The 142318-nt window shown below is 41.7% G+C and overlaps 9 protein-coding genes across 13 annotated transcripts in view; 5 read left to right on the top strand and 4 right to left on the bottom strand.

Moving 5' to 3' along the window:
- LOC117266307 (glutathione S-transferase kappa 1-like) overlaps window positions 1-2334 on the top strand; it is a 4022-nt gene extending 1688 nt beyond the window's left edge. For both annotated transcript variants that reach the window (XM_078171627.1, XM_033641436.2), the window contains 4 exons: window positions 1039-1184; window positions 1274-1390; window positions 1485-1578; window positions 1868-2334. In XM_078171627.1, the coding sequence (XP_078027753.1) occupies window positions 1039-1184; window positions 1274-1390; window positions 1485-1578; window positions 1868-1917 (407 nt within the window). In that variant the 3' untranslated portion in view covers window positions 1918-2334. The remainder of the gene's footprint in view (window positions 1-1038; window positions 1185-1273; window positions 1391-1484; window positions 1579-1867) is intronic.
- Window positions 2335-6121: 3787 nt separating this feature from the next.
- styk1b (serine/threonine/tyrosine kinase 1b) lies at window positions 6122-13687 on the top strand. The gene is made up of 10 exons (XM_033641431.2): window positions 6122-6596; window positions 7826-7881; window positions 8076-8246; window positions 9549-9881; window positions 10006-10187; window positions 10337-10411; window positions 11981-12189; window positions 12320-12360; window positions 12697-12793; window positions 12881-13687. Exons 2-10 carry the CDS (start codon window positions 7827-7829, stop codon window positions 13071-13073), a joined length of 1356 nt encoding a protein of 451 aa, XP_033497322.1. The 5' UTR covers window positions 6122-6596; window position 7826; the 3' UTR covers window positions 13074-13687.
- Window positions 13688-13864: 177 nt separating this feature from the next.
- Window positions 13865-20808, bottom strand: phc1 (polyhomeotic homolog 1). 2 transcript variants are annotated; one of them, XM_033639636.2, is made up of 14 exons: window positions 20670-20808; window positions 19709-19830; window positions 19471-19581; window positions 19310-19375; window positions 19074-19217; window positions 18382-18576; window positions 17490-18212; window positions 16423-16558; window positions 16111-16289; window positions 15934-15997; window positions 15730-15817; window positions 15410-15581; window positions 14907-15147; window positions 13865-14810 (listed from the first exon to the last, which is right to left on the bottom strand). In XM_033639636.2, exons 2-14 carry the CDS (start codon window positions 19823-19825, stop codon window positions 14659-14661), a joined length of 2388 nt encoding a protein of 795 aa, XP_033495527.1. In that variant the 5' UTR covers window positions 19826-19830; window positions 20670-20808; the 3' UTR covers window positions 13865-14658. The 2 variants fall into 2 exon arrangements, with proteins under 2 accessions (XP_033495527.1, XP_078027751.1); XM_078171625.1 differs by having other exon boundaries at window positions 20704-20802.
- Window positions 20809-23214: 2406 nt separating this feature from the next.
- Window positions 23215-32361, bottom strand: m6pr (mannose-6-phosphate receptor (cation dependent)). Its single transcript, XM_033641745.2, has 7 exons — window positions 32036-32361; window positions 28766-28932; window positions 28367-28536; window positions 28063-28172; window positions 27029-27159; window positions 25127-25253; window positions 23215-25026 (listed from the first exon to the last, which is right to left on the bottom strand). The coding sequence occupies exons 1-7, from the start codon at window positions 32039-32041 to the stop codon at window positions 24904-24906; spliced, it is 834 nt and encodes a 277-aa protein (XP_033497636.1). The 5' UTR covers window positions 32042-32361; the 3' UTR covers window positions 23215-24903.
- Window positions 32362-37370: 5009 nt separating this feature from the next.
- On the top strand, window positions 37371-50455 carry arhgef5 (Rho guanine nucleotide exchange factor (GEF) 5). Its single transcript, XM_033640522.2, has 15 exons — window positions 37371-38309; window positions 38871-42578; window positions 43236-43281; window positions 44397-44446; window positions 45217-45587; window positions 46561-46721; window positions 46880-47032; window positions 47143-47272; window positions 47378-47452; window positions 47577-47666; window positions 48098-48240; window positions 48397-48540; window positions 48645-48715; window positions 49501-49605; window positions 49721-50455. Exons 2-15 carry the CDS (start codon window positions 38891-38893, stop codon window positions 49861-49863), a joined length of 5370 nt encoding a protein of 1789 aa, XP_033496413.1. The 5' UTR covers window positions 37371-38309; window positions 38871-38890; the 3' UTR covers window positions 49864-50455.
- Window positions 50456-50905: 450 nt separating this feature from the next.
- Window positions 50906-56025, top strand: LOC117265251 (gamma-aminobutyric acid receptor-associated protein-like 1). Its single transcript, XM_033639639.2, has 5 exons — window positions 50906-51110; window positions 52956-53045; window positions 53159-53237; window positions 54696-54814; window positions 55460-56025. Exons 2-5 carry the CDS (start codon window positions 52956-52958, stop codon window positions 55523-55525), a joined length of 354 nt encoding a protein of 117 aa, XP_033495530.1. The 5' UTR covers window positions 50906-51110; the 3' UTR covers window positions 55526-56025.
- Window positions 56026-56209: 184 nt separating this feature from the next.
- LOC117265456 (early activation antigen CD69) lies at window positions 56210-63900 on the top strand. 2 transcript variants are annotated; one of them, XM_033639951.2, is made up of 7 exons: window positions 56210-56590; window positions 56840-56938; window positions 60862-60966; window positions 61231-61359; window positions 61773-61924; window positions 62121-62218; window positions 63364-63900. In XM_033639951.2, exons 1-7 carry the CDS (start codon window positions 56452-56454, stop codon window positions 63488-63490), a joined length of 849 nt encoding a protein of 282 aa, XP_033495842.1. In that variant the 5' UTR covers window positions 56210-56451; the 3' UTR covers window positions 63491-63900. The 2 variants fall into 2 exon arrangements, with proteins under 2 accessions (XP_033495842.1, XP_033495843.1); XM_033639952.2 differs by lacking the exons at window positions 56210-56590; window positions 56840-56938 and adding an exon at window positions 60506-60776.
- Window positions 63901-67440: 3540 nt separating this feature from the next.
- On the bottom strand, window positions 67441-75534 carry trpv6 (transient receptor potential cation channel, subfamily V, member 6). Its single transcript, XM_033641367.2, has 17 exons — window positions 75444-75534; window positions 75112-75259; window positions 74923-75020; window positions 74707-74829; window positions 74050-74190; window positions 72962-73060; window positions 72639-72814; window positions 72360-72506; window positions 72188-72267; window positions 71959-72094; window positions 71100-71186; window positions 70934-71010; window positions 70605-70770; window positions 70368-70434; window positions 69966-70234; window positions 69759-69865; window positions 67441-68001 (listed from the first exon to the last, which is right to left on the bottom strand). Exons 2-17 carry the CDS (start codon window positions 75240-75242, stop codon window positions 67737-67739), a joined length of 2169 nt encoding a protein of 722 aa, XP_033497258.1. The 5' UTR covers window positions 75243-75259; window positions 75444-75534; the 3' UTR covers window positions 67441-67736.
- A 4653-nt stretch (window positions 75535-80187) lies between these two features.
- ephb6 (eph receptor B6) lies at window positions 80188-142115 on the bottom strand. Of its 2 annotated transcripts, none has more exons than XM_033641242.2 (19): window positions 141991-142115; window positions 124485-124549; window positions 115237-115509; window positions 112328-112497; window positions 111941-112236; window positions 94096-94251; window positions 93442-93713; window positions 92758-92839; window positions 91921-92045; window positions 91667-91829; window positions 89586-89700; window positions 89431-89486; window positions 88182-88298; window positions 87846-88093; window positions 87538-87756; window positions 87297-87446; window positions 84919-85103; window positions 84653-84811; window positions 80188-81693 (listed from the first exon to the last, which is right to left on the bottom strand). In XM_033641242.2, exons 1-19 carry the CDS (start codon window positions 142046-142048, stop codon window positions 81588-81590), a joined length of 3015 nt encoding a protein of 1004 aa, XP_033497133.1. In that variant the 5' UTR covers window positions 142049-142115; the 3' UTR covers window positions 80188-81587. The 2 variants fall into 2 exon arrangements, with proteins under 2 accessions (XP_033497133.1, XP_033497134.1); XM_033641243.2 differs by having other exon boundaries at window positions 89586-89697.
- Between the last annotated feature and the right edge of the window lie 203 nt (window positions 142116-142318).

Below are 142318 nucleotides of genomic sequence, written 5' to 3'. Positions count from 1 at the left end.
TTGGAACCAAAGATCTCAAATTTGGACTCATCAGACCAAAGCACAGATTTCCACTGGTCTAATGTCCATTCCTTGTGTTTCTTGGCCCAAACAAATCTCTTCTGCTTGTTGCCTCTCCTTAGCAGTGGTTTCCTAGCAGCTATTTGACCATGAAGGCCTGATTCGCGCAGTCTCCTCTTAACAGTTGTTCTAGAGATGGGTCTGCTGCTAGAACTCTGTATGGCATTCATCTGGTCTCTGATCTGAGCTGCTGTTAACTTGCGATTTCTGAGGCTGGTGACTCGGATGAACTTATCCTCAGAAGCAGAGGTGACTCTTGGTCTTCCTTTCCTGGGTCGGTCCTCATGTGTGCCAGTTTCGTTGTAGCGCTTGATGGTTTTTGCGACTCCACTTGGGGACACATTTAAAGTTTTTGCAATTTTCCGGACTGACTGACCTTCATTTCTTAAAGTAATGATGGCCACTGGTTTTTCTTTAGTTAGCTGATTGGTTCTTGCCATAATATGAATTTTAACAGTTGTCCAATAGGGCTGTCGGCTGTGTATTAACCTGACTTCTGCACAACACAACTGATGGTCCCAACCCCATTGATAAAGCAAGAAATTCCACTAATTAACCCTGATAAGGCACACCTGTGAAGTGGAAACCATTTCAGGTGACTACCTCTTGAAGCTCATGGAGAGAATGCCAAGAGTGTGCAAAGCAGTAATCAGAGCAAAGGGTGGCTATTTTGAAGAAACTAGAATATAAAACATGTTTTCAGTTATTTCACCTTTTTTTGTTAAGTACATAACTCCACATGTGTTCATTCATAGTTTTGATGCCTTCAGTGAGAATCTACAATGTAAATAGTCATGAAAATAAAGAAAACGCATTGAATGAGAAGGTGTGTCCAAACTTTTGGCCTGTACTGTATATATATATATATATATATATATATATTTATATTTATATATACTTTATTAATCCCCCTGAGGGGAAGTTCAATTTTTCAATATTGCAGAGAGTTTCAGGTCTTCTTCTGTTTTCTTCTCCTAGGCTCCTTGTCTGCGATGCGATTTGTGACAGCAGTACAGGAGAGGGAGAAGGGTGGAGACAAACAGGTGGAGCAGGTGTCCCGGGAGCTGTGGAGAAGGATCTGGACTGAGGACAAAGACATCACTGAACCTGCGTCACTAGCTGAGGTACCAACGTATCCAGCGTGGTTGTATTTGAGAAGATTAAGAGGCACCGTTTAGTTTCCTCACTTTTTTTTTTTTTTTTTTTTTTGCAGGCAGCGATGAAAGCAGGACTGTCTGACAGCGACATTGAAGAGGCGCTGAAGCTGTACACCTCGAAGGAGATCAAAGACAAGCTGAAAAATGCAACACAGGATGCACTTAATCATGGGGTCAGTTGTCCTTCAGTTGCACTTGTAGATTCAAGCAAGAGAGACGAGACGTTACAATCTAATGACCAAAATCTTTCCATTTGTGTCTTCTCAGGCATTTGGGTTCCCCATGGTGGTGTGTCACTTAAATGGAAAGCCTGAGATGTTTTTTGGTTCTGACAGATTTGAGCTCATGGCACACTGCATCGGTGAGAAAACTGTTGTACAGTGCATCAGTCACCAACACAAACACACACAATCTAAAAGTGACAATAGAAAGATTGATACAACCTTTAGTAGAGCATTAATCTGTTAGTCAACCTTGACACACTAGACACATAGACAGTTTTTATTACAGGAGTGTTGACGACATTACAAACTGTGTTGTGGCTTTTCTCTTCTGTTTCCGTGGTTTGTGCAAAGTGTAGCGTCTCATTTTCAATGCGAGCTGAAGCCGTCTGAGGTTCTTAACCAATCTCATTTTGTGCTCTGTTGCAGGGGAGAAGTGGCTGGGACCTCAGCCCAACAAATCAGCTGCCAAGTTGTGAGAGACAAAGCTGCCTTCAGACACTGTTGGTGTCATTCTTGCAGATTCTTATTTTAATGCTGACTTTGATTTTTCAGTTTTCATATTTTCAGTGTCTTCTCAAGCCAAGCAGCATATGGCCAATTTAACGTAAAACAAATAGTAATGTAAATAATGTAACATACCATCGTACTGTTAAACATGTGCCTATTCAAAAAACATTGGTAGCTTGCAAATGACAGCGCTGGCTATCTTTTCTATTGAAATACAAAAAGGTACGAACAAGATGCAATTGTGTATCTGCTGCATTATGTAACACATGGGAGGTAAAGCAAGAAAATGATAATGAAAATGAACATTAAAATAAAATATAAAATAGAATGTGCATTATGCTACAGTGTTTAACATTGACACCTAAGATATTAAAATAATAAAACAAAATATATATTGTCTCTGTGCTGAGGCTGTAAGTGTAAAATTTAGCCAGCAAAATTTAATTAGCAAATACTAACATTATTAACTAAGATGGAAAACATCAGTATTAACGTGCTTAGTAGCATGTTAGCATTGCCATTGTGAGCATGTTAGCTTGCTGACATTAGCATTTAGCTGAAAGCATCACTGTTCACTGACAGTGTGGCTGAATTATTTTTTTTAAGGTCCTGAGTTTAAACCCATTCTGGGCGGAGGCCTCTCTGTACTGGTTTCCTCCCACAGTACAAATACATTCAGGTCAGGTGGACTAGAAACTGAATTGCACATAGGTATTAATGTTAGTGTGTATGTGGTTGTCTGTTTGTGTTTGCTTTGTGGTAGACTGACAAGTTGTCCAAGGTGTGACCCTCCTCTTTCCCAATGAGAGCTGGGATACGCTCCACCCACTGGGAACACTAAACAGGATGTGGGTATTGATAATGGATGGATGGATGGATTAACCTTTTGTTATGAAATGCCACTTAATACTTCCAGGGGGAAATATTTTACTTTTTAATTACATTACCTACACCACTTATTAGACAGCTCCAGTTACTAGTTTATTTTCAGATTAAGATTTTGCATAAAAATGGGTAAGACTATGAAATACTTAGCATTTATATATTCAGCCAGTGGGTCTCAATCTTTTTGGCTTGTGGCCACTCAGAAAAATGGTGTCTGATTGGGGCCCCTTGTCATTTTTTATTTGTTAGCAGTTCCATCAAAAAAAAACATTTCACTTTAAAACTGCACAGATAGTTTTTTTTTTTTAAATGAACGTTTATTTTGACTTATTTAAGCTTCAAACACTTGTGTTTGAAACTTAATGAGGTCAAATTCTCCAGTACTTAATGGATAAATCAGGTTTGAGAAAACTCTACAAAATGAAAAATCTGTGTAGCAGAACTTTGTTCTTTATTCTTTCCTCTCCCATTCATCCTCTCATGACCCCTCAGATTTATCGTGTGACCCTTTTGATAGGTCAAAAATGGGAACCACTGGACTAAACTCAATAGATATAATTACAGTTTTTCTGAATTGTTTACACACAAATACTGGTACTTGAGACACAATGACCACAACATGTAACTCATGCACCAACCCCCTGAACCAATTCTGCTGAACTACAAGCACAATTCCTGCTTCACGCTCAAATTGCAGTTCTAAAACACATTTTTTTCAAAACACTACACACAATTCTCTGCATTTGGCACAATTTTCATGAAGAAAATCTCTTGTTTTCACAAAGAACACACTGTCATTCAAAATTCTAAAGTTAATTGCCCTACTATGCACACTGACTCATCACATGGGCAAACACCTGTCACACAGTTTTACAATTAGCAATCAGAGCTTTAGCATAAAGGGCAACAGGTGAGCTTTTCTGTTTTGGAGCAATGGATGCCAACACTGGAAACAGAGGCAGAGCCAGAGCCAGAGGAGTGAGAGTAAGAGGAGGAGGACGGGGAGGACGAAGGAAGGCCAAGGACCCTAATCTCTGATGAGATCCGAGCCGCTTTTTCTGCCTGGAGATGGAAAGTGTATGACCGAAATCCACAAACGCGTATACCCCTTCTCTAAGCTATGGTAGATGCATGTGGAGATATAGCAGTTTATGCTTTTCATGGCTGGATTTGCCATGCTAGGCAATATTTCCCCCACTGCTTGGCCAGGGAAAACATTGCTTGTGATGTGGATGAGGTGCTGTGTCCAAACTGAAACAGAAGAGAGGATGCAGCATAGTTTTGTTTTTTTTTACTGTAACTGTATACAGTAAATTCTTCTGTTGTTTTGTATGTAGACCACTGTATGTGCAGCTTTGTGTTGGTTGGAATGTACACTGTGTACATTGTTTTTGTGGGAAAAATAAAATATATTTGTTACCGTGTATTTGTGTGTTCTGAGTATAAAAACAATATTCTAAAATATTTTACAACACACTTATGTATGTACTGTCTGTAGTGTAACACTGAACAAAAAAAGGCCTAAGTCATTATGATGAATGGAGAAGAAGTGTTTTCCATTCATCATAGTGTTTTACATTGAGCAGATCAGTGTTCAACTGGTTCTTACAAATCTCTATTCATATGATGGTTTGTGTGTGTCATTTGAAAACAAAATAACATTTTGAGAAGAAATAACATTGTTTTGAATGTAAAGTTTCATTTTGCAGGAGAATTGAGGGGTTTTGCCCATTGTGTGTGTGTTTTTTGATTTGTGTGTAGAGTTCTGAGAGTATGAGGCATGCTTTCAGAAAATGTGTGTAAACAATCAAGAAAAACTGTAAAACTAGCTCCACCTTGATCAGCTACAACCGTGAAATGTTTCTCATGTATTGAGGCGTCAGTATTAACAAAAATAATGTAACATTTAATCATTTATGCAGAATAAGAACATTTACTTGGATAGTTTCAGTACATTTTATTGTACATGACTTTTACTTGTAATTGAGTATTGTTACATTGTTGTATTGATACATTTAAGTTAGTAAAGAATTTAAGTACTTCTTCCACCCTCATAACAATGCACTATCTTGGCTGACAGTGCACTGTTATTATTTTTTTTTAATTACAGGCAAATAATATTACACACAGCACAGGTGACAACATGACATGATGATATAGTCTCACAAAAGGAAAAACAACACAAGAATGAAACAAACAAAAAAAAGTTAGACTTATACAGACCAAAGTGAATAAAAGATAGGACCAAAACAATTAAAATGACTAAGTTGATAATACCAGTAAAAAAAAAGATAAATAAATTAAATTTATATGACAGAGCAAAATTATTATTATAAATTCTATTTAGTTAGAGCAAATTTTCTCCCTTTTCATGTTATGTTGTGCTACTTCACAATGATTTGTAGCAATACTTTTTTCCACAAGACATTGCACAGTATTTATTTTAAGGAAAATTCAATTTAAATCTGTTCTGGATTGGGCTTTAGATTTAAATATATTACCCAACAGAATAATTGTATTTATAATGTGGGGACAGTTTTCATCCAGGACCCCCAATAAAATGTTTACAGGCGTAAGTTCAAAAGAAATGTTGGGTGGCCCCTGCCAGTCTTAGATATCAGTCCACAAACCTGCAACACAAGGGCTGCAGAAAAACAAATGCAACTTGTCTTCCTCTTCCTCATTGCAGAATCTACACAGGGACGATTTTTTCAGTGTTAAACATATTAAGTTGTTTTTTAAACGTAATCATTTTACAGAAGCTCTTCAGTTGAAAGATCAGATAGGATAAGAATCAATTGTTGTTTTGTACATTGAACTAAAACATAGTTTCCAAGGTATCGAAATGACAAATTCGTCTTCCCAAAAAGAACAGATTATATGAGGGAAAGCAGTAAGAACACTTCTCTGTAAAATAAATTTAAAATCTTTTATTATTTATCTATATTTTGAATGGCCATTTCTGGCGTCTTGTACCAGATGCGCACACCAGTTTTTTTAAGTTTCCATTTCCAGTTAGTTGTGATAGCTGAAAGCAGCTGATTGAAATTAAAAACAGATTTAACCATAGACACAGCAGAATTATGTACTGTCTATATCTTTTTCAAGATGCAGGATTATGTGTCCTCATTTAATGCCTGTACCTGGAAAGAAATGAAGGTCATTATCTTTAACTAAATACTCCAGAGCAGGCCGAGCTTGTCCTACAAGTTTCACTTCGGTGAAGGCAAAACATGCCTAACAAAAGGCCTAAAAATGACAAAGAGTGGCAGGACCAGTTTTCCCAAACAAAGAGGAGAAAGGCAGGGCTACAAATAGTCGACATATGTTGACTTCAGTGAAACAGCTAATGACAGAATGGAGTCGAGGACACTCAAAGAAAAGGCAGGGCGAGACCGTGGACATCTATAAACCTGACATCAGTTGATGCATCAATTTTTAAAACCTGAGGAGGGAGGCAGATAGGAGGAAGAAGGAAACGGTAAATAGGAGAGCACAGGGACAAGGTGTAGGTGAGGAGGGTGGAGTTAAGAAAACACACACACAACGTGGAGCATAGACAAACAGAGCGCAGCGCATTGATCCCCTGAGCCGGACAGGTCGCCTGAGAAAAACAAGACAATAAAGATCTGAGCAGCACAACATATTCAGCTGGGAGGATGTGTGAAAAGTGCCTGGCCTTGTGAAGGAGGGGAACATGAGCCTGGAATAACAGGATTGGACATTTTCTTTTGGGATATAAAACACAACTGAAGGAGCTGAGGTAAGGATTTTATACACTGCATGTCTTTTCCTTTGCACTGTTCTCACAGTCACATCACAGAGGTGTCTCTGAGGTAGAGTGAGCTGATGTTGATGCATGATATTAATCTAATGAGAGCTTAAATGTGTGTCTCACTCTGGTTAGTCCATGTCTGGTAATCATTTGTTAGCTTTGAATGTGCAAGCAGGTGCTTCGTTTGCCCTTTGGGTGTGTGGAACAACAGTAGCATTTACAGGTCAAAAAAATGCAGGTGAACAGGTTTAGAGATCTCAGATCTGACGTGGGGAGTATGATCATGTGGTTGAAGATTGTCCCTGTGTGACTACAGTGTAGTATGTACCACATATAAAGTATTAATTTGACCTTAAAAGTCATTCAATAGTCTTGAATTTGGCCTTAAGGGTCTTGATTGCCACAAACATTTACGTTATTTCTTCTTTTCTCAACCTTATACTGTCTTTTCACTTAATACTTGCACTTCCCTGTTGGCAAAAGGTTGATAAAACTCATTCTAATAACCATATTCCTACACAAAACCCACCTCCAGCACCTCATATACTACCTACCTTCATACTTACCTGCAATGCTTCTTTAGAAAAGTAGATGATTCTTCCATAAGCAGTCTTAAATTGGGTTAAGAAAGAAAAATTTTGAAAAGGTCAGTTTAAGGGTCTGATACCTGTATACACCCTGTTAAAGCTGCTCTAAATCCAGATATACAGCATGAGGATCCCTCGGTTTAGGATGACACATTTTATTTCCGTATGCAGCTGTGGTGAAGCTCATTAAGTAATACTTCATCTAAGGATTGATCAATGATTGAGGTCTCTTTTTTGAGACCAAAGGGATCAAAGATTTTTGTTACACAAGAAGATAAATTAAACAACAATTCAGAGAGGTGTCTGAGTTTTTATTCTCATTGCCACTTGTCCGTGGCAGGATCCACAGTCTGGCATACCTCAGTCAGTGATACAACGTCTGAAGTTCTTGGTCTCAGTTACACATTCGCCCAGACACCTTCACACCTACAAGTGTCGAGTTACTCTTCCCAGATTCAGCCCCAAAGACACCACTGTCACTTTATGTGCTGTTATCATGAATAGAAAGTGTCCTTAAGCTGTTACATAACAACTATAAGCTCATGGAAATGCTAAAAACATACTGGGTATGAAGTTTGACTGTCAAAGTGAGTAAAATGCTTTAATCTCATCTTTTTATATATTTACCAGGATGTCTTCAGTATCAGAGGCAGACTTCCGTTGCAAACATGGAGATACTATCTGTGGTGAGTTTAATCAGCTGCTTAAAGAATTTGGCCACTCACCTGCTCTGGCCTTCAGAGGCTTTGTTAAATATACCACACATACCAGCACAGATTGAACAAACAAACATGTCTGCCACTTTGACAGCACTGTGTCTCAACCCTGCTGTGTGATAGTAAAGATTTTTGTTTCTTTGTGTGTGTGCCCCTGTGTGCAGAGATCCGTGTGTATGAGCAGGAGGTGATTGTTGTGCCCATCCTGCTGCTGGCCAGCTTCCTGGTCACCCTGGTCTTCATTTTGCTGCTGCGCTTTTGTCCGGAGAAAGTCGATCGCATCCGTCCACAGGCCTCAAAGCTGACCACCAGGAGAGTGCTGCATGGCATTGATGGTAAGACTGATTACCGAAATGACATTGGATCTGTCTGCAAACAGTCAGCAAACTGATTCCATATGTGGGTTTTTGTATTTTGCTTTTCCAGGAGTTTTAATCCACAGTCCAGGTTCATTTTACTAAATTTAAGCCGAATTTCTATGCATTCATTTTTATCTTTGTTAAGCACCTTTTAAGCTGCCCTCACCCCACAATCATGGTATCATTAATTTCAGCATAAACTCAGCTATGAATCTGACTCACCATGTTGTCAGTTTAATAAAGTATGAAGCCAGCAATGTCACAGACGCTTATAAAACTATAAAAATTCTCTAGAGACAATCACTCATACTATTATAATTGAAAATTTGACCCCAAAAGTATATACACAAATACATCAGAAAAATGTGAGAGATAAAACACTGAAAGTGATTTTACCCCAGTTTATTATTGTGCCGACTCACTGTTTTAAAAATGTCTTCCAATAAAATGTTTCTGGTCATCAGACATAGGTGAGATATTGTTTAAACATCAGCACTTGTGTCTAGACTCTTGAATATGTACAGTTAGCAGTAAAAACTAGTCCACGTCCCACATCTTCTTCCACTTTTTTTTTTGTACAACAGAATTTTGAGATAGAAATGTTGTCTAATAATCACTTAGTTTTGCTGTTACATTCTATTTATGCAAATAAATGACATTTGATTTCAAAAGTAATCACCTCCTACTCTGTAAGGACCAAAGAGGAGCAGTAAAATTGCAGCTATGGGGCAAATTATAATTGTTTTAAACAACTTAAAATGTACCTGTAGTACAGAAAAAAAGGGAAGCCACTGGGCTCACTTCAGGCACACTAACATATATGACATGCAGTTAAAATGCCTTTATTAGTTCAGGGTGTAACAAAACTAAAGATTGCAAAAGGAGAACACCGACCGGTTTCCACCCACACTGGGTCTTTTTCTGGCCATGGCTGGGAAAAGGAGTCAACCAGAATGAAAGGTCGTGATTCTTTACATAGACAACTAGTGACCTGGAGGCTGAATTATATCATTATTTGATTATTTGAATTATTCCAGCACTGCACAAGGATAAATAGTGTAACCATAATTAACGCGTACATTATATTTTTGGGTTGTTTTTATCACTTAAGTCACTGTGTTATTTATTGATGGGTACTTTATTTATATTTAAGTAGTTAGTTAAGCAGCCTGGAAGAACTGGGGAATGCCAATAGTCCTACTGTACCACTCCCATGTAAATCCCTGCACTTATCTCTAATAATGATTCTCTGTCCCCCCCGCCTCTCTCTGTCCACAGCTCCACCAGGTCTCAATGCCCTGGAGCATGAAAGCATTGCTCTGGACATGCCCAGTTCCTACTCCACCTTCCACCCCCCAAACACGTACTACTCCAAAAACCTCTCCACGGCTGTGGACACACCCGCGCTCCCACCCAACCCCCCGCCGCAGCCCTACAAGCCCAGTTTCACTCCCATCGTCCAGCCCAGAGAGCTGCCACGTCAGAGGCTGCCCGAGTCCTTCAACCTGGTCACCCCTCTGCCTGCTGCCTTCTCCCTGCGCTCCGACACCTCAGTGTCCCTCTACAGGGCCCGCATGGAGAACAGGAATGTGGTGCTGCGAGTCCTAAACGGTGAGACGACCAGACTTGAATTTAACCTAAGCCTTTAATGCTCTAATTTGCAGGTCTTTCTCAAGTGATTTTCTGTAACTGCAGAGTTCCTCTTTCATCTCCATCTCATCTTTGCGCTTTGTAGACTCTGCTGACGCCACAGAGAGACACAGCTTCCTGGGCTTTGCATCCTTCCTGGCCCAGCTGGGACCACACCCCTTCCTGCCAGAGCTTCTGGGTGTAGTCTCACTTCGAGCTCCTCTGGTTACAGTGGTGGAAGAGCTGGAGAACAGAGACCTGCTCAGCTACCTGTGGCGATGCAGACAGGTATATTTCTGCAGAGGGGGATACTGCTGCTACATGTGTCAACTCACTTTATGCATCAAAATATATATTTAAAGCAAAAAAGGAGCAAAATGATGATTGTGTCGTCCTCTGAATATTAAAGTTGCTTATCTTGTTTTGTTTTTTTCCAGGAACATGTGGATCCTCCATGTGAGATGACAGAGAGACGAATATTTACCATGGCCAAACAGGTGGCCTCAGCATTGGTCAGTATGTGAACAAACATATATCCCCACCTATATTTGACTTTCAAATCCCTGGTGACATACATTAATCCTGTCCTGTTGCCATGTCAGCATTTACTTGTCGACAGGGTTTCCCTCCAATAGGCCCTCATCAGTGGTGTAGTGGAGAGTATACACAGGTGTACGGGGTATACCCACCTCTTTTTCTGTCCGTTTAAAGTATATCCACCCATCAGCCAAAAAACCTACCCACTTCCTCCTTTATAACCTACCCATTTACCTTGTAGTACACCCACCTCATAAACTACCACTACACCATGGGCCTCCATCATACAGATCATCATCATGCTGACAGTCCCAAAGATGACGAATGTCTCATTATTTTTGCTTGGAAAAGTAGTGAAAAACAGAAACACATTAAGAGTCTACAGCCATGCAAGCAGCTCTGGAGGCTGTAGGCTACTTTTGCAAAGCTAAATGCTAACATCAGCATGCTAACATTCTCACTGTAACTATGCTAACATGCTGATCTTACCAGGTAATGTTTACTGTGTTCATTATATTCCTTTATCTAAGGTGGTAACTTGTAAACATTTGCTAGTTAGCACTACAAGCAGCTGAGGTTGATGGTGATGTCATCAGGTATGACTGCTACTTGGTGATAAAAGTACTTACAAAAAGGTTAAGAGCTTAAATTTTGACCTGATGGGAGATGAAATTAGATGAAAATCTGGAGGATTCGACAGAGTTTTGTCAGTCCTGCCTTGAGTGTCTGAAGCTGATTTCCTGGTAATCCATCCAATAGTTGTTAAGATTTCTCACTCAAAACCAAAACTGTGAACCTCAAGGTGGCTCTAGAGGAAAATCAGGATCACCAGTGGCACATGAGACCAAAAAAGTTCATCTTCCCAGGTATAAAATTACCTGGATCTTTTGCTGCAACTTTGCCAACTGAGCAGCTAACTTTCTGTTTAGTGCTCCACTAACTTCACTGGGTGTGAAGTTAATTAGATTTAATCATGCGTTTTGTTTTGGGTTTTTTTTCATACTTTTGAGATGTTATTGGACTGAAAGACTCAAATCGGGAAAGTGAATCAAATCATTTCACAGGGGTCGTGATGCTCAAAAATTGTATCCTCTGATTTACAGACATCTTTTTCACAATATAAGTGAAGTGGGTAAAAGTCATTTTTGGGCCCCATGACATCATGTGACGGACCCAAGAGATGTAATTCCATTGTTTGGCCACTATGTAAGATTGGTGTCAAAGACTGGCACTGTTTATGGGAGGTTGATCTATCAAAATGTCATGGCAATCCACCTGATGGTTAGTTAATAGTTAGATATTTCAGTTTGGACCAAAGTGTTAAACCAATCCACTAACAGACCAAGAGTGCAAAATTGACATCTTTAGAGCCGCTAAAAAAACTGTCTCAGCCATAACAACATACTGTCTAACATAGATGCTTTAAAAATATGAGATTTTAGGAAGATCTTCACACATTTACTTCATGTCAGACTAAATTAAAATGAACTGTGCAGACTTGTGTGTTAAATCTTAAAATTCCCCTTCTCTTGTCGCCCAATCAGGAGTTCCTTCACAGTAAAGACCTTCTCCACGGAAACATTCGTGCCCGCAGCGTGCTGGTCTCCAAGGAGCACACCGCCAAGCTTTGGGGCCTGCATGGTGTCTACACAAGGAAGAACCAGGGAACCACTCAGAGAGACGATCCCAGCATGAAGAAGTGGCAGGCACCAGAGCTGTTAGCCAGGAGACCTGCCAGTCAGAGCAGCGACATGTGAGTGCTTCTGTTTTCATGTCTGGTGTTGTCTGTAGTTTACAGCCTCCAATAAAGATGTGAGAGGCAGGAAATGCATGTTCTGTGAGTATATTATTAAGGGCATTTTTGCCTCTGTGTTCCTCTCTAGCTGGTCGTTTGGCCTCTTACTGTTTGAAATGGCAACACTGGGTAAGTTGACTTTAAGTATTTTATCCCCAAACCAACTCTTCACTTCGTGTGTGTGTGTGTCCCCAATGTTGAAACAAAACCTACTGTGTTACAAACCCATAAACCGGACTTTGTACGTTAATATGATTTTTGCACCAATGTGATGATGTACCTTAATCTGTATGGTATTTGATGTACTGCATTAGCCATAAAATAGACAAGCCTATCTGCCGATTTTATCCATAAACAGCTTCTCTATTGATTTTCCAGAAAAGTTACTGTGTAATACAATATATTTATATAGCAATGTAAAAATACTTATATTACTACCTACTACATGTACCTTTTTCTCTCTAGGTGAAGCTCCATTTGCAGAAATCCCAGTTACTGAGCTTCTTCAGTTTCACCAACGAGGGAAAAGTTTGAAAAAACCCTCCAACTGCTCCAACGCACTGTGAGTATCCACTGCATCCACAAAAGACACAACCAAATCAGCGTGCAGTTTCCCTCTTTAACAAATCCCCTGTGACCTCTCTCTCAGATACTCCCTCATTAAGGGCTGTTGCCAGTGGAAGGATCAGGATCGACCCACGCTGGCTGAGGTGAGCCGGAAGCTCCTCTCAGGAGAGAAAAGTGCCTCTGACAAAGTCCTCAAGGCGTCCGGGACAATTAACATTGAGCAATACCTGCAGGAGGCAGGATACGGGGAAGCCAACAGCTACACTGTTTTCTGATCCGTGCGTGTGCCAGTACAATAGTTGCACTATTCTCCTCAGTGATACCCCAACGTGCACTTCTACAGAACAATGTCTCTCAGGTGCAATAAAAGTGTTTCAGACTTGGTTATTCATTATATACATTCTCCTACGTCAGTTTCACACAATGGAAACAAGAAAAAACTGTTTACTGTGTAAGTTATTTACTTTTGGGGGCTATTTATTTTCCTCTTAGTAAGACCTCATTCATGTGTGTCTTCATCTGTCGAGGCAAAGCCTAACTCTTTCAGGTTCAGTTGGGGAAATACACCTAGTAGTTTTGTAGTAGTGCACTTTATGATATGTAAACTTGATCTTTGTACAGCCGCTGCATCCTGAACTTGTAGTCCATACTGTTAGGACGGTTTACAGATCCCAAAGCAAATGTGTATTAACAGATGTAATGTGTTATAACCGTGTTTTGTACTGTTCTATATTTAGCATTGTGGAAATGAAGGGCACATAAATGTATTTACATGTATTGACACTCACTGTTTTCTCTATAAGCTCAGTTCATGTGAACATCTATGGGCAAGAAATGAGCTTAAACTGTTTACACAAATTTAAATGTGAATAAAATATTACAAGTCCTACAGTGATCTTTTTTATTGTTATGCCTCCACGCACAGAGGCGGAAAGATAGACAGTGCGGTTGCAAATTTTGTTTTATGTAGGTGGTGATCTTTTTCATTTTCAAGTGGCCGTCATGGAGGTAATAAAAGTACACACACACACACACACACACACACACACACACACACACACAGAGGTCCAGTAACAGGTATTGTTTATTGGTAGTACTGCATACATGTACACAGAGCACTTCCACTGAGCCCTTGAGAGAGCAAACCATGAGGAATACCTATTTTCAGGTAGTTAGGTTGATTAAAGCTACTAAAACTATATCATATCCATGAAAAAATAACTTTGATTGTAGTACAAAATGGAAAAGATACAAAACTAAACTTTTACTAACTGGTAAAATGAACTAATTAAAAACGCCAGGCTTTCTGAGTGTCCTTTGCTCGGTGTGATTGGAGCCTGGATTGAACGTCTATGGTAAATAAACAACTACTAAAAAGACTGTAATATATAAATGTAGTGGACTGATGAAGCCATCACTCCAAATCATATCACTAAAGTTAAAGCACCATTTGAAATACAGCAAGAAGGCAACATTTCTTTTTTTTCCTTTTCAACCCAACAGGTGAACTGTCCTAGTTAGATCTAGCACAGATTGCTGCAGGCTGGCAGATCTGCACAGTTTCTTAAGAGTAAACATACAAAAGGCTTCTACAAACACTACTGACATGGAGAGTTCAGACTGTCCATGCTCAACACTCGCATATTAACAGTATACATACATGTGCTTGCACATTCAATGTCCAGAAAGTAAACTGTCCATCCCCATGTCTCCACATGACCAATGGTGAACCACTGTTTATAAAAACCACTCTCACTGTCCCCGTAGATCTCAGTCTTTTTAAAACTTCTTACTAAAAAGGCATAGGTATTGATTCCAAAGAGAACACGCTCCTGGTGACCCTCTGAAGAACTCACCGCATCACTCGCGCAGGGTGTTGATGGAGGCACAGATCTTGAGAGCGGGACCCAGCTTGATATTCATGGTGGAGATGAGATGGTCCTCTCGCAGGAGCAGCAGAGCCTGCCCGTCTATTTCCTGTGACAGAAACTGGGCGGCCAACTCTTCACAGCCTGGACACAACCCAACAGGAGGACAGAATTAGTTTAAAATGAGAAAAGACTAGTGGCTAGGGATCACAGAACAATTACTAATTACTGAACACCAACCTTGAAGTGATGAGATAAACCTGCAGACTTCTTCCACACTCCACTGAGCAGGAGTCGATGAGAGAAAGTTAGCCCCATCTAGTGGGAGGCTGCCAGGAGCCGAACTGTCAGAGGGAGGAGCGCTGCGCTCATCGGCTCTTGAGCAGGAGTGTGAAGAGCTGGGGGACAGCGAAGGAGAATCGTCCTCGTCTTCTTCCCCATCGCTGGATACATCCTCTGAGCGACTGGACTCAGAGTGACACTGTGGCAGAAAGAGTGGAGATTCAGACACAAAAGCAAATGATAAAATGTAAGTTTAAGTATGGGCACTGTAATTTTTACCACGCATTACTCAAACAGGAGTTAACAGTGTATCTGTTGGGGACTATTTTCAGCTGTGGGATAATACACATGTAGTACTCAATGGCAACACTCGTTAGCAGGTTTTGATTTTTTCATATGATTTGTTAATTGGAAACTGTATATAACATCACCAGTCAAATCCTTTGAACTACAGATCTTACCTTAACAGGTAGGTGCCTGCTTGATATTTTATTACAGGTGATATTAGAACTGCTCCTGCGAGAGGGGCCCCTTCGCCTGGCGCCGCTCTCAGTGGGAGCAGGAGGTGGTGACAGCCCTGAACCACTCCCCCTTCTGCTTGTCTTAAAGTGTTGGCTGCAGCTCACGTTATATCTGCGAAACCAGGAGCACAGTCAAAACTGGTATGTTTGCCTACACTTGATGTAAAGCACAGTAGAGTTTTTGGAGGTATGTAGGACATCACCAAACAACAAACCAAATTAAAAACAAAGCTGAAACAGGAAGCCACAGTAAACCCTACCTCTTAGCGCATGTGTTTGAGCAGAACCTCTTTGATCCTCTGAACTGGGTGGCTGGGGCGAGGCTTCCACAGTACTCACACTTTAACACTGAAGAAGGAAGGGATGAAGTTACATTAAACATTTAGGAAATACTGATCATGCACACAGATCCATGGTACCATACTTGCTCAATAAAAAACAATAAGATCTACTCCACCACTTACATGGAGCTCCGTTCTCTGAGCGGCCAACCAGGGCGAAATCTCTGTCTTTGAGGAGTCCAGCAACCTGTTGCATCAAATACAAGCCCAACAGTGAGGAAAAAGTGCATAGCCAGTGTATTTCAAATCAGATTTTTGATTAAATGTGAGGTCTGTGTTATCATGGCAGGGCACACTTACAGGGAAGGGCTCAGCTCCCTCCTGTATGACAAAGCCCTCTATTAGGTGGGTGAGGACTTGAGGTTTGACCACTGCCTGAGGAACAGGTGCTCTGTCTTTGTCCCCATGCCCGCCTCTTGACAAGGGCAGAGGCAAGGACAGGGTGGGAGGAGATGAGAAGGCGGCTGCTACAGGAGGAGCTGGTGAGGATTGAATAAAACAAGGACAATAATAAGCTCTCAACCAAATTTATAGACTAACAGTTAAAATTTGTACAGCAAAGCTGCGCTGCTTATAATTTAAGCTTGATTTGGAGAGGACAAATTGACTCACCGGAGTCCTTTGTAGGTGCAGGGGATAAGGGAGGAGCAGAATCTTTTGTGGGTGCAGAGTCTGAAGATTCTGTCGCCATCTCATTTGGTGCATCACAGTCAGATTTTCTTTTCAGAGAGCCAATGGCAGGTTTTATCTAATGATATGTGGGGGAAAAATAGGTTAACAATTCATTATACACTGGTACAAGCCATGGCTAATCAAGTGTTCACAATAGCACAGTCCTGACATATTCCAAGTGGGCTGGACCTGCTCTGATGCAGGGTTAGCCACAAGTTTGCCAGGTTATTTGCTGAAAATGGAGTTAACCCAGGACTGAAACTTGCCAGTGGGGCCAAGTAAACAAATTTTTTTTAGAATGTTAACATGAGTTACAAGTTCAGACATTTAACCCAGGGCTAGCAGAAGTGCAGTGTGAATCACATAGCTCTGGGCTTAAGCTAACCAAGGGTTTACAATGTGTGTGTGTGAAAAGGGGCTAAGTTAGCACAGGGTCAACTCTTACAGGGTTCACAAAGAAGTATTGCCTGACTGCCTGGGTCAAGCAAAATGGCATGTCGAGCTAGTAAATCTCGACTACTCACACACTGGTAAATGATAAAAATAGAATTAAACACTGTTTTTCCAGAGCTGATGGCGGAAGTAGCAAAGGCGTGAGCCATGATGCTTCCTTGTCATCACTTTTAAAAGCTTCACAAGCACAGTACTGACAGGGCACACAAGAGAAAATGGCGGCAGGTAAAGACAAAGTGTAGGAGCTAAAAAGTATTGTAAAGTATTTCAATTATCCTGGAGACAGGAGTTCAGTTGGGTGGCGTTAGGGGATGGGGGAGTCCAACTATGTAACTGCACAGTTTGCCACAAGTTTTGAGAACAAGGCGGATAAAAGGAGGTCATTTTTCATAACAATTAACTTAAGTAATTGTTGTTAAATAGAGCAATTTGTATATGGGCAAGTAGATTTCTGGCCCTCTAACGAAACCTGTCTTAGCCCAGAGCTAAGGATAGCTACCTAAACACAGAACTGACAGTGTTGCTATGAACGTCCGGTCACTGGTTGATCTTACCATAGCACTGTTGTTGGAGACGGCATTAACATTCCCACCAGCTGTACTATCCTGGGCCGTGCCGCCTCGTGCCTGTGCCAGAGCCACAGCCTGTGTGTTTCCTGCTAAGCCCTGCCTGGCTCCCACAAGCTGCACAGGGATGTGGGGAGTATTGTGCTGGTTGTTGCTGGGTGGTGCTGGGAGAATGGGAGGTGGATGTCGAGGAGGCAGCTGCACAGGTACACGGTGTCCCTGAGCTGTCTTGGGCTGTATTGGCACAGGTCCTTTCTCTGCAGTAGTGCTGGCCTGTTGTAGGGGCTGCACCACCAGAGTCTGCGTATTTATGTTGGCTTTTGGGGTCACTGAGCCAATGGGGTAGCCCTGGGTGGTGGTAGGAACATTTGAGGTGGGTACCAGGATCACAGGGGCAGCAGAGGAGGACAGGAGGAGCTGGGAGAGAGGGAGCGCTGCAGAGGAGGTGGAGGAAGGAGCTACAGAAGCAGCAGGAGTAACAGTCTTTACAGTCATAGTGTTGGTGGTGGATTGCTGAGTGAAGTTGGCTTTGGCCATTTGCTGCTGCTGTTGCGGTTGCACTTGCTGCTGCTGAGCTGTCTGGGCGAAAGTCTGCTGCTGCTGCTGCTGCTGTCCGAGGGGAAAGCCGGCGACATCTTTCCTCTCTGGAAGCTCAGACTTGACAGCTACTGCTCTGGGACTGGAAACGCAGTGCAGGGCCAGATTCTGCACCTGTAAGATAAAGACAGGAGTAGGTTGTGGTGAAATGCAGTTGGAAAAAAAATTACAGGAGAGTACTTGTTGGAGTCAATGACAATCATACGTTCCTGTCACACATTAAAGTTTGTAAGATTTTGAACAGGTCAGACTTCACATCACAGGTAGGTAATGGTGCTCAAACCTGATCACTGTCTGACTGTGCACTGGCAGTGGTAGGAGCGACTTCATGCTGCTGCTGTTGTTGTTGTTGTTGTTGCTGCTGCTGCTGCTGCTGCTGAGGCTGTGTCTGGGCAACTGTTGCCACAGTAGCTGTTGCTGTACCACCAGGCATGAAGATGAGCTGAGAGGCAAGGGGAGCCCTGAGAGAGCGGTTGACCTGTGTGCGGAGCAAAACAGATGGTCAACCTTTGTACATAGCAAATATTTCAATGAATGACTCTTTAACTACACAAAATCCTAAATGATTTGCCAACATCTGTAAGTGCTAAGTGTTAGTGCTCATTTTTAAAAGCACTTCAAAGCAATCGTGCAGTATTGCTGGTTCTCGAGAAACTTTTTTTTTTAATTTTCTGCTGATGGAGTTCAGTTTATGTAGGTTTTATCTTATGTATAGTTACAGAGGCTTTTACTGTTTAGACTAACAACAGAATTTTTACTTTGGTTCCAATGAATACTGCTGCTCTTAGTGATGCAGAATGCATGAAAAACCCAAAAGGGAACTCTTTAGAGCACCAAATCAACAAGCTTTTACAAACAGAACAAAGGTTGAATTGTTATATCCTAACAATCGGTGACACAAACAGGCACAATATACATTCATTTAATTAATTATGACTTAAAAATGGACACGACGCACAATACTTATTAACTCACCCTAAGATACATCTGTCCCTGTCCTGCAGAGTTTCCACCCAGCAACACTGACTGGTTAAGTGCTGTTGTTGTTGCAGAGGTGGCCGGGCCATGGGGACGGGGATTGGTCATGGTACCTCCCGCTGATGTGGTGCTTAGGTTGACCTGGGAGGAACAGAACATTTTTAATCAAATGTACCTTTAAAAAACTAGCTGTGTAATTCAAAATTCAAACAACAATCAACATAAGAACCTACAGTGGTGGTTGCCTGGGACATGCTGTTACTTGGGGTATTGGATTGACGACTAGCTGCAAGCGTGGCCTGGTTCAAAGAGAGAATTGAAAGGGATGTGGTGTAATGATTCTGCTTATTATATTTTTGTAATGACTAAATTTCCCTGTGATAACTCTGGTTACCTGTTGCACAGCAGCCAAGTTGTGGAGTTGAGCATTGTTGATCTGCTGCTGCAGCATGAGCTGCTGGAAGTACTGCGCTGCATTTGGCTGTCTTTGAAGTGCTTGTAGAGCCTAAACAAACACATGAACACACAAACATACATGTCTAATCCACAAATATTTATATTGATGTATTACTAGCAATTCAAGATAACATTATGAGTCTGTTCATCACACACATGCAGTGGTTTATGCACACCTGTACAGCCTGTCTTTCATATAGAGACATGTGGGCTATCTGGGGTGCACGAGAGTTCCCACTTGTCTGAGGATTTCCATTGGTAGTGCCTGCGTTTTGGTCTTCACCTGCATCCATATTTGCTGCTCAAAACACAGAAGCCACTCGTCAAAAGTAGTTGGGACCAAATGCTTTTGCTGTATACACAATAAACAATAACAATTTCCATTGATTGCAAAACTTTTTCACTACAGATATCTTAGCACTGCAACATCCAATTTTGCACACTGTACTGGAGTCACACAATGAAAAATGGACATCTGACAACTTAACTAAAGTAGTTAATAGCTCAAGTGCATTACAGTCAAACTCGGTGTCAGACTTTCCATTACTCATGTTGTTTTTAACTCAGGTAAATTACAGATTTATTTTTTTTTTCAGAGGACCCATAAATCACAGCTTACTACACCCCTGCACAAACACTACTTTTAACTACTTAACGTTACGAGACTGACCGACATTATTACTATACCATAATAGCAGATGCAAGCATGAGTAATGAGGTATTTTCAATAGCAGACCGGTTGTCAACATGACAGATGAATGCGAGAGAAAGAACAACATGGAGGAAAGCTCAAAACACCAAGTGAGAAAGAAGCTAGCCAGCTGTTGCTAACTACAATGGACTTACCAGTTAGCTTATCCATCTCTAACCAAGTCTGACATGGTGTTAGCATTACTTAAAAAACATTACAGTTTATAGACGAGCTAGGAAAAAACGGACCGAGTGCAGAAACATTACATGACAATGGAAATACCGTCAGTTTTGTGCTAACAGTAGTAAAAATGTGCAGCGTAAGTTTAACACAAGCTAACTAATTAGCTATGCTAGCTGCTTGTTGCAGGCAGAAAGCTAAGCTAGCTGGCTATCACCCTGGCAACAAGTCATCGTTTAGTGTTTCCGGTGTGCTTATGTGTTTACCTGTCTTCGGTGTTTCTGTCCTTTTCACACTTACATGCACTCAAGTTTTATGTTGCGATCTTGATTTTAACTGCAGACAACGATTAGCCCCCTTTTTTGCCTCCAACGAAAACCCCGCCCCTTTCAGCCCCCGTTCTTCTTCTGCCTCTTCTTTGTGTTGGCGGAGGACGAACCGACGTTTAACAGCGCATAGCGCCACCTGCTGGCGGAGTATGGAGAGCACAGACACACTGACGTTGCAAAGAGCTCTTTGCTAGTAGATAAATATGATTTGCTTCTCCTTTGACTCAATTTTCAAAACACTTTAAGGATGATAAGAGACAAACCAATTTGCTAAATTCATATCTTAAAACACTAAATGTTGTCCTTGCAAAATACAAGGCATAAAAGCCTCATAGTCATCTCTCAGTCAAGTCATTATACAACCCACTGTCACAAAGCACACACCTGCCTGAATCATCCAGCACTCTCGATTCAGATAGGAGCAGCGGAGGAGAGATTAAGCGTCTTTTAAAGTTATTCTTAAAAAAATTAAATAACAGTCACAGAGCCATTGTCGTTCCTTACAGTTTCCCATAAGGTCTTCTATAAACCAGCTAAATAACCTTCAGAAAACTTTTAGAAAACCTTCAGAAAACCATTGGGGAACATTGCCTGAAGGTTTTCTAATATTAATATGGTCTCTTTTTCAGAAACTAAGACTAAGACTCCCAGTGCTGTTATTTTTTGGAACTGTTTTTCACAGTCAGTAGACTAATATGGAAATCCAAAAAACTGAGTTTACAAAAACACATCACTGATGTACACACACCAGCCTCTTTATTAGGTACACCTGTTCAACAACTCTTCAACGCAAATAGCTGATCAGCCAGTCACGTGGCAACAACTCAATGCATTAAGGCATGTAGACATGGTCAAGATGACCTGCTGAAGTTCAAACCGAGCATCAGCTCAGTTTTAGGAGATTGGAAAAACGTTGCCTGGTCTGGTGAGTCTGGATTTCTGCTGCGACATTCAGATGGTAAGGTCAGAATTTGACGTAAATAACATGAAAGCATGGATCCATCCTGCCTTGGATCAACAGTTCAGGCTGATGGTGGTGGTGTAATGGTGTGTGGGATATTTTCTTGGCACACTTTGGGCCCCTTAGTACCAACTGAGCATGGTTTAAACACCACAGCCTACCTGAGTATTGTTGCTGACCGTGTCCATCCCTTTATGACCACAGTGTACCCATCTTCTGATGGCTACTTCCAGCAGGATAACGCACCATGTCACAAAGGACAAATCATCACAAACTGGTTTCTTGAACATGACAATGAGCTCACTGTACTCCAATGGCCTCCACAGTCACCAGATCTCAATCCAATAGAGCCCCTTTGGGATGTGGTGGAACGGGAGATTCTCATCATGGATGTGCAGCCGACAAATCTGCAGCAACTGTGTGATGCTATCATGTCAATATGGACCAAAATCTCTGAGGAATGTTTCCAGCACCTTGTTGAATCTATGACACCAAGAATTAAGGCAGGTGTACCTAATAAAGTGGCCACTGAGTGTATATACTACAAATACTATACTATACTAAAGGCTACTATAAGCTACTATACACAATTGTGTGCAATTACAGACTGTCTTTATGCATTTATGAGTACAATATTATTATATTCCCAACAGCAAGTTTGTTTTCTTATCTCTTGCCAATTTAAACATTAAAAGTATTTTGGTTCTTGTATTCCTTAAAAAAAGGAATCAGGAATACAGGTCATGAGGTTATGGTGACAAGTTGAACGGTGTAAATGTAAACTATCAAAAAAGATGCAGAGGCAGAGTGGAGAGGGGACAGGAAATAACAGAAGTTAGGCTATTTATTGAAAAAAAGTGCACCTGAAACCTCATCATTTAATGTGTTCTGGGGGGTGAGGAGAGTCTGTGATGATAGGACACTGCTCTGGTAAAGTTACCTGTGTAAATGAAAGTAAAACAAGATAACTGACGACATCATTTCAGCCCCACCTTGCACCTTCAGGATATGTTCATAAACACTGAACCTTTAAAACCATCAAGCGGTAGGCTATATTTAAATAGGAATACCACCAGCTATGAGTCTTTGCCCTCAAGACTGCAGGTTTGCTTTTTAACATCATTATAATTTTCTTTTATTACCTCACTATCATGGCAGATGTTTCGGTTTCAGAATGAAGACTTATGACTAAGTGCACTAAACCAGTCTTACATTTGGATATAGTTTAGTGGAGTTTCATATTGTAGAGGCGGAGTGTAATTTATGACTTTCGGCGTCATCAAGTAGCCATGTTTTGTTTCTGTTTCCAGCCAAGTCCTTCTTTGAATAAGGTCTCTTAGTAGAATCAGGTTTTTAGCCTTCAGGCTTCATTTAAGAGCCACTTATTCAAAAACAAAACTCAGTAAAGATTATTTCCCCTGAAACATCTGCCAAATGGAGTGTATGGTCAAAACACTACTAAACATTAGCAAAGAAGATCTTACCTATGAAGTTCACTTAAATATAACTTATTAATAAAGATGTTTTATGCATGAAATGTTTTTATTAAAACATTTTACATTCATTAAATCTCCAAAGGTGAGTGCACTTGGGTGTGTACTGATTTCACCACCACAATGGGCATATACACAAACTACTTCTGTATTTTATTTTTGATGGAATCAGAAAACAAACAAAAATGGTTGGTGGCTATTAAATCACTCTAGTGGTTCACTACAACCGCAGGTGTACAGTAACCATTTCCACCAGATGGCGATCCAGGAGTTGGTTAGGGTTAGGATTCCCTGAACTAAGCAAAGAAACGTCAAACTAATGAACACAAAAAGCAAGTTATAGAAACAAAACAAACAGAAGTACTCACACTGATAATAATAATAATAATAATACTAATAATATAGTAATGTGATTCACAACTGAAACTTCCTGATGCCGTCTTGCCATCAAGGCAGAAAATCCTGCTTTAATCTTTAGCATTAATTGTTTGAAATCTATAACAATATTACAGTAAATTAAGTGCTTTTATTGCCTCGCTATCCTCCTAAAGAAGCAAAGCATCAGACAGGAAGCAGCCTTAATATTTGGTCAAAGACAAGTACAGTCTCCTTAATAATGTCGGTGTGTTTTGTCACGTAGGTTCCCAGATCAGTTTACCCACTATAATATTAATTATTTAACAGTTCTGCTAATACAAATACTGTTCTTCTGCCGTGAATGTTCATTAATTCTAAGGAAAAACAAGTACATATATACTGCATATATACCATACTTTTTCAAATCATAAATAATGAATAGTGGAATTCATATATTTCTCACAGCCCATTACTGTTGTCACATTAAGTTGAATTCTTAATTTAGCACGATGTTTTGCTTCTAATTTTCTACGTTTAGTGCATCAGTTTAACAGCACTGTTGACCCTTCTGATAAAAATGTAAGAGTTTAGTTACAACTGTCAAACTCAGATTTCATACAGGACCCGGCGATACTCAACATTTTAGGGAGAAATTAGCGCTGATGTAAAATCTTTCCCCTATAACGTGGGAAAAAGGAAACTATCAGTTGAGCTATGGTTTCTGCAGTGATTCCAACTTGCAAGGCAAAGTGTAAGCACAGTCACAGTACTTAAAAATTAAACATCTCTCTCATAGCATTTTCAAAACACAAAAACAAACTGATTAAAGCCAAATTTACACAAGCAAAAGCACTTGTGTGTTTTGTAGCCTGCAACTGTCAGTGCACGATCAGAACCCGGGAAAAGCAACTTGCTGCAACCTGCACTGACAATAATTAGCTTAAGCAGAAAAACATCATTAACAAGTCTGAATTAAGTAGGAATCCAACTTCTCAACTCTTCCCTTATGTGTCAGATTTCCATGGAAGAAGAGTCACTTTCTGTTATCACTCTGTCATCACAGATGAATCACTCAGATGTTTGAAATCAAACAGCTGAATGAATGTTTGGGGGTTAGAAGAGGAGACGGGTCTGTCAGCCCTATGAGTAACATGCCCTCTCAAGTGCCAAGCAGATCACACAGTAGTTGCCCTAGGCATAAGTCTGGAATACAAGACAGTGTTGACAAGTCCTAACCTAAACCAGCTCAAAAAGAAAAAAGAAAACAAGACTTGTGTCTAACAGCAACTTCATGTAACCTGTGAGAGAGTAAACTGTGTCACACAGTGAAAATTTCTGTCCCATTTCTGACACGTTGAGGTCACATAGGCAGTAAGTGGTCATCTCTCTCCTCTGGCTCCTCTTCTAAAGGTTCTGAGGCCACTCCCCTGTAAGCTGGGGCTTCCTCCCGATTACGTGACCGACACACAAAGTCGCACCCGTCCTGTAAAGTGTGTGAAAGGTAAAGTTTGTTATGAATTTCCAAATACGTCACATACGCCTGATCTTTTAATGACGTTACTTATCAGCTGCATTCGGCTTACCGCTGTCAGATTGCCAAACTCCACCCAAAAAGCATAATTTGGGAATTGCTCCATCCCTTTGGCTCCGACAATCAATCGCTGGTAGAGGAAACCTCCGATGAGATAAACAGCCAGAAGACAGAAACCACTGGAAGAAGAGAGGGGCCATGATCACTTAACAATTATAATAGTATGCCCTACGTCACTACATCCTGACAGAAGTAGAGATAATCTGTGACAAAAAATCATGTTCCTCTGCCTTCTGGTAGAACCTATGATGGCATTACAATTCACCGTAAATGAACAGCAGCAGCCAATCAGAGCCGAGGACTCTCAAACACAGCTGTCAGTCATGTCAATTACTGTTTGTGAACAGCAGTCAAACTGTTAAAATATGCAGCGCTGATCAAATATGAAACAAGATTCTGTTACTGCATTGATTATTTCTCACCTTGAATGCTGCCAGAAACATATTTTAGTGTACTGTTTTGTAAAATAATAAAGTTTTTGACTGGCCATGTTGAGCAGCTCAACCATAAGAAGCACCGCCAGCAGAAAATGTTCTCATTTTACAGCTTAACAGTCACTAAAATATGTTTCTGAAAACACTTAAGGTGAGAAATAGGCAGTGCAGTAATAGAATCTTGATTCACATTTGATCAGCGCTGTCTAATTTGACAGTTTGAAACTAGTGACATGATTGACAGCTGCGTGAAAGACTCCCCAGCGCTGATTGGTTGCAGGGGATTCTAGCAAATGCCATTAGAATGATTAAGAGGAGGACGAACATGACTTTGTTCACAGACTGTCTGTCTCGTGTGCTCCTGTGTGGACGTAGTGACAGTTTCAGCAAATATGACAAAAAGCTATTTTCATGAAACTTAAAAACTGAAGCTTTCATGATTTTAGTGTCATTACACTAGGGATGCACCGAAATGAAAATTTGGGGCTGAAGCCGAAGCCGAATAATATGAAACGCTTGGCCGAATACCGAGTACCGAATACCGAATATCGTTGTTTAGTTTTTCATTAGTTTTTGGAGATGAACCCCCTCCAGATTAGTGTTGTCACGGTACCAAAATTGGATCCCACTGTACGATACCCATGAAAATATTATGGTTCTGAGTAGTATCACGATATCACAGCAAAAATGAGGCAGATGTGCCTTTTGTCATTTATAAAAAGATAAATCACTTTTCTATAATACATCAATGATATTTCAATGGAATAAATTACTTATTGACTTATTCATAATTCAAAAACAGCATCAATAAGTGATTAACATAGGGGGGATCAAAATAAAATAAATAAATACAATAAGAATCAACCAGCCACCCTCCTCCCCTGACAAGTCCCTTCATAAGTAAAGAACAGTTCCTAAAGTGCGGTGAGGTTTGTGGACCGTGAACGGCTTGTTTCTCCTCTGACACGTCACATACCTGTGTTCGGCTGGCTCGGCTGTTCAGGTACTTCTGGGCAGTCATGACGCCAAGAAGAGGATATTATTGGAGCCAACTTCTCCGCGCCGGTAAGCCAATGGCCGCCATATTTGACAGGAATACATTACTGTCTGTGTCTGTGACCCCCGTTCAACCCACAATCGGTGGGATTCGCCTTTCGTTTCTGCTGGTGGTTGAAATCTGTAGGCTGCTCGCACAGCGTGCTGAATGATTTAAGCCTATTTTGCTCGCTCAAAACTATTTTTAGTCGCAAATGCGAGTGCAGTGACGGACGGATCACCACACTGCCGACATTTTACTCCGCCCGTCACGGCACGCTGTTTGATTGCGTTATCAAAACACGCCGCTATTATTTGGCCTTGCTTTTAACTTATTCCACTGAATACCGAATGTGTGTTTTTTTTGCAATAGCCGAATATATTCGGTGCATCCCTACATTACACTGCACGCTGTCTTTACGCACATGATGAGTATTATGGAGCCAGTGCTGATGTGGGACTCGAGAGCTGGGCACACTGCACTTGAGTCCAGCTCAAACAGGTAGAAACAATCCTGCAGCCGGTCCCGGTCCTCCCGCACCACCGTCATCTGGCCCTGGGAGTGAGATGGAGAGAGACAAAGTTAAAAAAGGCAACAAAGCAAAACACACACATAAGTAAACCTAGAATAATCGCCTTGGTTAGCAGTTCTTTGCCTCCGCCGACCAGTCAAGTTTATATCCATGTCCGTCCAGACTCATATAATATGAAGCAAAGACGCACTACATCAGTGACCTTTTTCACAGTGGACATTTTGACATGTCATAGCAGGAAATAGCACAGGTGTATTCAATAATGGTGGCGGCAATCCATTTAGCAAAGGCCCTGGTGTTGTACATGCAGGCTCACTGGAACAGCTTACAGGACACTTAATGGAACTGAGCCATTTTTAATGTTATCAGCTTCACCTGTGCTTTTCCTACTATGACAAGTCAGAATGTCTGCTGTGCAAAAAGCCCATTAGGGTTAGCAATATTGAAAATAGTAAAGCAGTAGGTATTACGTTCATGACAATGGGATGGATGGAAGAAACATAATGCCTCCAGTCAGGCTGTCGCCGTGAGGAGCCGCAAAAAAAGACAAGGCTTGAGACGACATGTCAGGAGAAACATTAAGCCGTGTTCTGACCTACATTAGAGCTGTGTGGGGTAAACTGAACCACTTCATTTACTTCAGTGAGACTACTGCTCATGTGGAGGGCTCAGGCAATCATGCACAATCCTAGTAGATTACTTTTATATTTCTACAGTTCTGTTATCAAGATGAAGAATAAAATGACTGTGATAAAACCCTGTGTCATGTTACTCAAAGATGCCTTTCTAGATCATCTTCATACATGAAGCAACATGCCCCCAGCAACGCAGCCCGTTGCATTTTTGTTTAAAACACAGCGCCATTTCTGGTCTGAACACTTTGTAAGTTAGCATTTCTTTTCACAAATCATCTGTCTTTCTTTTACCGCGTCAGTTTTCCTGTCGCAAGAGATCATGACCATGGCTCTCCTCTTTTCCTTGGAGCAGTGTTGATCATAACTGTCACCGTCTCTGTAGATCAGCATCACCCAGTCACCTGCAAGGACAGGAAAGTGTCAAACAGACAATGCAGACACGATACTAAATCTAAATCATCCTAAGAAACTGTTGATCCAGTGCTCAGAGATAACTCAAGAATGTGCAGCAAACAATTCTAACGCGTGTTTGGGCTTATTATGCTCATAGCTTGTCTCAAAACACACACAAAGTCAGGGTAAATTAGAGACTTACTTCCTCCAATGGCCTCTGTTGCTTCATACGAGCCAATCACCGTTGGCTTGCTTTCTGTTTTCTTGCTCTCAAACTGAACAATCCCAGCCTTTGGAATACCCGCTGCGTCCCCACACAGCTGGAACACATAGGTGTAACTCTCACTTCCGTTCTTGATCTCCGCTGTAAAGCTGTCAACATGAGAACAAATCCCAGCAAACAATTAAAAACATGCAACACAGTGGTGAAACAAGCACAACACAGAATGGCAAAAGACAAGCAGGCAAAATGCTTCTGTCATGGTCAGTTTGCATGTTCACTTAGTGCTGATTCTTTCATTGGTAACAGGCGATCCAAAAACAATCTGATGTCGCATCAATGGCACTAAATATGCAGCCACACAATCGAGGGGCTTCTTACTTCCTATGGGCGAGTGGCTCTAGTCGATTAAGGACATTCCGTTCTGCCTCGGATAACAGTTTACAGTTCTTGGTGCCGTCAGAGGTGTACACCCCACTACCACACAGCATCAGCTGAACAACCAGGGTCCACACCAGGAAGGGCCCTCCACCCTGACTGTTGACCACCTGGAACACACGTTAAAAAAAACAAACATTTTCAAACCTAACACTTACTATTCATTTGAAATTAGGCTTGAACTATATGAAAATATATAATGTGAGACGATATAAACTGTTTGCATCAGAGATATTTCCGCACAATTTATACTATGGAAGAATAAATGTGGTGGTTGTATGGTAGCTATCCTTGTTAGAGCTGAAAGAAGTATAATTGACAGATTGATAGGCAACTATTTTGATAACACATAAATAATTTACATGATTTTTCAATTAAAATGCTTCATTTTTGTCATATGATAAACTGAATAATCTGGGGTTTTAGACTGTTGGTCAAACAAAACAAGCTGTTTAAATACATCACGTCAGGCTCTGGGAAATTATAATTGACATTTTTTCGCTAATTTCTGATATTTTACAAAGAAACAGATTAATCAATCAATTGAGAAAATAACTGGCAAATAAATCTATATAAAATTGTTGCAGCTCTAATCCTTTCAACATCTCTACTGTGGGCAAAGCTGCAAATCAAAGAACAGAAAGGCTTTATGTTACTAGTGGATTTTTACTGGGGCAGCACGATGACGAAGTATTTTCAAAATTGCAATATGGCCAGGCAAAATATCTAAATCGCAGGGTAAAATGTGTCATAACATACCATTATAAATTAAGCATTGTGATGCTACAGAGATGCCCCAACCTATAAATCATATTCCGGACGTAAGGGAATGTGATTGTTTGGCACAGAGCCCAGCAAAAATTACACCATCATCATTTTTATATATATTTTTCCACTTAAAATGAAATGCAAAAATTACCATTCCCACTAAAATCCTGACTCACATTGAAATATCTGTCAAAATAATTGCATTATGATTTTCTTTATTCTTTTTTAAATTGTGTAGCCCTGATTTTAATGTGATTTTTGCACCAGTGTGTTAAGGTTAATTGATTTGTTAGGCATAATTTAGTTCAGTGGTTCACTCGGTGGGTCACGGTCCAAAAGCGGATCACAGGCCCATTCTGAATGGACCACAAGTGATTTGCGAGTGTGTCAAGTCTGTAAAAAGTACACTTTATTTTGAAGTACAGTAAATTTCCAGCACAGAGCTTTTATTTCAAAGTGCCGTTTCCTGCTGTAGAGTGAGTGACTAACAGACAGCTACTTCACAGTGACAGCAAACTAGCTCAACGACATGGTCAAACTCAAGTATGACTCAGAATATATGAAACTGTGTGGACCTTGAAATAATGACTAAGGAGAAATCTGGACCCTGTGGATGGATCAGTTGGGAACCACTGGTTTAGTTCACTAAACAACCAAAAACAGACAAACCTGGTTATTTTATTACTAAACGGTTTCCAAATTGGCTTCCAAGAAAACGCACAAATCCAGTATTTTACATATACCAAGAGAGAGGATTGTATCCATATGGTCCACTCTAGGGTTGCAGCGATACTCCATGATATGAAAAAAGACAATTATCATACCGTGTCTATTCTGACCGCCTAAAGAGCTCATCATTGTTTACTGCAAGATGAGTTGTAGGCCTCTTTTAATCAAGTGTTTTGTGGGGATGGTGTGACCACATACATCTGTCAACTTTAAGAGATTTGGTATCCCATTGTATCTTGTTGTATCCAACCACATCATGTGCAGGTTTGGAAATCAATGACAAGAAATGATTTATCACACAAGGTCCTATTTATCACTGACTGACTCAGCTGACTGGTTTTAAGATATACCACGACGTAACAGTTGACAGTTATCATACCCTGTCCATTTGCTAATCTACAATAGCAATGCGCCGAGAAGGAAATTCTCAACTATATTTTAGTTATTTACAAAATGGAGACTTTTTACACATTTACATTTTAAAACATGGTTTCAAGTTTCAATTATCGAATAATAAAACATTTGTTCAAACAAAGATAACCCTTCTGCTTTCATTCTTTTAAGGTTCATTCTGACTGATAATAATAATAATAATAATAATAATAATAATAATTATATATAATTATAATACCCCCCCCACAATAGAGAAATGGACAGATATAGTTAATAAAATATACACAATGGAAGAAATTACGATCAAACTGGATCCCATATGTATGACTGTGTGTGTAATAAATGTTGTGCTTGGCTGTTGTTTGTTGTTTTTTCTTTTAATAACTCTTACTCACTATTTATCATACAACTTAAAAATATAGATATGAATGTGTGTGTGTGTGTGACCGTAAGAATGATGCGATGAGCAAGTGTGTGTTAGTGCATGTGTAACATTTATATGCTGCAATAAAGGATCTATCTATCTATTTATTTATCTATTTTTTGGTATTGACAAATCAATAGGTCCCTTGAAGAATGCCTGGTCTCCTAACCTACGAATGAACTGAAATGTCTCACAATTTGATAATTGTTACAATTTTTTGCGATGTAAAATAGGTTAAGAAAACTTTATAGAGTTTACACTGTTTAAAAAAAGATTAATGAGGAAAGACGGTCTTAAGTCATAGCGTTAAACTGCTGTAAACCCACAACACTCTTTGTATCTGCAAGCATATAATGTATTCTTGGTAACTGGTTGTCTGCTTGCAATTAACGCTTTATTCTATATATATATATATATATATATATATATATATATATATACATAAATATGTAATATTGTGATACTGTGATATTTTCTGAGACAGTTATCGTACTGTAAAAATCTCAAATCGTTGCAGTCCTAGTTCACTCCTGTTTGACATAATTCAAAATGAAGTGGTGGGATTTGGAATTGCATATCTGCTGTTCCCAATATGAGCTGCTCATTTATTTGCTTCCTCAACAAACAAAAGAGGAAACTACCTGTCCATTTTTGGGGGGGGAACATATTTCAAATGCAGGCTTTAATATTTTAGGACATAAAACCAGAACACAACGTGGACAAACTAATCCCGTGACAAGGAAACGAAGTTGTGAAACCACATATTTTGAAGCATGTTCATGCAAAATGTCTGTCCATCTCCGCATGAGGCAGGAACTTTTTTAAGGAAACAGTCGGTTTAAAAACACCCCTCTGAAAAGCTTCACAGAGTTAAACTTTGTGCTGCATGGTGCACCTACCTTCATGACTTCCTCTGGCGTAACTGAGTGTGAGAAGCGTCTTTGTTAGTTACAGTTTAACAGTAGTTTAAACATGTAGCTCGCTGATGCTTCCTCGTGCTAACGTCGCTTCCTGGTTGACCTAATGGAGCTGTACAGGCGTTATGTCGTCATGCAGGTGAGACAAAGTGAATCTTCATGCGCTCAGGAGGTTCAAATGAACGTAGTCAGCCGCACGCTGTTTCCTGTCCTGGTGTAAAAACGCGCTTATTCTTAAAAACGTGTGAAGTGGCATCCAGGAGGCTAACGGGCTACAGGGAGCAGCGGAGTGCGGAAGTGAAACTAAACACACGCGCGCATGTGACCGTCCAGATGAAGCGGGACCAATGAGCTGCAGCTGAGGCTTCCTCATACCCGCATCAGCTGACCTGACACACACTTACAGAGGAGGTGAGGAGGAGCTGTACAGTTTAATTATCATTTAATGAGGTGCATTTGGATCCAGACAGATTCAAGTAAGTGCAGTATTTAAATTAAGTAAAGTTCTACTAAAATGTGCTTTACTAAATTCACATTATATTCACAGGATACAGACCAACACATCTCCACTTCTTTGGCACATTATTTTACCTTTCACCAAATCAGGCCTCCTAAGGCAAGTTAGATTCAAGAATTTTAACTTGAAATAAAATTTTACAATAACTAAAATTAAAGAAAAAAACAAACAAACACGAAACCAATATACTCTGGGTTAGGGACAGTATTGCCCAGTTGTTTATTCTAACATAAAACATGACTTTTTAGAGCCAGTTAAAAATGTTAGATGATCTATGTACTTTAAATGCTGAAAAAATGAAAAAAAAAAAATATGAAAGTGTATATATTCTGTAATTCATTCATTCATTTTCCACAACCACTTATACTGTTGGGCATCATGGGGGAGCTGGAGCCTGTCCTATCTGACACTGATTGATTTTAAAAAGCCCTATATTAATCGCTGCAAAAGTTTTACAGGCCAAAGAACATCGGAGCCTCCCCAACACAAAGATAACCATAGTCAGACACCAACAACAGAAGGCCAAACATAAAGAACAGAGCCGCAGAAACAAGGAGTGGCTGATACACACCAATCATACATAGAGTTTAAAACGTGAAGACCAAGCTTTCATCGTCTGCCACAGAGCATAATACTGCCCCTACTGCCCACTTCAGGTGGACAGTGTCCAGTTTTTCAGTCTGTAGTAGGCATGTTCCACCCTGAGCCGAGCCCTCAACAGTCCTGTGAGGACCTGGACAGGGAGCCCTGTTCTTCTGACTCAACCAGATAGCCAGCTTGGCAGTAGCTGAAAGGAAGTTTAACAATGTGTGAATGCCCTTCTTCCTGCGAGCTCAGCTGTCATTGGGCGAGAGGCAGGGTACACTCTGGACAGGTCGCCAGACTATCACAGGGCTGACACATAGAGACAGACAACCATTCACACTCACATTCACACCTACGGGCAATTTAGGGTCACCAATTAACCTGCATGTGTTTGGACTGTGGGAGGAAGCTGGAGTACCTGGAGAAAACCCACGCTGACACAGGGAGAACATGCAAACTCTGCACAGAGGGGCTCCCACACCCTGGGTTCAAACCAGTTTATATAATAAAGTAAACCCAAGTATGACGCTGAATGCATTTAACTGTATGGACCTTAAAGTAATGACTACGGAGAAATCTGGACCCTGGGGCTGGACCAGTTGGGAACCACTGAGTTAGAGGATCACTTGAGTCAGCAGGACTCATCCTGTAGGGACCATGAATGTGTCTGTACACAATTTTAGGCCAGTTTATTTAACTGATGTTGAAATATAGTCTGGATCAACATGGTGGACTGACCAACAGTCGGACATTGCCCTCCATTGAGCTGCTTGTGTGGCCCAAAGTATGTATGAAGAGCAGTCCGTAATATCATTCATTCAAGTTCTTTTTCACACAGGGGTCCTGGGTGAAAAGTCTTATTTTGTTCTTGGACCATACTTTAAAACGAAAAGTCAGTGGCTTGTAGTAAACTTGGAAGTCTGACTTGAATATATTTCTAGTTATAACTTGTATATATTTTTTTCAGATTTTATTAATGATAGTAGCGTTGTTAGAAATGATGTCATCTAATAGCATCAATACCTTTGTGTTTACTCTCTTTGAAGGTCGTAATGAGTCTTGGATCTCACTGTGTAATCCTTTACTTCATACAGATGTGATTTAATTTCCCTCTCCTCTTAATGCCAACCATATTAAACTAAGCTACAGACTCCAAAATGACCATAAAGATGATTCAGCACCTATCTAACACACTTCTTAACAAAAACAAAAACTTATAATCTTCATGATAATAGGGTTTATTGCAGGGCTGTCGTGCCACACTGAATTATTTTCAGTTTTGTAGATCAAAGTACCTGGCAGTGGTGGCAAATGGGCTTATTTTGTCACCCAAAGTACATGATAATCATCTGTTCAGGAAGTCAGATGATGTGTTCCAGTTAAAATATGTGTAGACCTACTGCCACGTTCATTCCTGAAGGCAAGCTGTTAAAAATGCTCTGATAAAATGTATGAGTGTATTTAACTTTAAAGGAAATGTTTGTAGAATATTTTGCTCAATATGAATACTGCTACCGCTACATTCAGTCTGCAGTTTTGATTACAATAGCACATGGTGACACAGAGCTTGTTTTCTATACAGTGGTCTGCAGCTCATCCTTCATGAATTTGAATACAAGTCAGGCTTTAACCTGTTAAAAGTTTAATCAAATTAATCTGCCTAAAACAGTGCCCTATTCTTGTTATCATAACCCACTGAACTATTTAAAATGATAAGATCACAGATGACAAACATTCCTCAGTAGCACTTGCTCAGTGCATTTAATACAACAGGCTCGTTAATGAGGAAACAGCCAAAAAACAAAGTCCATGTGAGGAGAGTTTTGTTTGTAACTCACCCTCATTGTTGGCTGCTTAACCTCAACTGAAATTAAAATTCTTACTATAGAGGAGGAAGACAGTTAACTACTATAGAGAGCTCAGTTTGATTTATTCTTAAAATTTACAAGTGCAACAACTTTATGTTTGCACCTCCTTAGCTCACTGGTTCCCAACCTGGGGGTCCTGATCCCCATTAGGGGTCGCCAGAGCTTCACAGGGGGCTGCAAGGCCTTCTTGATTTTAGGAGGTGTCACTGTTTGGATTAATTGTACTGTTTATAAGTTGCTTTGAACTGTTTTTGTTATGCACTAAATATCATATGAAATATCCATAAAATATCAGAATCAGAAATACTTTATTGAGAGGCATCGGTGACTTAGTGGATGGAGCAGGCGCCCCATGTACAAGGCTGTTACCGCAGCAGCCCGGGTTCGACCCCAGCCTGTGGCCCTTTGCTGCATGTCATTCCCTCTCTCTCCCCCTTTGACACTTAGCTATCCTGTCAATTAAAGGCTAAAATCCCCCCAAAAATATCTTAAAAAGAAAGAAATACTTTATTGATCCCTGAAGGGAAATTGTTTGCATTACAGGTGCTCCTTACAAGAGTAGAAAGATAAGTGAAAATATAAGACATCTAACACGATTATTTAGAAATATATAGTTCAAATAAACAAAAAATAAATAAATAAATAAAAATAGATAATACACAATATGTCACTCAGTCAAGGGTCATTAGTGTACTTAATGATAGAAAAAGGTTCCCTTAAGGAAAAAGTTTGGGAACCACTCAACAAGATGAAGCACATAAAAAAGCAACATATTTAAAGAAATTATAAAAACTTTAAAAGGTTAGTTGCCAGGCTGGGAGGCTTCAGCCCCGACATCCCTGTGAAGGGTAAGCTAAATATAATAATAATATAGGGCTAAAAGATCAGAGTAAAAAAATATAATGTTTGACTTAATATGTAAAAATATCTAGTACAAGAGGAATAGTTTGACATTTTGTGAAATACAGTTATTCTTTTTAATGCCAAGAGTTTGATGATGTCTGTACAGTGAGTGTGAAGCCACAGCTGGCCGCTGGTTAGCTCAGGGCCCTGACACTATCTGGAGCCCTAGTTTTTGTGGTGCGTCCTGCACTGTTGGCACTAGTCGGCCTTTGTGAGAGAAATCACTCTGACTGGCTGTTTAGCTCAGTGCACGAGAAGAGAAACCGGAGTGAGGAAAGCAAACAAACAGTTAAAGTCAAGAGGTCAAGAGATCGCAACAAACTTTTAGATATGATTTTTTTAGCCATTGAGCTCTTTAGCAGAATTGTTAAATATTGTCTAAATAAGATATTCTTTGCGCTTTCAACATTGGGTTTTGTTTTTAATGTGCAAACTAGCTAACATGTGTCTTGAATCCGTCCTGACCGTCTTCTGGTTTCCGTTTTTCTGATGACGCTAGTTGGCCATTGGCCGTAGACTTAACAGTGTGTTCAAGTGCAACTTTCTGGCTGAGACACAGGTGACGTGAGGCTATGCAACAGTTGGCTTTCGTCGCTACTAATTCTGTGATGTTGGTGTGATGTGTCTGGGGCCTTTACAGCAGCTTAGCATAAAGATGGGCACATGGAGAAACAGCTGGTAGGTGATATTTTGCTGCCTTTGGATAGAACCAGACTGTTTCCCACTGTTTCCAGTCTTAATGCTAACCAGCTGTTGGCTAAAACTTCACATTCTTGGTACAGACATGAGCGTAGTATAAATCTTTTTATCTAACTCTCAGCAAGAAAGAGAGGTGTATAACCCATAATTATGAACTATTCCTTTAAACAAGGAGCAGCTATATACTGTATACTCACATTGCGTTCAAATGGGGTCATGTTGTTCACGAAAAGAGTCCATATAAACACTCTGCTGTTGCGGTATTCACAGGCTCTGAGTTCACGGCTTCTGATGTTGTAAACAGAAACTCAGGTGTTCCATTTGAACGCAGCACCAGTTGCTAAAACTAATTTCCTCATCAATATAAATCGGGTGGACATAATTCTAGAAACACCTGCAAAATATCTATAAAATTTAATTTACACCTGAAAGAACTGAAAACTGAACACAGTAATAACCCTCATGATGGTAGGATTTATTGCAGGGCTGTTTATTGGACTCCATTTTTTTAATAGGAGTGTATCTAATAAACCTGCAGCTTGAGATGTAAAGTTGTGAAATGCATTAATCTGAATTTTAAATCTGTTAAAATTAAGTACAAATCTGAATGAAAAACTGTAAATACTTGAGAAAATGAATAAAACCTGAGCACTGCAGCAAAACAAGGGAACAAGTAAATGTTAAAGTGATCATAGTTGGGTCTTATGTCTTTATGTGGTAATGCCAACGACAGAGTTTTGGTACTCCAAACCTTTAATCTCAGGTCACTCGAGCACTCAATCACCATAGTAAAGCAGTCATTGTTAAACAAATCATTCACAGATCACCCTTGTTAATGCTCCTCCCTCGGTTTCCTCCTCTGTGATTGCTTCATCTTGTTTTTTCCCTTTAAATCATAAGAAACAGTTTGTCTTTCCCCTTCTTTCCCTTTCCTAAGCTCACAGGGGAGTGTAAGTTTTTACAGGCCTCAGTGAGCTCTCCACCAAACTGTGTGTGTGCTCTCAATCCTCACTTTCTGTCTCCCCTCCCCCCACTCTCCCTTGCATTATCACAGCCCTTACCTGGCTGTGTGTGTTGTGCAGACACACCCGTCTACTCCATGTCAGCCAATCGCTGCTTCAAGACAGAGACACCAAGGAGGTGTACTTCCTGTGTTTCACGAGAGAAGAATGGGGCAGGAGAGAGGAGAGACTTTTGGACTTTATTTTGCCAGGGGGGGTCCACACAGCGATCACGTCGATCTTAGAAGGGAGGGGAAAGGACTGAAGTAGTGGACAGACCCAGTGGACTTTTGGCTGATTTATTAGAGATCTCCCTGTTCAGCAACAGCCACTGAGAGGACAAGACAGAGAGAAGGAGGAGGGGAAAGATAAGTGTCAATCTGTTGAAACTTGTTTGGGAATTTGAGAAAGGAGGGGAGGTGGAGTGAGAGAGAGGCAGCAAGAGGGAAAAGCAAGAAGAGTTCAGGCGTAAACATTAAGTTTTTCACAGGAGTTCACGTATTTAGAAAAGAAAAAGGCAGTCTTGATCTGTTTGAGATAACAGGAGGACATTTATTATGTATGTCAACTAGACAATGTGAACACAGGGAATGAATTCTTATGTGTTGTGCAATCTCATGCTTTTGAGCTGAGCTGGACCGTGGGGGGGTAGACTACAGATCTCCCCAGGACACAACATTCAGGTGAGTTTCTATGCTACTTTTTTAATGGATTTCAGATGTACACTTATTCTGTGTGGTGCTCTCTGGTTTGAACACACAGTTAGATCCAGCTTAGCTGTGGTTTACATGTTACATGCCGTGCCTATGTGTCACAGGCCCTCGCTTTTTGAAAGACTCCTGTTGGTATGCTGTGCTTTGCAAGTCTGTGCTGCATTCTTAGAGAACTGTAAGAGGGTGTCACCTTTTATCTGGCATACTTTTCTACTGTATAGATATTACAGAACCAGACTGGCTGGCAATATATAGTTTCAAGCTCCAACGTAAGAGCTGAGCAGTTCAGTGTATTTGATAATATGAGAGAATGAAAGACTAAAAACAGAGCTACATTGTTGCAGCGAGCATGATTTGTCAAAGGTAGCAGTAACTTTAATAAAAGTTTTCTGTAGTATTCATACTCAACTCTGACATAAACTGAGTATGTCAAAGTCTGCATACATCCTCCATATTGCTTAATTTGCATTACAAATAGCTTGACTCATAATGATTTCTAAACTGTTGATGTGGACTGTTGCTGTCTTTTAGGTTCTCCAAATTATGATACAATGGGGACCAAAAGGCCCAGCTGCACCCTCCTTGACACTAACATAAACACATCTGACCGCAAGCTTCAACCAGGTGGAAAAATCTCCCGGGATCCAAGTCCCAGGCCAGCGATGACCGCCCAGTCGGAGCGAGAGAGAGACAGCAACCGAGAGGAAGACTGGAGGAGGGAGAGAGAAACGGAGAAAATGAGGGACAAAGCCAGATACAAAGACACGGACCCGCGGGATAGATACTATGAAAGAGACCGAGGTCCTTCACCCCGGCCAAGACAGGGTGAAAGAGAGTGGAGGGAGAGGGAAATGAGGCAAGGGGATGACAGAGGCAGAAACGGGAGGCCGCTGTCACATCAAGTGAAGGAGACTGACAGAGAGGTAGAGAGGGTGAAGAAAGGTGACACATTTCCCAGAATGAGAAAAAGCAGCGCAGATCGTGGCAGAGGAATGGCGTCCACCACTGAGGTGTATGAAGAGAGGGGGGAAAGGAGGCCGAGAGACAGGCCGAAAAGACTAGACCCAGATGATTGGGAGAGGTACAGAGAGAGGGAAAGAGATGAGATCCGAAGCAGGGGAAAGGAAAAGGGACAAAACACTGGAAGGAGGCCTGTGGAAGATGAGAAATCCCGAAAGAGGTATCAGGAGTCTGATGCTGGTTTTCAAGACAGGAGAAGAGAAGTGGACAGACGAGAGCGGGATGAGGCTAGAAAAACAGAAAGGCTGAGGCCTAACATGGGAGAGAGGGAGGCCAGAGTGCCGTCTCCACTCAGGAGAAGAGACAGAGAGATCTACTCAGATAGGAGAGAGAGAAGGAGAGACACCAGGAGCGAGGGAGACAGTGACGAAAGAGAGCTGCAGAGGGAAAGAATGAGGGACAGAGAGAGGCAGGAGTTGACATATCAACACAGCAGAAGCGAGGGGGACGACAAGGGCAAAACGTGGGAGAGAGATCGAGATAGGCAGGGACACAGAGACGAGGACAGGCAGAGACACAGAGACAGGGACAGAGAAGGGGATCGATCCAGGGGGAAGGGAGGGGAGAAAGATAAGGAGAGGTACAGGGACACTGACAGGAGGGCACCAAGGGTGGACGACAGGTGGAAGGAGAGTGCAAGAGACTTGAAGAATGACAGGAGGGAGGGAGACGTACACAGAGAGCATGAGCAGAGGAGAGGCAGGGAAGGAAAGGAAAGAAAGGCCGATCCGAGGTGGGATGATACAACAGGCAGAAGTAGCAGATCCCAGAATAAGACGGCCCCTAGGGTGCCGCCACGAACCCAGAGCAGCGGAGAGTGGAGCAGCGACATGGACAGCGAGGTGAGACATAGGAGAGGAAGAGACAGTTTTGAGGAGAGGGAGTCGGGGAGGGACAACACTGCTGACAGTGACAGAGACATAGAAGAACAGAGAAATACAGCTGCTAAAAGGGAGCCAAAAAGAAGTGAGAGAGACAGAGGAGAAATGACGACACAGAGGAGGATGTGGTTAGAGCCACAGAGGGGCAAGAATAGTAAAGACAAATTTGTAGACAGAGAGAGACACACAAGGGAGAAGGAGAGGAGGAGAGAAGAAGAGAGGAGTGCAGAGTCACAGGCTGAGTGGAAAAGAGAGGGGCGGCGAGTAAAAGAGGAACCAGATGAGAGGTCTTTGGCCCAGAGCAGTTACAGAGGGAGACATGAAGGGAGGACTGAGCACAGGGGAGGCATAGAGACTGAGACAGAGGGTGTAAGTGTAGATGGGGACGAGGTGGGTGAAGTCTGGGCAGAAGTAGATAAGAGAGGGAAGGAAGATCTGTCTGACAGTGATGGAGGGATAGAGGGAAGCAGGCAGAGGGATGTGGAGGGAGAGAACGTGACAGATAACACAGAGGAGAGTGACAGAGAGGAAGGGGGTGGCAGCGATTCTTGCGCCCGCTCTGAGAGTGAAGGAGGAAGTGAGACAGGGTGGAGGCGAGAGAGAGACAGAATGCTGTCAGGAGAGGAGAGCTTTGTGACCTTGTCCAGCGGCGGAGACGAAGAAGGGGAAGATGGGGAGTTTGTGGACTGTCAGGAGTCCTGGGAAGGTGGGGTGGCATATGATGGCTCCTCAAGGCCATCATATGCCACCAAGGGGTACGAGGGAGACGAGGAGAGGGAAGAGGACTGGGCAATGGGAAAGGAGGAGGTGGGCGATGATGAGGAAGAAGGGAAGGAGAAGAAGCCAAAGTACGTCATCTGTTTGATTGGGCAAACGCTGCCCAGGTCAGAAACCAGAAAGCAGTCCGATCACATGGGAGGAGATAATCCAAATATAGACAGTCGTCATCACTGTAGTGATGAGGCCACACAGCAACCTCAGCATGACCTGCATCTGACACTGACTAGAAATGATGAAAGCCCAGTCATCAACAACCAGAACGCAGAAGGCAAGAGTGACGTGCCAAAAGAGGAAAGGCCGACCACAGGAGAAACAAGTGAAGTGGACGTCACACACAGAGAGCGTCGCAGAGAGACTGAAGAGGGAAAGAGGAGCAAAGAGGAGCACCCGTACGCCGAAATAGGGACGATTAAAAGAGACTCACAGACTGAAAAACTCCTTACACAGTGGAGAGAGAAAAATAAAGGAGAGTTGGAGCAAACCTCGCCAATCCCGAGTAATCCATATGGCGATGTTTGTCCTGAGGTGAATTTTAAAGACATTCAACCCATCTTGGAAAGGATTGACACTGGAGCGATGAGTCCCGAAGAGTTGGAGGCCATTAAGATCCGACTAAGCGGGGCATGGAGCATGTCTGAGGAGCCCAAGCGGCATTCCCAAGCCCCCCACCTTAAATGGGCCAAAAGTGTGGTGCGGGAGATTCTGGGACGCTCAGAGGAAGCTGTTGATGAACCTCTCGCAGAGGTAGACCAAGGGGTCGACCAGTCCGAGACAGCTATCGAGAACGACCAACAACAGCAGGAGGCAGCAGAAGAGACTCTTAAGTCGAGCACAGACGAACAGCACTCAGGGCCAGAGCTGGAGGAGGAGGAAGAGCCGTCGGAGGGACTAAGAGGTATGGGGCAGAGCCAAGCCGACATGCATGCTGACCAGTTCCCAAATATGCATGGTGACACACCCACATACACTCATGCTGACACACTGTTAGACACAGAAGGGAAGGAGGATCACAGTATGGACAAAGAGACTGAGCCATCTGGTCACCTTCGGTTAGAAAAGGCAGCTGTAGAGGGGGATAGTAGTGAGGAGGCAGGCGAATTATCAGAACGGGAAAAGGAAGCAAACAGAAAAAAGGAGGTGGAGATGTATTTATCTGTGAGCAGCACACTGTACAAGCCCAGCAGCTGCCCCATTCTGAATTATGACTCTGAGTCTGACCTCCCCATTCCCTCCACAGAGGGTGAGGGCCAGGAGGTGGAAGACAGAATGGTTGAAAGTGAAGACGAAAGTCAGGGAGAGGAGCCTGAGGAGGGAGATGCTGCAGAGGAGGTGGGAGAGGAAACTGGGGTGGATGGCAGAGGGGTAAAGGTGGTCGCAGAAAGTAAAAAGGGGGCGACTGTGACGAGCAGCTGCAGCTTCCAAGATTTGGGCCCTGAGGCCCGAATACGAAGAAGGGGAATCCGTAAAACCACTGAAAGAAGAACTGGAGGGCTTTTAGAAGTGGATGAAGAGGAAGGTGTTGGAAGGGATCGCAGAACCAGAATATTCTCTACTACAGGTAAAGAAAGAAGATGGAGTAGTGAGACCATTTTCTGCCTCGCTTCTCATCAATCAGCATTAAAAAAAGAAATCACAATCAGGCTGACATATGTCTATCTAGACTGCCCACAGAGGAAGTAACCTTTACACGAAGTTGACATTTGATTTTGTAATCAGACAACTTTAATCAGAGATGATTTTCTAGTCACATCCTCTGCTTTGCCATCATCATTTTGTGGTCGCACCAATCACAGAAACCAAACGGCAGACATCCATTAGTAACTGTAATCAGTGCACTGATCAGATCTTACTGCACTGCCTTACACTGGAAACTGCGTCACAGTGTTGTGGTGGAAGCACAGGTAGTGGGCGGGATAAGTGGAGGTGGAGAAAGTGAAGGCAAACTAGAAGCACAAGAGGCTGGGGTTGATTATGCTTTGAGACATAACACGGGACGCACGGATTTTGGAAACACTAATCTTTTTTGTATTGCTTGTTGTAGCACGGTTACTAACAAACTAACAGTAATTAATTTTAATTATAACTTATTTATTTATTTTTTGTCTTTTTATCCATTCATTCAAAATCACTGTAGTTCATAGTTAATCAGAATATAGCACTCTGAGAAGGATGTTGTTGTATAATATTGCGACGAATGGATACTTTTACATTCCAGATGATGAGGATGATCGAAGCAAAAGCTGGGGAGAAGTGGAGCTGAGGTGAGTAAAACATTCACACATGTTGAAATATAGTACTGGCCCACAAAGGCAAAAGACCTTACCTTAACCACAGTGTAGAAGGATTTTAAAACTGGGTGTTGAGCTACATGATTTAAAGGCATAATATTGGAAATGTGGCAATTCTTTGTTGTTGTTTTTAAATGAAATCATTTATCTACATTAAAATCTTGACTTTAAACTTTGACCCGAGTTTGTTTGCACTGTTAAAGGGGTTATGCCAAGGCAAAAAGCATTAACTCTGATTTGATTTCCCACTTTGATGTGGATTACAGTAAGCATTAAACCAATTTTTGTTCTGAATTAATACAAAAGATTACAATATTATTTTTCTTAACCCTCAAAATTTCAAGTTGCATTACCAAAAACAATTACTTCATGCGTAGACATGGGCGGATTATGAGATAATGGGCCCGTGGGCACAGACATGCAAAAGGCCCCACCACCTCTCCCACATAGGAGAAAGACACACAGACTTCGAGGTGGTTTTGCATCTCTTTGTAGTTATTATGCATCTTTTTGTGGTTGTGTGTCTCTTTGTTGTCTTTTTGTGTCTCCTTTTTATTCGTTTTGTGTGTTTTTGTAGTCATTTAGGTGTCTTTGATGTAATTAAATGTCTTTTTAGGGCAATTTGTGTCGCTTTGCATTAATTTTGTGTCTCCTTGTGGTTGTTTTGTGTCTCTTTAAGGTAATGTTGTGTCCTGTTAAGAGATTTTGTATATCTTTGTGGTCATTGTGTGTCTGTTTGTAGTCATTTTGTGTCTCCCTGTAGTTGAGTTGTGTCTTTTTGTAGTCATTTAGGTCTCTTTATGAATGACATATTTATAAATGACAAAAAGTCATTTTTAACCAAAACGAATGTCTTTTGCCTATGTACAGCAGTGTAGAGGTCAAGATGTGTCTGGTTCTTTAATTATATGATTAAATGTCTCTGATAAAAGAACTGTCATGGTACAATGCTTTATTTTTATAGTGTAAGAAACGTCACTAACATTTTGAACCACTCTGCAGTTTCAGACAGCTCTCTCTTTAAAAAAAACAAAAAAAAAAACATTTACAATTATTAATACATTGTTTTCTGTTTCTTGGCACTGTAGGAATGTTTTGGAAACAATGGGCAGACGGAAGAGGAATTCAAGGTTTTTCAGTGAGTATATCTGCCCCCCCCCCTTATTTAGCTTCATTCAAGTCATACACTTCAAAGTTCATGAACTCTCAGGCACAAATCAAACACTTCATCAATGCCGTTTCTCAAAATTTCATATGCCGTATGATGTTTTTTGACTCAGGGTAAATTTTAAGACTTATTATTAGAAAAGACCATGTAGGCGACACAGTGACGTGACTTCAGATCATATCAATGCAACTGCTGTGGCCAGGAAGGCTATGACGTGGTTGAGCATTTCCCTTCAGTTTGTGTGTGATTCATCCTGGTGTGAAAACAAGCTCGCTAAGTGTTTATCTCTTGCTCTGAACACATTGGCTCTGAATTAAAAAGGAATACACAAATGACAGGAAATGTGTGTCAGCTCACACTATTTTGAAATTATGTTTTAAACAACCTAAAATGGCAGCGGGTGCCTTGAGCTATGATTCACATGGATATTGCAAGAAATGGGGCAGGTGTGTGTGTGCGTATGCTGTATATATCATCTGTGTCTGTGCAAGTCAGAGACGGGTTTCTGCAAGTATTCATATCTTCTAACTTGAGGGAAAAACAGCTGCTGCTGCGACTTTGCATTCCGACAAGTGTGTGTAAAAGGAATGTCAAATGCAAACAACTCCTCTTGGCTAACACTGTTCCTGTCTCTATCTATCTTCTTTCCTTTGCTTCCTGTATTTTTCAACTTTCTTTCTCCATCTTTCCCTCTTCTCCTCTGCTGTCTTTCTTCGCCCCACTTCCTCTCTGTCTCCCAGATGCTGCCCAGCTTTACCAGCAGTACAGTGAGGCCGTGCAGAACTTTGAGATCCTGCTTCAGGCTCGCTCTGAAGTCACCTCTGTGTCCGAGGACACCACAGCGTCTCCTGCACCCTCACCTCCTCCTGCCCGCAGACCTCTTCCTCCCCTGCCACCTGTCCCGCATCCTCACTCCTTGGCCCACACAGGCTCTATCACCAGTGTTAGAAGCTTGCCTCTTCCCGAGCCCCCCAGAAGTGAAGGCAGGCCTTCCTCCCCACGTCTGTCCATCTCTCTCACACAGTCAGCCACACTGTGGCGGGACCTGCCGGGGGTCAGGAACAGTGTTGAGCTGGAGGAGCTCACGGAGGACCAGAGGAGACTGCAGGAGGTAACACATTGTTTTATTGCACATATGAGGGTCTAGTCAGCATTTGATGGCAGAAATGTCCTCATAATAAATGTAAGAAAGATTTTGCCTTCTGATTCTTCTGAATCTCATTGTTGTGCCACTAACTTTTCAGTAGTGTTTGATCCAACCTAATTATGCATTCGTATTTCCTTGGAAAGTTACTGGCACAGCATTTCCACCCCAGCGTAACTCAAGAGAATCCCACAGGCAGTTAAAAGCATGATGCTTTACTTCCTTCATCCAGCCCCCAGGAAGGAATTTGATCTTGATTAGACTGGGAATTTTTATCAGAGCAGCTAAAATTGTTCCATTTGTATACAGTAAATATTAAGCAGTGTGAGAATCAGAGCAAAGGTTTATGTTTCAGCATCTACAAAGTTACTGGCACAATGAAATTCTTCCTTCACTCAATGTAAAAAATCCTTAGTTACAGTTTTAATGATTCACCTCCCCGTGCTAACTTACAAGTGACTATTTTGGGGCGTCTTTTTTACATCAGCAACTTTTCTGATATTTCCAATGGTTCATGGTGACTTTCTGTGAAATGGCATGACTTACATGAATCAACTTAACTGTTATTACATCACACCTCAAACTGCTAAAGTCGTGTGAAATGTCTGGACTTGCCACATCCTAGAAAAACCCGCCCAGTAATCTACTTATTTATCAGGGGAAAAGTGTTGCTTACCAGACGACGTGATTGTGTCAGCATGTTGTGCTTCACTGGTAGTGTAGGTGTTGAAGGTGTTTCCCTCTAAACCATAAACTCGACGTGTCAGAGCTGGAAGTCCTCTACTTATTGTGAAATCTTCCGCCTCACTTAGTCATATCTTTGTCTAAGTGCCACAGTCTTCAGGGAAATGATAATGCTTATTAGCCATGATTTATTGTCTTGCTGTCCCTTACTCATTGTTTTGATCTTCTCTTTCTTAAAATGTAATTTTCCCGTTAGGTGAGATTTGAGGTGGTGACCTCAGAAGCCTCCTATTGCCGGAGTTTGGACATTGTTGTTTTACAATTTGTCAAGTCCAAACAGCTGGGGGCGCTGTTGACCACTCAGGATAGGAACTGGCTGTTTTCCCGGCTTGCTGACGTTCGTGCCATCAGCCACAGGTCAGAGATGATAAACATGATTTAGATGAAGTTCTCTACCCATCTGAGCTTAATCTTATCATTTAGATCTGACATGAAACAGTTTAGTGATTATCAGACTTGTTTACAAATCCGTGGGAGAAATAATCTGAAAAAGATCTTTATGACTTTTGTTCTAGTTTTTTATCAAAGCTGGAGGAGCGGGTGGAATCAGACATGATCAACTTCACTGTGTGTGACATCATCGCTCGGCACTGTCAGCGCTTCAAAATGGTTTATGTGCCCTACCTCACCAACCAGTCCTATCAGGACGCCACCTACCAGAGACTCATGTAAGCCACTCTGTCGAGCTTTTGTGTTCAGCTATTGTCTGTATTTTCTCTCTTATTTTACAAAAAAAAAAAAAATCTATCTCTGCATTCAATTTCTGTTTTTCTTTCAGGAATGAGAATGCAGGGTTCAGGCGGATTGTGGAGAGTTTAGAGAGGAATGATGTTTGTCAGAGGCTTCCTCTTCGTTCCTTCCTCGTCCTTCCCTTTCAGAGGATCACAAGAATTAAGCTGCTGGTCCAGGTGTGTTTGTGTGTGTGAGCAACGGCTGATGGTCTGCAACATGTCAATCAATCCTTAAGCATTTTATCTCACTTTAACACGCACATATTGATTCTGTTCATCCAGAACATTGTGAAGAGAACGACCCCTGGTACTGCGGAGGCGACTCAGGCCATCAAAGCTCTGAGACTTCTGGAGAAGGTACAGAATATCCCCCCTTCACTGTACATTGACAAATAATATTTTGATGCTATTGAAAAATGTCCTGGATATCTAAAACTCCTCGGTGACATCTGCTCTTTTTATTCATTCATCTCTCCTTCAGCTGATCCAAGAGAGCAACGACAGCATCACTCAGATGAAAAGCATCGAGTCGCTGGTCTGTCTCAGTGCTAAGGTGGACTTTGAGTGCAGGGTAAGTCACAGCTACTAGGCATATCATGATATTTCAGTATTGCACACCATTTTTTTTTAATATCATGGCATTGATTCCACCCATCATTTCCACCACTGATGTGTAACTTTCCTTGTGTTTGCATTGATGTTTATGAAATCAACAACAAAATAAAAACAATGACAGAATTATCTTAACTTAAGGTACACTTAATAGCTTTTTAACTGCACTGGGGTTGTCATCAGTTGTCATGGAGACGGCTCAGTTGACATCCCCATGATCTACAGTCATGTGATAGCAGGTGGCTGTATATATGACCAATAAGCAACTGACCACTAGATGTGGTTGACGGCTCCAGAAAGGGAGCTCGAGTTAAGATCATTTTGTCAAGCTTCTATTACCTTTCACGCCCAAAAATATTAATATACTGCTTTCTGTGTGTGTTGTTACAGACTCTCCCTCTGATCAGTCAGTCTCGGAGGCTGGTGCGAGAAGGGCCGGTCACTGAACTGATGGATTTCTCTCTGAAGGACACAGAGAGGAAGATTTATTTGCACCTCTTTAATGACTATTTGCTACTCTCACTACAGAAAGAGTGAGTCAACAAACATGTTTTCTGATGTAGAATAATCCATTACCATTTGCTGCATCCTGTTTTTCTCATAACCGCTGTATTTTATCATCACTTGAATCTTATCACAGTCTTTCCTTCCGCCCTCTCATGTCTCCTTTGTTCTCACGCTGCTTCCAGAGGGGGAAGGTTTACAGTAATAGACCACGCTCCTGTATCAGACCTGCGTGTCGAGAACTGTCGTGTCAAGCTTCACTCGCTCCAGAAGAACCTTTTCCGGCTGCATTTGACACAAAAGGCCCTGCTGCTACGGACTGACACACAGTAAGTGGCTGACACAGTTGCAGGGAATGCCTATGTATCAGTTGGCATGCCACAAAGTGGAAAAAGTTGCTCATCCTTGCTCATCCTTTTTTTTTTTTCTTCAGGAGTGATAAGCTACGCTGGATATCCGCTCTTTCCCGGCCGCATTCTGAAGTTGATTTTTCTGCTGCACAAGGTGCAGTATGCTGTTTGGTTTAGACATTTCAGAGTGCTAAGCTGTGTCTGATTCCTGCATAGTTAACACTCAATGTGTTAGTCTGTCGTGAGCTTTAAATCCAGATTCCAAACATCATTTTGCATCCTTAGTGAGGGATGCATGAAAGTAAACAAAGATAGTATTGTGGGTTTTTTCTTTTTTTGTTTAACTGTTAAAATTGTGCATACATTTCACACCTACATGCAATATATACCTGGCAGAAACCCTGAAGTAACCATGTACATAATTCATATCACACAATAAATATTAGCCGGTGGGGAATAAAGCCCTCATGGCAGCCTCTTAGTATTAATTACAAGAAGAAAATACTGTAAAATTCCCAACCATGACACATCCCCAACATGGTAAAAATAAAAAGTGCAGTGCTCCTAGTATGTACTCTACTGGGACTGCAGGTGAATGCAGTTACCTACCATTGGTAGCTGGTTAGAAAGTCTCATTAATTACTGTTAAAAGTAGAACAGACAACTTGTTAAAGGCTTTGCACACCCACTCAGGTGTTTTCATCTACCCTGGCTGGCTGATTAGACCAAAACCAGGTGGCAGTCAGGTGGAGCTTTGCCATGAATTACGCAATGCTGCCAAACCAAAAATAAATGTAACAGAAGAGTGAGGAAAATGTCAGTGAAATGCAGTTTATGACAGTCCTGTGAAGACGTTCACATCTCAGCAGCAGCTTGCATTACTGATGATTTAATCTTTATGATTGCAGGTTTAACGTCTCTCCTCTTGTGTCCACACAGATTTTCAACAGATGCAATGTATGCGAGCATTTGTTGCTCAGCAGCCTGATGAGCTGTCGTTGGAAAAAGCCGATATAATCCTAGTGCATCAACAGAGCAGTGACGGTAAAATCACCTCCCTATCTTTCTCTAATTCCCGTGTTGATTCACCATATATGCAGCCTATTTATAGAGAATATGCATTAATTTAGTTTGTGTTATATTCTTTTTTTCCTCCCAGGTTGGGTAGAGGGGACCAGACTGTCCGATCGGCATCGTGGATGGGTGCGTGAGAGCCATTTGGAAACCATAACCAACAGTAAAGTCAAACAACGCAACCTGTCAGATGCCCTCAAGCTGACGACGGCCACAGCTGCTGTGTGACGAGGACCCTTGGACTAAACAGTGGGACGTCATGAGACTCTCGGTTGTCTTCTTCAAACTGCTGGAAATTGGACTGTGGACATTCAGTGCTCCAAATGGGATTTCCATCATAGAATTGTTCACAATAGCGCAGCAACTGAAATGCTGTAAGAATGCATCTCAGTGTAGCATTGGGTCTCACTTGTTGCAGTGGGTGGAGCAATGCCTTAGAGCCATGTGTGGACTGCTGAGGCCTGCCTGAAAGGCATTAAGGACAGTGTGACTCTATTAACTGTTATCTACAGCGCATTACAAACACTGTGTGTGCTGTAATACATCAATAGGTGTTTCAGAAAAATGCTTTTAAAGGGAAATCACCTTTTACTTCCAAGAAATGCTGTAGTTGGAAAATGTATTATTATTTGTGTATATTGACGAGAATGTAATGATTGAGTGTGTGATGCGTGTCTATGGAAAAGTTGGCCCCTGCGTGCAGGAGAGCCGACAGAAATCATGCAAAATGTATAAGATGGCTAAAAGATGTACAGAGCTTACGCAGTGAGGACATTTCAATAAATTCAGATTGGTGGAATAAAATTACTTATGAACATGCCTTATGGACAGTGAGTTGTGGTTTATTTCCTTCATGAGAGACACTTTTGGGGTTAAATATAGATATTTGTGATAACATTTATCAGCAGTAATGTTTCACGTTCTCAGCAGACTTACTGTAAGTGACGTGATCACTGACATGTGGCTGAACAAGCTGTTTTCAGGCTTTTTTTTTTTTTTATCATCAGGAGAAAAGGAACAGAACAAGTTTTGCACGTAGCCCGACTGAGGCGTGATCAATGTGTCAGTGTGGCCTAATTTTCCCGATCTGCTATTGGTTATATGCGCCATCAAGCAGAGAAAACGGGGCGATAACAGACTGCTCTACTCGTCCAATGAACGCACTGCAAACCTGCCCTTGGTTCCCGCTGATTCGACAAACATGGCTGTCAATCTATTCACTCGTCTCTGATTGGTCACTCCCAGACGCGGTGGGCGGGCGTTGCAGCGTTTGTTGTTGTTTTCCTTGAACAGCAGAACCAGTGGACAGTCGACATCTTTGAAATCTATCGCATTCCTGTATGCTATGGCTGTTTTTTAAGCCAAAATTGACACTAAGGTTATTGTTTTGAGAAACTTGACGACACAAGGGACCAGTGGAATATATTCTGTATTTGTCGTGTTTTGAGTGACACTTGTTCTTGTCTTTTTTAAAGGTATGTGAGCAGTAACGTCTTCTCCAACCGTTAGCTTCAGATGTTAGCATTGTTAGCATAGCTAGCAGCATAAACCGCTGATTTCGGATACAATTAGCAAATAAAACACTTTCAGATTCTATATTATAGACGTACAGATAGCGATTCATGTAGCTATATGGTTATTTTCTGTACATCAGTATAGAAATTAAGGCAAGTTAGCTGCTCTAGATTCTGGTGTGGTAAGTGACGTGGCGTCACTTCACGATGACCCAAAACACCATGAATCGAGAAGCTAGTGTCACCGTGACCACATTAGTCTGTGTACCAAATAATGAGAACTGTGACGAGTTTGGCTGTCAGTAATGGCAGACTATGAAGAGATATTGTGTGGACGGATATCGTCCTTTATTGTGAGCACACCCTGTACTCACCGTTACTGCTGTTTGCTCCACCCACAGCTAGCTCTGTTGTAAACAGTGGGATAGATTTGGGGGGTTTGATATGAAAAGAGAGTTGTGGTTATTCTGTTTGCAAAGGCTCCCTTTTCTGATCTGATGGTAAATTTTAAAATAAAATCTTAAATAATCCCATAAACATTTTATATTGTGATATCAACATAATTATGTTTTATATTTACTACAAATATTCTCTGGAAATTTAATTAAGAATCAGTTCGTTGATGCAATAAGTAGATTATAATGACTGTTTTGGGGAAAATCTAGAAAATTATGTGGAAAAAATGCCCATCACCACATCACACAGCTGAAGGTGTTGTCTTCAAATGTCAAGTTTTGTTCAAGGATTCAAAGTGTTTATTGTCATATCCACAGTGAGGAAACACGTTCCCCTGTACAATCAAATTCTTCCTTTGCTGACGGCAATGAATACCAGAAAAGATATCAACTAAATCCACACTCAATTATAAATAGACAAAAAAGTAAGCAATATAGATGAAAAAATATGAAAGGAATATACACCCAATAGGGAACAAATAGACAAAGATAAGAGCAAGAGCAAACATTGTATGTGCAAAAGTCACGTGCAGACTGGATGTGTAAACATGGTCTGAAGTAGTGATGATTATGACTCTGTTTCGCTGTTTAGGAGTCTGATGGCAGTGGGAAAGAAAGAGTTTTTAAGTCTAGTGGTTCTGCATTTCACACTTCTGTACTTCCGGCCTGAGGGTAGAAGTGTTAGATGAAAACATGAATATATTCAATTCACCGTGTTATACATCATGAAAGAAAAAAAGAGCACATCCTGTCACTTGAGAAGTTGTAATCAGTGTTTTTTTCACAATATATTTCATTAAAAATAACCAAACCCACCAATTAATGATATGAATAATAATAATGAAAAATTACACATCATTTTGCTGCTGATTCAATTAATTTATAAACTGACTAATCACTTTAAAAGTCAAGATATTTAATCGGATTAATGCTGTAAATCCAAATACAGACACACAGCAGTCTTGGTCAGTGAAGCTAGAGCTCATCAATATGTGATACATTCAGTCAACAATAAATAAGTCCTTGTGTGATACAGTCCTTTTCATTGATCTCCAAACCTTCCCATAAGGTGGTTGCATACAAGAAGATACATAGGAATTTAAGTTGACAGATGTATATTGTCACACCACCCACCCCATAATATAGCCACTACATAACACTTGATTAAAAGAGAGCTACAACTCATCTTGCAGTAAACAATGATGCGCTCTTTAGGCGGTCAGTATCACTTGTTGACTGAATACACTGGTTGGTGAAGTCAGCTCTTTCTCCTTTGTTTGCTTGGTAAATAATGCTATTGTGAGGGACTTCATGTTTTCCTGTGTTGTTTGTTTCCTTGTGTTGTTTTCAGATGGGCAGTCAGTACCAGCGCTCAGTACCACTCGAGGTGAGGAGAGCAGAGGGAGAGAGAGTTCGGGCCAAGCATCCTGACAAAATACCGGTCAGTACGACATCTAGTAGTGTGAACTTATTTGTTGTTGTGTATATTTTGGCACATGAACACATTCTTTTACTGTTAGTGACGACTGATTTCTCTTGGGTCTTTTCAACTAGATCATTGTGGAGAGGGCCTCGAGGTCACGAGCTCCTGAGCTGGACAAGAAGAAATACCTAGTGCCCTCAGATTTAACAGGTGAAATACACAAACACTTGCAAAAACTCAAAAGCCCAGTTTCAATCTAAGATTCGAACAGCTCAATCACTGACAGGTTTATTGATGGCTACTGTAGCCTGACCACTTTGCTTTTGAGGGTGATATCAAATTGATAATTGTAACTTTTAACAAATTGATGCATTGTGAGATAGTCATTTTTAAAAATATAACATGAACAATCTTGACAGGGATCCCTCAGATTCGATATTTTAAATAATTGTGACCAGGATATATATTGAGTGGGAGATTTACAGTTTACAAATACGCTCGTCAGTGCTCTCTGGTGGACAAACTGTGTAACAACTGTTTATATATGATAGTGATTAAGTTACACTTACGCAAACATCAGCCAATGTATTGGTTACATAAGGCACCTGTGACTTGGACAAGATGATTTCATGTTTTGGCAGGCAGCTAACTTGCTGCTGACGCACCATCCAGTCCTGGCTGGATCAGTCAGTTGTTGTCAGTGATGTAGGTGTCAAACTGAGGATGGCACTGATCTGTCTGCCTTTTTCTTGTGCGCTGAATGTGTTAAAAAAAAAAAATTACGGCGGGCATTTTGTCATAGCAGGAGAAAAGCACAGGTGTATTTGATGACATTAATGATTGCTGCAGGCCACTTATGTGAGGCTGTGGTATTTAGCTTCCTGGCTCGCTGACATGCCTTCCTGCGACACCTACTGAAATTTAGCCGTTTTTTTTTTTGTAGTTTTTTTGTCTTTCTTATTAAATTTAATAATAGTTATCTTAGTAGTGCACCTTAGTGATGGATGAAGCAGTCCTTTTTTAAGCGTACTGAATCACTGGAATCCATATATTAGAAATATTCATTAACCAAATCATTGGGTGCTTCACCGGAGTTCAGACTCTGCGTAGTCCCTCTCGCTGACCTGAAACACGGCTGAACGTTTAGTTCAGCTTGCCAACTAGTGAACGGAGACTTCAGTTGGATAAAGATACTGTTTGCGAACTGAAAGCTGATGTCCTACCCTATTATGTTCAGCATGTACGGTATGTTTACACCACAGCTTATGATTAGATTAATATTTGGTACAGTGTCGTACTCTAAGACATGAGAGGGAGGGAGAGATACGGGCTCGAGCAACTCGGCAACTGTCCATCACTCGCGCTCACCTTCACTTTATTGTATGTTCCCTAAACGAACACGCTCCTTCGCTGTGAAAGCAGTGAGTCAGTGCGTGTTCGCGTAAACTGAATTGAGAAATGAACGCATCATGTCAGGAAGGAATTCAGTTCAGTGTGCACACCCAAAAGATTTGTTGACACAGCAACCTGATTAGTTTTCTGTCTCAGGACTTATCAGTGACCTGGTCATATCCCACCCTTCCCACTTGTTTTCTTCCTCTCCATAAGAAATGATCGTGACCCTCTCTGACTTTTTCTTTCTCCCCCTCCTCTTTCTTCTTTTTTTAGTGGGTCAGTTGTGCTTCCTGATTCGTCAACGTGTATCTTTGAGACCGGAGGAGGCGCTCTTCTTCTTCGTCAACAACTCCCTTCCCCCATCCAGCTCCCCTCTCTCTGCTGTATATGAGGTAACTGCACCTGTCCAGACACATGTTCACACCAGGATCCTCCCCAATACTTATACACACACGCGCACACACACACACACACACACACACACACACACACACACATACACTTGCAGCACCAGTAAAAACATATTTACCAACCATTAGCTATTTGTGAGCTTGACTGCTTCCAGCTACATGAATGCAAAGTTTCAGTTTGCACAGAAACATTTTGAACCTTTCCTCAGTGACACAACAAACCAAACACACACAGTGAGACAGCCTAGATCTGCTTAGACAGCAATGTTGCTTCGCTTTTCTTGATTTCACAAATAGCCTGCCAGTAATTCCATGCAACACTGAAAGAAAACAGATAGTTGTCATTCTGGAAGTGAAGTCATAAGTTTGTTGCGAGGCCAAAAAAAGCAGTTTGTGTAAGAAGATTTAAAGTGGCATGTATTTAGAGTCATTTTCTGATATGAATTTTCTAAAAAGCTTTGTATTCCAAGTAATCAAATGAGGCCGACAGATAAATGCATTTATCATGTCCTGATACTTCTTAAGCACACAGAGCAGTTTTATGTGGTGAGTGTGGTGTGCCAGCCTGTGTGCACACTCTCAAGTACACTTGTCACGCTAAATTATTCATTCTTTTTTGTGTTTTAGGAGCACCACGAAGAAGACCTGTTTCTCTACATGACCTACAGTAATGAGAGCGTGTACGGTGCCTGAGGGAGGACAAAAGACTGGAGAAAAAGAGAGAGACAAGAGAGACAGAGAGAGAATGAGACTGTCTGAGGAATAAAGAGTTTGTTATGCTTCACACCACTATTATTGTCTATATTAGTTTTGATAAGCAACTACAGTACTTGGTGGAAGACGGGCTTTGCTCAAGGCAGAGGGGTTGCTGGTAGGGTTTACCTTCGTCAGTATTTCGGGGTGAGCGTAATGTATATTAGTAAACTTCAGGTTTTGTTTATTCCTTACTTGGTGAAAAGAGAAAGAGTGAATGCAAAAGGAAGTTATCGAATTATGTTGAGAGATCTCTCGTAATCTCAGTCATCTGTATTTAATGCAAATAGTTTTCTTTTTTTTTGTAAATTAATATCATAAACTTTTGTGGAAAATAAAGATAAAATTGCATACATTTCTGATTCTGTATATTTCTGTGTCTCCATCTGCCGCACCTGTGGTTGAGATGTCAATAATAAAAAGGCAGAAATGAACATTTATATTGAAACCTTTTCATTCCTTGATGTTTTATTACTTTGAAGGATTTTAACAGGTTTTCAATTTGAGTAAGGTCATTCCACAGTACGATGCTTATTAAAAAGCATGCTGAGATGATACCTACCCACACAGGCGCCTTCCCCCAAATACACTTGTACACTACATGTGGTTTAGAGGAAGCACAAAGACAGGAGAAATCTTCATGGGGAAGTGTTTGGTCTTTACCAATTACATGAGTCATACTGGAAACTTTTAAGTCTGGGCACATACAGCAAAACTAAAAATCACCGTTTTGACACTTTATTATTGTAAAAGGCACCCGATCTGCATTTGTGTCTGCATGAAAAAAGGTTACATAACTCAATTATCAGTCGGCCTGAGAGACTTTCGCGGCAAATCGAAAGTTAGAGACACAGAAGAGAGGAGCCATGGAGATGGAAGAGATCACCAAAGAGGAGGAAAGACCTGAAGAAGGTGAAAGAAATAAAGAAGATGGAATAAAGAAAGATGAAATAAAGAAAGAAGATGAAGGAGCAACAGAGGTGACACCAGGGGACAAAACTAAAGGTAAGAGAAATTTAATTAAATCATGCAACACTTAGTAAGTGTAGGAAACAAGTTTAACTTGCAGTGCATGGGGAAAAAATGTCAATTTTTTTCAAACAAATATTTCCCAAAAGTGACCTGAAACACTAAAAAAAAGGGCCAATATTTTATTTTATATTTTAGTTTATAATGCATTGAATATTTTGAAGTAAATTCCAGCTGGTTTATGTCTGTGAAAATGCATCTGTTTGTATTTTTGTCTGTCTTCAGAGGAAGCAGAACCAGACCACTACTCAAAACTACAAAAGCCATCTGAAAACATCTACTCAGAGGCTTTTTATGTCGGAGCTCCGGCTAAAACAAACACAGGTACTGTCTTATATCATGTGTACGTCCTCTGTTTAGTGTACAGCTGTAACACACCCAGTGACAGCATGTTTCAGCATGTGTATGGGCACACCTGCCTGTCCTTGTGAATTAATGAAAGGTCGTCTAATTACACATTTTGTTTTTACGCTACTTAGTAATATTTCTCAGTAAAACAAACATTTTAGGGCATTGCTTCAACTTGCCTCCACTGCTGAGTACTCATTGTGGTCTTTGTGGCACTGTACATAAAAACTGTGTCTTAGAAAACAGATTGAAAGAAAGCAGAAACACAGTTGTGACAGTTTAAAACCACATCAGCAATTCTGTGAAAACATTGTACGCTTAAAAATCCACTACAACCTGTTATTTTAAAAAAAAAAATCAAAATATACACAAATTTAAAAAAAAAAACATTTCTTCTTTCACTTTATTGTTATTTTAGATGAATCAGCTGATAATTTTTGCAGTGAATTACTTAATTGTGAGGTCTATATGAAGTCTGAAAACTGTGAAAAATGCACCATCACATTTACCCAGAGCCCAAGCTGACATATTAAAGCTGTTTGTTGTGTCCAAACAACAATCCAAAAGCCAATGATAGTCAGTTTACCATCAGAGAAGAGCAAGACAACTTTTGAGGAACTGAAAGCAATGACCAGAATGACTAAAATAACTAAATAATGACAAAGCTCTGTTCGTAAGTAAGCAAGTAACAATTCTTTTCTTTTATCTGTTTTTTAAATTAATCAATTTATAATAAGTATGATGGTAATTTGCCTCAGCTCATTAAAAGTTCTGTGAATCTTCTGCATAATAAATTGAACGTCTCTGCTACAGTTAGCTCCAAATATTAAATGTGGACTGGATGAAAATTTTGATTAGCATATAATTATGCTCTGTATAAAAACATTAATTTCAATACACAGACTAATGCAATTTATGTATGTTTTCTGATGCTTTAAAAGTTTTGATTACATTATTCATTTTTACAAGTATGGAAGTAAAAATCGATTATTAAGTTATGCTTAGCTGACAAACACAAAGTTATTCTCTTAAAGTTATACTCTGCAGGATTTTCCTTAAAAAAAAAACTTTAGATTCACAGAGCAATAATCCCTCTCAATTATCACTTATGACTCATCAGAATTGTGTAGTGGTGTATCTCTCCGCAGAGACTCTGCCTGTATTTTGTTATTTTCTGTGTACAGGATGCTTGTGGGCTGGTACCTCCACAGCGCTCAGGTGAGATCGGGGCTTTAAAAAAAGGTAGTGACCAGGTGTCACATCATAAGAAGCAGGTATCCACACATGACACAGTGCTGAAAAAAATCAAAATCCAGTTAGGTGAAATGCCAAAAGAAGGTGAATCTTGGGTTGGCTTTTACTTTCATCTTCACAGGGGAGCATGTTTCCAAACTGTAGTCTGCATAGTATACCTTTAATCATATATGTGAGTATATCTCTAATAAACAGGGGTGCACCAACAGGAGAGGCACCCCCCCCCCCCCTTGCTAAAGAAAAAAAAACAACTTAGGTTTAAGGTTTAAGGGGCCACTTATGTTGGCACATTTTGCAATGACCAGTGACAAGTATAAACCGCCCTAACAGTTCTCCCTTTGCTCCCCCAAAAAACCCTAAATGAGGCCCCTTTTAGTTTTATCGAAAACAACTATTGACGCAACTGTCTGTGCCCGGGGTCCTCCAGAGTCTAGGATCACCACTGATGATATAACAGTACTTGCTGCACTAGACACAAGTCTGTGTATTATGTTTGTTAGAAAGCAGCAACAAAATGTATCTTACACTTAATGAACTCGATGGACCTCGTTCACTGTGACTGTATCACGCTGTGACACACCCACATGGAGGGATTACTGAACAGGCCTACTGAGCACACACCCATGGGCTCAAAGTGCCAGGGGCCCACTTGGCCTTTACCTGCAAAATGTCACTTATATTAATACTAGTCCATACCCATTGGTAGCTTTGTCACCTTCTACCTATGCCAATCCTCAATGCCTATGTGCAGTTTCACATAGATTGACCACATCAGTGAGTAGAAAAACGTGGGACAGACAGAATGACTGACTGACAGAATGACACACATACAGTTTCCTTACCATGACTTAGTCATACCAAAAATTAGGAAAAAAAACAACACTGGGCCACAGGGGGAGCCACAGTGATCGGTTGCATTTGAGCCATTTTTAGGCATTTTTCTGTTGTTATAGCGCCACCCAGTTGCCAATTAGAGTTAAATTTCTCCAGTCACCTTGAGGCGTCCTGTTCTACCAAGTTTAGTAAAAATCGCTATGGTGGTTAGGCCTAGATAAGAAATTAGCTCTCTAGCGCCCCCATTTTGTTTGATGGGGCCAATAATGGAGGGGTCCCCTCAGATTATGTGTGGTCATATGCCTACAAAGTTGCGTGGTGATCAGTGAAACCCTTGAGATGTTATACACCTTTATGTGATGAGCCACGCCCTCCGCAATATTCATTGCCTTATAGAAGCTCAGTTTTAGTAAGTTTTCCAACTTTTGCCAAGAGGGAACTTTAGATATTAGTCCCTAGATTATGTTCACCGAGTTTCATGCAGATTGGTCAAACTTCCTAGGAAGAGATCGATTTGAAGTGTTTTTCAAAAAATTCAAAATGGCTGAAAATCTGATATAACCGGAAGTTATGGGTTCTGAGTCAGATTTGTTCCTCATGAGGAGAGGCATCTCTGTGCAAAGTTTCATGTCTCTACGACATACGGGGCATGAGATATGCCCGTTCAAAGTTTGCAATTTCAATTGGTTGCTATAGCGCCACACCCTTTGGCCAACTGATGTAATATTGCTTCATTTGCATCCTCCCATGACCCTCTACCACTGTGCCAAATTTCACATGGATTGACCAAGTCAGTGAGGAGAAAAAAACAGAGGAAACAGGAAACAGGAAAACAGAGACACAGACACACCCACAGACAGTTTTCTTCCTTATATAGTAACCCCCCAAAACACATACATACAAACAAACAACAAAAAAAGAGGAAAAGAAGTGTGTGTGTGGGCCTTTTGCATATTTGTGTCTCATTATCTGCCCATGCATATTGCACTAATTCAAAAGAAGAAGGGAAGCAGTGACACAATGAAATAGCACAGTTTTGAAAGACAAGCCTCTAACTCTGATAGTGATTGACACGCAAAACAAAGTAAATACAGCACACTAAAGCCACTACATATCAAGTTATTATATCTTCTTTACCTTGGTAGAATGAAATAATCGCCCCTTTGCTTATAAGAATATTTTGTTCGTATTTTTGAGCTTCAAGTTCTGAAGTGCCCTGAGTAAGGCCTGTTTTGAGTCCTTGTTTTTAACTCAGTATCAGTGAAGACTGTATGCTCTGTCTGTCTCGTCTGAAATGACGTCAAGACACATTTCCTATCTGTTGTTTTGGAGTACAGATGTCTCCCGACCTACAGTATCTGTCTGCCACCCTCTCACACACGCTCATTCTTACACAGACAAAGAGAGATACAGTAAAAGTTTTGGAGAGTTGAAGGACAAGCCGAGCACTGTGCTCCATGAATAATTTAGAGATCAGTGAATGCCAGGTTGCTATGACGACAAGACAAGGACGTAGGGGGGCGTCTTAAATCACAGTCATAGATGTGAGTCAGCAGAGCAGGCAGACGGAGCAGGACAGGGCAAACAAGCTTCAACACAAATCCCAGGACAATCTTCTCCATGTACATCAAATTTTGCCGCAGCTATGGCGAGGACAAAAAAGATGAAGCCAAAGAAAACTTGTCACCAGGGTCCAAGTTATCTGTTGAACTGGAGGGAGGAAAAGGTAGGCCGGAGCCTTGATGGTGCTTTGTGTTTGTGCTCTTTATCAAATATCTCTGTGACACCAGGCTGATGTTTTTCCTCCTCAGGCAAAGAGACTGCTGGAAACACACGTTGGTACCGTGTTGTGTGTGTGCTCCTCGCCATACTCTGCCTGATCCTGCTGGTGATCGTCATTACCCTCAGTCTGAAACGTAAGTATCTGCAGCCATGATGGCACCATAAAAACAAACAACAACAGGCTGGAGTATATTTTTAACACCCTAGCAGATCATGAGAGGACTGTATGTTTCACTGGCAGTGCATATGTAAAAGAAAATATATATCAGGATCGCTTTGCTTTTGGTTTTTGCTCATAACAGATACGGGAATAAAAAAGTGTGTCCGATTGCACTGCTGTAGCCTGCAGGCATTGTTCTTTTCCCTCACAACTCCTCCCACTGTGCTCTGCTTTCCAGTCCAATCTGGCACCACAGACTGCCCCGAGAGAGTGGAAACTGCAGAAGTAAACAGGGCACTTCCTCCATTTGAGCCTACGTGCAGCCAGGAGAAGTGCCAGGCTCTCTTCCCCAGGATGCAACCCAAACGTGAGTGTGGAAAACACTAAAAACCCTAAAACCCAAAAGAAAAACAAATGATACTTTCTCAGTCTCCCTGTTTCTAGTGACAATTCTGCTTTCACATTTGCCAAAATTATTTTTTTTTAGGCCTCTGGGGAAGTTAGTTCATGTGGTCGTGTGTTTTTAGAGAACTGAGAATGTTTTATTTAATCTATGCTGAGAATCAGCTGAGTTTAATCAGCTTTATTGTTTCCTCTTTGACCAAAATCCTTTGAGATTGCTACGTAGTTACACACAAACACACACAAGTACAGACATTTAAAAGTGCATGCATGTATACACAAACTATGGGCAAAAAATGACAAAAAAAACAATAAGGAAGATACAGAAAACTTTTCCTCGTTGGAGAATTTTCTGCACTGATCCCTCTCTCCTTACAGATCTCGACTGTCGGCAGTGCGCTGATGGATGGCTGACTTTTGGCTCGTCATGCTTTTACCTGTCCACCTACAGGCTGAGCTGGGACGAGAGCCAGAAGAACTGCAGCGCCAGAGGAGGAGCTCTGGCTGTTGTTAACAGCTGGCGTGTTCAGGTGGGCCTGATGTCACTTCCTTCCCTTTAGCCATGACGTTTTAAGGTCCAGTGTGTAGGATTAGGGGGATATACTGGCAGAAACTGAATACAATAAAATAAATATCAGGTTAAATCACCTGATACATATGTTTTTGAGAGGAGGCATCAAGTAAACCCTGGTTTTATGTAAATATTAATGGTGCTTTCTCTTCTAGGACTATCTCACTACGAAAGGAAAAATGAATTACTGGATCGGGCTGAAATACCATGGGGCCGAATGGAGCTGGGTCAACAATGCTGCGCTGACAAAGAGGTGATAAAGGGACCAGTCATCTCAGCTGAAGCACATTTTATGCATGTGGTCTCTGCTTCTTCTTTTTTGTAATCTTGTCCCTTTTTTTCATGCTTGTTAACATATATATTTGGGACACTGATGTTTAGATGTGTAGAGATCAGATTCCATAATGTGCAAGTTTTGCATTTTCTCTGAAAGTGTTTTGGGTCGGAAGGAGAAAACTACACTTGAGTTCATCTTTATGGAATTTCTTTCAGTCAGAATCCTCAGTGGCCATTTTATTAGGTACACTTGCACCATCTACTGCAATCCAACATCACTGCCTCAAATTTTACCTTTTTTATGTGTGATACGGCTTTCATAAGGGGGCGGGGCAAAATCAATTGGCCACGCCCTCTAAACATGAGCACGGACCGCATGTTTTTAGCGGAATGCACGAAAATCAGCACACGTCTATCATGCCCAGTTGCACAAAATAGTCCCTTGGACCCATTCCCTTAATCCAACAGCCCAATCCAACGGCCATTTTGAATTCTGTTGTTATTTTTGGCATTTCCAACATGTTGTATTTTAACAGACTCCTCCTACAGAATTAATCGGACTGACTTCAAAATTGGTTTGTGCAAGCTTGACTACTGTGTGATCAAAATTTAATACAAGATCTACCTCACATTGAAGGGCATGCCCATGGCGAAGCGTCGAATTTTTGCTCTAACTTTGATCTCCACCAAACTTCATAGGATTCATAATAGTCCTGCCCTGAACGTATCTATATGACAATATTCTGTGATACTCATAGCGCCACCTAGTGGCGACAGGAAATGACATGTTTTAGACTTTGAAGTGCTCCTCCTGGCACGTTGACCATATCCAATTCAAATCTGGTCATAGAGGCCTTAAAACCTTGGTTATGTTATATTTTTTATTTATAATTTTCACAACTCCAACAATATCCTTGTGAAGATAGATATTCTGGCAGGACTGTTGCACTGAATTGCAATAGATTGCACAGGTCTGCCTAATAAAGTGGAGTGTATATCATAGTGCCCAAAAAAAACAAGAGAACACCCAGATTTATTTTCTGTCTGCTTTCCTAAAATATAATAACCACAACATCCTTTGATCACAACGTGAAAGTCAATATTCTCTCCTTTTGTTTGTAGCTATTGGGCAGACTTCACATCAGAGGGGGATTGTGGGATCCTCAGCACTGACAAGCCACGTGCGAAGAACTGGATCAAAGCTTCCTGTGGAGCTGCCACCTACTTCATCTGTCAGCTGCAGCTCTGATGACGTCTGTCTGTCTTCTAACAGAATAATGAGCAAACCAATTTTCTATCAACCAGCATCAACTCCTCCATAACACTCTAAATACTGTATCTTTCCACTTCACACTTTAACCAGTACTAACCAGCAAGGAAATGTAATGAAGCATTTAGATGATAGTTTTTTATGTGAAGAGATGCTTAGTCAGATTTTATTATATATTTTCTTGTAGCATTGTGTTGCCTTATTTGTATTCTAGCATGTCAGCTCTGCTTATAAACACTTACTGTGTAAGCACTATCCAGTGAACTTCACTCTTTCATACGTCTTGACTGCTGTCTGACTTTTGTCCCACAAATGGGGGCTAGTAGGTTTGTTTCAACATGGTTTTATTCTCATATAAATCTGTTCATTAAACTACATAATAAGTTAAATGTCTGTGTTTCACTTTATTTTAGCTTAGAATACACCACTGCTAGTCTCTGTTTTGAGGTTAGGGTAGAGGGTTCACCCTTCTTACAGTACCCTTAACAGACATAAAGTTTGTCAATCTTGGGTAAATTGGCACTGACTTCAACATACGCCCTGAGTGCCTGAGCCGGGCACCTGATGTCATAAACCAGAGAGGACCCACATGCAGAATCACAGGGCAGAGTCAGGAGTAAGACAAAAACCAAGGCTTTACTGAAGATTTCAGGCAGGCAAAGTACAGACTGTTCCAAGAGTTAAAACCAAAAATCAAGATTATCTGGCAGAGGTACAGAGGCATCAGACAAAGGTTGAAACCAGGTAAGCAGGCACAGGTCAGAATCCACAAAGGCAACACAAACAACAGGTGGGATATGAAGTAGAAGCACAAACTATGACCGGCAAACTGACTGGTACATGCTCTGAAAACAAAACGAGCAGACGAGCTACAGGTGTGTGGGCCAGCTGGGCAGGCAGGTCACTGCTAGGTTGATGAGCAGGGGGCTGTGTGTAGGAGAAGCAGCAGGAGGGTGGGGTTAAGAGGAGCAGGAAGCTCCAGCAGAGTCCATGGGTGTTTCTCAAAGTCAAAGAGGCAAGGCAAGAGTCCTCCCTACCATTCAGTGAGCACACATTGGAACAGGCTAATGAGTGTCCCCAGGTGTGTGTCATTAACCCTCAGCAGACTGAGGAGGTTTCAGTTACTGTGATCATTTTGGCACTCTCTAATGTTGTTGTACAGTTTTAAACACATGTATCAGTATTGTCAGAATCACGTGACTTTTAGGGAGAATATATTTCTGGATCATATTTAAGAGAAAGTGCAGTAATGAAGTAAAGACAACAGCTAAAAAAGTTCACTTCAAAACAAATGAGTGATGCTTTGACCTGCAGGATATTCTAATGTGTTTACTGTGGTCCTGAGGGATTGCCCCGAAAATACACCAATTGAAACCGACAGAGTGAAAGCAGTTATCATGTCGTTATCATGTGAATAGTGGGAGGAGGAGGAGGAGGGGAGGGAGACACTAAACGCTCCGTCTCTGCTGTGATCGATTAATTTAAAAACTTTTATGTGTTATCTAAATAACGTTATTTCAAAAAAATCTCATTATGTGGCAGTGGACACATTAGAAAGTGTTAATTCTGAGGTTTCTGTCAATTTTTTTTGCGCTTGTATGATAAAAACTCTTGCAGACGACAATCCAAATAAATGACATGTTTATCTAAATCCTGCCGAGCTCCGCTGGCGCTGGTTTCCTCAAGAGGCCCCGCCCTCAGCAAATCATGTGCAAAGCATTGTGGGGATTTTAAAGCAGCATCCTTCCAATTTCTCTAAAAGAAGGACTTAGTCCTTCGTGAAACTCCTTGACATTGGAACAGTCCTTCAGTGAAGGTCTATGCCGTAGCGTCCTTCGAATTTGGCCATTTGAGGATCCTTCCTTGACTTTGAGAAACATCCCATGACACCTTAGCTCTGATCCCTCTGCCTCCTAAGATGAACCTGGTGGACTCAGTGCCCCCAACTTAATGGCTTGGCAAACATACGAGGAAGGCACTCTCTTTGGCAGGAAGGATGGATTCAGTGGTAGGGTAACCCCTGAACCATTCAATGCATGCTCATGTGGCCCACTGATAGGGTGTGGAGTTCACCCACTGACCTCCCTGATGAGACAAACACAAATTCTTAGGAGACAACCACCTAAATTTTGTGTGTCATAACAGTACAAACAGGTGCAACCACAAAGACCTTAACACTGGTTTCATTACCCATAATGGTGCAACTGATGGTCTACGCCTTTGTGCGTCCTTCAAATGCTGACTAATCAGATAGTGTAACCCTTCTTGTCTGGTTGTCCACCCTTACCTGCCCTGCTGAAATGGCAGCTCCATATACTTTCAAGGTCGATGCACCATTTGCCACCATTCAACAGCAACTGCAGGTTAATGAACTACTGTATTTCACCATGTGTCCTGCACCACTTGGGAAAAACCTTTCACTGAGTGACCTAGCCGAGGGAGCCTTCTAACTCACAGGAAGTCACAGGAAGCCAGGAGTGGATCCTGGCCTCCAGCGGCCATGAAGGCGATCCAGAGTCAAATGCTATACGTGTTCCTCTAGCCGAGATAGAGGGTCTGGCGTCATGACTCAGTCTGCATGTTTTTAGTAACAGTTCTGCTTTCACAGTTGCCAGAATTGTTTGTTTTTTTTTTAAACAGGCCTCCGAGGAAGTTAGATCACGGTCTCGTGTGATTTTAGAGAACTGAGAATGTTTTATTTAATTTAAACCAAGAATCAGCTGAGTTCAGTCTGCATATTGTTCCCTCTTTCCTTTCCTCCACCCCAAAGTCATTTGTGATTACACACAGACACATACATATACGCACACTGACACACCATGAAAGTGCACAATCACACGTTTTCTTGGAGAATTTTCTGCACTGATCCGTCTTTCCTTCCAGATCTCGGCTGTCAGCAGTGCGCTGACAGGTGGCTGACTCTTAGCTGGTCGTGTTTTTACCTGTCCACCTACAGGCTGAGCTGGTACGAGGGCCAGAGGAGGAGCTCTGGCTCTGGTGTTCAGGTGGATCTGATGTAACTTGACCATGACGTGACATAACTTGCACAGTATTGCAAATGTCAATCTCTCTTATAGAGTCCTCTGACTCAGAAAGAGAAAATGTACTGGATCGGGCTGAGACAAAGAGGAGCTGCAGGTGATGAATGATTGATGACCCAACTAATCATCTCACCCGTGGCACATTTTATCCGTGTATTCTCTGGTTGTTCTTCTCTTTTTTGTGGTCATGTCCCTTCTTTTCTTTTTTGTATTAATTTCTATTTGGATGTAATTAGGACATTGATGTTTAGATCTGTGTAAATCAGATTCCAGACAGTTTTGTATGTGAAACATAGATGTGTAACAATAAGTAGATACTGGATGCCAAGATGGCGCCTTTTCATTCTAATAAAGCGTCTCACCTGGCGCATACACCAAGAAAAATTCATAAATGTAAAAGTGATATTTGACATTTTTGCAGTCCAAGGCGTCCTGTCAACTTTCACAATGGTGGTCAATTGGGAAAATGCTTTCTGGGACACAGGAGATTTTTTATTTTCTGTAATACCGCATTTGGCCACAGGGAAAAATTGGAAGCAAGGCAAAGTGTTCCTGGGGGCCTGGAAAGTTTCCAAAAGGGAGGCAGACTGGGGTGGTGGGTTGGTCAAACAAACACAGGACTTTACCCCAAGTATGAGTTATTTTAAGGTACATCATCACTATCTGTTTTTTCCTAAACCTAACCTACATAACATATTACAAGTATGTAATGTTATTCGTGGGGTGCTAATTCATAAGATATCATATGAACAGTTGTATGAGGAAACGTCACCGACATCCTGTGATTACAGTGCAATAGTCAAACACCATCAAGAGTATGTCACTCAAATATACTGTATGATTCAATGTACTGCTGTCCGACTTTTTCCACAAATGAGAGCCAGTAAGTTTGTTTCAACAAAGTTTTATTCTCATATAAAAACATTCATGCAACTATATTATAAGCTGATGTCTATGTTTCTCTATATCTTAGCTTCGCATATATTACTGCTACATATGTTGTATATTGTTATAAAAATAACACACTCTTTTCTATAGCATAATACTGCAGGAACAATTGCACCGTTGAATATAAAGGCAGACTGAGTCAGCTGAGTCCTCGTCTTGCAAGTCTGTTCATCAACACCTCACTTCATATGTCCAGGGGAAGGAGAATGCACTTCAGGCTCAGGCAGAGTCTCTTCCTAAACATATTTAATGTCCTGGTCATCCTCAAACTCGTCCTGCTCCATCTCCAAACCCAAAGCGCTGTGGCGAATCATCTGCCAGCCTGTCAGAGACTTCCTGTTGTTAAAGCCTCCTCTGTTTTTAGGTCTGAGCTTGGGGGTGCCTGACATAGACCCCTTCATTGTATCAGTTTTCTCTAGTCCCTCTTTTTCCTCGTCTTTGGAGAACGCCTTGACGTAACGCCGCATCTTTTGCAACATTGGGTCGTTTCTGTCTTCAACCCTGCCATGAGAGAGAGTGAAAAAGCAGTCACACTTAACTTTCATCATGATGTTTAAAGGGGCGCTCCAGTAATTTGAACTTTCCTTAAGTTGGAGGATATCCTGACTTTAGGTCCCTCATATGGATCAAACTCATAAGACACCCACATTTCCCATAATGCAGCTTAATGGCGTCTTTGGTTTGACATATCCTGCCCCAAAAATACACACATCCAAACCTTGAGTTGTAATGTAAGCCTTACATTTTAATGCTTTAATGACATCAGACAGCTGAGATAACCTCTGATGACATTATCAGGTATTTCTCAGACTCCTCCAGAGCCACAGAAGACATTGCACAACTGTTTTCTCAGGCTGAGTATTACTTCCCATGAGAAGTAAATAAATCAAAACTGGTGAAGTGCCTTATTAATCTGCCTTTTGATAGCCGACATGTTAAAGCATGTCTAAAGCTGTTGTAGTCTGTATGTAGGTGGAGCAGGTGTGATAATAATAGATGTGAGAGAGTGAGAGTTGTGCTTCTTACTCACAGCACAACATGACTTGTGGCTGCATACTAGACTACTGCGCTTAGGTTGTGGTCAGCAGATAAACTTCTCTCTGCATGATTATTCTGAGCAAAAATAGTACGTCTAAAAAAAAGTCTTTACTGTTGATGTCACTGCACATAAAATATCCAGATACCATCACTCAGCTATTTACAGTTTTGCTATTAAGGGGTGCTTTAAAGGCCCCGAAAACTTTTATTTCTTAATTTTTTTCATCTCTTATGACGACTGATGGCGTCTCACATGGTCAGACTACTTTCTATCAAAGATAGAAACAAAAGAAAAACAGTTTCTGTACAGTGTTTTTCACCACACTCTTTTTGATGGTTTCAAATTAGGCGTGACTCATATTAGAAAAAGATCAGGTCATGTATTTCTATGCCTTCATCAGATCACTGTCAAATCTGATGGCACTATATCCACAGTAGCTGATTTTTTTGAGTGTTACGCACTCAAAAAAGAAACACTTTGCTAATTTTCAACCAGATCTGTGTCACCAAGGTGTATGTTGTGTCCTCCAGTCATCCGCCAGTCATTTTTGTGTCATCTGGCGGATTTTTGGCACAGGAGAGCTCCTGGTGCTGCTGGCACAGAGGGCGCCTTAACACTGTTCATCTGCACACACAGCCCGCTATGTTGGTGACACAGACATGGTTCAAAACCAGTGAAGTATTCCTTTAATAAACAATATCTAAATATGTTTTTTAACCCCAGACTTAAAAGGAGCAGTGTGTAGGATTTTGTGGCAACTAGCAGTGAGGATTACAGATTACAACCAGCTGTAACTTCTCCCATGTGCCAAGCCTGAACTTCTGGTTAGGATTTCCTCAGTGTTCATTGTCCAGAATTATCTGCAGAGGTCTCCTCCTCTCCAAAACAAACGGAGCAGGTGATTTAAACCAGTAAAAACACTAATTAAAGCAGTTTCATGTTACAAATCAGTGTTTTTCCGATGCTGTACAGCTCGTCATGGAGGGGCTGCTAGCTTAGTACCTGTGCTTATCTTTTCTCTTGGATATCTTAAGATCGAAACGTTCAGGTGATTATACACTGAAGAAAACATACTTATTATATTATATTACATTTCTGCCAATATATTCACCTAAATCCTACACACTGGACCTTTAAATTTGATTATTGCACATTTAGTAAAAACTGAAATGCCCTTAAAACTTCAGTTTCTGCCTCTGGTATTGCAGTACAGTCTTACCTGAGATACCAGCGCTCCCTCAGACCATAGTTGAGCCCACACACACCGAGCCGAGGCCACAGGCAGCGGGGCAGCCTCCTCTCCAGCATCAAAGTTGTGGCTACCACCTGTACAACATCATTACAGCTTGTTATCATGACACAGTAATACATCATGATTGTGTCTTTAGATGCGTCCTTTCTGAGTCCATATGTGCATGTGTGTTACCTGAGTTCTCCAGAGCTCGTCTCTCTCCTGGGCCACCCTCCAGTGTGTGTCACTCATCATGGCTATCAGTAGATTTAGCAGAAGGATGTACGAGACGACAGAGAAGGTGCAGTGCAGCACGTGGACGATCGGTGGGGTGTAGAAGGTGTGATCCACAGGCAGATCTATGAGGCCCACGCTGAGCTCAAACTGGGAGAAGAGGGTGATGGGGAAGGAGCGATACGCAGGGATGGACTCAGGATCCTGGGTCATGTACACCATCCACAGGGCTGAGAGGAAGAATTTAAAAAGAATGTGAGGGAGTGGAAAAATCACAGTCATGTTATTTTAAACACACTCTTATCTTACAAGCTTTGTGAGGGTTAAATACTTGTTTCCAAATGTCGCCCAGAATATACTCACAGGTGGAAAAACCAATGAGCACAATGAAACTCAGCCACATAAACTTTGTCAGGTCTCCAAATATAATCTAGGGGGAAATGAGACACATGGTCGGTCAGTCTGCAAACACAAATAGGTGAACCTCAAAAACCAAAACAACAACTGAATACATCTGCTTCAAAAACATTTCGGCGCAGGTGTTTGTGTGTGTGTGTGTCGAGCAAACTACTGACTCATGAGCTCCTATAGCGGTCCTACCTTCTGTATCATGATGACATAAGGGCCAAGCATTTCAAAACCTCGGGCGAAGAACATGACGTTGCACCAGCCGAGAACTAAACACACCGCCATCACCACAGCCTCTCCCTGCACCTCGCAGGCTCTGAACACACACAGCAGCACCACCAGGCACGCGTAGCTAATACTGGTCAAAACAACAACACAGAGGTTAAAGTGGACCTGTTAGGCTTTCCCTTATTTTATGTCATATACATAATGTGACAATATTCACGTTAAAGGTTTCAAATAGTGAAATAGTGCGTGAACAGCGTGCTTTATTATACTGCAGAAGTGTTTTTTATACTCACAGAATAACATGAAAGGGGCCTCCCAGTGCTGTCTGGCCAAAATAGCGCTTTGCTCCCACTCTCAGTATGTCAGGGATCTGTTGGGGAGGAGAACACAGGAGGATGTGGCAGTGCAATATACATATATACAGTCTGTAAGAAGATGATGCATATTTCATAAACTCACCTCCAGCAACAAGATGACTAAAGCTCCCAGGATGCTGATGATCTCGCCTGCCAGCCGTAGGTTGTCCTCATGTGTCACATAACTCTCCTGAGAGAGGGAATATAGACATGTTAATATTCAAAGCACATTATTATTAGACTGTGTATCTCATGCAGGTGAACAGTTGTACATCATCTTTAACATTAGGACTGCTTATTTATTCTGTGTGGTACCCTGCATATATAGACGTTCCCTGTTACCAAAATACTTTTGGGTAAAATGCCTTATATATTGAGATATTTTCCTTAAATAAAAATACCACACTATTAAAATATGAATGAAAATTGTCTACTTAATTAAGAGTTTAAAAGCAGGTCCTATTATAATTAAAATGTATGAAAATAAATATGTACTAAATGTAAAATATATTTCTTTTACTGATCATATATGACACACATCCATATTGTAACTGTATAGTTACTATAATTATATAATAATATGTTTAATTTATAGGGCATTTTTAAAATCCATGTTACAAAGTGCTTCACAAAGGGAGTAAAATATATTTATATGTTTTTTAATATATATTCTACAAACTATATGAATATTATATTGTATAGTGTCGTATATTGTAACTGTATATGTAGAAAATTATATATTATAGATATATATACACATTTTAAATCTGAATTTGTAAAGTAAATTGAGAGGTGAAATAAATGCGATGGAGTAAAGAATACAAAATAGCATAAAACGGAAGTACTCAAGTAAAGTACCCAAGTAAATGTACATAGTTATTTTCCAACAGTATTATAACATATTTTGGTTTGATGTGGTCACACTCAAGTATCATATGTATGTATTTGTAACTCAAACACACTTGGAGTGTTTTCTGGACCCGGATGGTTTTGTCCATGTCTGACTCTGTGTAGTTCTCCGGAGCGTCCTTTAGGGGGCGATATGCACAACACAGTGTGAAGGTCCCAATGTACAGGAGATACAGCAGCAGCAGCAGCCTGACACAAGGAAAGAAGACACAAGGAAACACTTTTGCACAAAACTGGACGTGAATATACTTCAGATATTTGATTTTAGATATTAAATTTTACCTGAAGTAATGTTTTCCATACAGGTTCCACTTAAGACTGACCAGCTGCCTCACAGGAGTCACCTCCAGTATTCTTCTTGCCTGGAGACAAAACATCAAATCGTGCATTTTGATTTCTTTCTAACAACAGCTTCCCTATCTCTGACCCAGACCCTGTGTATCTTATATTGTACCTCTCTCTGGTGACTGCCCACGATGAGCTCCAGCACCGACATGTCGTCGGCCCATGAATCGATCTCTGTCAGGTCGTACAGGTTAGAAGTCAGAGGCCCCAGGCTCCACTGGACTACACGCCTTTTATTAACCAGGTGCTGAAATGCCTGAGAGAAACAGAGAGAGAGAGAGAGAGAGGAGCACTGCAGTGAGGATGGGATTAGTGAAATAATCTGCTCCACCTTTCATGTTGGTGTTTCACCCTTTAAGCACTCCAACCCCCTCAAGGCTTTACTCACCACAATGTTTCCCTCTTTGGCAGCCAGTTTAAAAGGTGTAAGGCCTCGGTAGTTGGGCACCATGTCGAGTGACACTGACTGGTCCAGCTCTGCATCGCGTGCCATAATCAGGTCAATGGCCTGGCACGCAATCGTCTTGTTGGGCTGCAGAACCAAAATGTGAAGCACTGTGTTACCTAGACAGAAAACAAGGACATACACAAAGACAGTGCAGACAACACAACAAGAGACAACAGAAGGCTGTTAATAATTAAAATATCACACAGATGTTAAATAATGCCACACTCTTCTTTAACTCTCCTACAGGAGGATGTGTTTCATACCACGGTAATCCTGGACCCTGGTGCTTGCCCCAGCGTCGATAACCATGGAGATAATGTCCTCATTCCCAGTGCACGCAGCAAAAGACAAGATGTGCTCACCTGTTGACCAAATGTAAGTGTTGAAAAACACCATCTGTTTTATGTTTAGGATTTAGGGGAATATATTGGCAAAAATGGAATATCATGTCCTGAGTTTAATTTCTGTAGTGTATAATCACCTGAAAACAGGAATCATGTTTTCGTTATCGTAGAATGAACCGTTTATATCTACATAGGGAACGAGCCTTCGACTACGGAGATCGCCATGTTGCGCTGCCGTGTTTCTATGGTAGCCCAGAATGGAGGAATCAAACACTGGCTCCAGATAGGGCTATTCACTGGGCCCATTTGTTTAGGAGAGGAAGAAACCTCTGCAGATAATTCAGCTCCTGGTAAAAATCTCCTGGACGTCTGGATCTTAAGTTATCAGATAAAAAAGGTGAGCATGTGTCTGCAACGTGCCAAACAGCATAGGAGAAACATAGATTTGTAACATTAAACTGCTTTTTTCAGTGTTTTTACTGGTTTTAATCACCTGGTGTTTTTGTCTTGGAGAGGAAGAGACCTCTGCGGATAATTCGGCTCTCGGTAAAAACCTCCCTAAATAATGAACACTGAATTTATTCTAACCAGGAAAAGTTTCAGCTGGTTGCAGTGTCCAATCCTCACCACTAGATGCCACTAAATCCCCCTAAATTTTACAAACTGGACCTTTAAAGACATAAAGATGTCTCTTTATTATAGAGTAACGTACATAGATGGACTTGCAGTTGTATAGTGTACATGTCACATACACCCGCTCACACACACATTTATATACTGGTGGATGAGGCTACTATACAAGGCACCAGTCACACTCCCACACATGCAGTTTGAGGTTTAAGTATCTTGCCCAAGGGTACTTTGTGACATGCAGACCAGAGGAGCTGGGGATCGAGCCACATATCTTTCGATTAGTAGACAACCTGCATTACCTCCAGAGCCACATCCAGCCCACATAAAGGATACAGTGGTGGCTTATATATGTCACTGTAAGCTTGCTGACTTACCATAGTATATGAGTCCTCCTATCCTCTTCCTAAAGTACAGGCCGGTCACTCGAGGTGTAGCCACGTCGCCCCCACGACTGATCAGATGATGAACCAGATTGATGTTTTGATTCACTACAGCAATGTGGAGAGGAGTAACACCTGGGACAGAGTAGGGAGAGTAGTGTGCATGTGTCCACTGGGTAAAAGTTGAGTAATAGCCACTTTGTGTGAAGGTTTGTTGTTGAAATTTTTACAAGGTAATTTGTTGCTTATGATGCCGTTAAAGGCACATATTTGCAGTGTCCTGCCATAAATTGTCATATCTGACACCTTTAGAATTGTAATAAATGCATTTTTATAAAGCCTGGCTTAAACTTTACATAGTCCATCATGAATCTTGAATGCAACTATTCACATCAAATGTTTCTTCATTTTGAAATGGCTCTTGCTATTGTGTGAAAAGACAATGAGCAATGTGTGTATATTTGAACACAAGGAACTGAATGGGTTAAACTTCCCTCAGTCTTCTTCTTTCTCTTCAACCCTTAAATCTCGTACTGTCTGTTTAGTTCTAACTAATTCTCTTAGTTGCTGACCATGACACTGATAACTTCATCTGCGGTGTGTGATTGTGCTTGTTTCTGTGAGTGTTTGTGTGTGTGTGTGTGTGTGCACCTTGGAAGAGCTCAGAGGTCATGGGCTCGTTGATGAGTTCAGGAGCCCCGTCCATCAGAGCCACAGCAGCGTCCAGGTTGTCAGCCATGACAGCGACATGAAGCGCCGTCTCACCAAGAGCTCCTGAGTGAGAGGATCACAGTTTCACACATTACGACTATCACTGCACCGCCCTGAAACTACAAAGTTTACAGTTCACAACAAAGGGAGCCTTACCTCTCTCAAAGATATTAGTGGACGCACAACTCAGCAGTTTCTTGATGCAGCCGACACTGTTCTTTTTGGCCGCGTAGAAGAGAGGGATGTCATTTATGCTAAGAGGAGAAAGACAAAGATTCACTTGAACAGGTAGAGCTTTATATCTGCGTATGGTTAATTGAGACAGTATCTGTGTGAGAAGCTTACTATTTGGTGTGGAGCAGAAACGTCTCATCCAACATCTCGTTCCATCCTTTCTTGTTTTGAAGGCGAAACCTCAGCTGGCTCCACCAATGGTTGAGCTCGCTCGGAGCAGATCTGGCCAAAGACGGAGACATTGACACCTGATGTCCAACTGAAGAGACAAATGAAAGATGAGGTGAGGACACACAGAGAGAAACAGTGAGTTAAAGAACAGACACAAATCAGACAGGCATCATTTAGGCCTTTGGATTATTTTGGTATCAATCTCATTTAGTTTTACTGTTTTTAAAATGAAATACAAATGAACAAAGCAGAAAAAAGTGTCTCAACCTCACCCTTAAACAATAAGAGTGCCGCTCCCCAACTTCTTGAGATCCTCAGTCATAACACTCTGTCACAGTTGCAGACAACACCTGTGAAATGTCCCTGAGGAGAAGTGAAATCCCTGCGCCATCACCATTATATATGACCCCAGCCACGAGGGAGGAGACATGTGGAAGGGTTTGAGAATGAATGGGTGGAGAGGGAGGATGAGTGAGCAGTGCAGAGAGAGTGAGGTGGTAATGAGCAGGTACACTTTCACCGCAGGTCACAAGTCCCACAGGGAAAGTTGGGCTTTAAGGCTCAACTCACCGTTTGGCCGGGAGCTCCTTTATCATGCTGATCTGAAAGTATTGGCTGTATTCTGTCACCTTAAAAGTGAAGTGACAATGGCCCAGTCCATAATCCCAGTATATCTACTACCAGGCCTGTCTGCATTCCACCAACTACCACCAAAACCTGCACGGCCACTATGAAAATTCTGCAGCATCATGACAGTCAACACATTGCAGTCATTGTTTCTAGTGAACCGTTGAAGGAAACCTGTTTGGAAATTGCAAGCTTGTATTTCTGAGATTTAAACCTGATATCAAGGCACAAGTGTCCTAGTTGCATATTTCTAGCTGTTCTATTAGTTGGCAGAATTCTCCAAGGTGAAATAGGGATTATTTGGAGAGGTAAATATGGATATGAGGTATGATTTTCCAGCATGTTGTATCTTGTACAAACGCAGACACCAAACTAGTTTCATTCACAATGATTTAACATGTTGAGCACCATTGATGTGTCAACAGGAGGGATCACAAACACGGTAATTGCCACATTACAAAGACCATAATGAGCATTTGGAGGCTGGAAACATCATGTCACTTTTCCTCCGACAACAAAGCTCATGTCACACTGAATTCTGTTTTGTAAAATCATCTTTACTCCAGGAGAGTTGATTTAGCAAAACCAAAAAGCAACCGACTCCACCAGAAGCACAGATTTAAATCCCACACTTGAATTATTTGTAAACTGCTGAATCAGTCGACTTTTACAACACCTCTGGTCGTCTCGGGTGTATTGTCACAGGTGTTTTGCTGCGCCATTTTTAGGAGGTGACTAACAGGCTGGTCAGCCGCAGGATGAACAGGGTTTAGGAGGACTCTATAGGAGGCCCTGATGATGGTTGCCGATGTGGCTGTCATTTAGTATTGTGGAGATAATAGCTGTTTACCAGGCGGAGAGCACCATGTTTAAGTAGTGTCATAAAGACTGGTGGTTTCCACTCTGTTAGCGTCTTTATAAAGAAACAATAACACCATAAAAACATGATTTTGTGGTTTGTGTGTTTCTGGACAAATGAACGAGCTCTTTCACAACACTTTGTTAACTTGTGTCGGGACACCGCAGCAAACAATTATTACAGACGCCTTTATGACAGTTTGTCAGATGCTCTTATTCAGACTGACTTAACACAGTAGGGCTCAGTCATCATTATTAAAACAAAAGTAATTACTATTGTTTCGGGAGGTACAACATGGAGTCATCATTTATTTTACTTTAGCTCTTTTTTAAAAAAAAAAAAAATACAAACTTCAACTTATCCTCTAAATGTTAATACTCTTAATGTTTCTCAATTTTTCCTTTTGCAAGTGATTCTAGGAAACAACATCTTAAAATGTCTTTCCTTCTGACCGCACAATGATGTCAAATGGAATATTATATCTTATTAAATATTATAATTCAGTATTAGATATTCTCAGTAGTGAAAGACATATTCAGATCCTTCACTTAAAGGGACAGTTCACCCCAAAATCAAAAATACACATTTTCCCTCTTACCTGTAGTGCTGTTTATCAGTCTAGACTGTTTTAGTGTGAGTTGCTGTGTGTTGGAGATATCGGCCGTAGAGATGTCTGCCTTCTCTCTAATATACTGAAACTAGATGGCACTCAGCTTGTGGTGCTCAAAGCGCCAAAAAAATACATTTGAAAAACTCAACAGCAATGTCTCTTTCCAGAAATCGTGACCCCAGTATGTCGGAACTATTTTATTTCTACCGAACTACACCCGCCAACTGTAATACTGCTCAGGAGGAAGTGTGCATCTACTCATGGATGAATGGCTTGTGCTTGTGACAGTATGAGATGTAAATATTTATGGCGTCCTCCTCGGCTGAGCTGTGACATTAGCTAGCTCCTATCAAGCACAGGCCCAGAGGCCCCCCCAGAAAATCACCTGCAAAATGTCACTCACATTAACCTGTATAAACCAGGAAATTACTCAAAAAGACTACAAAGACATGAGAGAAAACTACAAAAAGGGGCAAAACAACCAAAAGAGACACTCAATAGGCCCGTTTCCACCGCAGGAACTTCGGGGTAATTTAACGGGGCTGGGGCCGTTGGTGCGTGTCTCCACCGCAGGAACCACCCCCGAAGGACGGAGTTCCGGAACTTTTACAGGGGCTAAACAAGTCCCTGCCTCGTAGGTACTCAGAACGGCCCCGAAAGACTCCTGGCTGGGGCTTGGGGATTACTTGGTGCTGATTGGATATACTCAAGGAGGGATGTGACGACAACAGAAAGCAACAAAATAGCCGGCATTTTTAAAACTCAGCAGACGAGGGTTAGCTCGTTCATATAGCTTCCGCCGCCATCTAAAAAAAAAACTCACTAAATGGCCCGTGAAAAAAATATTTTTTCCAGCGGATATCTTAGTTACAACATGATTGAGCTTGCAAAGTAGTTTTGTGTTGATATGTGTGGTATGTATTCAGTTATGGGAAGTCACGATGTCTAGAAAGCATCAGCTACATCAGGACGTCATCTGTTAAAAGCCTCCCGTTGTCGGATACAACATGAAACTACTCCAGTTAGCTCAATCATGTTGTAACTAAGACATCCGCTGGAAAAAATATTTTCTTCACGGGCCATTTAGTGAGTTATTACAGACACGGCTATCGGCTAACGGCGTCCCTACGTCGCCCCGGCCAAAATGGTCGCGCAACGATTACGTCACATCCAGAGCCCGTAGCTTTACAGGAACCTTCCTCGTACTCCGCTCTCTCAGTGGAGACACGGCGGTTGAGAGGGCCGAGTGAGAGGACGTTCCTGTAGTAGTTCCTGCCCCCCAAATAGTACCAGGAACTTCTTCAGTGGAAACGGGCCTAATTACTACAAAGAGACACAAAAGTACAAAAGGATGCATAACGACCACAAAGGCATGCAAATCAACAACAACAAAAGAGGCAATACCACCACTAAGTGTGTGTGTCTTGCTCTCATGTGGAGGAGGTGGTGGGGCTTTTGCCTATCTGTGCCCCATGTGTGAGCGAGCAGTAGATGCACGTTTCCTTCTGTGCTGTGATACGGTTGGCGGGTGTAGTTCGGTAGAAAAAAAATAGTTCCTACATGAAACTGCTCACAACAAGGTCTGTGGATTATCTTGAGAAACCAGGTCATGATTTCTGGAAAGAGACATTGCTGCTGAGTTTTTCAAATGTAATTTTCACTGCCTTGAGCACCACAGGCCGAGTGTCATATAGTTTTATTATATTAGAGAGAAGGCCGACATTTCTACAGCTGATATCTCAAAAATACATTTTTTTTTATTCCAGGATGAACTGTCCTTTCAAGTCTTTAATTGAGTTAAAAAAATTAAATAACAGTGCCAGTATAACAGAAATATTTCAACTTGTTCTCTATGCAACAGTAGGCTACTTCAGTAGTAGAATATTGAGCCTGTTAGTAGGTACTTAGTTACGTTCAACTCGTGGGAATTTGAAGTGTTTAGAAATGTCATGATCTGGACTATAATATAAATTACGGTTGTGAGGGTTTGAACACTGTTCAGCCACTCGACGTGCATTTATGGAAATGACCCTGCAGTTTGACATTGGGACAAAAACCAGTTACTACACTGCAGTCTGATCCAGTAAAATTCAGCGCAGTGCCAGCAGGATCAGTCTGGCAGAACAATGTGTAAGCGGTCTTGTTATCAGCCCAGATCTGCTGTGATATCAGCAGCAGCGGGACATGTGGGAAACCAGTGTCTGCTCTTGGCCAGCTGCTGATCCCAGCAGATCCCGAATGCAGATTTTACTCAAACCTGCTGATCTGTGGAACGTGAAGCACACCACGTTCGCTCTTTAACACAGTGAAGGTGATATGAGTCCATCAAGGAGAATATATCACAATTTTTTGTAGCTGCGTTAAAGCTCAAACTCGTGTAGTTCATGTATTTCTCATACACAGTCTTTCCCCATATAGAGAATAAAAGCTGCATGCAGGGCGGGGGTAGCTGAGATGACCTTGCATGACTTGATTGTTTGGAACATATTAAACATTACAGTATGTTGGTGAGCCACTGTGTGTTCATTTATTGTGTGTTTAAGCACCAACCCATCAGGCCAGGAAAGATACAGTATTTTAAGGCATTGCTAATTTGCAAATGGATTTGGTTGGTGAAGTTTGGTAAAAAAGAAAATAGTTCCTACATGAAACTTTTTTTTTGCTCTTTAAGCACCACAAGCTGAGTGCCATTTAGTTTTATTATACTGGAGAGAAGGAAGGCAGACATCTCTACAGCTGATATCTCCAACACTCGGCAACTCACACCAAAATGATCTAGACTGGTAGAAAGCACTACAGCTAAGGGGAAAGTTTTTTTTTTTTATTTTGGGATGAACTGTCCCTTTAATGTGTCACATCAGGAGAATATTGAGCTTGGAAACATAGATAGCACACAAAAGAAGAAGCAGACAGCCATATATTAAATAAAATCATATCATTTATTTTACAAATTTGCACAATTATGGAGTAGTGGTGAACACTCATACAAGCAAACACAGCTAATAATGTGTGTAGCCTGACACACTTGTCTCAAACACACTCGCACACACACACAGCGTCATGTACAGCATATACCTGATGCACACATTAACACAGCCTCATTTACAGCACACACACACACGTTACACACACACACACACACACACACACGGGTACATACTTACAAAGCATTTCGCCTCCTTCCTTCAAGTGTAAATCCGATTTTGTCCGTCTTTCCCATTTCACACATTCACAACGCTTCAATGACTCAGTGTCTTTACTCTAGCAATCAAAAAAAAAAAGAGGTGAAGGGTGAAATGTACACATAAAGGTGGGTGCTGTTCGGTTCTGTCTTCATCGCAGATTGACGTTTGTGTTTGCAGCTGAGATGACTTTTGAAGTATCACAGTACATGAGCTCCATTGTTGCTGAGAGACACTACAATGAGAGTGAGATGTACGAACTGGGCGGCTCTCAAACCCTGGATATGTCTTTTAAAGAGGGGGAAACATGGCTTACAGTTTTTCAAAGTTTTTTTGTTTCTTTTTAACATTCATGGCAGTGACTCATATCTAACCTCAGGGTTTGCAGTACTGATTTTGGACGGTTGGTTTATAGCATTATGTTGGAACTACTGAACAAACTATACATTTTTCTGGAAGCTAATGGTAATACCTCATAAGGCAAACCATAGGCTGCTAGGTAGTAAACTGTTTTTTGCTTTTAGCATTTGGCGTTTTAAGTAGAGAGGAAGTGATACAACTTTACAAACAACTCAAAAAATATTAGAAAAAAGGCTTTGATTGTCTTCATGCAATTCTTTGTGTGGAGAGATCTCCATAAGTATGTTAACAAAAACATTTTAGATTTTTTTTCTACTCAGTGAGGGTGGGGAAATTGAAAAGTTTCATGGTAGTGGAAGAGAAGGTGAGAGGTAGGACTGCAGACGGGTGAGGAGAGAAGAGGGCAGACAACAATAAAGTGAAATGTAGTGAAAAACATAGAGCAATCTTTAAAGTCCTCCTCTTCCTCCTCCTCGGCAACTCCCTAACCTCACTTTGACCTGGACTGCAGCTCCCATGGTGCATCTCTCCTGTGTCATTTGTTGTGAGTGACTGGCAGGAAGTCCGATTCTCTGTCTCACCCCTTCTGATTGTAGTGTTGGTCGAAGTGTAGCAAAATACAGAGAGTGGCACTCGATGCTTTTTTCCTCAAACAAAAGCTGATTCTCTTTTTTGTTTTGGTTTAAATGTGCTCCGTTGAAATGAATGAAACCAGACACAACAAGCAGAGTGTGAAAACCACAGAGATCCATGGCACAGGTTGTTGTGTGGGTGGATTTCACACCTCCACCTGCCCCTGCGACAGATAGGCTCTGAGCTGCTGGGCTGCGCTGACGATCTTCCTCTGGTGTCCCAGCAGGTTCACCCCGAGGTTCTGGACATCACTGAAGGAGAGAGCAGATACACCGCAGAGTTTAGTTCAACACCTCAGCTGTTGTTTGCCCTACCTGATATTCTAAAGGACAGGTGGGTTTGCATGTGGTCGTCTGCAGCCTGCAGCAGCTCGGACATTTTATTGATGCTCAAAGCTTCTCTTCTTTTGTTTTTGTTTCATAGGTAAGATACACATTTATTGATCCGCACTGGAGAAATTCAGCTGTTGCAGCAATAAAAGGACAGAAATAAATACAGTTAGGTCCGGAAGGAAACATAAATAAATAATAAGAGATACATAAACCAAAATAAAGAATAGAATACAAACAGAAACTATACAAGAACATGTGGCGACAAACAGACAGTGTGTGTGATTAATATTTATGGAAACAGGGCACACCAGACTAATATATGGTATTGATGACATGGCCCGGATGTTTCCAGTTGCCTCTCCATCATTTCTGCTAAATTTGAGTTACATTTAGGCAACTTCATGCTCTTATGTCTATGTTGCAAGTGTTGGTGGTGCTTTTTCTGGTTAGCTTTGGACGGTAGTGGTGTGTCACAGTCCCATCACCCTCACTCATCGGGATGTGAGCTCGCCAGGTTGAGGTTTTCAAATGCAAACATCAGTAAACATTGAGGATAAAAAGGAGAAGATGGGCACCAGCTTAGATCGCGTGGAGCTAGCATCGTGCTATTGACTGACCAAGAGTTGGATAATAAATTGGACAACTCTTCTTGCCCGCATCAGTTTTCACTGGGACATCAGGAACTAGCAGACTCAGGCAAGAGAAGCGGACAAGGTGTGTGCTTTATGGTGAGTAAGGACTGGTGTGACAGTGGGAATGTGAGGTGCTGTCCCATTCCTGCTCGCCCTGCGAGACAACTGCAGTTCGTCCAGAACGCTGCTGCCAGAGTCCTCACAACACCAAGAGAGAGGAGCACATTACACCAGTGCTTAAATCACTGCACTGGCTTCCTGTGTGTCAAAGGTTAGACTTTAAAATCTTGTTACTTGTCTATAAAGCACTAAATGGTCTCGGGCCTAAATACATCTCTGATATACTTGTACGTCGTGAAGCATCCAGACCCCTCAGATCATCTGGAACAGGTTTACTCAGTGTTCCCAGGATCAAAACCAAACAAGGTGAAGCAGCCTTTAGTTTCTATGCTCCCCGCCTGTGGAACAAACTTCCAGGGTATCTGAGGTCAGCTGAAACTGTCAACTCATTTAAATCAGGGCTTAAAACATTACTATTTACTGCAGCTTACCAGTGAACTAGATATGTAACTTATTGTTAGGATAATCTGTAGCTATTTTTTTTATATTTGTCTGCTGTTGCTTTTGCTTTATGTTTGCTTTTTAAATGCATTTTCTGCACTATTTTTAACTATTTATTGTCTTGCTTTTAGCTCTTGTTTTTAATGATCTATTGTTTTTAATGTATTTCTCTTGTAAAGCACATTGAATTGCCTTGTGTATGAATGGTGCTATATAAATAAAATTGCCTTGCCTTGCTTTGCCTTGCCTTGCCTTGCACCAAAGGGGGAATAAAGACTCTGGATCACTGATGTGCACTGCTCATTTGTGGCTGCAGAGTGATGCTGCTTATATTCGGGAAAAGTGACCATGTGGCTACTTTGGTTCTGTGTGCCACTACAAACTGAGGGAGACGCAAGCTGATATGTGTTGGTGTATTTTTAATATTTCTAGCCCACTGAAGTAAAGGCCTTCCTCTCTGTTTTTTCATGCCATCTTGTTGAGGCCAAGACATGTACCCAAACTACGATGCATGCTCACAGTGATGTGAAAGATGGAGCCAATCACAGACAGGAGCACGTTCCAAGACATGACCGTCGATGTCATCGATGACGTCAATGAATTCACTGAGTCTGTGGTGGAGTTAATTTGTAAAACAGCTGAGGAAACTGTACCCAACATTACAGTTAAATCATCCCACAACCAGAAACCATCCAGGATGACATAAACACATGCACTGCAGCCAGTCTGGAAACATGGACAGTTATAAAGCAGCAGCCTAAAACGTAAGAAGAGGCAAAAATAACTAAACAGCAATGCACAAGTTGAAGAAGCTGATAGTATCGCATTTAATTACACAGAGTTACACCCTGTTGTGATTCTATGTGACAAAGAATTAATTGATTAGGTAGTGCTACTTATTAGTCAGGTGTACACTGGTTACATTTTTTATTCAAATTTAATTTATTTTCCTGCTTTTCAGCTTTGGAAATAGTGAGTCGCTGCTTATTTATAAAAATAACCAGCTGTTAATCAAAATATCACTGTGGCCATCCAAAGCTAAAGATCCTTGAGCAGAGACAGATTACAATCTCCCCCCACATATGAACACATGAACGCGAACGAAATCAAGTACCTTGGCCGCCAGATAACAACTTAACCATCACCCAGTCATTTGTGTTCCCTGAGGAAGGCCAAAAGATGTGGCCGGATACTTTGTGAACACCGAATAAGCGGACCTTGTGCTGAGAGTTTTCTTGTTAAGTTGCTGTATCCGAGGTTGAATACGAACATTTAAGGTCAGCTTTTACCCAGGGTGTAAAAGTATAGAAACTGTTCAACATAAATGTTCCCTGGCCCTGGAAACAGATGGAGTTTGCTCAGCTGTCATGACAACTGCGCCACAAAAAACAGTAAGTGAAGGTTTTTATGTCCATATATGTGTCCTGTATACTTCACATCAGCGTGAGGGAGTCCATCTCGACATTCTTTCTTGGCTGTATCCTCCAGGAGGAAACTCTGACATTCAAGATTTAAACACAGCCAAAAATGTTTCATTAACAAGTTATGTGAAACATGCCGGGATGGAAATAAAAAGCTGCCTGAAGGGTAGGATTTCTGTCTTTAGATATGCGCTGGAAAATGGTGGCCAGTGAAATAAAATCATCTTTAAGCTGAACATTACAGTAGTAACCATCTATACTCACTCCATGTTGAGCCTGCTGACTCTGTCTAACGTGTCCAGGTGTGCCTGATCAAACTCATCCTGATATCTCTCCATCCTCAGCACCTTCAGCCAATCACTGACAGTCGCCACTGACGTTAAGTCCGTGGGGGTGGGGCTGAGCAGCGGCTGAGAGCAGCTCCTGTAAAGGTTGGACATTCAATAGTGAGAGTATGAGAATCTGAAGATACAGCAGATTGTCCATCGCCTGCTGCCTCTTATATGTTTTGCCAGAAGCTGGTGTCTCACCGAGTTGGCTCCACCTTGAGGGAGGCAGGGTGCCTGATGAGCCGATCCAAGGAGGAAAGGAGCGAGTCGAAGCCTGGCCGGTCCCCTCGATCGGCCTGCCAACACTGGAGCATGAGAGAGTGGAGGGCAGAGGGGCAGTTGTGGGGGGCAGGGAGACGATACTGGTCTGCCACCGCCTTCATCACCTGCGGAGAGAGCGGAGAGAGACATCAGACGTTAAGTAGGGCAGATGGTGTGAGGAGTGTTGTGTAATTGCCTTACATAAAAGGTCACAGACCACTGAGGGCTTGTAAAGAGTGACTAAGAGAAAATTATGCAAATTCCAGCTGCCTGGCATTTTGTCACCACTTAGATGTGTCTGTTAAATCAAGAGGAGGGGGGTGGTGGTGAAGTGCGTTTTTAAAGTAGCTATCTACAACTTTTATGCACCGGTACTTTCCTTTAGTAGTCCTGCGTTTTAAGATATTACACTTTTATCCCACTGGGTTTCAAAAGGAAAATACACACTTTACACCACTCCGTTAAAAAGGGATAAAAGGGATAGTTAGCTTTTTTTGAAGTGGGGTTGTAAGAGGTACTTATCTATAGTACGTGTATTACAAGTAGATGTCAGCTGGCATGCTCCCAGTTTGGAAAAGCAGCCAGGAGTGGCACCACAGGAGCTACGCTACGTGCTGCTGTGGGAGAGGGCAGCAGCAAAATGTAGTAAAACCACCTAAAAAAAGGATAAGTGGATGCCAAATTGAGAATACTTTCACTGCTTTATTTTGCCGTTAGACAGCCCTTTTCTTTGGCACCACATTTTCTTAACTGTAAATCTTCTGTGCTCCCACGCATCTCTCTCTCTGGGCCCATTCAGTCCCCCTCAGCAAAATTCTTCTGTATACTCTGGTTCATTGAGGTTTTTTCTTGTCTCCACAGTGAAGGGCATTTTATGTAACTGTCATAATACCCCAGGTTTTGACAGATCTGGATAAAGCCTTGGGCCTGGAATAATCTTCTGCATTCACTGATGACTTTAAAGGCATCATAAAGAATGTGGTGATGGAGGCATATGTTTTTTCTCTTAAGAAACCACTGTGTTAAGCAGCTGTTCTTCTGTTTAACTGTGAATTTTTGTCCATCATATTGTATATGATGTACTCTAATGTGCTGTGATTTTGCAAAGCTGCTACCTTAGCCAGGTATCTCTTGCAAAAGAGAATTTTGATCTTAATGGGAAACCTTGGTAAAAAAAAAAAAAAAAAAAAAAAAAAAAAAAGATAAAATAAAATTAAATAAAAAAAGTAACATGTAAAGAAATGAAATTAAATAATTAGAAAAAATATATAAATAAAAAAATAAAATAAAACAAAGTAAAATTTAAAGAAATTAAACGAAATAAAAAAAAATAAAATAAATAATCACTATTTTTTTGTGTGTGTGTATTTTTGGTCTCGTCCATAAACCTCTGAAAGTCTAACCTGAACAGCTGACCTGCAGAATAATACAGCAGCACAGCTTTGCTTATGCGTAGGAATACAGAAGTTGTATGGATGAGAAAATGTAGTGCCAAAGTAAAGGGCTGTCTGAAGGCAAATTAAGGTGGTGAAAATATATTCTCATAATAGAACCCCCTTAAACTGACAGTGATTATTTTAGGTAGCTAAAATACATTTAGCTGTTGCCCCAGTCAGCAGCTTCCAACGTACACTCCATGTACTGAAGGTAATACACTGACTATGGATAAGTACCCCAAACAACCCCACTTAAAAAAAATCCAAATGATCCCTTTAATATGAGAGCTGGGGCTGCACAACACACAATATAAAACAGCCAGTGCGACAGATGGGAACGTGTTCTACAGAAACTTGCATGAGCGTAAAATATTTTTAGCCAAATGGCAGTAAAAGTCAAATTTTGCACATCTGTAATCTTATTTTTTGCTTTGATAATCTAATCATTGTCTGGCTGAACACATAAAAGCAGTAAATTGTACTAACAGTGCTGCTACACCATTAAAATATCTAATACATATAATGCAACAACACGCACGACGCAGAATTTTAATACTTCTTTTTGCTTCAGCTTAAGTGATAAAAGTGATTAAATTCAGGGCTTTTACTTTTTTCATTATTTTCTGGGTGTGTTTAAGGCTTTATACAACAGCTGAAAGAAGATGAGGGGGGCGACAGATCAGACATGACATGCAGCAAAGGTCTCAGGCCAGACACACACAGTGGACGTTGCGGCTCGTGGTTGGTGCCACCAGGGCGCCCTGGGACTTTTAATGGCATCACATTACACTGTGGTAGTTAAACTCGCACTTAAGCAAAAGATTTGAGTGCATTTCCATCACTGACTTCCTCTGCTCAGGCAACACTCTCCGACACACTCACTTCTTGATTGCTCATGTCCCAGTATGGACGCTCTCCATACGACATCACTTCCCACATAAGTATGCCGAAGCTCCAGACGTCACTCGCTGAGCTGAACTTGCGATGCTGAAAGGCTTCTGGTGCCGTCCACCTCACGGGAATCTTACTGCCCTGATGGGAGAACAATGCAGACAGTGAGATATGCTACACTGGAACCACAAATCAGGAGGATTTAAATACCAGTCAGTTTTCCAATGCGTACCAGTGAGGCAGTGTATGTAGGGATGTTGTGGTCCAGGCCCCTCATGAGTCGGGACAGGCCGAAGTCAGACACTTTACACACCAGGTTGGAGTTGACCAACACGTTCCTAGCCGCCAGGTCTCGGTGGACAAAGTTTCTCTCAGAGAGGTAACGCATCCCTGCACCAACTCCCCTGAGCATCCCGATGAGCTGGAGGACACTGAACTGGCCCTCGTTCTCCTGAAATAGAAAAGAGGATGATTTTGGTTCATAGTGAAATAAAATGTGTGGTCATTAACAAAGATGGAGACAGTGTGTTGATGTCTCACCCTGAGGAAGGCGTCCAGGGGCCCGTTCTCCATGAACTCAGTGATGATTCTCTCTGGGGGCGTACGTGTGATCACACCCTCCAGCTTCAGTACATTAGGGTGATCAAACTGTCCCATGACCCCTGCTTCGCTGAGGAACATCCCCCTCTCTCTGTCGGATGCCCCCCAGCGTAGAGTCTTCACCGCCACCAGCACCTCCCTGCGACCCAGCGGGCGGTAGCGGCCTCGAGAAACCTCTCCAAACTGGGCTGTAGTAGAGAGGAGGTGGAACAAATTAAGTTGATATAATCATACAACTACAGTGAGAGTTAAAAGAAAAGAGAGAATCATGCCTACCTGCACCGATCACCTCCTCAATCTTGAGATGAGTGGGATCTATCTCACGGGCAAACTCTTTGACAGCCTCACTGGGGTCCTCGTAAGTGGATGGGTCCACGTAATACTTAACTCCACCTGGAATTAAAAGGCAGTTTTATTAGGACTAAGTCTGGCTTTTAAATCCCTTTATGTTCCACATTTAAACACATTTATTGCCATGACATTTGTGTTACCGTATTTCTAAAAAGGTCTGTCCCATTCATACGGATATCTGTTAACACCTCAGGCCTCAGTTAATAATATACATGTGTAGAAATGTCCTTTAATTGTACACAAAATAAGTGCGCATACAAAATTACTGTCAGATTCATGACACGTGCACACTGGCCAATTATGTACTTACCACCATGTGTATGTTAATCAGAATCAGCACTGCCACACACTCCACCACTCCCATATATCACTATACGAAGAAATAAATTTGCCTAGAGGTGTAGTGTGGAGAAAGGGGGGCTGTGGTCATACCGGCCAAGGTCTCTGCTGTTACTTATCTTAGCTGCTGTTTCACAGTGTGATTGTCATATATATGGCCATCGTTACAGATGCCCTCATCACCACCGCAAATGTTCAATTTCAGTCTTGTGGGTAAAATCTCAGGGAACTGCTGCCGTGCTCAGAATACCACCCAGCTGTTTCACTGATAACAGGTTTAGACCTACATGTGTTTCCTTCTTGCTAAGTATTTTTAAGCCTCTGTTATGCTGATTATATTGTAGTTCAATGTTTTAATTATGACAATAATTGATGAGGATTAAAAGGTGTTAATTTCATGGTTATCTAATAGGCTACATTTGGCTACTGCATGAATAAAATAACTGTTTTAAATACTGTTGTCTATTAAAGCCTCTTTTAATGAGGGTGATTTTAATGTGCTATGCATTTAGTTAAAAGGTGAGTGTTTACATTTCCTTCATCATTTGTGTGTATGCATGTGAGGCAGTTGTAAACTTGTTTGCAGAGTTTGAACAAGGAGATATTGTTAAATTCCAGACTTCTATGTAAAATGTTTGCGCACAAGGTTTAAGCCCACATTAATGCATGTGAATGAGGCCCAGTTTTCTCCTTTTTTGGGGTGAAGTAAAGTTTCAGTGGAGAAAAACAAGTGTTTTAATAGGTGGCCTTTTGCACAAAGCAAATACATCACTTTAAAATAAATGTTTAACTTTACTAAATTAAATCACATTAAGTTAAATATGCTGACGCTCACCTCGGTTACTGATGTACCTCTGCAGTCTGTCACTGTACGGACTCTCCCTCCTCTTACTGCCATGTGAAAGCAAACAACATGAGTGACTGCTCATGTGATTAATAAAAAACAGCTCATTCTGTATTTCTGATCATGTGACAGGATTAACAACCTACCTGCGAAATACCACCACGACCACAATGGCTGCCACCACCAGGAGGAACGCTGCTCCACCCATCACTGACCCAACCAACAGAGGAAGTCGGTTCTGGATTTGCTGTGAGTGTTCTTCTGGGGGAGAGAAGGTGAGAAAATCATCTGCTGTTAACGTGCCTATCAGACTGTCTTTTACTGTTTCCAGAGCTGGAGAAAAGCTAATTACAAACACTGTTGTAACTACTTTAAATAGTACACACTAAAACCCACTGTCAGAAATAAAACTTCATTATGTGCCTCTTCTCTAGTAAGGTAATCTCTGAGGTGTACCTGGAAAGCATTGTTGATATTGAGCAGATTATTCTGGTGAAATAAAGTAGATTGCATTGAACGGAATTGAACTCAGGAAGATTCCTCTTTAGAGAACGTTGTTTGAAAAAGAAGTGATTTGGTGTTTCATAGCGAGATGGTCAACTTCACTTTGGCTCTTCTGCAGTGATCATTTAAAGCCAAACACAGTCTTTAAAAGAGCTACTTTTGTACATTTGAGTTTCATTCAACGCTGTGATCTCACTGTGATCAGCACTATATTAGTACTCTTTCCTTCTGCATCTCTCTGCCATGTTCTTAAGATTATTACCTTCAGAAGCCAAAAATGAATCCAAAATTTTATTACTAGTGTTAGTGTGGCTCCGTCTATTTTGAAAATGCCCACTTAAAGCTACAGATGGTAACTGTTATAAAAATAACCTCTGTTATATTTGATGAAACTGTCACGACATCCACACACAGACAGTCTGTGAAAAAAAACCATGTCCCTCTTTCTCATAGTGGTTCACAGCTGAACAAAATCAGCACAGCACAATGTTGCAGTGGTTAGCATTGCCACCTCACAGCATGAGGGTTCCTGGTTTGAACCCAGGGTGGGGGGCCCTTCTGTGCCCTTCAGTAAGTGAAACACCACAGCCTGTAGTAAATCCTTGTTTAAAATATATATACACAAAAGGTGCTTAATTTCACCTTCAACACACTTATATATATGTTATTTACTTATGTAATGATTATGAAAATGGTTTTCTTTCAATAAAAATGCTTTAGACAGACAATTGTTTTTTTCTATTTTAACTATTATAGATATAGTACACAAACACTTCTAGCTACACCTTAATGTTCTGTTTGGACACCCTGGCCACCTTTAACAACTCAAAAACTCTTTTTATGAGAATTGCTAATAAACAGGATTTTAAACAAATGACACGTTTCAGAGTCGGCTACAGACACCTCTGACCACATCTGACTTTCAGCTATAAAACACAGTTGTACATCTGTGATCAGTGCTGACAGTGCTACTTTCGCAGCACAACCCCTTCCAAATCTACTAAAATGTCTATTTGAATTTTTGTTACTGTTGTTTTATATTAGTTTGTCCATTAGGATGTGTAGGTCTAATTGGACCAAAAATTAAGTCTATCTGGTTAGCATGCCGAGTTTGCATGTTCTCCCCGTGTCAGCGTGGGTTTTCTCCAGGTACTCCACCTTCCTCCCACAGTCCAAAGACATGCAGGTTAATTGGTGACTCTAAATTGTCTGTAGGTGTGAATGTGAGTGTGAATGGTTGTCTGTCTCTATGTGTCAGCCCTGCCATAGTCTGGTGACCTGTCCAGGGTGTACCCCACCTCAAACGGTCAAACTAGGCAGTGCTGATCAAGTAAGAAAGTCACCAGCTACAGCTTTAAGTTCTAGAGTCTGACCATATCACTGACACATACTTCAATAAAACTCATAGTAGTAGTCCATGTTCTCCGTCTCTATCTCCTAAAAACCTTCTTCTACATATGAAAAATGGTATAAAATATTAAAAACATACAACATAGCATGACAGGCAATAAGCACGGCAGGAGCAGTTAGCATGCTAAGCACAGTTAAAGACGAGTGTGCTCTGAAGGCTCCATAGTTTCAACCAGATTATCTGACGAGCACAGGCAGCATGTTTTGCTGACTGCTGTCATATGAATGAATTCATATGAATTCCACCAGTTCAGTTTTTGTGTTAATGGCAGTAATGTGCTCTGACTGACACAGATTATTACAGTAAATGTACCCAGAGGCAGCGTGGTGAAGTAGATGGTGTTGCTGTAGGGGCCGTATCCCCTCTCATTTCGAGCTCTGATCTGGAATGCGTAGATGGAGCCGGGGATCAGAGAGTTGACAGTCACTGTGTTGGTCTCACTGTACACGCTCGCCGCGCTGTCCACATCCGAACCCTGAGGGACACAGAGGAAGGACAATTTTGTTGTGACTCTTGTCATGTGTCGGTTTGGCTCAGCATGTTGTGTGACTATTCGCTGAGTGTACCTTGTCGTAGTATCTCAGCTGGTACTCCAGGATGTCTCCATTAGGCCTGTCCGGCTGAGGCCACGAGAGAGTGATGGAGTCTGGGGCTCGGCTCAGCTGGTGCATCATGGGAACTGTGCTGGGAACTGTGGGAGAGAGCAGATGGGTGATGTATGAGCTGGGGTGAGGTTTTCCCTGGGAGATGTGATGATCCAATAACCTCATCATCCCACAAATAGTAGAGTTGTGTTGAAGTGATGGTGACCAGGAGGGGGCAGTGTTACAGAACTTGTCCAGGAGATTTAGTAGAGCATGAAAGTGGAGTTTTTATGGAGCGCCAAGCGGGATCTAGTTACAGTCACTGTGCTGGCTGGCCAGACCAGTTAAAGGGAACTTTCCGGCATTCCTTTCATTTAATCAATAAACTCTGAGAGCAGACACACAGAGGTTTTAGATAATTTGGGCTCATGGAGACTTTTAATCAATCTTGATCAGTTTCTTGGAAAATCTCATAATGCTGCACTCTGTCTGCACAATGTCCCATTCTCCTCTCCTCTCCCCTCCCCACCCGTCTACTGTCATCTCTCTTTCTGTCTGTCTTTTTTGTCTTCCCATCTCTCATTTTTCCACTTTCTTCCTCCACGGTGACTATAATGGGATCTGACAGGATATTATAACCCCCAGCAACCTCCTGTCCAGAGAGCAGGAAGAGAAAAGATGGAGCAGGGAGAGACAGAGAGAAGGGCAGGCAGACACACACACACACACACACGCGATACAGTATCTACACAAACATCATCATCAGAGCATTGCTCCTCTTTCATCCCGTCTTTGTCATCCTCTCCGTCCCGTGCTCACCTGACTGGCTCGTAGTGAAATTGATGCTCGTGTATCGAGCTGGAAAAGGACTCAAAGCTGACACCTCATTCATGGCTTGCACCTGTCAATAAGAGGAACACACAGATGTGACACACAAAGCTTTTTTTTTTTTTTTTTTTAAATTTACTTTCATGACATGCTTCTGTGTTTGAGAAACAAAGCCCACGCCCACACATGCAGCTGTGTCAGCCAATCAACAAACATTGGTAAATGGGAGATATCTGCGCATTATGAATAAGAAATAAGCTATGATTTAGTTGAGTATCCCCCGGAGCTAAATAATACATGTTACTGTGCACGTGCTGATGTGGAGCTTATGGAATATTACAGCAGAGGAGCTGTCTCCTCTGTGGCTACGGGAAATGTTTCAGCAATCAGCGTGTTTGACACTTTGTTGTCCAGGTGTTGATACAAAAAAGGACATGATGATCTGTTTCACAAGGACACAGGTTTTCTTTATTCTGTGGATAAACTCTGTCCTTGAGAGGAAGTAGTTTACAGTGTTGCCAATCCTTGAAATGTTTCACTATTCACAAAAATGTATTAACTGGCTTCACTGATTCAGTCAACATCCACTCAGAAGAACAAGATGTGCAAAAAACATATTACTTTACAGCTAATTCTTATATAACTAAGAGTGTTTGTGCCAGTTTTCCACCGTACCTGTATGAGATAAGTGACTCTGGTCAGCAGGTTGTTGAGGGTGACCTTCGTTTGCTTCAGGTTCGTTTGGGAGGGGCTGAAGGTGACGCCCTCCCCACACCAGGAGCACGAGGCTGGATTGGTGAAGGTGGCTGAGGGGCAGATGCGACACACCACCCCGTACCACACCTCATTGCGCCCTCCCATGTCCACTGGAGGGCGCCACCTTAGGGACACCCCGCCTTCGCCGCTCTCATACTCCCAGGACAGAGAGACCGGAGCAGATGGAGGAGCTGCGGAGGAGATAGAGAGAGTGGGAGGGGTTTGACATACATAATGTAAGCGGCGGACACTTAGATGGAAGCATCTGCTAAAAAGTTCAAGATATGAAAGAGGCTGCGTGCTGGCAAAGACATTTAACCAAGTTAAGTCATGGAAAGAATGTTATAAAACAAAGTGCGGCAGTGACACAATTTAAAGCTGAGTGGGCAGAGGAACTAAATACTCAACTGTTTCTTTCTAAAGGATTAAAATTTTCATTAAATTGTGATTAAAAGAAGAGTCTAGTCAGTGACTGTGCATCTCTGGTTCTCACAGTCTGAGTAAATGTCAAATGAGGCCCCTTGAACACCTCCCAGAGAGCCAGGCATAAACAAACAAACCAACAAAGCTCACTTGTGCAGGCAGAAGAGTTGGCATCGTTGGCTGCCCGGTAGAATCCGCTGCGACATTCACACACACTCGAGCCCTCCTGGCTGGTTCTGCTGTTGGAGGGACACACCGAGCAGGGAACGGAGCCTGCAACCGACTTGAAGTAGCCCACTGGACACGCTGCAGAGAGACACAAGGAGGGTTCAGCTTCAATCTCAGTTTACAATCAAATACATAGTGTCCAGAAATACATCAAGCAGGAGTCTGCAGGGTTTCAAAGATATGTAATACTGTCTCTCTGCTCTGAACAAGAACCTTGAGATAAGGGCTTTGACTGACTGTTTTCATTATCTATTCATCTGTTAATTAATTTCTTGATTTTTTAGATTAGTTTTTTGTAAATAAAATGTCAGAAAATGGTGAAAAATGATGATCAGTGTTTCCCAAGGCCCAACATGACGTCCTCAAACATCTTGCTTTGTCTACAACCCAAAGATATTTTGTTTACTGTCACAGAGGAACAAAGAAACCAGAACATTTTCACATTTAAGAAGCTGGAATCAGAGAGTTTTAATTTGTTTTTCTACAAAAACTACTCAAAGTCAAGACTGTTTTGTCAACACTAAGTATAAAGTTTGGTTTATGAACACAGATTCATTGATAAGGGAATGCGTAAAAGCACCAAATAACTATTTTCAAGCCTTGAGGACCAATTAAACCTTTCAAATCTCAGCTGAATGACCAGCTGAACTGTTTTTTTCAGTCCATATTCATTGCTCAGCTCATAAAGGGCCAGTCCTCATCATCTGCATTGTGCTCTCATCTCAGAAGTCACAAATATAAAAACAAAACTTGAAACTTCATCAGTAATATAAAGTATATCATGATCTACGCAGCTCCTGTGATTCTAATTTGTCCCATTTTATCATGTTGGTCCCACAGTCAAATACCACAAACTATTTTTGGGTAAAGCATCAATTTGATCTTGGCTTGTGGTTCACTTTGAGTCAAAAGTTCATCTAAAACATAGCGGCCTGTTGTTTGCTTTTGGCTTCGTCCTGCACAGTCATTTACTTGTGTTTACAGGGGAAGTGGCCTGCGTTAGGAAGCAGCAGCAAAACCACCGGTGGACACACACAAGTTCAAAATGGCCACACTAACCCTATATCAGTGTTTCAAAGGAAAAGGAAACATTCTGGGAAATAGACTTATTTATTTTCTCGCAGAAAATAAAATGAGAAGATCCATGTAACTGGTGTTTGTACAGTAAATATAAAGCAACAGTCAGCAGCTTAGCTTAGCACAAAAACTCGAGAACAGAAACAGCTAGCCTAGCCACTGTGTGTCATTTTTTACACTTAAACAAATTAAAGAAATGAGTTATCAGGTGTTAATTAATGAGCTTGAAAGGTGCCAAAAAGTGATGTTGATAGCTTTAGACAGAGCCAGGCTAACGGCCCCTGTCTCCACACTTTGTGCTCAGCTATGCTAACGAGCTGCTAGCTTTAGCTTGACATTTAATAGAGAGATAGGCTAGGATCAGAGTGGTATCTTCTCAACTATTACCCTTAGTCCATTAAAATTATCAAATAAAATCAAATAAAATCAAGTTTATTAATATCGCACATTAAAAACAACCACAACTGACCAAAGTGCTGTACAAATTAAAATAATGACACGCAAATATATAGAAATAGCCTATAACATGTACACAAATATAAAGCAGAATAACACCTGTAAGAACAATTACATATGTAAAAAGATATAGAATATTAAAATATTAAAACCACTACAAACAACCAAAGGCCATTGAGAACATGTACATTTTAAGATTTGTCTTAAAAGTGTCAATGGAGGGGGAGCATTTGATCAAGAGCGGATGGCTTTTCCAGAACTTTGGAGCAGCTACCCCAAGGCACGATCTCCGTTACCCGCCAGCCTCAATGGTAATGATCTGACCTTCGCAAACAAGCCGAGTCTTTGAACCGGCTCTTTGAAATGAACGAGTGAACCCGCTCTTTAGAGTGAACGAGCCAGTTCCTAATTTAACCCATAATCCACTATCCACTAGTACTTGCTTGTATTGACAGGCTTGTTGTTTATAAAGGGCGTTGCTGTGGCTACACCAAACTTTATATCTGCGGAGTCTGTTCTGGGTCCACGTTACAATATCCAGGCAACAGCTCCTTCCCAGTGCCAGTAGACCAGAGCGCCCTGTACACAGCTCAGCAGTAGATGCCTGTGTCACGGTTGGAGATTCGCACCAGCCAACAGTCAGATGCTGGTAAAATATGCAAGTGACTGCTACAAAAATCAATAGTAATCTATTCAGTGGCTGGTAGATCTTGGAATTCACTAGCCACAGTGGCAGGTGGACATAGAAGTCAATTTCTAATCCCCTGTTTTCTTTTTATTGTCACATTTGGTGTCAAGAATACACTGGGGAAAAAAGGGTTAGCAGACAGAAGAAAGCAGCATTGAGGCCATTGAATATGTTACTTATATAGTCTCTTTTTCAAACTTGCCGCCAACAAAATTTGGAGCAATGTTCAAGTGCTGCTTGGATGAAGGCGGATGGAATTAGTTGCTGTGTCTCATGGCATCGTGCTGGAAAAGTGGCGTTTTTTTTGTCCATTGGGAAAGATGCTTAATATGTATATTTCCCCCAAAGTCCCTGTAAAAACTGGAAACAATTTCTTATAATAATATTTTAACATTCTCTTGACCAAATCCCATAATAGTCACAGTGGAATATGTGTAATTTCTCCCTAATAAAAAAGGAAATGGAGCGGAAACTTATCACATTAATAATACATTAATGATAAACTGTGTGATTATCCTCACGTCATGTGATGCAATCCCTTAGAATATCAAATCAATCTAAGTTCTCTCTCTCTTACACACATACACACACCCTCACACACACACACACACACACTGAAAATACCATTTGAACCTGCAGGCTGTTATCCTGAACTGATGTGTTTTACGGTGGAAAAGTCTGTGAAACGCGCCAATTGTTAATGTCAACAGCAGGACAGCTGAGCGCCGAGGTCAAGGTAACACACACTTCATGCTGCTGCCTGCCAGAGCCCCGAGCCCTCGTCCTGAGCAGGACTATGAGAACATTGAGAGAACTGCCTCCGGGCTGGTCTGCTGCCATTTCACACTGAGTGTGTGTGTGCATGTGCGTGTCAGCGCCTAAATCAGTGTCAACTAAAGGTTGTATCGCTCAAAAAGAGGTCCCTTTGTCTGTGAGCTAAATGTGGAGTGTGTGTTTTTCATAGAGTGAGGATGTCTTGTATGTTTGAGTGTGTAAATGGATGATAACACCTGAGCCAGCTGCTTTAAAGAAGGATCTTGTCATATGTTTTTTAACAGAGGTGACGAATGAGAGGATGTGTGTGTGTGGTCTTTATGATCAGTGGGAGTGCACCCCTCACATTGTTTATATAACCTTGTCAAGAGCATTTATTAAATTTGACACGCTTTATGTGTGTGTGGATGCGTGTGTGTGTTGTTGGGGCAGCGTAGGAGTAGACGATAAGGAGTTAAGAAGTAGAGGAGGGTAAAGAATAAACAGATAAAAGGCTTTCTGTGTTCTCACTTGTCTCTGAGAGCTGACTTTGCTTTCAAACAGGTGTGAAAAGGGGAAAAAAAGCAGAGACAGTGAAGAAGTAAAAGGATGTCGAGAGATCGCAGAGGGAGAATAAACCAGAAAAGGGGAAGAAGCGAACATGGAGATGGAGACCCAAGACGGTTGTAGGATGAACAGTGGGATTATGTATATGAGCGCCAGATGATGGGTGAAAAACGAGGAAACAGAGAGGAGGAGGAGAGAGGAGAGCGAAATATCCTCCTTCTTCCATCTTTAATGTCCCGACTGCACATTATCGGACGTGTTCTCTTACAGCTCTGACACGAAACATGACTTTGCTACAAAGCCTCTCATCGCCCTTACGAGCTTCAGCAACAATTCAACCCTCCCTACCCCTCCTCCCTCCTCCCTCCTCTTCCTTCCATCCTCATCCACCTGATTACAGCAGCCAATGAGAGTGCTAGCCCTCTGCCCTCTTGCTTGATCTGCAACCCCCACCCCTGCCACCGCCGGCTACATCCATCCATCTCCCAGCTATAAAGTAGACAATTCATGGCCATTATGAGCAGAGACACAGATGCCTTCACATTGTACATCAGTACACTTGGGGAAGCGAGGAGGGAGGAAGGAGAAGTGGAGAACGGAGGAGTTACAGTGAGGGCTGGTGATAAATATCCACTGACAAACAGACAGGGATATTAGAGTGTATTACAGAAACAATGACAGATAGAAGTGATGCATGCTTACTGAACCAACACACAATAAGAGCTTAAATTAAGTGATTATTCCATTGTCAGAAAATTAATATGCAACTACATTTAACTGTTTTTTGTCACCTGTATCAAGCCACTCTTTTTCCTCCACAAAAAATATGATAGAGGTGCTTCACTTTCTTGTTTCAGGCACTCTCTGTTTCACAGAAAAAATATGTGTTTCTGACTTTAATCAGTTGCAAATTTGTGAGATTGAGAGCTTAGCTACCTTTTTCTGGAAATATTTTCAGTTCAACTCAGGTCTTCACTCTTATCAGGCCAGACAGTGCAGTCACCTTCACATTCCCCTCGTTAAAACCCTCCTACAGTCAGTCAATATTCTGTAAAATATTTAGGACCTACTGTATGACAAGGAACAATATGAGTCAGCTCCCAGGTCAGTCCCTGTCAGAATCTGAAGGAAAAAAATCTAAAAAATAACTTTTACGCGTTGGACAGTCTTACATCTTGGTCTTGTGAGTCACTTATTTTGTTTAATTTATAATTATTAAGGTTCATACTACTTTTCTTATCAGCATCTGACTTTTTGTTGAAGAATAATGACTTCATGACATATTCAAAATTATATTCAGTTTAACTTTCTTTTACTTAGTTGTTATAATCGCAATTAAGGGAGACTCATGATAAGCCTTTAAGGCTTTTTTTTTTTTTTTTTTAAAACTACACTTTATGTGCAATATTTATCTACCACACTATTTTTTCCTGCTAGTGTGAAGTTGAATGTATGGAGGATGTGTTTTTAACAGGAGCAGCACCCCTAATTTCATTGTGTTTTTTAATGATGCAATGACAGTAAAAGGCATTTTGATTCACACGTGCATATTCTGTTATTATCAACTACTAATGTCCTCACATTAGTAGTTGATAATAACAGAATATGCACGTGTGAATTCACCATTTTTCTCTGTATTTATATCGTCATAAACTATTTGGGTTTTGGACTTTTGGTCAGACCAAAAACAAGCACTATGAAAATGTCATGCTGAGGGAAACTGAGATGAGCATTTTGACATTTTATTGAGAATTTTTAGACTAAATGATGAATCGGTTAACCGAGCAAATGATCTGAAAATATGAAAATAATCTTAAATTGCAGCTTTACTTGCAGAGAGACCTCAACTTAATTGCATACGCCAAAATATTTCATCTAAAAGCCTGATTTTAAGCAGATAGATAGATAGATAGATAGATAGATAGATAGATAGATAGATAGACAGACATGGGGGAAAGGATTAGTTTAGCAAAGACTAGACTCAAATAAAATGAAATCACATTAAGAGAAAAATAAATACAATTGAAAACTAAAATTAATTTCCGAAGAGATAAACATAAATAGAACAAAAGACGACAGCAGTGAGGTGAGTAATTTGATGTTAACATAATACTTTGGTCTGTAGATCACTGACCCAGTTTCTCTCCTCTTTCTCTCCCTCTCTCCCTGTTTCATGCGCTCATTCCCTCGTTTGGCTCGCAGCATAATCTCTCCCTCTCTCTCTCTCTCTCTCTCGCTCTCTCTCTGTCTCTCTCTCGGACACACAAACACAAACATAAACACACACACACACACACACATAAGCCCGGTCACAGATGCGATCACACAACAGGAGAGATGAGTACACATGGTTCCAACTGTAAATGCCTTCCTCAGCCTCTCTCCATCCATTACATATCTGCATTCTGTTGTTTCAGTGTGGACAGAAACAACATACACACACACACACACACTGAATCATTATGTCCTCTAATATCGTCTATTTCCATATAAGCTCCTGCAGCACACGCACATATGTTAAAGCACGCAATCCTTTAATTTTCTCATGAAAACAAGTGGCTTCTCTCAGCCCACTAACTGTACTGAATCAAAAGCAGAGGGTGGGTTTGATTCAAACATGTGTACATATATTATTGCTGCACAATATTAATATTCTACAATTCTATAAATCTTAAATGTTTACAAAAATTTTAAGGAAAAGGAGGCATACTGTAGTTCATTCACGCAAGTTCACAAAAGTTTACTGAGGCAGCTTTTTGACCACAAAAATCTTCATAAAGCAAACAAAAAAAATCCACTTACAATTAGGACGTTACAAAATGCACATTAATTGCACTACCTGTATGTGGAGCTCTAATTTAATGTGTATACACTGGCTGTTTTCCTTACACGTGGATGTTTGCCTGACTTATACCTCACTAAACTTTTGGGAGATTGTCATTTTCAGTGTGCAGACTGTTTCTCTTCTTCCTTTATGTGCTGCTTTTGTCCTGCACCTGCCCAATTGAGGTTTGATGAGCACATTATTCACTTCTTTGAATAAAACGTTAGCAAACAATTGCTTATTCACATGTCCAGGAGTCACAAAGACACATTATCATTGAATTGGAGTCCTGTTTCTGGCCACCTGGTTAATGTAAGTCCAATAGTTACTCCCTTTCAGCTGTTTTTGTTACCCCGAGGGAAACATTCGACTAAGATGCAAATTTAATAGATAATATAAATGTCCTACTGGTCCCTAATTGTGCCTGTCTATTGTTTGGTGCTGAGCAAGTGGTTTACAGTGAGATTTTACACCTTTGGTTCCAAAAACAGTGCATGCTGCTGCTGGAAATGACACTATGAGAGCAGTGAGAGTGAATTAACACAGTAAAGTTGTGGGCCAGACAGCGAAACAATGAGCTATAAATCCCTGTAAAGAATAAAAGAGAAGCAGAGCTGGATGATAATTATCTGTAGGTTCATCTCAAAAGGCAACATGTTGATCAATATCGGTTTATGAGACTGGATATGGTCTTAGATTTTAGATATCGTAATATCATCAGTGTTGTCTTCTCCTGGTTTTAAAAGCTGCATTACAGTAAAGGGATGTGATTTTCTGAAGTTACCAGACTGTTCTAGCTGTTCTATTATTTGCCTTTACCCACACAGTCATTATATCTGTCAAGGCTCAAGTTTCTCAGGTTATGTTTTTTTATTTCATTCATGTTTGTTTCCTGTTCTACTCTGAAACTCACATCTCTCGTGTCAGATCACTTCACTTCCTGCCCCTGTGTGTTTCCCTCCCTTCTGATGACTTCACCTGTGTCTGACTGTCTGTCCCGCCTTGATTAGCCTCACCTGTGACTCGTCATCCTTCCCCTCACCAAAGTATTTAGTGTGTGTCTTGTTTACCATCACTGCCAGTTCGTCTTAGCTCCTTGTGTGTCTTAGCGTTACAGCCTTTTGTTTCTCTGAGTCCCTTCCTTGGTTTTTTGGATCTAGCTTGTTGATTGACTCTGACTCTGCCTCATCCATATTGGATTTGTTTGCCTCCACTGACCCTCTGTGTACCGAGCCGTCCTTTTGACCAGTAAAGACTGTGTTATTTTATAGTCTGAATTTGAAACGGACCATGTAAACAGCACATTCAATTTGGATATTCTGCATTAGGCCTTGTTTCGCGTGTAGCATTTTCCAGTTAAGATGTGGGATTTGCAGATAGGAGCATTCTTTGGACATGTATACAGTGCTTTTGGAATATGTGTCTCTAATGGGGTTTTTACCGCAGTTTGTGACACATGGCCTCTTGTGTGTTTATGTGAGCTCTGTGCGTTGTCGTTGATATGTTGTACACAAACCAGCTCACTGACAGTTTGCAAGGCTGTGGGGTGGAGCTGCATGGCCAAAAGTCCGCTACAGCTGGAAAACTTGCATAAGTGACAGCCATTCCATTTTCCATACATTGACGTGGTAAACGACATGTTAGGGCATGTTAATCAGAGTATGCACAGTGAAATATCAATTTTCATTAGCCATTATTAGGATTTTTTTTTTTTCAGAATAAGGGCAAAAGACGGAATATTTTGTGTATGTATACCTGGTCAATAAATCATCTTGGCTAAAATAAGCTTGATTAAAAAAAGCAAATTTCAGTACGCCTATCATTACACTACCTGCTCTGATGATCCGACATGCTCAATAAATTTCTAATGTGATGTAACTGTGTGTGATCAGATTCATTTGTCATCGTCACCTGGCTCCTCCCCTACAGCAAGGTCCAGCCAGCAGTCAATACTGGCTCTCATTGATCATTTCACTCAGCTTGACCTTCATTGACAGACTGTAAAAGAAACTGAATGTCAACAAGTAAGTCTCATCCCGCTCTGGGGGAGATATCCGTGCTGTTTGGTGAAATGTGACTTTTTGGGACCAGAGCAGAGTCACCCATCACACTCAAAATAATATCACACTTAAAATTTACATCCTCCTCTGGCCAAATGTTCTTGTTTCCCACCACAGCGAGCCCCGGGATAGTTAGTGGATGTGTCTGAGCTATGAGTGAGTATTCTGGGTGACAAATCAGGACGATCTGACATGTTGAATATTTCACTGTCACTCGCACGCCACAGAAAATACCAACAAGGGTCCAAATTAACTCGGAGCCCATTTGAGGATTCAGTGCTAATCCTCGTCCCAAATCCTCAACAGTGGCTTAATGTTCGAAGGGAATCAAACAGAGGGAAGGAGCTTGTCTTGGGAGGATGTACCGCCAGCTCGGACCAGCTCGGGGAGCTCAAAACTAAAGGACTGTTTCATGTTTGGCTGAACAGGTGTAATTGTGTCTCATGCTCGGCCGTGTTTCCGCTTGTTCTCCCCGCCTCTCCATCTCCCTTGTGGGATACAAATGTCAAAGGATACAAACATCAGACAGCTGCTGCTTCTTGTCTGCCTCTGTCTGTCCTTATCATTTTTCAAAAGACCAAAGACGAGTTTTTATCCCCAAAACTGAGCTTTGAATGTCACAGCGATCACACAGAAGCCAGATTCTGTTAGCATCGCTTGTGATAAACAGATTTGTAAATAATTGAGGAATGATCTTTTAATGTCTGTCTGCCAAAACACCAGCTGTGTTTTTGTGAGTGTTTGATGTTTCATTTGGCTATTTAATTTATCATCAGTCCAAATGGCGGAGTGTTGTTTGGGTGAGTCTGAATTATCAGAATAATCAGGCCTTGCACATGTAATAGATTAACAGGCGACTTTGAAGTTTCCACTTTAGTTCCTCTCAAGTGTTGTTGTCATTTCTAATGATTCATTTTCATTTCAAACAGATAGGATCCTCTGATCATACAGTGAGGGAAAGATTGTAAATAAAATCACACAATTTAGTTGTTATTAAATGTTTAAAAGGCCCTTAAAATCTGCTTTCTCACTCAGCTTCTCACTGTGAGCTATGGTCCAACATGAGCACACAATTTTCTGCTGAAGTTTAAACACTTTTGGTTATTTCACACAAGACATTTCTGTGTTATCGTCCTCTGTGCTCTTTTCACTGGTGTAAGTGCATGGTGCTCCACTGGAGAAACACAATGTAAATTATTTGCATATACCCAACAGGATTTTGCTAAATTTGAATCACAATCTAATGACAGTCGTGAGGTTGTTTGCTTAATGTAGCTTTCAATCAAATCTGGTCAAACTACACCCACACAGCCATGATGAAGCAGATAATCTGAGATTCTGAGTGTTCCTCTAAATAAATAATAACTGAGGGTTATTTCCCCAGTGTGCTGAGTGAGTTTAGAATAACTGATCAATAATACAGTTGGTGGTTCAATCTCTGGCTCCTCCTGTTGACAGTACATGTCAAAGTGCCCTTCAGCAAGACACAGAACCCTCATGACCCTCTGAAGTCATGGAAATCCAATGCTTGGGCAGTGACTAGCGTGATAGTGACTACCATTGAAAAAAAGGTATCCTTTAATGTTGGAATGATACACAGCTGGTCGCCATTATAATTTAACGGTGCCCGGCGGTGTCAAGGGGAAATATGACGGGATAAGGATGTAAGTTCAGGCGCCGAAAGTCCGAGTGGGGCGAGCAAGAGGGGTGTTGGAAGGGTCTAACAAACATCGACTTTCACGTAAGAGAGCAGTGTTCCCATCCCATAAGATTCTAAAGCCAAACCCTGTTCTTTTTTCGGAAACCTAACCACGTGCTTTTGTTGCCTTAACCCAACCACGTGTTTGTTGTTGAAGGAAAAACATCAATTCAAAGCGTAGTGCATTTATTTTGAAAGAGACTGTAAAATGGAAGTGTATCTTGAAAGAAGACAATGCATGTAACAGGCAGAACTTGACACGGTGTCCCAGAACGTCAACAACCGACGCACCCAGGGTACCTTGCATGCGTATGTGGACGTGGAAAGTCCATGACCAAAACGTCGATATGTGACGAGGTTGGAGTGAGAATGTGTTGAATAATGATAATGATGGTGCTAGATCAAAATTCAGGCATCATAAAACTTACAATTCATCTCAAGGAAGACATTAATGTCTCTGCTAAATTTCATGGCAATCCATGCAGTAGTTGTTGAAACACATCATTAAGAAATTCAACCTGATAGTGGCACTACGGGAACGATCAGGGGATCATGAATGTCTGTACAAAGTCTAAATGCCAATGTATCCTGTAGAATGTGAGAAAGTTTTGACCTGACAGTAGCGCTGGAGGTAAAGTCAGAGAATCAACAAAGTCATTGGGGTTTATCCTCTGGGGACAGCCAAAATGTTGGCCGACAAACAACAACACCATTTGTTTTAAGTGACTCATTGCTGCATTTTCAGGGGCTTGTAAGCCAACAGAGATGGTTGTTTATTAGCGATCCGTTGCTTTGTTTCCGCTGGGGATAGTGACCCAAAAAGCGGTTGTTTTTTACTGAGAAGTCGTTGCGTTTCAGCCAGGATTGTGCCACCAAAGCATTTCTTTTTGCCCACATTCAGTCGGAAAAGCTGAAGGTAAACATGGAAGGTGGGGAAAAGAGAGACTGAATGACATGCAGCAAAGGGCCCAGGCTGAAATCGAACCTAAGCCACCATGATAAGGACTGAGCCTTAATGGTATGCAGTCTACCATGTAAGCGACTAGGGCATCACAGAACTGGTTCTTTTTTACTGAGACATGGCTGCATTTCTGCCAGGACTGTGTCACCAAAACCAGATATTTAAAGCCAAAACATTATGTCCTTCTAACCATAACCGAGTGGTAACCCTAACCACGTACATAGTAACATACAACTGTAACGTATCAGTGGTTTGCAGAAATGTGCAATGTCAACATTTGTTGAGGTGATAAGGTTGCTGGAAGCATCAATGTCTGCACAAAGCTTCATAGCAATCCATCTATTTTCATGTGAAGCAAAAGTGGTGAGCCAAGTGACTGACTGAAAAACCAATGTTACCTAAAGCAAACCTAAAGCAACTCCACCAGCACTGCAATAAAGTAAGTCTCTCTAGACAAATGTGTCAATGAATGAAAAAAAGTGAAGACAAAAACATAATAACTTACATCTTCACTTGGTTCCCACCTTATTTTTTCATCCTGAGCAGCTCAAGTCTTTGCTATAATGATACACTTTCACAAATAAAGAAATACATTATGGTCCTCTTGAGTCTTAAAATAGAAAGCTATTAAAGCTGTGTGTAGTTAAAGGCAATCATTTAACACTGATATTCATTTCCACATGAGACCGAGAGGAGGAGGGATCTACAGTCTCCTATTTGTCCCTAAAAATTATGTCTTGCTTGAGGGGGCAAAGCTGCGCCGGGTGCAGCATTCTCACATGGATATCAAACAGCATTAATTCTCTCTGTGGTGATTTACTTAAACAACAAGACGCCCAATACAACTCAATGAAATGGTGACAGAATGGAGAAGTTATATCCTCAGAGGGTTTTATTTAATGTGCTGAATGATGTGATTAATGAAATGCATATAGGTTAAGATGACACACTTGTAAGTGGAAGTAAATGTCAGACAACTTCTTGATAAAGTGTTTGTTTCTTTCTTTTCTCTGAGGTGTTTAAAGTGCCGGCGCCAGAAAAACAATGAACATTTTGCAGAATGACGTCTTTAATTATAGCTTAGGTGTATACGTTCAGTGCAGTACAGCCTATCATTTGCTCTCATTGTGGTATTATTAAATGTCCTTGGTGCTTTATTCAAACAAGAATGAAATGCACAGGTTTGTATAGCCACGGAAGTTCGGCGCTCCACTTTCTGTTGAGAACAAGGATCAGCTTCTGTTAATAATTCCTGACGACTGCATCGCCAGTTAACCATCTGCCTCTTTTCTAAACATTCCCAGGGAGCCAGGGAGGACAACAATGTAATGATGCCAATCCACATCATTAGTCAGTGAAGTGATCAACAAAACCTAATCAAATGAGAGTTGGAACAAAAAGCCGGAGCAGCGTGGGCAGCAACATGTTGGATCATTCATAGACGGTCGGTGGAAGCCTTCGCTCCGGCGGCTGAGCAGTTTCGAGGGGTGATTTGTCAGTAAATATCAATCAAATGCAGACAAACACAAGTGGGGTGCCGAGTGCAGATGTAAAGCAAAAGAGCATGAACGCATTTTACAGCTGACTTGGCAGGATTGGAGGATTAATTGTGCTGGAGGTAGTTAGACTTTGAGGGCCCCCATACGAGGGAGCGGAGCAATTATGGCCATTCAAATTCCTGGTAGACTTCAGTTTCTTACTGTAATCCTGGCATTTACAGATTCACGCGGAAAGTACATATCAGCAGCAGGATACACTCGTGCACACTCAAACATTCACACAAAGAAACTCACATCCACTTCTTTCCCTTCACGCCCTCAGAATTTTTTGCCTGCTCAGTTCTTTAAGTCATTAACTTGCATCCTCCTATCTTTCACTCTCGCTGTTTTCCCTCCACTCCCCCTCTCTTCCCCTGCGGTTTCTGTCACTTGTTCACAGACGAGTGGCCATTACATCGCCATGACCTAAATGTGTCACATCCCTCTCACCATGGCTCTCTCCCTCTCTTCCTCTCTCCCTCCTCCTGCACTCTCCCTATATCCCTTCCTGTCCGTCTCAAATTTTTTTCTTCTCCCCTCTTCCACTCGCACCCACTTTGAGAAATGAAAACGTTTTTTAAATTGTTGACCCCATCTCCTCACTCCTTCCCTCCCTTTGCCTCTCCTCTCCTTTAAAGTTAAACAAAATATCAGTAAAAGTATATTCTAAAGTGTGTCTTGAGTGGGATTTAAATATGAATTACCCACATCTACTCTTTCTCCCTAACTGGGAACTTTGCGTTTTTTTTAAAAGGTTTGCTTTCACTTTCCTCAGCACTGCTTGCACTAGGCTGACCAATGAAAGAGCAGTGTGCATCAAGATAGTTCGCATTAGCGTTAGAGCAAACATCTGAGAGATTCAGCCGTACATGTTGAGCCTCAGTCAGACTCAGATGAGGAGTCTGTTGTGCACCAACGAGCAGATTTATCAGAATGGTACACACAGTTAGCATCTATGTTGTTTGTTAGCTTGTTGGCTAACTGGCAGTAGCTAATACAACATTAATGTTTGTAAAACATACAATAATATCTGCTACAATGGCGTTTTTGGAGCTGGGTCTCACTCTGAAACTGTCAAAATCTGGAGCTTGGGCAGCAACTTGTGGTGTCAGAAATCAACGAAAAAAGGCGTCCTTTAATGTCAGCATGATACGCAGCCGGTTGTCATTGTAGTTTAACGGCGTCTGCCAGCAGCAGGGGAAAACGCGACGGGACAAGGCCGAAAGTCAAGGTGGGGAGAGTCCGAGTGGGGTGGTTGGGAGGGGTGTTGGATGGGTCCAACAAACCCCAACTTTCACCCAAAAGAGCAGTGTTAACGTCCTGTAAGATTCTAAAGCCAAACCCTGTTCTTTTTCCTAAACCTAACCACATGCTTTTGCTGTTGAATGGAAAAAAACCCCGTCAATTCGCAAAGTTGTACCGACGTCCTGCATTTATTTTGGAAAAGACTGCATGTAAATGTTAAATTTCCTGTGAAAACGGAAGTGTATCTTGAAAGAAGACAATGCATGTAACAGGCAGAACTTGACATGGTGTCCCAGAACATCAACAACCGACACACCCAGGGTACCTTGTACGTGGAAAGTCCATGACCAAACGACAATATGTGACAAGGTCGGAGTGAGAATGTGTTGGCTTTTGGTAGATAGTGGAAGGAGGGTCAGGTTTACATTAGGGATGCGCTATAACATTGGCATGTCATCGGTATCGGCCGATATTGGCTTTAAAATGAACTATAAGAATCAGCCAACATGCTAATCCAAAGTCAGGTCACATGGGCAGCAGGCTGAGCAAACTGAGCATTGAATGAATATTACATACATTGAAAAGCATTCTACTTCATGTCTTCATCAGCTGATGAGCCCACATGATAAGAGTATGTATGCATAATATGATCACTAAAATTAGGTGGGGAACAAAGTGGATATATCGATATCGGTATCGCTTATCGGCAGTAATTTGTCATATATCGGCATATCAAAACTTTCACTGTGCTAATGCTAACTCGCGCTCTCTGAGACATCCGCTCTCTGTTGGAGGTTTCAGGTGTCTTTGCCAGTGCTGTGTCGAAGTCTGAACCCCCGCTGATATGTGTTGCCTGAATTACATACCTAATCTAGCTTGCCCTGGGTATGTCTGAACGTCAGATTTTAAAGACGTGCACAGACATTGCCCCCTTCAGTAGAAGAATGTAGATACATCTCTCTAGTGAAAAACTTTGCATTGATACAAGTCTGCATAGTCAGTCATTTTAACGATCATAAATGTAAAAAAAAAACCACATTTTGAGTGGAGCAAGACTTAAATAGATTATCAATACAGCTGCTCTGTATTCCCGAAGGTATGTCTGTAAAACATCACTACAAATGCACTGCACGAATACAACGCTGCCTCTCCCCGTCTCATTTCAACCCGACATGACCTGCCTGCCCTCGCTCCCCTCTGGTCTCTCTACATCAAACACAGCTGTGTATGAGAGTGACAGCTGTGACTTTCAGTATTGATCCAGACGCTTCGTATCTCAGCAAATACCAAGAAGAAAACTGTCAGTAAGTCAAGATTGGCCCCAAAAAAGATGACTGATTACCAGTATTTGTTTTGGGAGGTTTTAGTTCAAATGAGTTCTCCTGATCTTTTTTTTTCTTTTAGATTTTAAACTTTTGATAGAAAAAAAGCGTATGTAGTTGCATTATGGAAAGTTCAGGAGCCAATATAAAGAAGCCCCTTTCTCGAAATTCCCTATATCAACATTGATTGAAATATAGAGGACCACCTCCTTGTCACAACCTACATCCATCACTGCGATCAACATCTACATTATTCAAAAAACACCTGAAAAGGACTGACTAGCAGAGATTTATGGATTTCATTACAATGCATCTCAATGTGCAGAAACTTTGTAAATTGTACTTGTATCACTGCTTAGTCTTGAAACGTTTATGAATTATGCAGTGTCCCAGAGGAAAATTTTGCTGCTCTCAATAGTCTTTTCTTTGTCTCATCATAAATAAATCAGCTGGGTATTTGGAAGTTACTAAATTCTGTTCTGTTTCTCCTGAACCTAGCCTTAGAAGAAATAAGGAGCAGGGTTTCTTTACTGTGCTCCTAGGCTTCTCTGATGTTTCTCAACTCTGAGAACAGAGAAAACACAGAGATGAGCCTTGAATTTGATCACTGAGACATTCTGAAATTGTGCAGGCTCATTCAAGTTTTCTTTTGGATCTTACTGCAGGGTACCCGCGGGGTCTTAAAAACTTGAAAAAGTCTTAAATTTGATAACCGTAAATTAAGGCCTTGAAAAGGTCTTAAATTTTGTTTACAAGTCTTTAATTTCATTCTCAAAGTTCTTAATTTTTCCCTTTCTTATCTGCATGATACACTCAACAACATAACTGTATACTAAGTAAACTAACAAAAAAAAATCTTGGAACGTTGCGTTGTAAAATGATTTTTTTCTGCGACTTTAACGATCTCCGACATGAGGTGGCGTTCCAATACACTGTTTCAACTAGGAGGTTGGAAAATCCTGATTTCCGAGTTTTCTAGAACGTAGCATTACGTTGGAGCGTGCACAGTCAGCCGCTGACCCACCGAGGTCGTCGCTCGCGCAGCAGCTTTGGGATGGGCAAGTGCAGATTTAATCCATCGTGGCTAAGTGACTCAAAATATGACTGGGTTCAGGCTGTACCAGGGAATGAGTGGGAGGCTCAGTGCAGCCTGTGCCGTAAAAAATTCAAGCTCGGCACAATGGGACATATGGCCTTGGAGTCGCACATGAAGAGTGCTAAACATTTAGCATGCTCAGCAGCTACACGGAGGCAGGCACCCATATCCCAGTTCTGCGCGGCAAACTCGACACTAACCTCAGCAGTCACCTTGGCTGCCAGCAGCACCGAGCTCACACAGCCAGGTAACATATGAGCTCTTTGTGGCTCGACGCCAACGCTTAAGGCAGAGGTGACGTGGACACTAAAGACGATATCGGACCACCACTCATATACGTCAAATGAAAATATAAGCGAGCTCTTCAAAGTCATGTTCCCCAACTCAGAGATCGCGGCTACTTTCACATGTGGGAGCAACAAGACTGCCTATATTACTAAGTTTGGTCTGGCCCCTTTCATCACCAAACAACTGACCCGGGCAGGTCAATAAGGCGTCTGGATTTGTGGTCATGCTTGACGAAAGTCTAAACAAAAGTACAAAAACTAAACAGCTGGACATTCATCTGCGCTACTGGGTTGGTGACCGCGTCCGCTCAAGATATTTTGGCTCTGAGTTCATGGGCCATGCTATGGCGGTGGACCTGCTAAAACATTTCAAAGTAAGTCCATTTGTAATACTTTTGCACACAGGCGTGCGCACGCACACACTGTATTGTTTATTAAAATAAGTGATTGTTATTTGTCCCTGTGTTATGCTGTTATTCTTAGTTATTCTGACAGATTTTTTTGCATTATTTCATAAATGTATGCCAGAATAGGTGCGAGGTTGGTCTTAAATTTCATTGGTTGTGGTCTTAAAAAGGTCTTAAAAAGTCTTAAATTTGAGTGGAAAAATCCTGGGGGGACCCTGTACTGCTATCTGCAGAGCTGATTATTTACAAATGAAGATTACTGCAGTGAGGGAAGAAAAAGAAGATTTCAAGGTCTTAAATTATGATCGGTCTGAGACAAGAGGAAGGCTATCTCTCAGGAGCTGAATTTAAGAAGTATGAGAAAATGGTCAAATCTCATATTGATGTTTTATTGAGCTCAGTTACATCTGGAGAAATGTGCTGGACAAAGAAGAGATCTTATTTTGAATTTTCCTTTCCTCTGGGTTGACGTATGGATTTTGTCTTACTGCGGTGAAAGAGCACCGTATCCCTGTGGTTTGGTGGTTTACCGCCACTGCAACTTCAGCATGACAGATTGTGATGTATTACAACTTCAGTTATGTCTGCTGATATATGTTCGACACACATTGCCATGTGTGGCCCGGCAGCCTTCAGTGTTTACAGGCTATTACTCTGGAAGTGTGACCAATCAGATAGTGGTGTGGGTGGGACACTGAGTGAGGCTACAGAGTGGTGACTCCAGACATGTTTAAGGCCTGTTGCTCTAACACCCCCCCCCCCCCCAAGCTGTTTTACTTAGACTTACCCAAGCAGGCGGATCCATTGACGTTCGGCTCGTAGCCTTCATCACAGACACATCCTCCCACTGGAACCATCCACTCCCCTTCAGCATTGCAGTGCATACGAGGGGGCGTTCCTCCCTGTGCTTTACTGTGGGGGACACACGTCCCGCTCACGGGAACTAAGGCAGTCGGCTCTGCCCCTGAAGGTGTCGCCGGGTAGGATGCCAAGTGCACACTGGTGGCTGGACAGCGGCGGTAGAAGATAGACACGCCCATGAGGGAAACACAAGCTCCGCTGTCGACAATGGCCAGGACGAATCTGAAACACAGGTCACATGTTTAGATGGGGGACATTCAGACCCTTGGGAGGAGTGATGTTAGTAAAACATGAGCAATACAGTGATGATTACCCATTGCGTGTAAGCGGGGAAAAGCTGCGTGTCTTGATGTTGATTCGGCTGTATCTGTTGGGTTGGTACTGGTGAGGTGAGCTGGGCTCCACCTTGGAGAAACTCTTATCCGCTGCAATGGTGTCGATCTTCACCCAGCCCTCCCTGGTCTCCTTCTCTCCGCTGGATGGCTGCGGGGAGGAAGGAGCAGAGTGGACAGCAGACGGTGGAGGGAAAGATAATTAGTGGTAAAGAGAAAACAAAATAGCATCGTGAGAATGTGTGGTTGACAGGAAGGAAGCAAGTAAGAGGGACATTATGGGCGTTAAAATGAGCTGGTTGATAGATGGATCAGGACTGGAAATATACAGCGTGTTAAAGAAGGAAAATGACAAATGAGAGACAAGCTCAGAGTTTTGCTGTATAGTTCCCAGACACATGTTCGATATGAAGTGGTTTAGTGAGAAGAGCAAACGTTGACTTGGATGTATGCAGGCCCCAGTGGGAGTTCGTGCTCAAGTCCCTGTGAAGACTTTCAGCGCTGCAGTGCTTCCTGACTCTTCTGCGACTCTCCTCCGATTCCTCATCAGGCTTTGATTTGCATTTTTAAAAAGCATCTCACTTCCCTCAGGAGAAATGCATTCATCTATACAAATACTGCGTCCCTCCCACTGAGACTGAGACTGCACATGATGGAGCTCAGGCAAATCAAACTCGGTAGCTCGAAATGTCAAAAAGAAAAACCCCAAACAAAAACTAAACTAAATGCATGAATAAATAAAACATCTCTGGACAGTCGGTGTCAGTCACTAACAAAAACCTGCTTGAGGTGCAGAGAGCTTCCTGCAATGAGTGTAAAACGGTCACTGTCATATATTTTATGCCTTCAGTGTATAATTAGTGGGACTGAAGTGACATTTCCGGCGACCACAACGGCACATTTTAGCATTTTGTAAACCGCAGTCCTCCACCAGTATGCGCTTTGCACACAGTGTGGCCTAAAGAGGCCGTCAATCTCAACAGCTTTTCGTGACAAGCCCAACAATAATCAAGATGATTATACAATTACTCCTTGTCATGAGACGATGAGAGGTTTTGCTGTTTTGAGTGTAAAATCAATCAAGATTGCATTTTACTTTGCTTAATGATTATTTTCTGTTGCTTAATGATTCTGTGTGAAGGTCGTCTGCCTCCAGGAGTGACAAAATGTCCAATTCTTCTGTTTGTTTACCGATTCTGTGTCTGTAAGGATGCTGAGCCGAACCATTGAAACTGAAGACATGTCTCAGCTAATTAGGCTTAGGTAATGTGTAGATACAACTGTAGCATCTCAAACTTTCACATAACCACCAAAAATAACAAGTTAAGTTGTTTTGTAAATGTATAAATGCACAACACGTCTCCTACTCTTTCAGGGTGTTTACAGGTATAAACAAGTTAAATTAAGACCTTTTTAATACAACTTTAAATGAAATTTCACACTAAATACACACAAGAAGTGAAAATAAACTCTTTCCAACTCCACAAAAAATACAGTGATGCCAGTTTAAAATGAGCAGTGAGGTAAAATGTCACTGAAGATGCTTTGTGCTTACTGCTCTGCACAGAAAAAAAATAAACTAATAAGCAGGCAAGGTAGCAAGGCCTCAGTTTAATGATGCAGATTCATAGCGTGATCTGAATACAGAGAGGGGGTGAAAACAGGGGCATTGTGTGCACACAGGTGTGTTTCCTGTTAATTACTGGCTGTAGTGTTTCGCTCCTGTTAAAATGATGTTTCCTGTAGCATCAACAGCAGATATTCTTGCAGTGATGTGACTAAAAAAGATCCAACCAATCTGAATTTAAGACAGTTTAATATTTTTAAAAGCCTTTAATTAGTAAATGCTTATTTAAGAAGGTTTAAGACTTTTTAAGGACCCTGGGATGCCCTGCCTTTAACTCGATCATATATAAGGAAGCTTACGTTAGTTTTAGCTAGATCAGCTGGTGTCAGTTACTGGGTGTCCAATTTTCTAACACTTAATCTCTATGTAAGTTTCTTTGTGTGTTGCTACGCATTTTAATTAAGGGGGGCATGTTCTTAATGGCAGCACGATGGTGCAGTGGTTAACTTTGTCGCCTGACAGCAAGAGGGTTCCTGGTTTAAACCCAGGGAGGAAGGTCAAAGCCGGATTGGGGGAGCCCTTTTGTCCTCCCACAATCCAAAGTCATGCGGGTTAATTGGTGCCCATAGGTGTGAATGTGAGCGTGAATCGTCGTCTGTCTCTGTGTGTCAGCCCTGTGATAGTCTGGCAACCTGTCCAGGGTGTACCCCGCCTGGGATAGACTCCAGCCCCCCTGCAACCCCTAACAGGATAAGCAGTTACAGAGGATGAATGAGGTGAATGAATGATTCTTAATTTAGTAACATTACTATAGCTTGGCTTCATGTGATCTAACAAAGAGCTAATTTAATGTCTGCAGGACTGCTGGACTGTCCCAGCTGGATGCTGCATGTTCACCAATAGATAAAATTGTAATTTAGGTGCTGATTTCCCCCTCCAGCTGTGTTGCACAGGGACCAGTTTTAGTCTCCCCTGCTGATAGGGGACAGCATTTGACTGGTGAAGTAAATAGCTAGGAATGAGGGTCTGTTGGTGTTCAGTATTCTGGATTCAAACTGGGACAGGTGTTGTGCAGAAAGAAAATAGAAAAATGGCTAGACAAGTAAAACTAACAAGGGCTTGTGCATAACTTTTCTTTCATGCCACATTGTCCTGACCCAATTTCTTCCTGGGACTCTGATCAAAATATAATGATTACAAGTGTAACTTGCTCCCAATAACAATGTGAACAAAAGAATGTTTTGTATTTACATATTATGTAAATGCAAAACTCTGGTGATTGCATGCTAATGATGCACATCCAGTGTTGTTCTTCTGCCTCACCTCGGCTGCCCAGGTCCTCTCCAGCTCCCTCTGAGAGTCGGCCTGTTTGTAGTACAGGGTGAGCGTCTCCCGGCAGGTGGGTGACGGTGATCGCAGGCTGGCGCAGTCACGCACCGAGAAACGCAGCGTGACAAACACCCGTGGAGCAGAGTGGCGGTACAGGAAGGGCGTAGCCAACCAGTTGTCTTGCTGACGGGGATTTTGGTTGACATTACAGACCTCGAAGGTTCGTATGAGCTTCCCTCGGTCGTCCAGGACACTGACCTCATCCCACTGAGGGAGACAAAAACAATATCATGAGCTTGTGTAAACTCAACTTTGTAGAAGAGTAACATGATCTTCAGCAGGGAGCTCCAGAGTCAGCCTGTGTAAACTGTAAAAAACCCTGGTGTGTTTATGGTTTGTCCACAGTCATGAATCTTCTTTATATTTTCAAAGCAGGTTTACATATCACAAGGTAAATATTGAGCATATTGCTGGTGTTGCTGACATGTGGGTCCCGTCCTTTACTAACATCACACACTGTTGTTTGACATCTTCATCCTTAGAGAGATAGAGTGTTTGATTTCACACACCCACACACACACAGACAGACACTAATATTGAATCCACAAGTGAATCCCTGTTCTTTTACTCTCGACAATGATATAGGTCATCTCTGTGTCCTAGTTATCCACAATAGACTTTCCACTGTCTAATTAGGTAATCAATGATTATAAAACCAGCAGTTAATTAAACAACTTGAGCCATTTGCTGCGAGCATGTTTCAAGTGTTGCAGACAAAACTGAAATGATCGAGAGATAATTAATTTCTGCCAAAAAGAAAACATGTGTTCTCATTGCTGCTGGAATCCACCCATTCTGATAAGCTTGGTAATGCACCCCACCCCAATACAGTGGAGGTGAAAGGAATTTTGTTAGTGGTGCAAGAGTCTACAACCATGCTAGCAGCTCTGTATGGCTTTGCTTGGAGTTCAATGCTCATGTCAGCATGCCTTCTCCAACTCCTCAATTGCAGCAGCTTGGTCAGTGGCCCTACACTTTAAATTATGCTGCTCTTGGTAACCCTCTAGCATCAGTTTTTTGACGTGTCAGTTTCTGTTTATGACATGCATACAGTGTCTTTTCAAAATATACTTCCATGTCCACTGGAAATGTACAGTTTCTACCTGTTGCCAAGTGGCAACCTCTGGGGCTGAAAAATGAAGCCGATGCAGAAGTGCCAAAATCTGCTGTTCCTCTAGTGGCCACTTCAGGCTGGTTCTAGAAATTAGTCAGTCCTCACAGACCCACATGTTAAAATGCCCAACTCGACGGCAGCACAAGTTTGCAGCCTAGTACAAAAATGGCTTTGTTCTCTCTAATTTCCCCCTCCATGACAACTGTACAGAAGCAAATTTTTTAAAATAATTCAACTCAATTTTATTAAGGCTTATATGTTACGCATAATTAAGGGAAAGCTGCTTGAATGAGAGGCTGTCTACGAGGCGTCACCACATTCAGATCCACCCCTCGTTCCTCCACAGCTCCACCCTTTTGTCCAAATATGGTCACTGCTGGCTCCCAAACCCAAGATGGTGATGGCCACAAATGCCGAACTCTACTAACTACGTCCATTATTTATACAGCCTATTCTCATAACATGTATGTCCTTTCAAAATAAGCTACTTAGTTTGGTTTAGGAAAAAAACATGGTTTGGGTTATAATGGCATTGAGTTTTAGTTTCACACAGGAGACACCAGCGGTCTTTAAGGCTAAAGTCCTGTGTATGTTTGACCCACCCTAACCCCTGCCTATGCATCCTTTTGCACTCTCTATATGACGTCAGTTGCTCTGAGCGTTAAATATTGCCATGAAGGGTTGATACTTGAAAGATTGATGCATCTCATATAGACACCCAAAGCCGCAGACGCAGGCGCAGACGCAGACGCAGACGCAGACGCAGACGCAGAGGGGCGTGACAAAGTGTCGGTATTTAACGAATGAGAATAGGTTGGATAGTGGTAACGTTTTGATACTTGCTGACACTGTTTACCATGTGGTGGCACAGTGGTGCAGTGGTGAGGAAGCCCTTCTGTGTGGAGTTTGCATGTTCTCCCTGTGTCACCGTGGGTTTTCTCCGGGCTCCTCCCACAGCCCAAAGACATGCAGGTTAATTGGTGACTCTAAATTGGCCGTAGGTGTGAATGAGTACGTGAATGGTTGTCTGTCTCTATGTGTCAGCCCTGTGATAGTCTGGTGACCTGTCCATGGTGTACCCTGCCTCTCGCCAAGGGTCAACTGTCATAGCCTCCAGCCCCCCTGCGACCCCTAACGGGATAAGCGGTTAGAGAAAATGAATGAATGAATGAACGTTTACCACGTTCACAGTCTTAATTTAGGAGCTAACATGCTAACATTTTCATTTAACAATAAACAAAAGGACTGACTAAAAATTTAACCCGATGATGTTACTAAATGAACAGTTAAGGTAGTACTAAGTTCTTTAAAATCATCCTGAGGGGAACATGAGCGTCTGCACCGAATTTCATGGCAATCCATCAAATTGTTAAATACTTCAGCCTGGACCAAAGTGGTGGACTGACTGCCTGGCAGATCGACAGTACCATGGTTAGTGCTGACAGAATTTCAACATCAAGCTGTGTTTTCAAAAAATGTGTCCTTATTTCTCTTGATAATACACAAACAGAATGTTGATGGTTTCTTCTTCACAACAAAGTACTGCTAATGTAACTGTTTACAATGCGCTCGGTGGGTTATCCGGAGCAACAAGGACACCTCTGAAAAGACATGTTGATGTTGAATTTCTTAAATGTGTTCTTCAAAGCTTTGAACGTAACAAATAAAATGCCACTCACCTCCTTTGTGTTAGGAATGAGATGGACATGTAAAAGAAAAGTTTTTCAAAACTCAAATGAATGCCAAATAAAACCAAAAGTCTTTGCTAGACACGACAAGATGTGAGAAAGAAAGTTCACACAGCAAAACAGACATAAACTAAAAGATGATGGAGGCATTTTCTGGTTTAATATGTCACAGTAATATAATAATGCATTATAATAACAATAATTTACAATGTGACATGTGGTTAGTTTTTCTCTTGCACTGGTCTGGCGTCTCCATGTGTATCACTGTTCACATGTGACAGGTGGCGGACACTTGTGTGTCTGACTTGTGGCAGCTGTTGTGCAATAAAACGAGCAGATTTTGTCGTATTTTCAGGAATCTGAATACTCGTAGACGCACAAATGGATTTGGACGTGAATTCTGTGGCTTCATGGAGAAAAAAAAGCATGAGCGGTGCAGAGACACGGCTTTGAATGAGACTCTGTCAGATCAGTCAAAATGTAAATGTAGGCGAGGGGTTTAGTTTCACCAATTATACAGTACGGTGCCTCCAAGGATGAAAAGGCTCTGCTTTAAGCCTGTGTAGCCCTAAGTGACAAGCAGGGCCCTTTCTGTTGTAACACAGAGGAATTATGCATTAGGCCTCATCATCATTATTCTCCATGCAACAATGGCAAGAGGACAAAAGGTCCTGACACTCTATCAGGGCGCTTTTGGCGTGTGTGTGTGTTTCTGTGTTTGTGCGTGTCAGTGTATCTCTGCATGCTCATGTCTCTTTCTCTGTGTGGTTCTGACAGCCAGTATGAAACAAAAACTTTTGTAGCATCACACATGAGAGAGTGCATTCATATTTGGTCCAATTGGAATAATGATAAGATCAGTGAGCAGATAGAAAGAGTCTGAGGCGCTGTCACTCTAATGGAGTGAGAGGACAGATTTCTCTCTCCTGGGCTGTGATTCACTCTCTGTCAGACGTGGGGATGAGGGGAATCAGATGGAGGGAACAACAGAGAGCACATGGTGGGATGAGGGGATGCAGATCGGGAGGGGGGGGGGGAAACAGTAAACAGAACATGTATTTGTGTGGGGTGGCTGAAGCTAAAGCCTGACCATGTGGCAAAAGGCAGAGACTTCCAGGTGGAGAGAGCCGCCGCTGGTATCTGTGTGTGGCATTCAGTGTGTGCAGTTTGCTTCTGTACCTTTGTGAAAAAAAAAGCATTTGTTTTCTGACCACAAACCCCCCACGTCTCCCCTCCCTTCTAGATTTTCTCATATTCTCCCTCCCTTATGAAGAAAGAAAGAAGAAAAAAAAATTGGGGCTGAGTCGGGAGGAGGGGTGGATGAAGCGTTGGAAAGAAAGGAAAAAAAAAATAGGGACGACTCATCTTCGTGATTTAATTTGAACCGAAATGCCAGAGAGCCACGCAATCTCTCCGGTGACAGAAGACTGGGAGGGGCAAGGCCTTGGACACGCACACACACACACACACACACACACTAACACGTAGAAGCAGAGAAAGGCAAGCACAGACACCCCGAGACATATGCGTGTGTGCACACACACAACGGAGGAGTAGTGTGTGAAAACAAGGAAGAGAAAAGAGACTACAGAAGAAGAAGTCGAGAGTCTGCTGGTTTGACACTGAGGGGAAATAAGGGGCAGAGTGGAGATTGAGTTGGGGGGATAAAAGGGAGAATATGAAGCAGAGACCCAGTGGCTCTGGGACTGTGAAGGGCAAAGGGAAGAAAGATTAAAAGAGGGAGAGAGAGGCAGAGACAAAGAAGCAGAGGGGCTGCCTGTCGGTACTTTAAAAGAGTGGAGAGACAGCAAGAAGAAGCAGGAGGAGAGCGCAGTAAAGAATATCCACTGAGCCTCGAGCAAAGGGAAAGATGGGATGTGAAGAGAAAAGAGAGGAAAGGGTTAAAAAAAAAGAACACACACACACACACACACACACACACACACTCCCTCTCTCCCCCTCTCTTGGTCTGTCTTTCTACTTCTCTCAGCTTGACGCCCCGGGTCAAATAACCATATCTCCATCTCAGAAGCACTTCTCATCCAGGGACCATAAAGAAAAAAAAGCTCATGCAAATGCTTGACTTGCTCATGCACTCACACACACACACTGACTCCCTCACACACTCAAATGGATGGCCTCCTGTTAGCAGCTGCCATCATGGTTCACGAATTCCTAACATGATGCCCTAATTAATCAAACATGTACGATTATGGAGGCCAGACTGGGGTGACAATGGCAGCACGTAAAACTAAACTTTAGCGTAAGGTGAGATAAAAGGCTTGATGTGGGTGCGTATGCTCGCCAGATGTTGATTAGAAACTACTGTATTTTTAGTTGGTGCTTTCTGAGCTTCTGGTGGTGGTTGGTTGTAAATGTCAGCTCACTTGGTTGCCAAAACTGGCACGGATACATCTAGCTGTAAAGAGGACCTATTATACTAATTTTCAGGCTCATATTTGTATTTAAGGTTTCTACTAGAACATGTTTACGTGCTTTAAAGGTCAAAATATACTTTATTTTCCTCATACTGTCTGTGCTGCTTCCCTGATATCTATAGGTAGTGTGTTCCATATCTTTGGGGTGTAACTGGCAAAGGCTGCATCCCAGATCTTCTTGTGGCTGTTGATGGGAACCTCCAACAAACCAGCAGCAGATGATTGCAGTGTTCATGGAGACAAACAGTTAACAAGGGAGTTTTTGGGGGGCTTTGCTAAGAACCTAGGTCCACATCGTGTTCCCAGTGCATGCTGCCACCTAGAGTAAAAGTGCCACACCCAGTGTCTTTTTTCAGAGCACTCTGGCTTTTTTGTGCGGCAATTTCGAGTGTGTGTCGTTTAAAATCTCTGAACTTTTGTACTCTGACATAGAGGGCTGCACTGGGATTGGGTCCCGCCGGGTCCCGCGGATCCCCATTAAACAGTAGAAGAAGAAGAAAAAGAAGAAGAAGATGTAGTCTAGCTACAGGATGTCAACACAAGAACTTGGTGCACATGCATGAGTGTTTCCACTCCATACTTATTCATAAATGGATGAATATGCCCTGAACCAGCTTTCATACCAATTTGCCGCTTGCCCCACCTGTCTGTCTGTCAGTCTGTCTGTCAGTCAGCTCCATCTGTCATGAGACAAACATGAAAGAAGACGTGCAGTTTATTGTGTTTCACCGGCGACGAGCTGTCATTACGTGCAACTATTACGCACGTCTGCGTGCTCTTTATAACTCACTGTGTGAACCTATGTTGCATAATAAACATTTGCCCCCTCATAATTTTTAACCGCCCCCTCAGTAACTTCATCCTGGCGTCGGGCTTGCCTTAACCTCAATCACTGCGTGATTATATAAAGGTAGAAAAATAAATAAATACACACACAGACACAGACAGTAATGTATTCCTGTCAAATACGGCGGCCATCGGCTTACTGGCGACGGAGAAGTTGGCTCCAATAATATCCTCTTCTTGGTGTGTGGACTGCCCAGAAGTACCTGAACAGCCGAGCCAGCCGAACACAGGTATGTGATGTGTCAGAGGAGAAACGAGCCGTTCACGGTCCACAAACCTCACCGCACTTTAGGAACTGTTCATTACTTATGAAGGGACTGTTCTTTACTTATGAGGGGACTTGTCAGGGGAGGAGGGTGGCTGGTTGATTCTTATTTTATTTATTTATTTTATTTTGATCCCCCCTATGTTAATCACTTATTGATGCTGTTTTTGAATTATGAACAAGTCAATAAGTAATTTATTCCATTGAAATATAATTTATGTATTATAGAAAAGTGATTTATCTTTTTATAAATGACAAAAGGCACATCTGCCTCATTTTCGCTGTGATATCGTGATACTACTCAGAACCATGATATTTTTATTGGTATCGTACAGTGGGTCCCAATTTTGGTACCGTGACAACACTAAGCTGGAGGGGGTTCATCTGCAAAAACTAATGAAAAACTAAACAACAATATTCGGTATTCGGTACTAGGTATTCGGCCAAGCGTTTAATATTATTTGGCTTCGGCTTCGGCCACAAATTTTCATTTCGGTGCATCCCTAGTAGGAAACCTGAGGTTTCTACTCATAGAGCTTACTTCTACATAAATGTACCTAATTATTTTAAACTCTGGCCACATTTAATATGAACATCCTTTATTGTTGCACTATACAGAACACACAAAATACGGAAAGGCATAATAGGTCCCCTTTAAGCTAGTTATTCTCATTTTCATTTCATGCACTGTATGATTCTCTAAAATTATACATCAGATGTTCTGCACATATCGTCCATGTATGGATGGAGTCTAAGAATAATGTTGTTCTGTACTGGCAAAGTAATTGGGCACAGGAATTTCCTCCACAGCAACAAGAACAAGCGCTGTCCTCCACTTTCTCACATGTACTTTGACTGATTATCTCAAAGATGATGACAATGAAGACGATGTGTGTGTGTGTGTAATTATGAGCCATATTAGAACTGAGCCACAATCACTCACAGATGAATGGATTTAACTGACCCGGGAGTTGACCCTATCACAGTCACGCAAGCACACACACATGGGCTCAGACGTATACCCCCCCCCCACCCCTCACACACACACACACACACACACACACACACATTTACACAGCTCAAGGCGATGCGACAGCCTTAAATAAAAAGCAGCTCAAGAATGAGAGATCTATGGTTCAATCACTGCCATCTCATCACAGATGAACACACACAGCGCAGACTAATAGAAAAAAAGCATTTTAGCCCTCAAGGATGTCTTAAAGGGAAGGTGAGACTTTGCTCATTCTCAGACTGTGTGTGCCAAAGGCTCCACTGATCAATGTCAGATGGCAGACAAGATAATATCCCTGACCTTAACCCATAACATTTACATCCTTATTCGTAATCTTCACTATGATATCTGTGACATTCTGCATACTGTGAGTGTATGCAGCGATGAGATGTCTGCAGCTAAAAGTATTGGAATGGGTTTAGTGAAAGGCTGCTGTTTATTTGAATCATTGCAATCAATGCAGCCTTGGAAAGTGTGCCAGCACTCAAAATGGATAATACAGAGCTCATGTTTGATTTCGATGTGTGAATGTCAGTGCAAACTCTATTATAAACAGACCTCAAGAGCTTGGACGTGTGTGAGCCTAATCAAAAACAGCAGGGTAAAGAGATCTTTAGGCACGGTAAATGTGTTATATTATGGATATATCATGTGTATGTTTTATTATCAATCATTGGGGTTAATTATGATTGAGCGAGAAGCACAGAAGTATTCTTCATCGACAAGTCTTTTGTTCTGAATATAATTAAATAATAGGAAGAAGAACAATTGACTTGGAAAGTCTTGTCGAAACAGCCAGTAAGATTTCAGCATGGAGTCAGGGCAAGCTTATTTATACCAGGCAGATCTTTAAAGGAGTTAATGGTATGTTGGAGTGCCAGGACCATCCACTCCTGGATGAGTTAAAGCTTGTGCCCTCCGGATGTCGTTTTAGGGCACCAAGAGATTCCACGTCTCCTCCATAAGCTATTTACATGCTTAATAGCAAATAGCACGCTGTGTTCCTTGCACTTTCTTTGCACATTTGCACTTTGCACTCTTGTGCAAGTTGCCTGCTTCGTATGGTATTTCTCTGACCCAGAGCCGGTCGCAGCACACCATCAAGGTAGAAATACGCCCGCCAGGAGCCGTTCAGCACTGTGGGCCGTCGGACCAATGGGGTGTCGGACCAATGACATGGACCCCCCAAACAAAACCCACGCTGACATGGGGAGAGCATGCAAACTCCGCACAGAAGAGCTACCCCAGCCTGGGTTTGAACCAGGAGCCAGCTTGCTGTGACACTTTAAATCTTAACGAAATCTCCACCAAAACTTCCACCAAAATAATTTTAAAATTACGCTAATGATTGGTAATTACTTTGGAAATCGATTCATTGTTAAACATTTGAACTTTAATTTTAAACTTGCTCCTTTAAAATCTAATGTTAAAGTAAATTGAATATTTTTAGCTTTTGAAACATTTATCAGACAAAAAAAAAGATATTACAATGTGTCAGTTGGCTCCAGGCAATGGTGATGAACATTTCTCACAGTTTTCTGACGTCTTTTAGACCAAACACTTATTCGATTTATCAAGAAAATAATCAACAGGTTGTGTTGATACCATCTGTTACCTAAAAGGACCGTGTGCAGTCTTTGTTTAATCTCTCGTTAGAGTTTTACCTCGAAGCCCAACAAACCATGTGATTATAACCTTAGACTGAAAACATAACCATGTGTAACATGTGTGCAACACATTCGATTGCCCCCCCAACATGACTGCTTTAATGCTCTGACAGCTGGAGAGCACATCAAGATGAAGTGAGGTCCGTGCTTACCCCCGTGTCAGGATAGGTGGTCCAGCCCAGCTCTGAGGTAGACTCTGTTGTGTCCAGCAGCATCACTGGTGGTTAAGAAAGCAAAGACAAAGACAAGGTGTGGGAAAACACATCAAACAAGATATACAGCTTTCAGTTTATTGCCATTGATTGCTGCTGAGCAGCTTAAACTTGAAGAGAGTGAGAGTGTTAAAAAAAGAGGGAGAAGTGACTGTGAAAGAGAATTTGTAATCATGAGATATTCTCTGAAGGCTCGAATCACAGACTGTGTGATGACATCAAAAGCTAAAACTTGGATCTGCTCCAGCGATGCTGAAGCTGAGATAAACTTTGTGAAGTTTTATTTTCTGGAGGGAGCTTTTAAAATCAAACAGTCTTTTATCCTTTTGTTAAAGAGGACTTATTATGCTCATTTTCAGGTTCACGCTTGTATTGTCTTTGTAGGTTCAAGTCTACTCTGCTCTGATTGGTTAGTGTTTTTAGGTTTTCCATATCTTGGCGCCTGTAACAGAGAATAGCAGCAATTTATACTGTGAAAAATTCCCCAATAAAAGCTTCTAAACACAACTGGATACATTCCAGCAGGAATCTGATCTGAAATTGCGGAGAAATTAACAACATCAGCAAGAAGATTGTACTCTTCCCTGACGTTAGCACATAGCTACATGTACAGTACAGGCCAAAAGTTTGGACACACCTTCTCATTCAATGCGTTTTCTTTATTTTCATGACTATTTACATTGTAGATTCTCACTGAAGGCATCAAAACTATGAATGAACACATGTGGAGTTATGTACTTAACAGAAAAAGGTGAAATAACTGAAAACATGTTTTATATTCTAGTTTCTTGAAAATAGCCACCCTTTGCTCTGATTACTGCTTTGCACACTCTTGGCATTCTCTCCATGAGCTTCAAGAGGTAGTCACCTGAAATGGTTTCCACTTCACAGGTGTGCCTTATCAGGGTTAATTAGTGGAATTTCTTGCTTTATCAATGGGGTTGGGACCATCAGTTGTGTTGTGCAGAAGTCAGGTTAATACACAGCCGACAGCCCTATTGGACAACTGTTAAAATTCATATTATGGCAAGAACCAATCAGCTAACTAAAGAAAAACGAGTTGCCATCATTACTTTAAGAAATGAAGGTCAGTCAGTCCGGAAAATTGCAAAAACTTTAAATGTGTCCCCAAGTGGAGTCGCAAAAACCATCAAGCACTACAACCAAACTGGCACACATGAGGACCGACCCAGGAAAGGAAGACCAAGAGTCACCTCTGCTTCTGAGGATAAGTTCATCCGAGTCACCAGCCTCAGAAATGGCAAGTTAACAGCAGCTCAGATCAGAGACCAGATGAATGCCACACAGAGTTCTAGCAGCAGACCCATCTCTAGAACAACTGTTAAGAGGAGACTGCGCCAATCAGGCCTTCATGGTCAAATAGCTGCTAGGAAACCACTGCTAAGGAGAGGCAACAAGCAGAAGAGATTTGTTTGGGCCAAGAAACAAAAGGAATGGACATTAGACCAGTGGAAATCTGTGCTTTGGTCTGATGAGTCCAAATTTGAGATCTTTGGTTCCAACCGCCGTGTCTTTGTGAGACGCAGAAAAGGTGAACGGATGGATTCCACATGCCTGGTTCCCACTGTGAAGCATGGAGGAGGAGGTGTGATGGTGTGGGGGTGTTTTGCTGGTGACACTGTTGGGGATTTATTCAAAATTGAAGGCACACTGAACCAGCATGGCTACCACAGCATCCTGCAGCGACATGCCATCCCATCCGGTTTGCGTTTAGTCGGACGATCATTTATTTTTCAACAGGACAATGACCCCAAACACACCTCCAGGCTGTGTAAGGGCTATTTGACCAAGAAGGAGAGTGATGGAGTGCTGCGGCAGATGACCTGGCCTCCACAGTCACCGGACCTGAACCCAATCGAGATGGTTTGGGGTGAGCTGGACCGCAGAGTGAAGGCAAAGGGGCCAACAAGTGCTAAACGCCTCTGGGAATTCCTTCAAGACTGTTGGAAAACCATTTCAGGTGACTACCTCTTGAAGCTCATGGAGAGAATGCCAAGAGTGTGCAAAGCAGTAATCAGAGCAAAGGGTGGCTATTTTGAAGAAACTAGAATATAAAACATGTTTTCAGTTATTTCACCTTTTTTTGTTAAGTACATAACTCCACATGTGTTCATTCATAGTTTTGATGCCTTCAGTGAGAATCTACAATGTAAATAGTCATGAAAATAAAGAAAACGCATTGAATGAGAAGGTGTGTCCAAACTTTTGGCCTGTACTGTACGTTCGCATTGTATGCGCATGCTGGGAATTACTGTTACAGAGATTAGCAACTTTCTACTGTGAAAGATCACCAGAAAAGCTTCAACAGAAAAAGTAAAGGTAGGTTGCACTGTGTTGGCCGTAGGCACCATCTTTGAGGTACAGGCTATGTTATCTCTATAATCAAAGTGCATGCACTCAGTCCAAAAGACAGAGTTTAAAGTGTTCAGGTTTGAGAGTGGATAACACATTCTCACTCCGACCTCGTCACATATTGTCACATCGTTTGGCCATGGACTTTCCACACCCACATACGACGTGCAAGGTACCCTGGATGCACTGGTTGTCGACGTTCTGGGACACTGTGTCAGGTTCTGCCTGTTACATGCATTGTCTTCTTTCCAAGTACACAACAACAAACACAGTTGAGTTTAGGCGACAAAAACATGTGGTTTGGTTTAGGAGAAAAGAACAGGGTTTGGCTTTACAGTCTTACGGGACGCAAATACTGCTCTCTCGGGTGAAAGTCATGTTTGTTGGACCCATCCACCACCCGTCCCGCCTGCCCCAGTCGGACTTTCCCTGCCTTAACTTTTGTCCTTGTCCTGCTACGTGGCTGCATATCACGCTGACATTAAAGGACGCCTTTTTTGTTGGTTTCTGACTCAGCAAGTCAATGCTCAAGCACCGGATTTTGACAATTTCGGAGTGAGATGGGCTCGAGTGGAGGCAGTGCATCAGGGTCTGCAATCCAGTCCTGGGCTGCCAAGTCATATGGATCTGTGTTGTTTATTGTGATTAGTTCATCCAAATACAGTTGCTTGACCATCTATAGCAGGCACAGGTAACATAGCCCCCCTGTTTGAAACATTTAGTATGGTGTGACGTCAACTTCACATCCTCTATAGACAACCAGACATGCACCAGCTGGAATCTGATCTGAAATGGGGGAGAAATTTACAACATCAGCAACCAAGATTACATGTTTCCCTGACGTTAGCATGTAGCTTCATTTAGCAGTGTAGGCTATGTACTATAAACACTTGCAGTAGTGTGGATGGAGCAGATGACCATATAAAGGAATCTGGCACTCTATGACATCATATTGAAGCCAGAGTGGAACCAAATGTTGGAAATTGAAAATTTGGCCACTTTTAATATGAACATCCTTCATTATAATATTTTATATTCACAAAAATATGAAGAAGCATAGTAGTATAAAGCTGATCTAGTGGTGGTGGAACTGGTCCAGGTACATTTTCTCCCCACGCATTAAAAGCGGGGGGTGCTCTCGCTGTGTGCATCTGTCAAACCTAATAACTGATTCTGAGTGATGATGCATTTTGGCACAGTGTTCTGGTGTTTAAAAAATTAAACTGATTGACCTGATGGGGCACCGTGATTAAAGGTCAAATTTTCCGTCTTTAAAAGGCCATAACAGTTACTGTCACATTTTGTTGAAACATGGCAAGCTGATGCTTCGTTTAGTTTGGCCCAAAGGAAACCTCCATCGTTTCATGGCGGCTGATATGCCCAGTGTTGGTTTTCCCTTTTGTTTCATGTTTTAACAGACATTTGCTCATTTCCAGTGATCTAGAGTGAAAAGCACGAGAATAGACTTTTTATGCTGGAGCGTATTTTCCCATAATTTGCTTTTAGGTTTAAGTGCTTTAAAAAGCAAGCTGGCAAGGAAATCACACACATACATACACAAAGTGAGTTTAATGCTGAGTGCTGCGTGCTGACACATGGCAGCTTCCCACACAAAACTGAAGCCCTTGAATTTTCCATTAGTATTCCAAAACCGTGGCGGCTGCCGTTCCTTCAGTCTGGCACAGTCTGCGCTCGGTTCTGTTGAGGAGCCGCCGATTGAACGCTGGCCAAAGTTTCGCGTGCACACAGAGGTGGCAAAAACATCAGACTTCAGGTTTGGATGCTCGCACAGATGGAGCTAACGCTGAAAAACACACACAGTGCCTGATTTCATCAAGCACAGCACTAATCACCCACAGAGCTGTTGACACACACACAGCACTATGGAAGGAAGCAGCCATCCGCCTCTGTTTACAAATAAATAATTCTCCTCATTGTTGTCATACAATTTTTATGCTTTCGTTTCCATTTCGCGTCACACAATCATTCACCAGAGAAAAGGAGGCTCTCCTTTTTTTCCCCTCGCTCTGACAGCCAGACAAAGAGCGACAGAAATTTATTATCTACATAATCATCACACACACAGGACAGGATTTGAAATGGTATCCTGTCTCATCAAAACATGAGCGACTCACTGAGATAGCTCAGTGTTTTATTTCTCAGGTGTACAGGCTCGTACACACGCACTGAATCCTTCTTAATAAACCAAACAAATAGCAAGAAACTGATATCATTCGTGGCTCATGACATAAATTCACCCCCACCTCTCTGTTCTCTGACTGTGCTGTAAACAGATTTTTTTTTTCAGGATTATACTCACAGATGGAGACCCCGCAAATCTGTCCTCCAATCCATTTCCCTCCTCTTTTTTCTTTCCTTTTACAAGACCCCCTCCCCTCCTGTCTGTCTATCTGTTTTCACCCACTAGCCTGTCTTTATGTCAATCTTACTAAATTCACACATTTTCCATGGAAGTCCTCCAAGATTTTTGGAGTGATATGAATTGTATCAAGAAAAGAATACAAATGGACTGTGACAGCTCAGGATTATATGCAGCCACAGGCATCAAAATAAATAGTTTTTAGTGCAACGTATGTCTGGACAGCTTGGCGACTGGAACGGCAGAGCCCATCAGGATAAAATCTGCAGCAGCAAGAAAACTAAATCCACCAAACCAGGATGTTTAAAGGATTTCAGAAAAATGGTGATTTCCATTTGTGGCACACCTTTTTCTGCTGCTGGATAATGCATCTGCACAGACAGAAAATGGCCGTATATGTTGTGACTGTCACCAGGAAACCACTGTTTGTGTACCCCGTGAAACCAAAGGTCAACGCTGACTTACTTTAACTTAGATATGTAGGTTAACTTATGTAAGGTACTTAACTGTTGTCACAACCCGTTCTCAATCCAGATCATCAGATACAGGGCTTTGTGATGCTCCACGGCAACTCATAGCATTGCACAGAAAGCCCTTTACCGTGCCCTTAGTGATGCACAACTGAAACACACTGTAACACACTGTAACATGGTGATGACTTGGTTAGGTTTAGGCAACTAGTAAAAAGTGACATTAGTCCATGACAGCTGTGCTTCAGTGATGGAACGTTATATTAAAACAACATTGATTTTCGGTTCCACCCCGGAGGTATGTACATAGGTCACTTAACATCACCATGAAACAACATTGACTTTTGGTTCCACACGGGACAGGAGCTGTGACCTCCTGAATGAAAGTCTGGTTTTGTTTTACCCATCCATCTCTCCTCCTCTCCCACCCCATACGGACGTTCTCCTTTCTCCTATTACATCAGTTGTTCTCAGCGTCAAGTATCACTGTGGCTCACTGGAGTTAGCTGAAAGCCGGGAGCGTCTTATGAAGACACCAAAGGCTGCCTTTAGCGTCAATATCACACATGAGGGGTGTGAGAAAGTGTCGATATTTGATGTCCTGGCAATGAGAATGGACTGAACGTCACGTATTCATTACTTGAGTTGCGTAACAAATGTACTTATTTATAACCCAAACCATGATCTTTATTTTTTTCTAAACCGTACAAGGTAGTTTGGTGCCTAACTGCGACCATTTGATGTTAGCCATGCGTTCAAAACTGCTACCGTTGGACGTACTCTCCAACGATTGTATACTGTATGTCGTTTTGGGAGTCATTGGCAAACAAACTATTCTGCTGTTTCAGTATGAGAACATGTTGGTGACAGAATATTACACACAGCTGCCAGTTTTTTAGGTACACCTTGCTAAAACTAATGAAGCTCAGCGTAAGTTCAATCAGGAAGACTTTCTTTGTGCTCATCCATTCACAATTCTCTCACTCCAACTCCCACTGTTTCCTCTGATCAGCTGACTTTGGGTGTTCACTCTTCTAGTTATCCAATCAAACTTCGCCACGAGTTCTATCAGCCAACCAGGATGCCACTGCAATATTTTAAACCTGCTCTCTCCTCTGCTGCTGTCAGCCGTCATTTTAGACTGAATCCTCACGCCCTCCTCCACCCCGTTCACCTCCAGCCATCGTATCCAGAGTCCAGGATGAGCTCAACAAAGGCGCAGTCCTCTACTCACACAGATCATCAGCACTTCTCCATCTTCTCGTCTTATTTTCACCACTTCTACCACCACCAGCGTCTAGACCACAGGGGGGTTCAACTATGGATCCATCACCCTCCTTCAATCATACCATCTCTATGGGGTCTAAATAAATATTCTTTTACTATAAAGCAATTTCTCCTGATTGAACTGCAGTCTAACACAACAGTCCTACATTAAATCCTCCCTTCATGGAGGTTATGATGTTAGAGAGGTGTTGATTCACCTTTATGGTCATTTTGGAGGTTGTGGTTAATGGTGAACTTCATTGCACTATACAGAGAGGTGTTTCTGTCATTTAGCCTAGCTTCATTAATATAAACGGGGTGGACAAAATAATAGAAACACCTGTCAGTTTGTGTGATGACATGAAAAACAGCCTATTGATTCGCTTTCCAAGCTCTCTTGTCTCCTGTCATGACTCATCCTTCATTTGTCAAAATAATAAATGATCTTCATATGTACAAACATGCCATGTGTGAAATGCATGCACTCATATATCATGCATTTTGACCTCATTGAGCACCACCCTATTTATATCAGATAAGAACACACACACACACACACACACACACACTAATGCTCCAAACGTGTCACACCAAATTCAATTAACCCTCTGCTTTGGGGCAGAGTCATGCATAAATAATATACAGCAAACTATTTTGACATTAATATTTATGCCTCTACTATTTAGTTTCTTGTCGTGAGGCCTTGGGGACACCACGTCCTCACGATGCCTCCGTTCTTTCCGCGACAAACCTGTACATGAGGATTACATGGAGGAATGTTCAAAGAGCATCATGCGTGTCTCATCGCGTGACATTAGCATGCTGAATAATTCACCTCGACATCCCAGGATAAGCGTTGAGTGGCGTGTTACACACACCTTTCAAGGATTAGCCAGAGCTGAGGCATTGTGTGTGTGTGTGTGTGTGTGTGTGTGCAAGACAAAGTTGAACAAAAGAGAGGGACATTTGCTTGGCAGGTCCACTTGGCAGTAAAAGCCCCTTTATTTAACTCTCAGACAACCACTACGCTACAGCATCTCTGTTATTGGTCCATCTGAGGGCTGAGACACTCAAAGTTTGTCCCTGACAGTTCGGGGAAGTGCTGAGTCTGCAATCTGGACCTGAGTGCTGTGTTAATGCACGCCGTCTCTCACGTCTTCCTGCCCTACTCTGGTCTTTCACTCACTCTGCTGCATACCTTTCCCCTCTTTTCTACCTCCATCTTGTCCCTTGTCCCTTTCCTCCCCCTCCCACTCTCTGCATGTGTGTATTATTCATCTAAAAAGTGACAGCAGGGTAGGCATCTGTGTACGTTAAATAAGGAGATACGCTCTGCTCCATTATTGATGCCAGATCTGCTGTTTGTTTGGGAAATGCTTTAATACTCAAAGAGAGAAAAAGAGTAGACAATAGGATGAGAAAGGCAGGATTATGAGGTAGGAATCAGAGGAGGATGATAGGATTGTGTTTGTGCATATGAATGTGCGTCTTTCATGCCCCCCCCCTCTTTTTCTGCATGTGGCGTGGGTGTAAATGCTCCTTTCTATTGTGCAGAGGTGACCTGCATTAGTTCATGACTGTCCCCTCTGCTGCTGGAGTGTTCACTTCAGCTGAGTGACCCTCTCTCCATCCATTCCCCTTGCCCAACACTCTGTGTGGCCATGCATGCATGCACAGACACTCTCCAGCGCTAAGTGTAGTGCTGTTGCTCATGTCACGCCTCTTTGACGATGGATGTATGCTACTTTACCACACACTTTCCAGGCAATAAAGCCCCCCTGACACCTAGCAAAGAATTTGAGTGTAAATATTAACGTGGGCTAGAGAGGTGTGAGTGTGTACTATGCTGTAACACCAAAATAAATGCACCTGCGAAGAGCACATGCGGGGTCAGCTGCGCTCACAGGTAACAGTAAATTACAGGAACACACACACATATGCACACAAACATTTTCACCAAAAATTCCCACAGTGCCTGCGAGCGCTCTAAGCAGCGGTCAGGTTGTGTTTTGTCTGTTGTCCACTCATCCACCCATCTCCACCCATTCTTTATACGCTCCAGATGCTCCCACCCACAGACAGTCAGTCAAGGACAAGGCCTTACACCAAACCATCATTACAAACAACCACAGCGAGAGAGTGATACGCCAAGACAGCGAGGGAGCGGGAGGGTGGAGGGTGGAGGAGTGAGGAAAGAGGGGGATTAACGCAATTCCAGAAATAAGCATGCACGTCAAAGGGAGTTATCAAAAATTCTCTAGCGGTTAAGCTGAATGAAAGTGCAGCTGCAACAAACAGCACTTAAGCCAGGTTAGATGACAGAGCGACGTCTGAAATGAGTCTGTGAGCAGGCAGCAACAGGCACAGGTACAGTAGGAGGACATTTCAACAAAGCTGACTCCTTGATTACAAGACGTAAAATGTGCAAAAGTGAGACCATATGGGGGGACGATTCTGTGGAGCTACATCTTAAAGGGATACTTCAACATTTCAGGACACAGCCCATTTGCTCTCTTGCCATTGGTCAGGGCCAGGGTTATACTAGGAAGGAACTAGCTCGTGACATGTTGTCTGACCTCGTTTTAAAGGGCTACCCTTGAAGGCAGAGTGAAGAGTTGGTCACCACAGAGAGATGGGAGGTGCAACATTGTTTAAACCTAACACATATAACACATATTTCAAAACAGTCTCTCCTTGATGGTGTTGCATTCGTCTGTACACATAAAAAGCAAAAGAAATGGTTACGAGAGGGCTTGAGAGAGAAGTTAAAACTCGAACGCAGCCATTCAGTCGTCTGAGAAACAGTTCTGAAGGGGTTCCTGGCGCCTAGATGAGAACATCAATACCACCACAACCACCAACACTATGTCTGTTGGTTAAATAGGAAGCTATTGCCAGCAGCTGGTAGCTTAGCTTAGCATAAAGACTGGAAACAGGGGGAAACAGCTAGCCTAGCACTGCAAAAGTAACAAAATCAGCTTACCAGCATCTCTAAAGATCACCAATGAACATGCTATAAATTATTTGTTTTATCCAGGGTGTCAGACACTTAAATTTAATGCTTTTTAAGACCCTTCAAAGTAATTTTAAACCTAATTTAAGACTGGAATATACTTTTTGTCTTATCATTGCAAGTAAGTATAGAGATAATGCGGTCCTGTTCAAAGGGTACATTTTATGATATATGGTTATTAAAGTGAGTTAGGTTAATCTACATTTTGCCAACAGGTAAGTGCAAATCTAAGGTAAAAAGACAGTATTAGGTTCAGTGGTAGGTTTAAAGATCATCAGAAATGTGGATGTAGAGGAGCTTGACTCATTTTGACAAATAGAAATAAAAGATGAATAAAAAAATACATACAATATTTGAGACAGTTAACACATTTAAGACTATTTAATGACTTTTAAGGCCTAATAATTATACAATTGAATGTAAGACATTTTAATACTATTTAAGGACCTGCCCTGATTTAATTTGTACAAAAACAGCAATGTAAAAATGACCATTCATTGTTTCATGGGTTGTTATGTGCCTGAGTATTTCTTGATTAAGCAAATGAGATACAACGTGTTAATTAGTAGCTTTAAAGGTGCTGCTAGACAGATTTTGTTACAGAGCCAAGCCAGCTATTTCCTCCTCTTATGTTAAGCAAAGCTGTGGTTTCATATTTACCACAAAGACACGAGAGTGGCATCAATCTTCTCATCTAACGTCGAGGTGTACACAAGAATCAGGCTGCTTTTTGGCCGCATTCCCTGCTCCCAATGATTGTCAGCGACGCCTGGATTTTTTTGACGCTTTTAAAGATCATCTTGCCAGATTTTCCTGTGGTGTGCGCCACATTTAAAGAGTCTTTTTGCATCCCCCCACTCTGCTCAGAATTCCATCTTGGCCACACCGATTTCAAATCGCAAATATTCAACATGTTCAATATTTATGGTCTGTAAATACACAGAGGATCGCCGGCCGTCCCATGGGTTCTGGAGGGTTTAAATGCAATATCAAACGGGATTCAACTCATCTCTAGCTTGAGCTGTGACATGTACAATCCAAATTCACACTGTCTCCTTCACTTCATCCATACTTTTATCATTTTCTCTTTGTTAATTTTCGGCAAAAAGAAGTGCAAAAAGTAACAGCTAGTTTATCCTGCCTGTGATGTTTGTTTATACGAGATTTCGGGCTTTGAGTTGGGACTCTGGTTATTGGTGAATGGACTGTGGTGCTCTACCGGGCAAATTGTTGCTCTCCACACACTACAGGAACAGAACTGTTTAATTTATTATTACATGCTGTTATGTGTGGGGTCTCTCACATTTTCAACATTGGTTAAGATCTGCTAAATCTTTTAGTGTGAGCCAGGCTTAACTCAGCCATTCTTTTAACCTGCTCCGGCATATTACCAGACATCACTCTCCTCTTCTTTGATCAGAAGACACTTGATCGAAACAGCTTCAACACACTTTGGCTGCGTATTTAAGGCCTAGCAGAGCTTGGATTTGTCAAGAAAGAAGCAAACTTTAACGAGACCCAATAAAAAGCGTGGAAAAATACTCCTCAATAGTGCTTCAGCAGAGAAGTGTGTCCCTCTCCCTATTCAAATGTTCACTGGAGGAGAATAATGTGTGCAGAGCAGAAATACTGAACCGCAACCAAAGAGCACAATACAAAAGTTGCTTTTTAACAGCAATGATTTTTTTTTTATCAGAAGAAATTTAGATTTTATCAGAGACAGAACCTGCTACAAACATATTTTCACCACCATCTCCACCCTCATCAGGCACGCAGAAGAAGGAATGTAAATCTGAGAGGAGATCAGTTTACTGTAATCTCATTGTGTCATTTGTGAATAGCGGAGCCTTCAACAATCAAACTTTGCTGTCACGCTGTTCAGTCGATGCCAACGCGCAAACTGCCAAGTGCAGCTTTAATGTGAAATTCAAAACGCCAAACTACATTCCTCTGTCACAGCGGTCCACACCACGTGCTCATCTTTCAATTACATTTTGGCTCCAACTCCATGCCTGTCCACACAGACGCATTATCTGTGACACTATCTGCCATGACACTGACTGACTCAAAGCAGAGAGTCTTGGCTTGCAGCCGCCTGAGGCTTCTCATATCACAAACTGCAGATCATGTGATTGAATTGAGGAATTACAGAGCCCTCGACAGCCGCGGAAAATTATGTGTCTTTTAAAAATTACGAGCAAAAACACTGCTAAAAATAACGCCTGGTCACAGTGTAGTGTTGCAGTGTCAACGATGGGGATGCTGCTTCCTCCACTTCACCAGCATGTGATTTCTCTCTTTCTGCAGCTCGGTGCACATGCAGGCGGGAGAGACGAGGACAGGAAGCTTTTCAGGGCTGTTAGTGGCATCCGTCCTGCTGCACTCCCACTGTGACAAGCATGCCATTTATTTTCTTATCACACTTTCTCTAATTTATCATGTCCTGAAAAGGCGGCTTACTACACCCAGGATCAAGGATAGTAATCTGCCTAATTAATACCCAGTTAAAGCTAGACACAAGTGACTGCAGGAAAGATGGCCCCGACGACCTTAAAGTGATAATGTCCACATGGCTGAGAGGTTATACACACTGCTGTTGTCCTTTTCTGCACCGATAACCAGTGGTGGAAGAAGTATTCAGAGCCGCTAATTAATTTAATTTCCAGTACTACAATATAAAAATACTCCGCCCAAGTGATAAGTGTAATCAGTAAGTCAATAATCATTGGCAGCAAAATGTACTCAGTGTGTAAACAAAAAAGTAAGCAAGCTGCAGAAAAATGATAACTGTGATGTATTATTATCTAAAACTTAATTAAATCCTTTATTAGAGCTAGAACGTAAAATTGGCCAGAACAATATTTTGGCCAATTTTAGCTTACAGCAGACATATTAGTTTGGTATATGTCAGCCAAATCAGGTTTGAGGTAGTTAAGTTTCTACATTACACAGTGTGTCCACTAGAGAGCAATGACAGGTTGATTTTTCAGTTGTAAAATGTCCACATTCCTTTATGTTACTATAAATTACAATTATGATTCACCCTTATTGGATTTTTTGAAAAACTCCCAAATATTAATTTCAGTATCGGCCTTTATACGTGGGGCAATATCTATAAAAGTGATGCATGCTATGTAAGTTGCATTGTAGGGCTGTGGCTGGTGACCGAACTGCTTTATTTAACTTCACAGTAATTTAGACTGCTTGTTCCCAAATCATTTTTAAGATTTGTTTCTAGTCTTTGCTGTTTTGCAAAAATATTGGTTACATTTTTCCTCTTGAGGCTTAAGTAGGTATTTAAATAACACTAACTAAGAGGTGTAGAGAGAGAGTGGAGCTGCTAACAAGAGCTGAAGATCATCTAAAACACGACAAGACCAGCTAAACAATTTTAAAGGTTGGGTTGCACCAACAAAGATTAATTTAATCTAGTTTCGTAAAACTAGGTTTAAAATGAGTAAATCCAGATTAAAAATTTAGCAGAGTTTATTTTTTTATATTTTATTTTATATTTTATTTAAACAGAATTTAAACTGGGTTTAATAAATGGGGACAGGCCTCATATTGATATTTAAAAATAATTAATTAATAAATACTTTTTTAATTAAATAAATACATTCATAATCAGCTTACCGAGTTAACAGCTAAGCTAAAGCTAAAAGAGTGGGGAACCACCAGTGTAGCGCATTTACGTAACTTAGTAACGGTTACAGTAATGTGATTACTTTTATGGTGAGGGATTAAAATTTGTAATTCAGTAATCAAATTACTGTTACTTACCCCAGTAACGCTATTGCTTTCACTCACCATCGGCTTGTTTGCTGCTTGTTCGCTGTCTTACCGGGTGGATGGTTTGATGTCTCTGTAACGTTTTTCAGTTGATAGACGGATCCGGGACGTGCTAGCTTGGCGCAGAGGCAGGTGTGTGGAGGGAGCTAATCTCTACCAAGAAGAGGAGAAATGCGACGCTGGGTAATTCTGAAGTTGTCTCTTTCACTTGTCATGTGTTCTTAGATATCTTGCTAATGTCAGCCACGGGTATGACTACTTTTAGGGGTGCCCTGACGCCAATTTATCCTAAATATGGAGGGTATGTAACCGCGAAGATGAGGTCGGAACTCCGCGGGCGCTGTGTGCATTCACCAGGGCTTAGCTAACTGCTGGATAATCAGTAAGTGATACTGTTCGATTTTTTACTTCTGCTCGTTAAACTACACTGTATTGTTTTCTATTAACATTACTTGTTAAAAAACAAAATATTTTGTGTGTTTAAAGTATGTCTTTACATTGCTCGTTCGAGTAACGGGAGTTAGGTAACGAGTAACGCATTACTTTTGTTGTGTTGTTATAAGTGAAGTAATGTAGCTATTTCCTTTTTAAGCTTTTACTGTGTAAAGAGTACTTGAATACATTTTTCACCCATCTGTCACAACATTGGAAGCAACTGGTATAATCTATAACAATGTGTTACATTTCATAAACTCATTATATGTTATTTATATTAACTCTTAAGCAGAACAAGTAAATACAGCTATGTAGTGGAGTAAAAACTGCCCAGTATTCCCCACTAAAATAAGATATAAAATATAAATAAATAAAATATGGTGAAGCACAAGTAGAGAATATTGTTAAATGGAAGTACTTAAAAGGGAAACACCACCTAAAATAAGAATCCCAATATTGCATTTCCATGGCCCAGGAAAGCTCAATCAATATTTGTGAACATGAGCTACTCTCTCTCAAAGCTAGAAACCAGAGAAGTAAATCTCAAACTTGTGATGTCTTGTGATAGGGCAGGGGTCTTCAATGATTTTAGGTGGAGGATCCCTTAGCTGAAAGAGAGACGGAGCAGGGACCGCCTACTACATATACAGTACAAAACTGCATTACATATTAAAGCAGGCAGATGTAGGTTGTCAGGCAGGAGGCCATATCAGCCTCGGGCTGCAGTCTTGACCTGTGTTTTCTTTTTAGGTAGGTGAGCAAGAAAACTCCACTTTCACAAAGTGGCTTAATATGTTGGATTCATGCTGATGTGTAATTTCAGACATATTTTATTTTTTGACAAGAAAAAAAAAATCATACAAAAGCTATCAAACAATAATTTGCTGCCCCACCTGCAGTAACTTTGAGGACCCCCCCAGGGAAGTGGTTTCCAACTGGTGGGTCATGGGTCCATTCTGAATGGACCGCAAGTAACTTGCGACCATGTCAAGTTTGTAAAAAACACACTTTATTTTGAAGTACAGTGAATTTCCGGCACAGAGCTTTTATTCTGAAGTGTCGTTTCCTGCTGTAGAGTGAGTGACTAACGGGCAGCTACTGAACAGAGACAGCAAACTAGCTCAACGGCATGGCCAAAGGCAAGTGCAACCCTAAATATATTAAAATATGTGGACCTTGAAGTAATGACTGAGGAGAAATCTGGTCCCTGTGGCTGGACCAGTTGGGAACCACTGCCCCAAGGGTCCTGGCTCCCCTTTGAAGGCCCAGATCATAAGGTATTAAGTCCGGAGCTGCTCTGTAGACAGTGAATGGGAGCCTCATTTTGTGGAAAAATGAGCTTTAGTCTACTGAAGTGTCCTTAAGTCGGAAACAGAAAATCCACTCAGAACATGGGGGCTCTCAGTGTCATCAGTAACATCTTTCCCAGTTCATTGCCTGTGGAGCAGCTTTAGACTTAATGCCCTGTGACATCACAATTTGGAGTTTTAGCACTCTAGTTTTTGGATTTGGGAAGGAGTTGTTCATGTGTACTAATATTTTTGGACTGTTTAATACCATAGGAACAATGTATATGAATTTTGAAAACGGGCATAGTTCTCCTTTACGTGTAGTACCCCCAGTTTGTAATTAAGTGCAGTACTGGCGTGTTTAGTTACTTTCCACCACTGCGGACAACACCTGCAAAACTTTTGCTACTGGTAAACATTTTAGTCCATAGTTTGTGTGGCCTGTTGCCTTTTGGCAATATCACATTAGATTCCTTTTCAGGGTATGACATAAGCACCACTAATGATACTAGGTTAGTATCTGGATATGCATATCTCAGTGAGCATCACCACTCATCCATGATGGGAAGAGCTGCAGGGGCATCAGGTGCGCCTCCTGCACAGCCCTTCCCTTCAGCGTGATGTGTTAATCCAATGTAAACACGCAATCCTCAACACAGCTCCAACAATTCAGAGGCCAGCCATGTGGCTTCACATCAATACCTCACATCAACAATGCATGTGGGCGAACGCATCAACACTTGCACAGGCAGCCAGTGAGAGTGATAAATCAAACACCCTGTCACTCACACACTCTGTAGTTTGGCTGCATGCAAAGAGGCAGAAGACCAGCTTTTATACTCTTAACTGGAAGAAATGAAGTCTAGAAATGACACGTCTTTGTGGCTTGTGGTGTGAAAACAGACAATAATAGGGGTTGTTAGTGATGAATACACATATACTTCTAAAGCAGTCGACAGACAATAAAAAGACAGACAATAAACACATCAGTTAGCCAGTCCGTTCAGACAGATGCGTCATGTACTTCAATCAAAGCAGGCAGACACCAAATCCTCCCTTCGTGACATAACTAGATGTTTCAATTTATGTGGATTTATATGGACGTCCACGCTATTGGGTTAATACTGTATTACGAAGAGCTCTATTTCAATTACACAAACAGAGTCAGTAGGCCAGTAACACTGTGCAGCCTCTCTTCCTCTCTATCATTCTGTCTCATCTTAGTCCAGGCCATCTGTTACCAGCGCAGCTCGAGTCTGTGGCATGAGGCTGACATATAAGTTACCTCTGTTATAGAATATTACTGGCACACACCTCGCAATAAACTAAAGCCAATGGGAGATGAGCGTGAACAGGTGCAGCTCTCTCCGACGTGCAGCCAGATCCTTTGAAAGTAATTTGCGTGCTGACGGCTGAAACCCTCTCAAGTGTTGGGGACAGGATGTAGGGGCAGGAAGCTATGTATATGAGATGCACCTATAAGAATGCACACTCACACAAATGTACAGATGCACACACACACACACACACACACACACACACACATTCAAAGGCAGTTTGAGTCATCAAATTAATTCTCAAGTCAGCCCACTCTGATCTGACAGAACACTTTATAGATGAAGTTAACTATCAGCCTTTCCAGACAGTCTCTCTTTGGTAATGACCCTCTCACTCACTCCTGCACTTTTTAAGACGTCTAATACTTCCATGTATGTAGACAAAGTGCAGAGAGTTTAGAGCTGAGCATATTCATTAAGCAGACGGTGGTAACAAGGGGCACTGATAGCATTACTGGAGAGGGGGGCAGGGGTCTCTGACTGTCACATCCGTGAGATCATGAGTGACACGGGGGCTGGCGGGGGGTCGCCGAATACATAGTCAAAGAGAAACGGGTTATGCAACTTATTATTCATTTGTCTCCAGCCTCATTTCCATATTCTTTTGTTGCAGGAGCTTGATAGGCCCTGGCACGCACCTGGCACCTCCATGCCAACAAAATCCTATCTGATGTGCTGCCACAGTGGCACACACAAGCATCTGCATACATATGCATACACACAGATGCACTCAGACACGCAACACGAACAGGGCCGTGCGAGCAGAGGAAGGGGGGGACGGTGGTAATTATTCAGGGGGTCCCAAGCTGGAGGTGGGGCCTTAAAAAAATTGAAAATTAATCAAACTGTCCTGTAGTGTTGCAGCCTTATGTGCCACACTTTCACACATTGTCAAAGTGCCCAGCGTTCCCAGAGAGCCACATTCTTAGAGAGCTATTACAGAAGCATACCAAGTGTCCATCCTTCACTTGTGGGCTCATTATGAGCGCTGATGGGAGCGCTGTGCAAACTCTCCATCCCGCTGTATACTCATGTAAACACACGCGTGGACATGCAAGCATGGATTTAACATCAAGTAAAAGTTTAGTTCTTACCTTCCTCAGCTGAATTGGGCTGAAAAAACAGACAGAGAGACAGAAAGACACTCCACATCTCCACTACTGAATGACACTGACAGAGGGAGAGAGAGAGGGAGCATGAAAGAAGGAGATAGAGTGAGTGTGTGTGACGGAGCGAGGGAGAGGGGGGTGAGGGAGGGGGCGGAGTCTGTTTGCTCCCTTTATCTCAGAGAGGGAGAGAGAGAGAGAGAGAGAGAAAGAGGGAGGATGGGGGGGTGGATGAATGAATGGATGAGGGAAGGAGAAAAATATTTACAGAGCAGCACATACAATAAGTACACTGCCAACAGAGCAAGTAAACAAA

This window comes from Epinephelus lanceolatus, chromosome 10 (genome assembly GCF_041903045.1).
Source record: "Epinephelus lanceolatus isolate andai-2023 chromosome 10, ASM4190304v1, whole genome shotgun sequence".
Lineage (NCBI taxonomy): Eukaryota > Metazoa > Chordata > Actinopteri > Perciformes > Serranidae > Epinephelus > Epinephelus lanceolatus.
The sequence above is the reverse complement of the archived record's forward strand: the minus strand, read 5'-3'. Positions and strand labels throughout refer to the sequence as shown.

Bases quoted from the DNA above. Each gene is read 5' to 3' on its own strand.
- phc1 (XM_033639636.2), bottom strand. From the start codon at position 19,825: ATGGATGCAGGTGAAGACCAAAACGCAGGCACTACCAATGGAAATCCT. The intron at 19,582-19,708 runs GTGTGCATAAAC...GTGTTTGTTTAG, and splicing joins ATGAAAGACAGGCTGTACAG to GCTCTACAAGCACTTCAAAG. The intron at 16,559-17,489 runs GTAAGATCAACC...ACATATCATTAG, and splicing joins TCTCCAACAACAGTGCTATG to ATAAAACCTGCCATTGGCTC.
- m6pr (XM_033641745.2), bottom strand. The intron at 28,537-28,765 runs GTAAGAAGCCCC...TCATGTTGACAG, and splicing joins GAGCCACTCGCCCATAGGAA to CTTTACAGCGGAGATCAAGA. The intron at 27,160-28,062 runs GTAAAAGAAAGA...TCTCACTCCCAG, and splicing joins GCGACAGGAAAACTGACGCG to GGCCAGATGACGGTGGTGCG.
- LOC117265456 (XM_033639951.2), top strand. From the start codon at position 56,452: ATGGAGATGGAAGAGATCACCAAAGAGGAGGAAAGACCTGAAGAAGGT. The intron at 56,939-60,861 runs GTACTGTCTTAT...TTTCCTCCTCAG, and splicing joins TCCGGCTAAAACAAACACAG to GCAAAGAGACTGCTGGAAAC. The intron at 61,360-61,772 runs GTGAGTGTGGAA...CTCTCCTTACAG, and splicing joins CCCCAGGATGCAACCCAAAC to ATCTCGACTGTCGGCAGTGC.
- arhgef5 (XM_033640522.2), top strand. From the start codon at position 38,891: ATGGGGACCAAAAGGCCCAGCTGCACCCTCCTTGACACTAACATAAAC. The intron at 47,033-47,142 runs GTAAGCCACTCT...TTTTTCTTTCAG, and splicing joins GCCACCTACCAGAGACTCAT to GAATGAGAATGCAGGGTTCA. The intron at 48,241-48,396 runs GTGAGTCAACAA...CGCTGCTTCCAG, and splicing joins CTACTCTCACTACAGAAAGA to AGGGGGAAGGTTTACAGTAA.
- LOC117265251 (XM_033639639.2), top strand. From the start codon at position 52,956: ATGGGCAGTCAGTACCAGCGCTCAGTACCACTCGAGGTGAGGAGAGCA. The intron at 53,238-54,695 runs GTGAAATACACA...TTCTTTTTTTAG, and splicing joins AGTGCCCTCAGATTTAACAG to TGGGTCAGTTGTGCTTCCTG. The intron at 54,815-55,459 runs GTAACTGCACCT...TTTGTGTTTTAG, and splicing joins CTCTCTCTGCTGTATATGAG to GAGCACCACGAAGAAGACCT.
- styk1b (XM_033641431.2), top strand. From the start codon at position 7,827: ATGTCTTCAGTATCAGAGGCAGACTTCCGTTGCAAACATGGAGATACT. The intron at 7,882-8,075 runs GTGAGTTTAATC...CCCTGTGTGCAG, and splicing joins ACATGGAGATACTATCTGTG to AGATCCGTGTGTATGAGCAG. The intron at 12,361-12,696 runs GTAAGTTGACTT...TTTTCTCTCTAG, and splicing joins GTTTGAAATGGCAACACTGG to GTGAAGCTCCATTTGCAGAA.
- ephb6 (XM_033641242.2), bottom strand. From the start codon at position 142,048: ATGTGGAGTGTCTTTCTGTCTCTCTGTCTGTTTTTTCAGCCCAATTCA. The intron at 112,498-115,236 runs GTGAGGCAGAAG...TCCTCCCCGCAG, and splicing joins AGAGGACCTGGGCAGCCGAG to CCATCCAGCGGAGAGAAGGA. The intron at 84,812-84,918 runs GTGAGACACCAG...CAACCTTTACAG, and splicing joins CTCAAGGTGGAGCCAACTCG to GAGCTGCTCTCAGCCGCTGC.
- trpv6 (XM_033641367.2), bottom strand. From the start codon at position 75,242: ATGTCTCCGTCTTTGGCCAGATCTGCTCCGAGCGAGCTCAACCATTGG. The intron at 72,507-72,638 runs GTGAGTAAAGCC...TGTTTCTCTCAG, and splicing joins CCAAAGAGGGAAACATTGTG to GCATTTCAGCACCTGGTTAA. The intron at 70,771-70,933 runs GTGAGTATAAAA...TGTTTTGACCAG, and splicing joins GGCCCCTTTCATGTTATTCT to TATTAGCTACGCGTGCCTGG.